Source organism: Natator depressus, chromosome 9 (genome assembly GCF_965152275.1).
Source record: "Natator depressus isolate rNatDep1 chromosome 9, rNatDep2.hap1, whole genome shotgun sequence".
NCBI lineage: Eukaryota > Metazoa > Chordata > Testudines > Cheloniidae > Natator > Natator depressus.
Window position 1 is genome coordinate 5,121,403 of NC_134242.1, and position 141,832 is coordinate 5,263,234.

The following is a 141,832-nucleotide window of genomic DNA, read 5'->3' on the forward strand; positions in this document are numbered from 1 at the left end:
GACTGGAGGAAGCTGCTAAGAATGTTTCCGGGCACAGGCTGAGGAGGGGTGGGGTCAGAGCAGCACGGGAAGGCAGATTAGGAAGATTTCAGAGTAGCAGCCGTGTTAGTCTGTATTCGCAAAAAGAAAGGAGTACTTGTGGCACCGTAGAGACTAACCAATTTATTTGAGCATAAGCTTTTGTGAGCTACAGCTCACTTCATCAGATGCAGGGAAGGGTTATGGTGCATCATCAGAGTTTGCACATGAAGAATTTGAAGCTGGAATGGAGATTCTTAGCCCTTAACCAGGCTGTTTGGGCCATAGATCTCACAGCAGGGTGAGCACTGCTATTTCAAATCGGGGACCAGGAGGCCCAGCGAGACAGGAAAGGTTGCCCGGTGACTGGCAGAGCTGGGAATTTTCCCCCATCCATGTGCCTCATCCCTGTTCTAAAGGGACCAGGCCTATTGATCCAGGCGGTGCAGTCTGTCTATCTAAGGTACATACACAGGCCCCCATGACCTCAGCACCTCACAATCCTTAACGTATTTATCCTCACAACCCCCCGGCAGGCAGGCCAGGGCTCCCATCCCCATGGTACAGCTGGGGCTCAGAAGCACAGAGAGAACTAGGGCCAGATTTTCACCTAAAGGTGCAGACTGGCATTTTGGAAAACCCCTCTAGCTGCCTGGCTCTCGGTGGCTTATCCAGGGTCTCACACAAAATCTGCAGCAGAGCCAGGGGTGACGCCCCAATCTCTCAAGCACTAGGACCCCTGGACCATCCCCCCCGTCAAAGGCTGCCTGGCCAACTGCAACTGTGGCATCTCTGCTGAGAATGCCAATGAGGAGACCAGCGAGTGCTTCACAGAGACAGCAGGAACCTGAGCGAGACACGAACGGCCAGGAACCTCCTGCCTTGGCACCTGATTCCCCAGGGTACGGGGCGACCCACTGTCCTGCAGCTGCTACACAAGCAAAGGCAGTAGACAGGAGTGTCTGAAGAGCTGGAGATGTTTCAGCACCTGTAAATGGAGATAATGAGACTCATGTACTCTGGGGTCCGGGCCAGCCCTCTGATTATATGAGTGGATGGATCTGAACCTCTCCCCTCACTTCAGAGGTGACGGCTGTGTCACATGACAGGGGACACGTGATCTCCCCGGGATTGGCAATATGGTCTCAGATTGGACATGTGACTTCCATGTGCCCTGCTATTAATCATCTTCCAACAGGTAACGAACAAGTCAGGGAGTCAGGATTGTTTTACGGCTTTGCTAGAATTTGGCTTAGTGACTAGGAGGAAATTAGCAGTTAGTTCTTGAGTTGTAATTGACACCCCCTGCCATGCGCTCGTTCCTCCTGGGAAGGGGAAGATGAGTGACAGGCAAAATGGGGGAATAAATACTACTGGCTTCAATCCCTGGCTTCAAAACCCAGGCCATCTCCCAGGCCCGGCCCGCGCTGACTGGCTTTGTGGTCCCCTCTTTGAAAGTTCCATGTCTCTTGAGTTTGTGCTGCCGACGCGAACGCTGGCACATGCAAGGCCGTGAACCTCGTTAAGTCCCGCTGACGGCAGATCCGCTTTGAAAACACATCGGCTTTCGCAAGCCTCTGCTGAGCTTCTGCCCAGGAAGGGAACAGACATGGCAGGAGAGCGTTGGGTGTAGGGTCCTTCCGTCAAAGCCACAGTCGTGTCAACTTGTGTCAATGCCTCTGAGCCCTTCCTCAGCAGGCGCTATCGTGTCTCCTCCGGGCGGCTGGTTTCAGCTCCGAGGGGATGGAAGAACCGGGTTCAATCCCTGCTGATGTCTGCATGAATGCTGCTAAGGGGTGTGTGATCTTATCGCCGCCTTGTGGCTGGCCCCAGTGAGGCTAAGCTCCTGCTACCTGGGCATAGCTAATGGGATTACTCCTGCAGCTCAACTGCCGGGAGCTTGTGGCGAGGAAGGTCCTTGCTGATTACGGGTCTTGGCGGGCAGGGGGTCCTGGTGCATTAGGGAGGAGTAAAGCGCTTACAAGGGACTCAGCCGAATCTCTAGGCTGGAGACGCTTTGGACACATGCCTGAACAGTGAGAACCGAACCCACAGAGGGTCTCCCATCCCTGACTCAGCAGCTCTCCAAATCAGCCAAGCCAGGGCCTCGGCATGCGGCGAAGGAACTGGGCCGTGCTCTCCAAGGGGCAGCCTTTCAGGTGAGACAGGAAGCCACGGTCCTGCCCAGGTGTGGCCATTCCTAACCCCAGGGCACTGGGGTGTACTGGTGCTGGCGGACATCGGGCTCGTGCTAGTGACTTCGCGGAGCTCCATTCTCCCCCTGCAGTTTCAACAGGACACAGTCTTCTTATTAACTTGCTGTCTTACGCTGCCGCGTTGCATTGCACTTCAACAGCATCCCCGTTCCACCCCAGAGGGGGCTGCATTTCAGAAGCGAGCGGGACGTGATTCCTCCGAGTCGGGCTTGTGAAGCACTTCGGAATGGAAGGTCCTGCACATGTGGAGGGCAGGACGGTCGCTGTAGCAGCAGGGCTCTCCTTCCCGGTCTCAGTTAAGAGTAACTTATCCTGCTGACAGTGATGCTCACGTCTCCAGAGGGGGAGTCAAAGGCAGGGCTGATTGAACACTGAACCATTGAGGTGCCGGGAGTTTGCCTCCAAGTTCCATCTCCTGAATCTGAAGCCACGTATCATGGTGACATTTCGGCATGTGCCCGGCCCCCTTTATGTCTCTTTCCATACAGGCCACTTTGCTCAGAGGTGCTTACGCCATTCGGAAATGACACCAGCTGTTTTATACGCTGCCCATCAAAACCACAAGGGCCTGCTCCAGCGCCAGTCCTGTCGGAGCAGGCTTGTGACCAGTTCCCAGGTGCTTGAGGGCTAACAGCAAACGAGCCACTCAGGCCAGTGTGAAAGCCACACAGACCCACCCAGCGTCGCGGGAACCCTGTTGATTTCAATGGGGATCAATGTCTCCCATCGTGCTTCTAAGAGCCAAACATGACAGCTAGATCGTAATCTTTACCTGTGACGTGTTCCCAGCACCTCTCCCCATCTGGAGCCATCAGACAGCTCCCCCAAGCAGCCATGTATCACAGACCCAGAGAGGGATCAAAGGTCGCTTTGCAGCATGCCCCCCACTGCGGTGGTATGGTCCCCAGTCCTGCAGGGTAAAGACCAGCCCAGCCCAACCTCTCCATGTTCCAGGAGGGATTTCTGCCATGTGTTCTCCAGGGCCTCGCCCAGTTACATTTCAAATGTCCCAATGAGTGGGGCTCCCAGCACTTCCCTTGGGGGGTCCAGTCAAGTGTGTAGCAGCTCATGCTGTTAGCAGCCATGCCACTGCACATGGACAAGATGGGAGGGGTCCCTCGTCTGTTCGCTGCCCAGCCTCCGTGACGTCTCTCTAAGCCTCCGCGGCACGACTCACAGTCGGAGAATGGGCGTCTTTGTCCCTCTCTGGTGGCTGCCCTTCGAGGATAAAAGTCTGCTACAGCCACCAGCGACACGAGTTACTCCTTCAAGTCAAGCATCAGCAGAGGCCTGTTCTTTCCGTCCTGAAGGTCGAGGGTTCAGGCCCCAGCGAGGACACAGGTGGCGTTAGTTATGCATACAGGCAGCTTCAGAATGGCAAGCCCTCCTGTGGTGGGAGGCTGAACCAGTCCCCTTGAAGCCCCTGGCTTATCCAAAGGAAAGGCAGGGCAAACAAACTGTTGATCTAAACAGAGAGAGGGGTTTGACTAGCATCAGCATGGTCTGCAGCTGGAAGTCGGTCCCTTGCAAATGCTGCGGCTTTGCTATCATCCCCTGACACCCGAGTAATCGTATCGGTCACGCCATGCTCTTCCACTGCTGCAATTTCACGGCTCCTCAGCTGCGGGAAATCGTTATGATTTGGGCTTGTCTTAAAGTATTAAGGCACTTGGCACTTCCCTTTAAAGGGATGTAGACGTGGGCGGGGATGGGGCTGAGCAGGGAGGGAGGCGTCTCGCTCTGGCCCCCGGCCGAGCCCAGCACTCCACGGTAATACACTTTCAACACAGACAAGGCACCGTTCATCTGAATGCATGGCAGGGAAGAGAAAGGAGCTGGGTGGGAAGCTTTGAGCCTGCCCCATGTGTTGCACTAGAGGAGAGGGAGGGAACTCGTGTGTCACAACCCAGGATTGCCTAGTGGTTACAACACTAGCCTATGACTTAGGTGACCTGGGTTCAATTCCCTGCTCTGCTAAAGACTTCCTGTGTGACCTGGGGCAAATCACATAGCCAGTCTGTGCCTCAGTTTCCCCTCTGTACAATGGGGTTGCTAGTACATTGAAGACTATGAGATACTCTGATGGCATGTACTGTAGAAAGACAGGGGCATTAGCCAGGTGTTTGACCAAACTTAACTAAGAGGTGGCTGCCTCCTTGCTCCCTGGATGCCATCCTCTTGTTCACTTCCTAGCCTAAACTATCATGTGGCATTGCGCTGTTAAGCCGCTATCACCTTCCACCCCAGAATTAGCTCCATTAAGACTCTTCTCAGTAGGTACAAACCATAACAAATCTTTGGCCCCCAGGACCTAGCATTCGGTGTGTCTGCTGCCTCCCACAGCCACAGGGTATTGCACCATGGCAGCGGGAATAATTCAGCTCCCCCTGCTCCAAATCACAGGTTGCTGCCATTTGTGGTGAAGGAGAATCCCTTTCGACTCTTACCAGTGCAGGGCCTATGACACACATAGGTGAGAAAAGCTCCATGCCGAGCCCCCTACCAACACGGTTTTGCTGCAGAGGGTATTTTATCAAAGCACTCATTTAGAAAGAGTTTGGAGGGTTTGAAATTGCCTCTTTCCTTCACTGGGCTTCTCATGTCTGCAAAATCAGAGCCCTGCTAGATGGTGCAGGTATGGCTAAGGAACTCCCTCTGTACTCCTGGCAAGGAAGGGATTGAGAAAGCGCAGATGTACATACAATTTATGTGTCTATTCTTACCCCAGCTGACCTGAGCAGTTTTCCAAACTCCAGGTGTTGCAGGTTGTTCCACCTTGGAGGAGAAATTGACAACGCAATGAGGTATTTTCTTCATTGCTATCTTGTTTATTTACAAAGACCGTATGAAGTTCCATTTCCCTGAACACAGGAGGAACCAAACAACAGGAGACAGTTTCCTTGCTCACAGCACCACCACCAGAATCCCCCTCTCCGGGCTTCTCCCAGGACCACACACCATGCTTGTCCAGGTTGTGTCTGTCCCGTTCTCTGTCTCTCTGTTTGCTAGCTCCTCCTTCTCTTGCAATGTCTTGTCAAAGCCCTCCTCCCACATAATTCAAATTCCTGGACGAATTCCTCCTCCCATATGCCTTTGTTTTAGGGGGTGCCTTGTTTGCTCCAGCTATTTTAAACAGAGGGCGGTGCCCACAACCTCAGCGACGCTTCGCCCAATCTACAGAAATATGGCCAGATCTCCATCCTCTCGAAAAATCCCATGGACGTGAAAGGATTTAAATCTGGACAGGATAAGGCCCGTAGCTGGGGTCTTCTCCGATGGTAAGACCTGCTTGTTATCATCATCCTTCCAGAAGAGGGATAACACCTGGCTTAAATATTGGCACAAAGGAACAGGTCCTTTGTGCTCAGTGGCAGGTATCAGGCTGACGGAATCTCGGGGGTCAGCTGCCAAAGGGAGACATAGTCACGTGTGTGAAGGCGCCACATGTGATCCTCTGCTTTATCAAAACATGACACACCACTTTTCCAAGGCTTCCTTTCAGGCGGCCCCGCCCCATCCCGATCCTCAGCCACTCCACAAGCTCACGCTGATGAACTAGCAGGCATGGCCAGGCCTGTCTCCACAGTGCCGAAGCCAGGTGAACATTTGTGCTGGAAATGGCCCACCTTGATTTTCATACACATTGTAAGGAGAGTGGTCACTTTGGATAAGCTATTACCAGCAGGAGAGTGAGTTTGTGTGTGTGGTTTTTGGAGGGGGGTGGGGAGGTGAGAAAACCTGGATTTGTGCTGGAAATGGCCCACCTTGATTATCATACACATTGTAAAGAGAGTGGTCACTTTGGATGGGCTATTACCAGCAGGAGAGTGAGTTTGTGGGGGGGGGGGGGCGCGGAGGGTGAGAAAACCTGGATTTGTGCTGGAAATGGCCCAACTTGATGATCACTTTAGATAAGCTATTACCAGCAGGAGAGTGGGGTGGGAGGAGGTATTGTTTCATGGTCTCTGTGTGTATATAATGTCTTCTGCAGTTTCCACAGTATGCATCCGATGAAGTGAGCTGTAGCTCACGAAAGCTCATGCTCAAATAAATTGGTTAGTCTCTAAGGTGCCACAAGTCCTCCTTTTCTTTTTGCGAATGCCCGCTGGGTTTTCCGCCTGGCTCACTCCTGACTGCCCTCTGCCAGTTCCAAAGGCAAATGTGTCTGCTGTGATGTCCCTTCTCTGCTGACTGAGAAAGACCAGAGTGGGGCAAAGGAGCTGCGAGGGGGAAAGGAAGGATTGCAGATTTACACCCGTAGCCTGACAGAGCTAATGATCTTTTACGGCCAAACTAAGCCTAGATGTGTTAGGAATAACTCCTGGGGTCTTGTGGACTGTTAGCAAGATATGAAACAGGGGCCGTCTAATCAATGCTGTGTGTTGCCTCAAAGCGTCACTGGTTTAAAGGGCACTGGGTAGCATCTCGTCCTGGGGCTATTTGCATGGGAGGTGCACGGCTGTGTAGTTGTCTCGGTGGGTTGCGAGGTTATGGGAGGGGCGGCATGCATCTCGCAAGTCCCTAGCAATCAGTCCTTCTTTAAAACTCCAGGCTGATGAGTCCCCCTGGCGGAATGACTCATGGGGCCCTTTGCACCAAGCAAAAACCCATCCAGGCGCTACCCACTGCCTTGGCATCTTCATCAGAGAGAGCAGTTCGGCCTCACACCACAGCACTCAGCAATCCGCCCGCGGCTGCCTAACATCCACCATTAGAAAGTGAGAGAGACCAGGTGGGAGAGGAAACAACTTTAGCTGTTCTTCAGGCCGGAAGAGCTCCGTGGAGCTTGCAAGCTTGTCTCTTTCGCCAACAGAAGTCGGTCCAGTAAAAGATGTTTCCTCACCCGCCTTGTCTCTCTCATATCCTGGGACTAACACGGCTACAACAGCACTGCAAACAATATTAGAAAGTGAGACAGTTCACACAGTACCTTTCAATCACATCTGTGACTGAGAAAAGCCTCTGTCATTACATTCACGAGAATAAACGCGACCAGGCAGATCGATCCTCATGCTTCAGGGCATAAGCTGGGGTCAGGAAGAAATTTCACCTCTGCTCCAATATTGCTCAGTTGAGATGTGGGCTTTCCAATGCAACACGGTCAGACGCAGGTTACCAGACTGAGTGGCTCCTTGTGATGTCTCAGTGGGTAATTATACTGATTCTGCAAACGGTTCTCCTTTTAGGGTTCATCATGTTCTCTGCCCAGCTAACAGGGCACAGGGCATGAACCCAGGGGCTGGGCTAGACTCTCCCCAGGCTCAGAAGGCCAAGAGCAGGGCAAAGAGCTGGAGTGGATTTTGATCATTGCTGTGTGAATTAATGCAGAGCTGTGGAGGGATTTCTGCAGCAGCCAGCACTAAGCCCAGGGCAGGCTCAACGCAAGCTTCCCACAGGGGTGCCCTGTTGAATTCTGCCACACAGGATGTTCCAGGCTTTAAAGGTGCAGTAGCGCCCTGCAGTTTTTACCGCGCTGTCTGTCGCCCTTACCTATCTGAATTCCTCCTGCAGGGCGAAGCTGTCACGGCGTGGGGAGCCGTGACACTGAGTTATGCTACTGGGGTCTTCAGGGCAAGGCTCGGTGTGTAATTGCAGCACTTCTATGATGCTGGCCTGGGCATGTTTACATATGTGCTACAGCACCTCCTACTGGCTAGAACAAGTCAAGGGTTACAATTGCCTTCCACCCACTGAGCTATGAGGATTTGCAGTCCCTGAAAAGAGCCCTGTGTTTTCACTGCTAAAGGTTTGTGGTTTTTCACAAAGCTTGAGGTGTTTTGCTCTTGACTTGGTAAAGCCTATCTGAGCTCAAAAGTTCCCCATTGAGCAGGTAACCCCAGGCTCTTATGTCAGCAAGGGTACAATCCAACCCATCCGGATGGTAATGAATGCTACCTTTCACCCCCAAGGATCCCAAACTGCTTTACAAAACACCCATGTAAGAATCATTAGGCCCATCATGGGAATGCAGCCACCTCTGGAGTGGAAAGTGGCAGCTGTGAACAGCTGCCCCGTAATGCTGCGCAACAGTTAAGGACTGGACGTGAAGGGTGCGCATTCCAGCTGAGGCCACAGGGGAACCAAGGGAGACAGAATGTAATGACTCGCATGGAAATGCAGCCCCGCGAACACCCCCACTCTGACCCAACGGCCTCAGGCGCCGTGACCCTCAGATTTACATTGCCCCAGCAAGAGACAAGTCCAGCACCACCACATCCCTAGCCCCATGCCGGCGCATAGTTCACCAGCCCCACAGTCTTCCCTACGGCTCTCCCATCCACGCACCGACCAGCGTCATCTCTGCTCAGCCTGGGAAATCCGACCAGAGCCCAGACCAAGGCGGGGTGACACTGGTGAGGTTTGGCCCTGAGAATGTTTTCACAGTCCGATTAGAAAGCACATGAAATGGGGGCACGCGGAGCAGCCCTGAGCCGGGACGGGTCAGGGTGAGACGCTCACTTTCCTAGTGCGTAGGGAGGTGAGGACACCCTGGCTCTGCTAAAGAGAGATTAAAGTGCCATCTAGTGGGCAAAAGAAGCCCCTGCACCGCCACAAAAAGTTCACTGCTTCATGTCAATCGCGGCCTTGCCGCTGTTCTTGTTCCTGGTATTTTTAAAAGCAGCGAGGGCCTAGCACCCACCACAGTGACAAAGACAAGTTACAAACAGAGAGAAAACAGGTGACGTCCCTAGCCCCTCGTCCGCAGACAGTCAGAAGAGATGGCAGCAAACAGGAGAGCTTGCTTTTCCTACCTGAACAGTCCGGTGAAAGGGGCTGGCTAGACAGCCCTGGGGGCTTGAATCCCAGCGTGATAGGGGCTGTATAAAGAGAGACTCGTGACGAGAAGGTAGTTGGGGTGTCTCTGCCTACCACACTACTCTGGCTCCCTTTCCCAGAGTACCCGAGCACCTCGCAGTCGGCAACGTGTGTAGCCTCACACCCGCCTGCGAGGTCGGGGGCTCTCCCCACGCTACGGCGAGACGCCGGCCTTGTCTGTGCTGCTGGAAAAGGTGCCGTTTTACCCCAGGGCAACGCATGCCTGAGGTAAACACTCACAGGCGGCAGGCCCCTTTCGTTCGGCCGCGAGGTGAACGGGGCGAGGTCCGCGCTATTCTCCCACCAACGCTGCATTTGTCTTCCCCGTGGTTTTGTGCACTCGCGTACGAAAGACGCAGCTGTTAGCCGTGAAGACAAGGCCTTTGTGACCTGCCCCAGCTCACTCGGGAAGCCTCGGACAGAGCAAGGACTTGAACCCAATTCCTACTCTGGCGCTCTAATCACTAGGCCACCCTTCCTCGCTCTCATAATACAAGAAAAGGAGGCTAGAGCTGGAATCCTGCCCCCGTGACACTCACCCAGGCTACTTGTGCTCTCCGGGGTCACAACACGGAGGCTGTGCTGGTCATCCTGACGGAGGGCTGTGGATGGCGGTCGAATGCTCATGCGAGTATTGTTAGATCTGCCGGCCACCTTTGACGCTGTTCGCGACGAGGCCCGTTCGGAATCCTGACCAGGACTTTGGACCCACCAGCGAAGCGACAGCACCCGAGGAGGTTTTGCACGGAGCCCAGGATGTGCCGGGCCAGGGCTTTGGGAGTCTGATCAGTGCCGCGTGCAGTCAGGATCGGTGCTAGGGGGTCCCAGTGCCTCGGGAGTCACATTGGCCGGCTTCGCTCCCTCCTCCAAGGGCTGTGACATGCAGAGGCCCCTCCCGAGCGCCGTCTTGCAGGGAGCTCCGGCCCGCGGCTGGGAGAGATCAAGAGCTCCGCTGGGCAATGCGCCGATGACCCTGCCCTGTGGCTCCGGGAGCACGGGTGGCGCTGTGTCAGTGCCAGGGGAAAGGGGCACCAGGGTGGAAAACATCAAGGTCAGGCTTAGTCCAGGAGGAGAAATGATGATGCCAGCAGGCAGAGGGGAACTCACCCCACGCAGCCCAGGGCAGGCCATGCCCAAGGGTCCCGTTGAACTCTTCACTGCTCATAGACAAGCAGAGGGCATCCCTGGTCAGCAAGGCTTTCCCCCATCTCCAAGGCTGGGCAGCTGCACCCTCCCCTCTCCAATGCCACCTACCCATGGAGATCCACGTGCTGGCCACCACCCGGATGGACAGCTGCAATCTGCTCCGCCTTGGTCTGACCCATGGGCCACCTGCTTGGTGAGAGCACATCACGCTAATATTCTGCACCAGCTGCCAAGCCCAGACAGGGCCAGCCCCTTCCTGGGGCCCTGGGGCATCCTGATTGGACTAGGGGTGCAAAGCAGGATCTCCTGGGTGTGGAGCCAGGCCCCGGAACAGCAGCAGGGCAGAGAGTGGCCCAGCTGGAACCCCCCACCCCCACCCCAGAACTTGGCAGCCCCTTCAGTGATATCAGCCCCCTGGTGACATGAAGCCACGCCCAGATTCGCTGGACGTACAGACGTCGACGAGTCTATTACGGAGCCCGCACCAGCGCAGGGAAATGAGCAGCACTTGGGATTCGTGCGGGGTCTGGATAAGGAAAGTTTCGCACACTTCGGTTCCGTGGCCTCGTTAGCCCACAGCTCTCTACCTGCGCCACCAGGGGCCTCCTTGGCCAGGCCATTTGTTAGGAGAGCATCTGGGGCTGCCTGGCCACACCTTGCCCAGAACTCACCCGAAGTCAGGCTGCACCCTCATGGCATCTGCAGAGGGCCAGCCTCTCGGTTAGGAGCCTCCTCATGACCATAGGTGCTGCGCGAGGAGCAGCTGTGGTTGGTGGGTCAGGACGCAGGGGTGGCTGCAGAAGTCCGGAGGTCACCTTCCATCCTGGAGGGCAGGTGCAGCCGTCGCTGAGCTGCGTCATGTTCAAATAAAAGCATGTCTCTGGTACAATACACGTGCTCTTCTCTTCGTGCCGAGAACAGTGGTGCCTAACATTACCCTCTCCCCACCGGGTCTAAACAATCAGGGCATGTGACTCATTTTTCCCCTCTATACAATCAGAAGAACACTCACACTCTCCTTCCTGCCAGGGTGCAGCAGGGAACAGGCAGAGGGAAAGGGGCAGGGCCACAGCTGGTGTTGTTGAAGTCAGCTGAGGATCTGTCCCAAGGCTCTTCTTATTAGGAGGACCTTGTTCTCCTCTCGCAGCAGGTTTGCCCAGTGCCCACAGTGAGGTTGCGCCTAATTTACACCATTGTCAGGGAGGGAGAAATCAGGCCCCAGAAGTTAAAGAAACGCCTGTGAAGAACAGCTGGATTTACTCAACAGTTTGCACTCGGAGCTGCAAACTGCGGTGCCCTTTTAATGAATCGAGTGCCACAGGCCAGAGTCATGGGGTAATGAGCTTTTAACTACACACAGGAGTGACGCGTCATCGGGGCTTTTCTACAGTGGAACAGCTGAGTCAATTCCAAAGCTTGCATCCAGCTTGGAACTTTTTGCAGGCATGTGAGCTGCCGAAGGAATCTCAAGAGCAGCTCCTGCTCTCAGACATGTTGCTTAAACAGCAATTGGAAAAGGAGACCTGCAAAGGGATGGGGTGGTGGGAATTGGCCCTGTGCATTTTTGTTTTTCTTTACAGTGGGTGATGAAGGCCTGGATGATTTAAAAACTATGTGTGGAGGCATCTACATGGTTCTTTACACGAGAAATGCACCTATCTTGTTTATTCGAGCAGGCCCGAAGGAGGATTGGGAAACTAGTAGGATTATGACTTGCCAGGAGCCAAGGAAGTGAAATAGGGTCTGATTGAGACAGGGAGTGATTTATATTCAGGCTGTTCCAAGTGCTCCTTTTTTATTACTGTCACTTAACTCAAATGTCCAATCAACACTTAGGAAAAAACTCTATTAAAGAGTCATCCAGGCCATTAAGGGCTGAGACAGCTGCTAAAATACATTTGTGTCCTCCAGCAAGACAAGGACAATAAGACTCCATATTTCTGGTATTTCTAAGCTATTTAAGAAAAAATGGCCAAATTAGAAACAAGAATTGTCTGACTGGACCAGACCTGAGGTCCATCTATCTTAATATCCTGTTTCTGACAGTGCCCAGCACCAGATAATTCATAGGAATCGTAGAAATGTAGGACTGGAAGGGGCAGGACTAAGTATTATTTAAACCATCCCTACCAGGCATTTCTCTAACCTGGTCTTAAAAACTTCCATTGACAGAGATTCCACAACCTCCTTAGGTCGTTTGTTCCAGTGCTTAACTATCCTTATAGTTAGGAAGTTTTTCTTAATGTCCAACCTAAATCTCCCTTGCTGCAATTTAAGCCCATTGCTTCTTTTCCTGTCCTCAGTGGCTAAGGAAAACAGTTTATCACCCTGCTCCTTGTAACAACCTTTTACGTACATGAAGACTGTTACCATGTCCCCCCTCGGTCTTGTGTTTGGCAGACTAAAAACAAACCCATTTTTTTCAATCTTTCCTCATAAATCATGTTTTCTAGACCCCGTTAATCTTTTTTTTTTTCTTGCTCTCCTCTGGACTTTCTCCAGTTTCTCCACATCTTTCCCATACTGGTCACAATACTCCAGCTGAGGCCTTATCCGTGCTGAAGGTGCAAGAAAGCTCGCAGTAGGCAGATGTAGGATAATTTGCCCCTGACATTTGGTCTCATCCTAACCCCTAGCAGTTACAGATTGGCTTAAACCCTGAAGCAGGGTTAATATCCCTGCCAAAATTTTTGTTGGGTGCAGTGTTGTTGTAGCCATGTTGATCCCAGGAGATCAGAGACAAGGTGGGTGGAGTGTGGATCACACGCCTGTAAAAATCTTTGTACAAAATATGCCTGGGGAGGTATCATTTGAAAACTACCAACACACTGCTCATAATATTGTCGTGTAATGTATGGTCAAAAGGTGTATTAAGAGTTATGAACATAAGCTGAAATCATGACTGAAGTGTGTTTACCAGACAAGTCTGGGGAAAGAGGTAAACATACTTCTCAAAGACAAAGGACAAGTTGACACCCCTAGCCAGGTGTCATCAAAGTTGATTGGCAATCACCTGTCAATGGCCATTCTTTGGCAAGGAAGGGGGGCAGGAACAGATCGAGTTGTGTTTTAGCAAACAATATGGAACCTCTTTCACTATGAGACTCCGTGTCTCCTTCCTCACAGCTGGAATGAACTTTATTTGAGGGAACCCTCAGGAAAATGCATTTCAAAGGATGACTGGATTATAAAAGTGAGGGGCAAAACACCCCAGTTCATCTCTCTTTCACCTAAGAAGACAAAGGTACTAGCCCTTTGACTTTGGGGGGAGATTCTGGCCTGAGAATGGGGCCAGCCATGTTGCTGGGAACTGGTGATAAGGATTTTACCTTGAACCAAGTATATAGCTTGTTAAGTTTTAGCTACTAAGAAGTGTTTCATCTTGATTTTTCTTGTAACCTTTGCTGACATTATCTTGTACTTGTACTCACTTAAAACCTACCTCTTTGCAGTTCAGTAAACTTGTTTTATTTTTCACCTAAACCAATCCAGTGCTGTGTTTAAGGAGAACTGTTTGGGAACCCCAGTTAGAGTAGCACCCGTTACAGGGGCAGCAGATCATGACTATCTGAATTGTCTAGGAAAGCAAAAACCACATGCTTTGGGGGAAATTCAGGAGTGGGAGTGTGTTGAGGTCACTCTGCAGGCAGTAACCCAGGCTGGTGGAAGGGAGAATGTGGCTGGCATGTTGCTGACAGGCTGCTGGGGTCAGAGTTGCTGGCTCCAGGCTGCAGCTATACACGGATACTCAGGGGGTGACCTGCCTGCTGGCAGGCTGTTGTGAGTGGCCCAGGTGGAAGCTACAGCAGCAAAGCATCATGAGGCACCCCAGGTTGAAGGGCAGGTGGTGACACAACCCCCACACTGGTCTGTATTGCAGCTCATAGTGAGGTCATATCTTTTATTGGACCAGCTTCTGTTGGTGAGAGAGACAAGCTGGCCGGCTTCCACAGAGCTCCTTTTCAGGTCTGGGAAACGTACTCGGGGATAGGTCCACACTGCAGTTAGACACCGCTGACTTGGGCTCACGGGGCTCGGGCTAAGGGGCCCTGGCTCTGGGATCCGGCAAGATGGGAGGGTTTGGGTGGGTTTCTAAGTAAAGACAGAATCCTGGTGCTTGTGTCACGATGACCTGTTAAAACTTCCTAAATAAACTGGTATTAGGAGGTAAATAGCAGTGACAGCTCCTCCCTCAGAGCTCCCAGCCGGGTTTTTGTGGTTTTACAATAACATTTTCCTATTTTAAAAGAAACACACGTTATTTCTTCCCCTGTGGCTGAAGAGGAGTCCCACACAAACAACAGAGGGCAGCAGTGAAACTGACAGCATGCCAACTGCTGACAGGAAACATGGACAAAAGCAGAGCGAAATAGTTTCCTTCTTTCATTTATAATCATCTTGGAGGTCTCAAGGAGTTATAGAAGATGAAGGCCTTTCCGCCAGAAGTACAGGTCTTAAATCAACAGGTCCCCTCTGATTGCAGAGCCCCAGCCCTGCATCAGAGAGTTGGTGAAGTCCTGGAAGGTTTTAGAAACATGCTGTTTAGAATAAGTTGTGCCAACATATCTTCATTTCCCTGCCTGGTTGCTTTCCTTTCCTGGGTGTGTGTTTAACATGCTGCGTATGTACCCAGGCCTGCCTCTGGGTGTCTGCAGGATTTACATTAACCGGATTAAGCAGACATCGGCAAATAGCTATTAAAATTTTACTCTGAAACTCTCAAAGAGCATCTTGTCTGGCAGAGGAGCGGGTGCTCCCTTTGATTCCTGGCTGATGGTCCCCTTGTTTGCACCCCATATAGATTTTGTTCCCGGTATGTGTTACAGGAAAGTCATTCCTTTTGTTCAGAGAAAGGGGGAAATGAATCTATTTAGGGTAGGAAAGCATTCATGGTTTTAGCTGTTCCTTTTAGAGATGTGTCTGAATCAAAGGCCTGCATCCCTGAGCTTTAAAGGGCTCTAAATCCAGAACCAAACCCAGATCTGAATGTTGCTGTTAACCCCAGAATAAGAATCCTGAACCCAACCCCTTCTGAGCTTTGCGGGGGTTGGAAACCTGGATCTGAGCCTAGATCTGACTGTTGTGATTAGAATCTTTCTCTGAAACCAGAGTGGAACCCCAAACTCTGAACTTTGGAGCTGTGGTGGGAAGAGGCTGAAATCTGGTCCCAAAAACCCATATCTGAATTCCAGCGCCTGGGCCCAAGTCTAATTTCAGTTATTTATGTTGGACAATTTTGTGTTTCATACATTCCCAGCTCATCTTGTGCTGGTGTCTCTGCAGCGCGCCCTGTTGAGAAGCAAATTTTAGCCATCTGGCACAGCAGCCTGGAAAAAAAACTTACAACACAAACACACACACACATACCCTTGCAGATTTAGAGACAAAAACCTAGCTGAGCCCTATGGCTTTTGTTGAAGTCCAGGAGACATCCCTGTGGAGTGAGAGGAGGGACTGTGAGAACAGCCTGGCTGAGTGGAGGACAGTTTCAGCACAGTCAGGTTTGTGTGTGTAGAACTGTAGCAGGCAGAGGAAGGCGTGACCTGCATGGAGAATGCCAGACAACTCCAGACACACACACACACACACACACACACGCACACACACACAAATCTGTATTGAACAAAGATAAGGCAGGCAGAGGAGCGTTTGGGACAAGACAGCCTATACCAAAAACACCCTCAGTGCAAGCAGATCAGAAAACACAAACAGCAGCAAAATGAGGTAAGTACCCATCTGGGAAACTGACAAGGGGATTCCCGTGCTATTTGGGCAGGGTTGGGGAGGGGATTTGCCTCTGGAAAATACTTTACTTTGACGATTGCTTTTTTTTTTATTGCTTAGTCTGTGAGGCAAGCAACAAATAAAACATTGCCCGCATCTCGACTCCATGCCAGGGCTGGGATTGCGTGCCAGAGTCCCCAGGAATTCTAGCTTATGACTCGCCATGCAGGCTGGCTTTTTTGGGTTGCAAAGAAATCGCGTGATATCATTGCCGCTGAGTGCTGTATTTACACAGTGTTCGCTGGGATTCTGAAATGTGTGAGTTTCAGCAGAGGTGTTACATACTGTACGTGTTTCTGTTTCTCTGTTCACACCAAAGTCACTTTTCTCCCTTTCCTGAGGATAAGACTTTCCTGGCATGGCAGAGAAGTTTGATCTTATTTTTCCTCCTCTGTTACCGAGCAAGCAAAGCAAAGACATAACAGGCCAAATCTTGAGCTGGTGCAAAGTCGCATAGCTCCATCAAAGTCAAGGAGGCTTATACAGTTTACACCAGCTACAGATCTGCCCCCCCCCCAATGTATTTCAACCAGAAGAGAAACAGATTTTTTCCCTTCGCACATTTTTGTGGTTTCGAAGAAGCCATCAAAAAGTTGTATGCTAAAACTCACTTGCGTTGAGAGAAAAATCGATCCAAATGTCTCAGTTCTCGTTACCTTTCTCTGCTTCTCAGCAAAAGCTGAGGAAAGAGCCTGTGGTACACAAAACCACGGCCCTGCTTTTAAAAGGGCTCCATCAGGTTAAAAAGAATTCGTAGATATCGTTTTAATTTCTTCACTGGCATAGCTAACTCCGACCCTGATCTTGCAAACATTTGTCCAGGCTTTGTGGATAAATAGTTCTGCTGGCTTTAATGGCTTCCGAACATCAAGGCCTGAGTGTCTAGTTTTTAAAACTGAAAAAATATTTTTAATGGATTTGACTTTTGACACGGTCCCTTTATTGTTGCACTTTATCCACTTGGATAATGGAACTAAACTGCTTCGGTTCTGGTCAGCTTCAAGCCGAATGTCTCATGCCAAGCAGACCTCCTGTTTTCACGGGTTTTGTTAAAAAAAAATACTTAATTATATCAGATTTTTGTGCCGGAAAAACGCACAAGACTGGACATCAGGATGGCTGGATTATCAGCATTAATTTCCTGGGACCTGAGACAGGCGTAGAATCCAAACTCTGTTGTGACTTCGGGCAAGTCACCTAGGCCCAGAACCGGACAGAAAGCCTGAGACATGGGTGCTCACTTCCAGTGATTTCAGTAGAAATTAGGAGCCTACCTGCCTTTGAGGATCTGGGCCTTAACCTCTCTGGGCCTCAGTTTCCCCATCTGTAAAATGGGGATAATACCTACTCCCAAGAGAAAGAAAGAAAGAAGACTCACAAACAGAAAAGAGGAAAATAGATAAAAATTTAACTTTAGCCTCTTCCTACATAACATACACAATATGTCTATTGTAGTGCAGTTATGAAGATATATACACTTGGCGAGTCAGCACTGGTCTACACTGGGAACTTACATTGGCCTAGCTACGTCTCTCAAGGGCGTGAGAAATCCACACCTCTGAGCAACGTAGTTATGTTGATCTAACTCCCAGTGTAGACAGCACTAGGTCAATCCAGCATTAGGTCAATCCTTTCATTGACCTAGTTAGTGTCTGCCTTTGGATTACCTACACTGATGAGACAACCCATCCCGGCAGTGTAGGTAGTGTCTACACACCCTCAGTGATCCAAGTTTAGTGAGATGAGGGTAAGTAACAATAATACGGCTTAGCTGTTATACCCCTGATTCTTTCATTAAGCCTATTTTAAAAGCTCCATTATTTTATTAAACTTTCGCATGTTTATTCTTCCATTAAATTAACATTTCCTGAACAACGCAGCATTAGTTAGCAGGATACTTTGCTGCCCCCTGTCTGTTCCTCAGAAAGTGTTAGATACCCTGGGTTTGCGAGGAGGCCGTGTGCAGAGATAGGAAATATTAAGCTGTAGATTGCACCTGTGTGCTATATCGTTCAAAGAGACTTGATTCCCTATTATATCCTTTGAGTCAGCACTGACACCCGCCCCCCAACCTGGGGATAGAGGACACTGTGACGCTTGGGCGCCCATCGGCTGAGTGAGATGAGGTCCCGACCACTTGGGTTCATTAACGATCCTAAACATTTCTCATCAGAGTCAGATTATTTGCCCCAGTATCTCACCAAATTCCCATTTGGAGTCATTACAATCTGCTTAAGGAAATCCCCCCATGGGGGAGCTATTCCTGGTTTCATAGAGTTCAAGGCCAGAAGGTACCATCAGGTCATCTTGTCTCACCTCCTGCCCAGCATAGACTGTTAAATCCCACCCGGCTACCCCGATCTTCAGCTCAAAGGGCGAGTCAACCTTTCCAGTGCCATGGGCTGGATGTTAGCTGAGCAGGGCAGCGTCATGGGCCACATGCAGAAATATGTGCTCTACAAAATGGCGGCCTTCATGAGGCGTGACCTCGCGCATACAGTTCATGGGAGGTCGCGCCGCTCCGGGATGCCATTTTCGTAGAGCAGGTCTGCTGAGGGGGCAGACACGTTCAAGGACTGGATGGAATCATTCCCTGGGCCAGATCTGGCCCACAGGCTGCCAGTGGGACTATCGCAGGAGACTAAACTCCATGCCACCAGGAGGGAACAGGAGAGACCGAGGTGTCATTAAGGCCCCCGCACTGGCAGGGAATTGTTAAGTGAGACATGCCCCGGTGATTTTGGCAAGTGAACCACATCCCATGCTGCAGAGGAAGGTGAAAAGAACCTCCTCACTTCCCATCCTGAAGCCATAGTGTACCGGTCCCAGGCACTTTTCAAAGTAGAACCACCCTGGAACGTGGGACAAACCAAGTAGATTGTGTCCTTGGTGGGTTTCAGCCTGGGGAAACATTAATTTGATCTTCATGTGTGTTTTGCAGGTACCTTTTGGCCTGGTCCCTTTGTGCCTTCCTGTTTGGTAGTGCAGCTGCCATTGAGTTAACAGACATGTTTGGGGAGATCCAGTCCCCTAACTTCCCAGATTCCTACCCCAGTGACTCGGAAGTGACTTGGAATATTTCTGTGCCGGATGGATTTAGAATCAAGCTCTACTTCATGCATTTTGACCTGGAATCGTCCTACCTCTGTGAATATGACTACGTGAAGGTGAGATGCCCAAACTGCTCTGTGCCATTGCTGTAGTGTGTCAACCCAAGAGCCAGGAGGGCATGCAGCTTGGCCGTGTTGGAGAGCTTAGTGTAGCAGCAGTGTGGGCGAGGAGCTTTTTTCATTCACAGGGCACGAGCGTTGCCTTGCCAAGTAGGAAACTAAGGGGAAGCTGAGTTGGCGCTTATCAGCCAATGGCAAAAGGGACAAAGGCAGATCAGGTGATGTTCTTTATTGGATTAACGAATATGTTGTGAAGAAGGACAGGCGGGATGTTCAGATACAGGGCTTAGACCCAGAGTGTGAACCTGAACCCAAATGCCAGCACACCGTGATGCTCACTAAGGAGAACCTGTGGTGGCAAATGTGCCAGGATCACGGCAGGTGGCAAAGATAATAAAGGCATGATGCCAAGGCCAGGAGCATGCATAGAAGATGCCTTTAATTTGGAAAGGCTTTTTCATGTGCTATGCCTCACATCTTGAATGCTAAATGATCCTTGCAGGCTCCACCTTACCCTCTAGTGAAGAAGAGTCCTGTATCCAATTCAAACTGTATCCAGTTCAAGTCACTAGCTATGGGCTTGAGCCACTACATTTGGATCTGGTCCCAGACTCTCCCAAAGGTCATCAGACCTAAAGGTTTGGTCTGGTCCATTACAGGAGCAGGGATTGGCTGTTAAAGTTTGGGTCCAGACTTCCAGGCTGTCTTTTACAGTCATCCACATGGTAGGTAGGACTTTCTGGTTGACATCCCTCTGTGGGAGCTATAACAACCCTGAGCAATCCAAGATTTCGGGCTGACACCTCCTCTGAAAGATAGCATCTCCAGCCACACCGCATTTCCTTACTACCGTCCTGGGGCAAGGAGATCAGTGCTGCCACGGAGCGCCACCTACTGGAGCAGCCAGTACAGACAAGGCAAAACATTGGTAGTTAGCTCCCCCTTTCTGTGCTGACCCTGGCCTATAGGACTGGACATACGTTACCATTACCGAAGGTTGTCAGTAGAGACGAGTCCAAATCCAACCTCCAGTTCCAAACCCTGCCGATCATTGAGATGGGAGGAGCATGGATCTGGAGCTGAATTTCACGCCTTAGCCCCCATCTCTTGTTTCCAGCTCATTTAGATTTCTGCTTTGAGAAAACAAAACAAAAACATTTGTATTTTATTTTTCCTGCTTTAGTTCTTGTTTGAACTGTGCTGGCACCGTTTCCCTTACTAACAGTGCTCGCTGCTATTTGATTAGTCCTTTCTGCTTTTCCTGGCTTTCCTCCAAGAACAAAGGTCACAGACACATACATATATATATAACTTTACAAAAAAGCAATGAGCTTGAAGATAGAATTCATTGGAACCTCCCCAGTTCCAAGCATTACCCTTCACTCCCTCCCCCAACCCTCACGTTCTCATCATAACAATCCCTTTTATTTGCACCTGGTGCCATTTGGCAGCAGAGCTCCTCTTGCTCCTGGGTTTCCATAAGAGGCTGGTATTTTTTACAGGGCTTTAGATCTCAGCTGTATAAATTTGCTCCAGGCTGAAACTTATCCTGCAAAGCCTCAGCCAGGGAATTACTTTCTTGCTGTGAAACGCTCAGAAACATCCATCTGGCTGTTTTGATGGTGACCTGAAAACTATCCGTATGTATTTAGATGAAATAATTACAAAGTTCTGAGCCAAAGTGAGGAGAGTGTCCAAGTGGCTGTGCGAATCTATGGAGATTTCCAGCCTCGGTTCATCTCCCCAGCTTTTGTTAATATCGGGCCCATCGAACTGAGCGGGAGACTCTCCATTGATTTTGATGGATTTTGGACCAGTCAATAAGGCACTCTACAACATCACCACTGCACAAACACCTGGGCTAATCCATTGTGACCATCATTGTAACACGGAAGAAAATCCTGGCTTGGGACAGGAAGAGGAAAGGTCAAGTGGTGCGTCAGCCATGTGCCTCTGTTTCCCAGAGGTCAACACGACCGAGGCCGAGAGTCATATTAGCCGACATGGGTCCTGATTGACAGCTGTTGAATTCAGGGCAAAGGATGAATCACCTCTGAGCCAATCAGAGAACATGTCCAAATCTCGGCTTCCTGACTGGCTTGTCAGAGGTGAATAATAACTTTTCCGGAGCTCTAAATCCATTCCGCATTTAAAACAATAGTTGTAAAAACAATAAAGGAAGAACTTGCTCCCTCACAAGGAATTGGCAAATTAGACTTGGGGACTGTGATGAGTCTAGTCAAGGGCACAAAGAATTCCTCCTACAAAGAGAGATTGAATAGATTGGGCTTGTTCACCTTAGAAAGGAGCCGTATCAGAGGGGCCAGGAGAAAAGTACAAGAAATTACACACACGCACAACAACATGACAGGAATGTTAAGGGAGCAATCTCGAACCCTCAGAAGCTAGGAGATACCAGAATTAAGGTCCCCTGGTCAATCTTCATTCAGCCCCCCCTTGTACATATGCATTATGAAACCATCTTTAATTGTATGAGCACGTACTATTCTTTCCAGAGGATCCCTGCCTTAATCAGTGCCCGGGATGGATGGTGCTCACTCTCTCTTTTCTTTTATCCTCATTGTTCAGTGGGTGGCCCCAGCCCTTATTTACTGCCCCCATCCAACTCTGCTCTGAAGACAGAATAATTCATTTCCTTGTGGGTTTTTCCACGGTGCTTATATCAAAGTGCTTCACAGACATTAATGGGTTTATTCTCCCAGCCTGCCTATGAGATAGGGCAGTGCTATTATCCTCATTTTACAAATGGGGAGCTGTGGTGCACAGGGACATTAAGGTCACAGGTCTTCACTAATTTGGGGTGGCCGATTTGAGCCCCCTAGGACCTGAGTTTTCAGAGTACTTAGCATTATACCACACTTTATATGGTCACAGCATTGACTTCAGTTGTAGCTGTGAGTGCCCAGCGCTTCTATAAATCAGGCCCCAGCCTCTCAAGTCAGGCACCAAGAAAATGAGGAACCCACAGCTATGGCCACCTGTGAAAAGGCTGGTTTAAGTGACTTGCCCAGTATCACACAGGGACTCTATGGCAGAGGCAGGGACAGACTCCAATTCTCCAACATAGCGTTCAGCATGAATCTGTCCCTTCTCTTCCAACCGACCCCAGCCTCGTTCGCTGCACGCCTTCCAGCTTCTGCAACGGCCGACAACAGCCTCTTGCCCTACAAAATCCTGATTCACCCCAGGTCTGTCCTGTCCCAAGCTCTCCCGCCCCAGGTCTGCCTCTTTCCCCCCCTGCATTCGAGTCAGAAAGCTTCCTCCATCACACTGGGACTAATCACAGAGTAAGGCCTAGTTTCAGAGTAGCAGCCGTGTTAGTCTGCATCCACAAAAAGAACAGGAGTACTTTGTGGCACCTTACAGACTAAATCAATTTGTTAGTCTCTAAGGTGCCACAAGTACTCCTGTTCTTTTTTTTAGAGTAAGGCCTAGGTACTGCTTAGTGGGAATGCGGTTATTGGATTGTGGTCCTCCTGGGAAAATCTGGCTCAGTTCCAGGCGAACCGGTGCCGATCAGGGGTGGTTTTGTGCACAGTTCCACCTGAGACTTAGGCCTTGTCTACACTACGGAGGGGGGGGTCCATCTAAGTTACACAACTTCAGCTATGTGAATAATGTAGCTGAAGTCAACATACTTAGATCTACTTACCGCGGGGTCCACACTAGGCGACACTGACGGGAGACGCTCTCCTGTCGACTCCCCTTCCGCCTCTCGTTCAGGTGGAGTAAGTACAGGAGTCGACGGGAGAGTGATCTGCGGTCAATTTAGCGGGTCAAGACCTGCTAAATCGACCTCCGATGCATCAATTGCCGCACATTGATCCCCCAGTAAGTGTAGACAAGCCCTAAGCGAAATGCCTCAACTTCGGTGGAATTTCTCACCTCACTCAGACCCAGAAAATCAAAGTGGAGCTCCCAGTGATGTGACTCCGAAATAACAATAGGTTGGCATGATCTCCTGCGAACCAGACCAAGCAGCTTCACTCAGCTCAGGATAATAGATCTGGAGGCAGGGCAGCTTGAGTTTCACTGGAAGGAGAGTCAATGATATTCATTGTTTATGTCACCTCGAGGGTCTTTAAGGGCAAATTGGGAAGAAACAGCCTCATCCCCAAGGAGCTTATTGTGCTGGGCTGAGGTTTTCAAATCTAACTCGGGGATCTAGACCCACAACTTCCATTCCTTTCGAGGGAGGGATTCTGCCAAAAGCCCCTACCTGGATTTGAAAATTTCAGCCTAAGGCCCCGTGTTCCTGCAGTTTTATGCCCTCAGCAGGGATCTCTGTCATAGGAGTCAGCCCGGCGGATTTAATAGCAGGATCAGGGCTGAGGTTAGATATTCCTGACATTGATTTTAATCTGGTAATTTCTTTATTATAATTAAAAGTCAACCCTTTGAATGAGTCGATTGCATTGCACTCTGCACATCACGAGCCTATGTAACCCACATCCTCCCTTCCCCGGTCTTTGCATCAGCACTGATTCAGGAAATCACTTAAGCTAGGATTTAAGGCCCATTGATATCAGTGAGATTTTAGCATGTGCTTAAATGCTTTCTGGAATTAGGGGCTCAGTTTGCAACCCCCACATGTTGCATCTTGTATAAATGTAGACAGGACAAGGAGAGTCTCGGAGGGCTTGTCTAGCTATTCTGGAATTGCTCCCCATGTGAACACTCTATTCCAGAATAAAAGTCACTCTGGATTGGTGCACTAGAGTGCACTCTAGTGCACTCACCAAATTTATTCTGCGAGAGCTATTCTGATCAATTTCCCCGTGTAGACAAGCCCATACTGTGTGTTCATGCAGCACCCAACACAATGGAGCTCTGAACTTCTGGGTGGTGCTGTCACACTGACCGACAGAGGGGAGGGCGTGACTGTAAGGTAAAGTCAGGAGACTTTTCATTGTTGAGATCAGCCATGTCTTGAGTGGCTGCAGATTTTGCATTCACAACTAGTTGCAGAGGCAGGAGAGGCTGATTAGCCAGGAAAGGCCAAGCCAAAGAAGGGAGCTTTTAGGAGCAGCTGGAGGAGAAAACAGAGGTGGTTAGTCACATTGGATCAGGGAAGCTGTTCAATAGGGGGCATCGTGAAAGAAGCCCGTATTTACATATATCCCAGGAGGGAAAATCATTGTGTTGTGATACTGACGTGATCCCCCGGAGGACTGCAGCTGCATTCAGGGCGTGGGCTGCAAAGGGTCAGCCTGTTTGAGGCCCTGCACTACAAACTCTGGGTTTGCCATCCCTAGCCCATAAGAAGAGGAAGGAACTGGTGGAGACCCTGCTCTTGAGAGATGTCTGCAGTGAAGTATATTGCAAGACCACAGGCCAGGCTGGACTGTGGAAAGGCCAAATGGTTTTAGAAATGTGTATAACACTGCGGAGTGGATACATCTTGTGCTACGCTCAAGCCACACGATGCCCTCTTGAGAGCATCAGTGAGTGCCCCTGTCCTGTGCACATTTTCCACATTTCCATGGGACTGCAACTTGCTGCCATAAAAGGGTCCCTGCAGATTTGTCTTTATCAGTGGTTGTTTCCCCGGCCCTGCGCTGTGCATAGCGTTTGGAGAGTCCCATGTACGGATTCCTTCGCTCAGCGCTTGGACCACTGCAAAGGAACGTCTGGATATACTGGATGATGTAATCGACAACATCCCTAGAGAAGCTTTACCGCAATGTGTGGTCAGATTCATGACATTCAAAAAGGCCGTATTCCTGGCCAATCCAGATAGTGGAAATTCCCACAGCCTGGGAATATCCTCCAGTGACATACAGTCACTGTCCTGTGTCACTCACCCCTACTCACGTAGGTCACCAGCTTAAGTGTACAGTCAGGAGGATGGCCAGGACACCACTGCATCGGATTAATCCCTCCCTGGCAGAGTGACCCCTTGAGACCCTTAGCAGCCAAGGTAAGACAGAGTTGTTCTGTCTTTATTACTGGCTCCAGGTTTGGAAATCTTTGCCCTCATCCCATTCTCCATTCCTGCCAGCCTGGGCTTGCAACGAGCGCAGATCAGCCAGGCCAGAGAACCTGGGTCTGTATATAGAGGGAGACCCAGAGTACTTTTTAACATTTCCTAAACTGGGCTAAATGAACTGCTGGTGACATGGAATTGTGTCCTTCCACATTAATGGTGGATTTGTCCCTAACTGCCTAATTTGTATGTGCACATTTGCAAGCTAAAGTGCCTATAAGTACCGGCTTTGCACGATCACACGCATATTTTCAAGGACAATTTAGAAAACGTGGCCCATAAGATGTACATGCACCTAGAATCTTCATTCAGCCCACCTGCTGGGCTAGGGGAACAGCTGTGATCCCTGGCCAGCTCACCAGGAAACTCCAGATTTAACAGCATGAGTGTCAAGAAAGAGACCTTGGAGTCGTCAGGGAGAGTTCTCTGAAAGCCTCTGCTCAATGTGCAGTGGCCGGTAAAAAAGCAAACAGAATGTTTTAGGAACCAACAGGAAAGGGACAGATAATAAGACAGAAAATATCATAATGCCTCTGTATAAATCCATGGTACGCCCACACCTTGAATACTGCGTGCAGTTCTGGTCGCCCCCTCTCAGAAAAGATATATTAGAATTGCAAAACATACAGAGAAGGGCAACAACGTTTGGGGGCGTGGAACAGCTTCCATATGAGAGAGATTAATAAGACTGGGACTGTTCAGCTTGGAAAAGAGACGACTAAGGAGGCATATGACAGAGGTCTATAAAATAATGACTGGTGTGGAGAAAAGTGAACAGGGAAGTGTTATTTACCCCTTCACATAACACAGGAACTCAGGGTCACCCAATGAAATTAACAGGCAGCAGATTTAAAATAAACATAAGGAAGTATTTCTTCACACAACCCACAGTTAATCTGTGGAACTCATTGCCAGGGGATGCTGTGAAGACCAAAAGCATAAGTGGGTTCAAAAAAGAATAGATGAGTTCATGGAAGATAGGTCCATCAATGGCCCTTAGCCAAGATGGCCAGGCACACAGCCCCATGCTCTGGGTGTCCCTAAACCTCCAACTGCCAGAGGCTGGGAGTGGACGACAGGGGATGGATCACTTGATAGTTGCCCTGTTCTGTTCATTCCCTCTGAAACACCTGGCACCAGCCACTGTCAGAAGACAGGATACTGGGCTAGATGGACTATTGGTCTGATCCAATATGGCCGTTCTTATGTCAGTGACTGGGATGTGGGTGATCATGCCCAGTGGCTAGAGCAGGAGTCAGAAGTCAGAGCCCAGGCTCAGAGCTGGAGTGAGAGGCCAGATGCGAGAGCCCAGGGTCAGCGCCAAAGTCAGAAGCCAGGAATTGGAACCGAGGGTCAGCATGGAGTCAGGCAAAGCAGGAGCAGGAGATATCACAACTGTGAGCAAGTGCATTAAGCAGCAGCTAAACACTTCCTAACTCTTAGGGTAGGTAAGTCCTGGAACAGGTGACCCAGGAAGGCTGTAGAATCCCCATCATTGGAGGTTTTCAGGAACGGGCCGGACAAACACCTGTTAGGGATGGTCTAGGTATGCTTGGTCCTGCCTCAGTGCCCAGGACCGAACCAGATGACCTCTCGAGCTCCCTTCCAGCCCGACATTTCTAGGTTTCTATGGACAGAGACACAAACATCGAGCCAGAATCTGGAACCCTTCCGGGCGATGGCATTTTCCCACAGGACGAGTCCCACCTACTCAACGTGAGTAAGAGCTGCAGAGCCGGGCTCGCAGGAAAGACCAGCGTCCTCGCTGAAGGTATCTGCGACGCTTTATCTGCGATGGACTCCATCCCCTCCAGCACATGGCGCGGTGACAGGCCTCTGGCAGTAAAATAAACAGAAAGGTCACCCTCCCTGGCTCATATTTGCTGCTGCTGCTGAGGACTGTATACTTTTTCATAGATCATTTACATCCAGAGAGCTGGCTGGTAATTAAATCTCGGCTGTTTGTTTGGAGTCTCCCTGTCCGGGGTCATTATGTCAACATTTTCACTAGAGAAGATATGTCCCTTCGGGAAACATCAATTGCAGTGGAGAAATTCACTGCAAGAATACGCTGAACTTAATCCTGGTTTAAAAAACAGCAACCTTCTCTCTATTGCATGTTAAATCCTCTTAAAAGTTGGGCAACAAATGCCATTGGCCTTTACTATCTTTTCCAATTCAATCAACCTCGCGTCCTTAGTTCAAAGCCATTTGCACCCAGATCAATCAGGAGGGTAATGATTTATGAGTCTACTCTGGCCTTTCTTCTTGGACAATTGCTGCGGGGTCCAAAAGAAATGAGGTCTCCCTGGGCACACACTGAATCAGGAGATGCAGCCCCTGCTCCCTCAGATTTCATATTCAAGGCCAGATCCTCAGCTGGTTTCAATCACCGTAGCTCCTTTGACTTAGCCAGAGCTACAACGGTTTTGTTGAGCACAGAGCCTGCCCTTCGTACGGCACCAGCGGAAGGATAACCAGGGCAATGACACCTTGCAGATCTGTTTTGAAATCCCCAAGTTAATGGAATTTTGTAAGCGCCAAATGGAATTTGGTCTTTCCGCTCAGCACTGGAAATATCTGCAGCAGGAAAACAGCACAAAGCAGGCAGTCAAGAAATGCAGCCATCACCGCTTCCTTTGCCCTCCCAGGAATGCACTAATTGGACAGAGGAGAGCAAAACATGCCACTTGTAATGTATCTAAACAGCTCATTAGGCAGAGCAATCCTAGGGCAGGGCTGAAGGCCCTCTGGGAACATGACAGCAGGAGGGGAGATCCCGACAGATTGGAAAGGGACACTCAGTAGTGTCTGCAGAGCTTCTCTGCTTTTACCGTGTACAGCCTTCTGGAATGAAATAAGCCACACGTTCCGTGGGGTCCTCACAACATTACCAAAGATGATTCTTGTTATTAGAGATGAGGCCAAGTGGGGACATGAGACCCAAGCCCCCTCGGTCTCAGCAGAAAGTCAGACCTGAAGGATGTAGGACAGGTTCTCCTCTGCATCAGGACCAGAACAGTGGATCTACACCTCTCAAAGCTTTGAGGAAAGTTGGGGCTCAGAACCAATGGTGGAGACCTACCTTCAGTCACAGTTTAAATCTGGCGGTTGGGAGGGGAGGCTTTGAGTTGACATTTCAGCTGGTGTTCTCATCTCCTTGTGGGAGAGAGTTCCCCAGTCTACGTCCAACTCCTGGGAAGGTTCCTGTCTCCGACGCTTGTGACCCTCCCACTGCTGGTGGGCAGATTCGGTGTTCCAGTCCAATGGAGCTGTGGTGGGAGATCACAGTTGCAGAGGGCGTGGTGTCTCTCAGGTAGCTACGGTCAATCCCACAGAGGGCTCTGAGTACTGGGGCAGAGGCCTGGTGAGGCAGAGCAGAGAGCAATGTGCCCAGCTGATGCCTTCACAGTGACTTGTGTCCACAAGCAGATGGGCTGCTGCGTTTTGTACCAGCCGGAGCTTTTTCCGGGAGCTTTCATTCTCCATATGCTGCCTCTGCCTTGTAGGCACCATACAGGGAGCATACAGATGGCTTTCTGCTTTGTGCGGCCGGCCCTGTCTACAGCTGGCGTTTGCACTGGATCCGTCGGACACCGACGCCAGCGGAGAACTGCTCACCGTAATGTGATACGATATGTGCCCTGGTGCTGTGAGCGGGGGGTCTGTGCCTGGAGTCTGGGTTAAATCGAGCCAGGGTTGTAGATCGGCTCCACCTTTACATATTTGTCCTTCATTTAATCCAAATTCTAAAACTGTTGTGGTCCAAATGCTGCCCCCTTTCTCTGGGGGCTCTGGCCCAACTGAACCGGTGCCACTGCATGGCAGAAAGGGTGGGCTGTATGTGGGGGCCTATGTCCCCAGTGAGCCAAGAGACAGGCTGCCACAGGGGCTCCCTGCACCCCAGGATTTGGAGGGGAGGAGCTAGACATGGGCTCCAAGAAGTGAGGCTGGGGCCCAGGGAGCACCACAGTGAAATCCTCCAGCCCAGGAAGGGGGATCGCATGAGTCCCCAGGGCTGCTGCTGCCTTGAGGCAACAGAAATGGCCAGGCAGAGCTGTCAGGGGAACGGATGCCAGGCCAAGCTCGCCACCCAGCCGCCACTGTGAGCCTGGCACCTCCCCCAGGCGCTGGGTTGCAGGCCTGGCACTAGGTGAGGAGGAAAGATTTTGCAGCTCTGCATGCTAGCGAGAGCGTTAGGAACACCTTGAAAGCTCCTGCCTGTCATGCTCACAGTTTCCACACGCACCCTCCTCACTCGTACAAACACAGCCCTGTCCAACTCACAACCCCCCACGTGCCCATTCCCCTGACGTCTGCAAACACACACACACACAATTGCCGCACACACTCATTCCCCTCCCTCGCACACACACACTCCTCACACACTCACTCGCCTCTCTCTCAGACCTGTCACACTCCCAGACCCCTTCATTTTGTTGGTGCAGGCCCCTGTGTCACACCCACCCCTGTCCGTATCCCAACAGAAACAGGAGCTCAGTCACTTGGCCGCCCATCCTCACATTCCCAGGACAGTTCAGATCGTCCAAACCCACCAGCATGCAGAGCCCTCTCCTCTGTGGGGCATGGGGAGCCAGCCGTTCCAAACTCCAAGGCCAGAGAACCCTCCAGAGGGAGGGAGATGGGAAGATCAGGGCAACCACAGTGCTGATCCATCCTCTGGCAATGGGGGACGGCTTCTTTAGTCCTCCCCTTAATAGAATTCACTTGGCATGAAAAGGAGCAGGGCTGGCACAAGCTGGGAAAGCAACATTCCTCCACCACCCCCTCCCCCAATGGGGGAAAGCAGGGGGGCTCTTCCTATTCAAATCTCCTCACAGGAACGCAGGCAGGGTGCTGCGAACAGCAGCTGGAGGAGGTTACAATGCCCAGGCCAGCATGGAGCTAGGAGCCAGGGGAGGGGACAAGCTGACAACACAACACCACAGCACCGGGCCAAGATGGGCTGACCGCAGCGGCGTTTATCTGGGGTCTCTCTCTGCTCTGTACAGCAGGCAATCTGCACCCACGCTGGTTTTCACTGAGGGTTTGGCAGCGTCATTCCCAGCATGGGTACGCGTACTTCCACCAGCCTGATGGAGCTAGCATGCTAAAAATAGCAGTGTCACTCTGATCTGCACGGGCAGCCACCCCAGCCAAGATCCCAGGGACGTACTCCGGGTGGCTAGCCCCTTCCCGCAGAGCTCACACACGGATGTCTGCCCAAGATGGAAATTGTACTTCCAGCGCCAGTGAACTCCAGCAAAGGCGTATGAGACCTTATTCAGACGCGGATCCCCGGGGTATTAAACAATACCAGCCTACTGACATCCTGAACTGACAATCATTTAAAATGATTCATTTGTCCCCCTTCCATGGAGAGATCACAAAGGGGAAGATTTTCAAAAGCATCCAAAGTTCCATTTTCAAAAGTCACCTGCAGGACTTTCAGTGGGACTTGGGCATCTAAGCCTTTTGAAATTGGGAACCCAGGCTGCGAAGTCATTTCAGGTGCGTTAGAAAACTTGACCCCAGTGCCTTTAGCAAACATAAATGAATTTAGCCTCCCTGTCCCACTGGGAGTCAGGAATTAGCTCCATTTTATAGAGCGGGATGAAGAGGCACAGAGCGATTTACCCGAGACCAGAGGCAGAGCTAGAGCAGAACACAAGAGTCATCTCTCCTTTGCCACGACACCGACAACAAACCTCTCGGCGGTTAGGCAGCTGGTGGACTGAGATCACTCCCTCTGACATTGACCAGTATTGTTGTACTGTGGCCTTGGTCACCTCTCTCTGCCTGTATCCATCAGTATACTTAGGCTGTCAGCTCTGCGAGGCAGGGCGGGTCATTTCTGTTCTGTGTTTGTACCGCACCTTGCACAGTGGGGTCCTGGTCAAGGACCGGGGTGCCTATGTGCTCCACACTATGAATAAATAATAACAGTAATAATCACTTATATATGAAATAGAGCTGGCTGAACATATTCAGCTAAATGAAATTTCACTGAAATAGGCTGTTTCATCAAAGCTGAAATGTTTTGGAGAGACATATGGATTCCAATGATGTTTTCATTAGAATGGTTTTGAGGTCCAATGCTCTCGGTTTATTTCTGAGCAGAGAGAGAGGGGGCAAGTGCCATTCTGACCCAATTCCATTTCGCGAAAAATGTTCAAAGGATTTTGGTTTTGTTCTGATGCATAATGAAAACAAATTTCAAAACCCAGGAGTCGTTGTGAAATGGCATTGTCCTATTGCTGACAGTTCTAATCATCTCTGTGCATACCACATAGGTCCCGGGAGTTTAGCATTCAGGAACACAGGCATGCTAATTCAGAGGGGAAAGACTGGAGACTGGGCTGGGGTGTTGGGGGGGTACTTGGTCCCATCTGATTATTTAAAAAATCTCCCTGCCCCTGTTCCTAATCTCTCTTTCGGATGTTCAAAGTCAATGCAATTCCACAGGCTCCTGATGCAGTTCAGTTACTTATTACTTATCACACTTTGCTCAGCTGAGACATAAAACTAGGCAGGTCAGTTTCACTTCAGTTCCTAGTCAGTTTCACTTTCTGGATCTCCTTCATAGGACAAAACCGGCTGTGTTTGGGTCTCCAGCACTGCCGGGGAACGGACATCCCAACAATGCCCCAAACGCTTCTCAATTCCATTTTTAAAAATAAGCCTGTAGAAATGTTTGGGGTGGTTTGTCTTTTTTAACACAATCTAAATGCTGGGCCTCCCTCTCCTTGGTGGCCTCCTCGAATTTGCTGATTGGAGTTCCCTTGTCGCCCTGTTACTCTGCCCGTTTACACAGTCACTGGCGATCTCCTGGGGTTCTGAAGAGGCTCCCAGAACTAAGTGCAGAGAAAGGTGAGGCTGGGGCTGTGGAGCTGGTCAGCATGGAGGCAGGAGATGGGCGGGGGGAACCTTCCAGAGGCAAACAGCTGTCAATAGAAATTGCACACCTGGGCTCTAAGTTAACCTTCACATTCTCTCCTCCACAGTCTGTCCTGATTCCCCCCTCTCCCAAAGCAGACTCACCTCCCCTTTTCTCTGTTATGTGTAGCTGATATTACCAGGTCTTTTGGATGTTTCCTTCTGCCTGACCAGCTGGGTGAGGTAATATCTTTAGCTGGCCAACTGCTGTGGGTGAGAGAGACAAGCTTTCGCTCGGAAGACACGGAAATAACCCCCTGATTTCTGTCCCGGAACAGAACACACAGCGGTGTCCCTGACCCTGCATGTGTACGTCAAGCTGATGTCGCGTTATGTCGCTTCGATGTTGCATCTTAGGGACAGAGGAATTACCACATTGCATCAGATCAATGGCCCAGCTAATGCTGTCCGTGAGAGTGGCCAGTACCAGCTGCGGTTTCAAACATCCATAAGGGACACTTATAGAACAATCTCGCATAGAGGAATCTTCTTCTTAACCCCAGGCAGCTGGCTTTTGCTGCAACGATAGATATCATGAAAGCTGCATGGCCATGATCTCTATGGGTGGGACATCGAATGGGGGAAGTCTGCAGCATTCTTGCCAGCACAGGGCCTGGTAGGTGGTTAAGCAGAAGACTTCAGTCTTCAGGGATGTAAATCTGGCACCTTTCAATCTGGTGGCTCTTTGGCAGCCATCGAGAAAGGAGTGTTGGTTTTTCTGTCTGCTTCTAAGTGAGTAGGTGCCTCCAGCATAAATGTGTAAGTGGCATCCGGTTGTCAGGCTCAGCAGAGAGGTTAGAATCAAATGGATCGTGGGGAGTGGGCTCTCTCTCCGTTCTCTGGTACACTAGCAGGGTTGGGGGTGAATGGAAGTTCATCCAAACGCTGTGCAGATAAAGAGGAAGCTTCAGTCTCCAGCAGTGTCGATCTGACATTTCTCGCTAGCTCTTTATCAGCTAAAATACAGATATATCTTTTTAAATAAAAATCATAACCCTCTGGAAACTATTTTTTTCATACCTCATGAGAGAGTCATTCCTCAGCTGTTCCTAAGCACTGGTAATTAAGACAACCTGCTGAACCATTTCAAGTGGTCACATGATAGATGGCACTTGACTCGCAGCCTAAGCTGCAGCAAACAGAATGTAAGTTAAATAGGAAGGGCGACTTTATGTAGCTGCAAGATGGGCCTGGGCAGTGGGGCAAGCTACCAAGAGCTGTTGCAAAGATGCCAGCATTGGAGTGCTTCCAAGCTCATCTGGTCTTCATCACTTGGAGATGCCTTACTCAATGTTCAACTGCACGTTACTGGGTTCAGCGGTGTTTACTTACCCAGCCGGGGAGAAAAATTGTCTTCACTACAGAAATTACTGGGCGAAGTCCTGTGGCTTGTGCTGTGTAGGGGGCGTCTCACTGGCTGATCATGGTGGGACCTTTGGGTCTTAGTGTCTATTAAATGGGTGGTTTAGGAAGAAATCTAACTTGCCATGATACAGGATTGACTAGAGACCTCACTGGAAGCTCTTCCAAACCAAGTCAGTCTCCTCGTTGATGGCTTTGGTGCCCTAAGCCCTTTCCTATGAGTAGAGTGTCAATTGTGAATACCGTGCACCATGCTGGCTGAGCAGCTGAGCAGACTGGTGCGTCTCCAGCCATGCCTTGTGTTAACGGAGTCTTTCTTTGGCTTTTAATAGGTTGAGGCTGAAGACCAAGTCTTGGCAACTTTCTGTGGCAGGGAGACGACAGACACAGAGCAGGCCCCCGGGCAGCAGGTGGTCTTGTCTCCAAGTTCTTACATGGGCCTCACGTTCAGATCCGACTTCTCCAATGAGGAGCGCTTCACTGGCTTTGACGCCCATTACACAGCAGTGGGTAAGTAGCTCCTTTGCAGTGAAGTAGCAGAGACAGGTACACTATGATACCGCTACAAACCTATAGCCCCTTAGGACTCCAAGGCTCTGAGGATGATGCAGAACTTCATGGCTCGAGAGGGGTAGAGTTCAGATCCTTCCGCTCCAAACGCACAGGCCCCTGCTTCTTGAACAAAGAGAATTTCCATCAGCTGTTAGCAGTGCAGAGCCTATGGTCACCATGGAAAGTGCGGAGTATTAGCAGAGCCAGGGGTGACTTCCACTGAAGCTCAAGCAATCCCAAAGGAGTGCTTGGCAAATTGACACATTTTCAGGGGGGCGCAGAAGGATGTGTGATGCCCACTGCCATGACATGTTGGCACAGAGCAGAGGCTGCCCAAACTGCAGTCTGCAGGGCACTTGCTGGTGGCATGTTGAGAGTTGGCTGGGCACATGGTGCTGGTTTCTCCTCCCTGTTCCCAGCCACTGAATTGCATCAAAGACCGTTAAAGACACTCACATTTTTTCCTAGTGTTGCTTTCAATGAGAACACTTTCTGCAGAGATGTTACGGCATTGTGAACGGCAGGTGAGGTGGTCTGGGAGTTTGCCAATGAGAGGAGAGGTGTTCAGGAGACAATCTCTGTATTAAGATGTGGTGTGCACTATGATCAAGCTTGAGATCCCCTGCTGGACAGCATGCCAGTCCTCTCTCCTCCCACCCTGGCTCTCCATCATTCTCTTTTATTTATCCTCTTCTGATTTAGTCTTGACCCCTACAGTGGCAAAGTCTGTTGCATGCACCATGGGCTGGGTAATAACATGAGAGGACTTCATGTTTCTAAACCTAAACTGGCTCTTTATTAGGAGAACTATTCACAGAGATGCTCCAACTGCAGCTAGCATTCCAGCCATGTGCACACAGACTGACTTGCTGGTGTCTCTTTCTAACTCTTCCCCCGCTGCAACCTCTACTCCTCCCTCCAAGTTCCAGGCAGGTTGCTACAGACTAACTGCAGATTGTCAGGTCGGTGTCTGTCACTCCCCAAAGTGCCCCCAGATTCTGGGAATCGGGGCTTCAGGCTGATATACCAGCCCAGCTCCTACACTCCAAGACTGGCCCAGCATCACCTTTCCCTCTCATACTTAAAGGAATCCCCAGTGAGATTATCCTGCCCTCAGCCCTCAATTTTGGGGACCAGGCTTCAGACCCCTTAATCCACCCTTGCATCTCAGTTGCCATTTTGGTGAGGTGGAGAGGACTTTTAAGGGAAACCGTTCCATCTACCATTTATTGCTGCTTTGAGGGATTCTTACACCAGGGTGACATCATGCAGTTACTCCAGAATGATGCCAGTGTAGCTGAGAGCAGAATCTGGCCCTAAGTGTTTAGAAGGCAACACAAAGTGATCTGAGCACTGGGAGACGGAGGGAACAGACTAAGCATGACCTTTGTAATGCACATGAAAACACAGCCCTAGGGCCCCGGTCCCAGCAGGCGAATTGCTGCCCTGCGGGGGCACTCCATTGATAAACAGTGAGTTGCTGTTGCAAACAAAACACTCGCTTGCTGCTGGATGGTTGGGTGTGTCAGGCTGTAGGATCATAACTCTATGCCCCCCACCCCCTACGCGGTGGGGCAGGTGTACCGATTGCCATGGCAGGCCAGCTCCTCCTTTTCTCACACCAGTCAGCCCCGTGTTAACCCATCATGGGATGGTCAGATGTGGGCTTTTGCTTCAGCCCATCATGGATGAGCCATGAAATATGGACCGAAACTTCGTCGCCATTTGGTCCGAGTGCATCCTAGCTCCTCCTTGTTGCCTGTGTCTAAACGACCCCTCGGGAGCAGTGCCGGGAGGAGTGGGGGGTGCTCCTGTCTTGGTGCCTGTCTTTCTAAGGCTCTGCTCAACTCTTGCTCGCCTGCAGATGTGGACGAGTGCCTGGAAAAGAGCGATGAGGAGCTGGCCTGCGACCACAACTGCCACAATTACATTGGGGGGTTCTACTGCTCCTGCCGATTTGGCTACATCCTGCACTCTGACAACAGGACCTGCAAAGGTACGGCCCAGCTCTGGGCTCTGCCGGAGACATCAGGCAGCTGGGACAGATCATGCCGCGCTCTCTGCCACACTTGGATCTTTAGCCCTTAGGGCAAATCTGCCCTCTCTGGCCTGTGTCTGCTTTCCCTGCCCACCCCCCAGCTGGGACTTGGGGAGCACGCTGGCCATGCACTCTCTGCTCAGAGTGTCCGAGTGGGTGTGGTCGGCCAGTGTGGCAGTGTGGCCCGTTCACCTCTGCTCTTGGCTTGTGCGACACCAAAATAAAGACTGACCTTGGCCCAAAGAATGCATTAGGACTGGCCGGTGCAGATTCCTGCACAGGAAGGTCTCAGCATGCTTGTTCTGAGCGCATCTGTAAGGGGGCTCCCTGCACCCGAGCAGCCTGCGGGGGGCTATGGCAGGGAAGGGCCAGTGGATCCACAATGACACAGATCCACCAGTCAATCCCCCCGGGCATGGGTGAGGGTCGGAGCAGCGATGGGGGCTGTAACAGCAGAGCAGCCTGGGGGTGGAGATGTCCTTCCCCGGATCCCAGTGGATCTCCCCTGCGGCCAGCACTTGTCCTCTCAGCAGCGTTGGGCCCGATTGCCCTCTGGTTCACACCAGCATAACTCCACTGGCATCGGTGGCCCCACTCCTGGTGGGTGCGGGTGTGCATGAGATCAGGATCCGGTCCAGAGGTTCCCTGTCAGCTAGGTCAGGTGGAGGTGTTCTGAGGGGAGATTGCCCAGGGCTAGGAATAGGAGACAACGCTGGGGCAGCAGGCCAGATTTTAACCCTGGGCTCCCTCCGGGACCCAGGGTCTAGCCCGGAGAGGCCGGTTGCTCAGGGTTCCCGTGTGCCTTTCAGTGGAGTGCAGCAGCAACCTCTTCACCCAGAGAAGTGGGGTGATCACCAGCGCCGACTTCCCCAGCCCCTATCCCAAGAGCTCCGACTGCCTGTACCGCATCGAGCTGGAGGAAGGCTTCCTCATCAGCCTGCAGTTCGAAGACAGCTTCGACATTGAGGACCACCCGGAGGTGTCCTGCCCCTACGATTACATCAAGGTGAGCTGGCTGGGCTGGCCCCAGCTCTGGGAGATCTCTGGGCATGACTCCCCCCACGTTACCTCAACTCCTAGCTCAAGGGACCACCCGCGACCCAGGCCCAAGTGAGTACAGCCCGTGGGAGCAGAGCCTGCTTACAGCAGGGCTGAATATTTACCGCAGCTCCGCTCCGGACAGCTCCAGCTGAATTTAAGCCCTGCCTGCAAAACTAAAAGCCCACCACTGAAGATTTGCTCAGGTTTTACTCAGGCAAACTTCCTCAAGCCATTCCCTGAGTACGAACAGAGCCCCAGCTCACCCCCTATTTGCAGCACCCCCTGCTAGTCCAGCACTGGTGCCCTCCTCGCACCCCCAGCTTTGCCAGTACACCCCATTTCTGAGCTGTCACGTAGCACCACGGCTGGGTCAGTCCTGAGCATCTCATGGCGATCCCAGCCTGTGTGTGACCTTGCGAAGCCTTTGAGATTTGGGCAAACATTCATTGGAGACCAGTGAGAGGTGCCCCTCCTTGTCCCCCTCCCCCAAAGCATTTCACAGAGGGTCTAAGACATATTTATATTCGCATAGAGAGACCCACACGCCAGCCCCTGGGCGTAGAGAGACCCACGTGCCAGCCTCAGGGTGTAGTGAGACTCACGCGCCAGCCTCAGGGTGTAGTGAGCCCCCAGTGGATCCTAACTCTCTGCACCATCTCCTCTTGTTGCTCTGGCAGATTAAAGCCGGTCGGAAGGAGTTTGGCCCTTTCTGTGGGGAAAAATCCCCAGGACGTCTTGAAACCCAAAGCAATAGCGTTCAGATCCTGTTCCACAGCGACAGCTCAGGAGAGAACCAAGGGTGGAAGTTATCCTACACAGCAATCGGTAACTGCTCTGGCTTCTTCCCTTCACCATGCACAGGGGGCTGGACCCTGCACATAGAGACCAAGGCTCCACCTGGTCTAGAATCCTGTCTCTGACGATGGCCAAGGCCAGAGACTTCAGGCAAGAGATGGGATAGATCTTGCATAATTAATTTAACTGAGCAATCCTGTTCTTTGGACGGGGACTTCTCCCTGAGAGTGGCTGTGCCCTCAAACATGGGGACAGGGATCTCCCATGATCCTCACTAGCCAATGTCACTGCACATGCTACTGCTATTCAGACAAGCATCACCCCCTCTTTTTTGGACCTTACCAAGCTCTTTATTTACCTCACTAGCATCCTGCAGCAGCGAGTTCCACAGGTTAACTCTGCAGGCTAAATGGGCTGCCTTTTTAATTTCACAGCGTTCCCTCCCTTAATAATGCTGCTCTGTGCCATTGCCACGGCGGTCTCGAGCCAGGGCTGGGTAACAGTTTGAAGTCTGTGTGCAGCCTGCCCGGCAGCGCAGCCCGGACTGGCACGCAGAAGCCTGCTGGCCTGTAGGTGTAACCCGTCCACATTCCGCGCAGCACTCTGTCCCCCTCTAGTAGTGGCAGGCCTGCAGAAACAGAAATACAGCTAGGTAGCGGTCTGAGCTTAGGAGAGGCTTATGCTTTTGGATCCAGAGGTTCCCAGGGTCAGTTTCTGCTACTGGCACCCCACCCAGGGGCGCAGCCTTGCACGGGGTGGCCCACTGGGGGACCTGACCTTGGGTGTGTCTCTGTGGGGTTGTAAAGGCAGCAGCTCTGCTAGGCTAGTGGCGGGGAAGTGTTTGCTGGGCCGCGCCAAAGCCTGTCTCGCTGCACAGCTCCCGCTGGGGAATTCCCTGCTCCCTCCACTCCGGGACTCAGGCTTTGGCAATGAGGAAGGTTTCTCCAACACCAGCTCTTCCCCAGCCTTCACCCCCCGCCCTAACCCTCCTCCTCTGCACAGTGCTGCCCAGGAGAGGTCACTGAGCCCGTCCTAATCAGTGCTTGTGTCACGCCACCCCACAGCTGGGTTCCTTGCTTCCCCCATTGGCTTGCCCTGACCTCCCAGCTGGATGGATCAGTCACAGCCAGGTACACGGTGTGCCAGTCACATTGCCGGCACAGCACAGCATGCCAGCTCACCCCGAGTATCAGCTTAGCTACAGGGGCGACCTCCCTGACCGACCGACCTCGCTATCAAATATTTTTGCCACTTGGAAACCACCTTGATGTACCTGCCACTCACAGCAGCAGTGCCAGGCATTGGGCCACTGGGAAGAACAGGATGTCTATGCTAAGTGTGCAGTCATCAGTCCTCGTTTCGTCCAAAATACACAGCTATGTTCGAAAATAGCCAAGCCAGTGAGCGGGCAAGACACCTGGGGGGGGATTCCAAAGGCAACCGCATAGGAAGCAACAGTCTCTGTGCCCCCCGTGACATGCCCGTCTGCCTGCAGGTCTGGCCCAGTGAGAATTGGTGGGAACTATTACCCTAATAAACAGCTGTGGGCCCTGGAATTCAGAGCAGCCTCCATTGGTTGGGGCGCCACCCTCACACACCCTCGCCAGTCGGTCAGCATGGTCTTTCTTTGTTCCCCTCTCCCCCCTCAAAGGGAACCCGTGCCCACTGGTGCAGCCGCCAATCAACGGGAAAATCGAGCCCTCGCAGGCCAAGTACACTTTTAAGGACCAGGTGGTCATCAGCTGCAACACCGGCTACAACGTGCTAAAGGTACCAGAGCCACTGGCTTTGATGGGAACGTTCGGGGCGCTGGGCCAGATTCTCTCCTCTCCTCCACCAGAGGAAACCTGGGGCCACTGGGGGGCGCTCCACGTGTCTGGCATTCGAGCCAGAGGCATGTCCGTATTTAAGGACGCCTACAATGTTCTATGGTAATGAGCCAAAGCACAGGAGGTCAGGCTAGATGATCGGATGGTCCCTTCAGCCCTAAACGCTCTGAAACTATCCCGGGATGGGCGTCACTGCCACAGGAGGCTGCAGCCGTGCTCTGGAGAAATTAATCAAAGACAAGCCCATCCAACTCTCCCGGAGCAAGAACTATCCACAACGGCCCGATACGCTTACAGCCACAAACTAGCCACTAAAGAAGTGGGAGGAGAGAGAATACAGCACGTCCCCCAACCACCAGCTAAACCTCTCGCCCACGCCAGCAAACTAACTACTGGCAAACAAGCCAGACGCGAGGCTTGGCGTCTCCCCAAGAGACGGAGGCACCTGGGGTGCTGCTCTGTCTGTGATTTCCTGCTACGCTCTCCCAAGCCAAGCAGGGCTGGTCCTTTGGTAGGTGACCTTCACGGAGTAGCTGGTAACTGAAGAAAATGCTGATGAATCAGTAGGTGGAACTCTTACCTCTGAATCAGTACTGAGCCATCCTCGGCTCTACCTACCCCATCCCTGGGGCTTTATAAAATGACCTCTCTCTTTATATAATCCATCTCTAGCATCACTCCTATGTCCCAGTACACTAATACCCTATGATAGGCTGCTCCATCCTCCTGGCTAGGTTCTAATACTGTGCCCACTGCCGTCATATTTGGAAAAAAAACACATTTGTTTTCTAATTTTCTTTCAAACTCAGTAAACAGAGGGGTTCTTAATGAAGAGGAAACTCTATTTGTTACTGGCTTGCCCAGTGAGCAACGTCTCTACGGTGGATAGCTGGCCCAGTCAGGCCATTGGGAAGATGAGTCTTTGCAGTGGGAGGGGGAGGTCCTTTGGCTGCATGGATAATGGTTTTCGCTTGTCCCTTCTGCCCAGGATAACGTGGAGAGCGACTCCTTCCAGATCGAGTGTCTGAAGGATGGAACATGGAGCAACAAGATCCCCATCTGCAAAAGTAAGAAACCCTCCCCCTGACCACTGAACGCTATAGGGAACTACTATGCCAGGCTCACAGAGTGCAATCCACTGCTCAGAGGCACCTCACCAGCCAGGGTGGCGATTAATTATACTTCTGCAAAACCAGGTTGGCTCTTTCTCCTAAACGGAACAGGGTTTGTGCCCAATGCCACAGGTTGGCTGTTTATTTTTTTCCTTGAGTGACTTACTAATTTAATTGAATTTCCAAGCTGTTTGACCTTCTCACGTCTCAGACGGCCAAGCAAGTCCTAGCCTGGCTCATCTGAGAAAATCTTCAGCCAGTCATTAAGGGCCTGATCCAATGCCCGTTGACATCTGTGGGAAGGCTCCAGTTAACTTTGCTGGGAGCTGGATCAAGCCCAAAAGCTACTAGCAATGGGTGGGGGGATATGGAACGGTTCAGGTACCGATTAAGACCTTCTCAGAACTTCTTTCATCCACAAAATCTGGGTCGAGCTCTCACCAGACGGTCTTTGTTGTGATCATTCCGCTCCTTCACTTCTACTCATGGCTGCGGGGCGCCAGCTGCTGAGTTCTGGTGTGAATCTGGACTTGTCCAAGTCTGGGGGATGTCTGGAGCTGGGCGGATGGATGTGGTTACTCTACCCATTATAGACATAAGGACCGTTTGTAAAATCTGAATACAGATCTGAATTTCTTGCCAGTTTTGGGGGTATCCAAAACCAGGGCTTTGGTGTGGTCCTGTCTCTACCCAGAACGAGGCAATGCAGAGACAAATCAAATTAGAAAAGTTGGCCAAATATTTTTTGCAAACCTCAAAAAAAAAAGTTCCCTTTGAAAGAATGCGTGAAGACTCAGACCAGGTCTACGCTACAGACTTTGGTCGACACAAGTTGCGTCGGTGTACAGTGCCGAAGTTAGTACATCACCTGTGCACATGCATCCTGGCTGCTTGCACACAAGGGAGAGCTGGTAAGGTGCTCACCAAGCTGGGGTCAGCGCCGTTAAGGGAAGTAGTTTTACTTCATCACCATCGTGGGGCGCTTATGTCAGCCAGAGACAAATTTGAGTGGAGACACTTGCACAAATAGGTCCGCGCAAGGCGACTTATATCAACCTAACTTTGCAGTGTAGACCAGGCCTCAGATCACTTCTACGTCTTCTGACCCAGTTCCCCTGTCTCTGAAATCAAGCTAATGAAATGCACTATTTACACCTTCGTCACAATCAATTTTTTCCTGCAAACCACTGACTTCTTTTCTCCAGCATGCACAGCTATGGCTCTCATCACTAATGTCTGCCTTTTGAATTAGCTTCCTGATGTCCATGTCAGGAATGTATAGATTGCTTAAACCGAAATGTCCCTGCTCTCATGTCATCCACAGTTGGATCTTACAGAACAGGAATAGCTGCATCCCAGGGTTTGAGAACGCTGGGTGGTGCCAGGCTGGCAGTCCAGGCTCACACTTGTGCTGCAGTTGAAGCTAGAAAGGAACGGTAACGTTCCTCCGAATGATCAGCTGTGTGAAATGTTCAAGATTAAAAAATTAGTGCCAGGGTAAGGAGCCTTTGACCTCAAGGTCATCGGTTCTGATCCAGCCCAGGTCAGAAGTAACCGAAAGGCATTATCATCTGACAGTGGCCAGTGTTAAATGAACTGGCAGAGTCCACCCCAGTGGCATGCAGTGACACATTTAGGCAGGCGCGCAGTTCTACACTTGTATGCAAAATGGTGTCCTCCGTGCAGCACGACCTTGCACCTACGGCGCATGCGAGGTTATGCTGTGCGGAGAACGCCATTTTCTTCTAGCATCCTCTGTGCACACTTGGGGAGCAGACAGAAGTGCACAGCCAGTCCTGGGGCATGCGTTGCACATGCAGAGGGCACACCACTGGTCCACCCAGTTCCTAGCAGAGAAGTGTGTGCATTAAGAAAAACACCGCCCCAATTGGCAGTAGCTAGCACCCTAATGTTGGCAGTGTCAGCGTGGAGAGTGAACTCCCCTCTGTCCCCTCTAGGTGGTCTGTCAGGGGCCTGGTCCCCCTGCAGCTCCCCTTTGGGGTGCACCAGGGTAACGTCCTCTCTTGGGCTCTCATCGTCCAGGTCGTGGATGTTAACATCACCGGCCCAAAGACAGAAACCCAGCCCTCCGGCTGAGCTCCTCTGGAGTTCACCCCCACCGAGGTTACAGGCAGAGAGAAAAAATGAAACAAACAAGTCCCAGACGAGCCCCCAGCCTCTCTTCCTTCAGGCAGCCTTGGGCTAGCCACAGTCCATCTCAATGTCCTCTGCTCAGCCACCAGAAAGTGTCTTGAGGTGATTGTTTATAGCCTGGCTCTCCTCTCATGAGGCCTGGACAGTCTGTGGTCATGGGAGCAGCCCCTGCCTTCCATCAGGCCTCTCCTTGGGAGCTGGAGACTTGAGGTCTGTCCTCGCCCCAGAGTAGCCTCCTGCTGAGCTCTCACACCGCTCCTGACAGGCCATGCAGGTATGGCCGGGCAGGGCGGGGTGAGCCCATAACCACTCCACCATCCCTTCCGGTCTGGTGCAGGGTTTGCACACCCCATCACACCGGCCCGGTCAGCGTGGAGGCACATGGGGCAGCGTGGGGGAAGCACGCACCAAGCTGGAGTTGATCTGTGACAAAGGGAGGACTTCAGCCTCCAGGGCAGTACATTCAGAACCGTCCAGTTTAACACCTCTACGAAAACGAAGTACCGGTCCTCAAACACTGACAGTTTCCTGTACGCTCCGATGCATTGAACTTGCTGCCACCTATCCCAGAGCAGAGCAGAGCAGAGGGAAGTTAGTGGGGGAAGTCAGCCGCTCACTTGGCAATGACCACCCAGGACGTCTCGAAGAGTTCTGTAAAAGGAGACAAGGGGTTACCTTTCCTGCCATTGCACAATGTTCTACTCACACTGAGAGCAACGGCAGCCTGGCCTGAAAACCTTGTGGGACTCTTTGAACCTTGACCCTTAGCCCCTATCACCATCTATCGACCAAGCACACACTTGAGGAGAGAACATAAGAATGGCCACACTGGGTCAGACCAAAGGTCCATCTAGCCCAGTATCCTGTCTTCCCACAGTGGCCAATGCCAGGTGCCCCAGAGGCAATGAACAGAACAGGGAATCATCAAGTGATCCATCCCCTGTCATCCATTCCCAGCTTCTGGCAAACAGAGGCTAGGGACACCATCCCTGCCCATCCTGGCTAATAGCCATAGATGGACCTATCCTCCATGAATTTATCTAGTTCTTTTTGAACCCTGTTATAGTCTTGGCCTTCACAACATCCTCTGGCAAAGAGTTCCACAGGTTGACTGTGCACTGTGTGAAGAAACGCTCTGGTGGCTGACCAGAGGACCGAGGTAGGTTTTGTTGGTTATGGATGGAGGAGCTTTAGAAGGCTCTGGGAAGTAGTGCAGCTCAAAGAAGGCCCCTGCATTTTGAAGGTTGACCTGAGCTTTTTTGCTTCAAAATCACAGTTGCAATCTTGTGGGTGTGGACTCTGTCCTAAGCTTTCCAGTACATCCAGCCTGTGGCTAGGCTGGGATGATTTAGTTGGGGATTGGTCCTGCTTTGAGCAGGGGGTTGGACTAGATGACCTCCTGAGGTCCCTTCCAACCCTGATATTCTATGATTCTATGATTTCCACTTCTGATCCCATACAAGCCCAGGAAGCTCACTCCCAGCCTTTGAACTTTGGTGGACCTCGGACCTGGATCCCGATTCAATCTTTGGAGTCTTGGGACCCATTCAGCTGATAAATCCAAACACCCATGTGGAATAATGGATCCAAATCCTGTGTCTTGGACCCTTCTGTAGCCGTGAGGAAACATTGCCTGTCCCCCATCTACTCTCTCTCCACACACCCATGTATATCCAGGATAGGCTCCTATGATTCCACTCTCTTGCTAATCCATGCAGTTGCTCTGAGCTACAGATGCACATTTTGGATCTCATTCCTCTCTTGTGTTGGTGACGCCTGGGACCGGGGGACAGCGGTGAGGACCCAGAAGTGCTGCTGGCTGGAGTTTTCCTGATCCACAACCTCCCCTTGCAAATATCATTGCAGGCGGGATCTTTATTTGAAAATAGAATCATAGACTATCAGGGCTGGAAGGGACCTCAGGAGGTCATCGAGTCCAACCCCCTGCTCAAAGCAGGACCAATCCCCAATTTTTGCCCCAGATCCCTAAATGGCCCCCTCAAGGATTGAACTCACAACCCTGGGTTTAGCAGGCCAATGCTCAAACCACTGAGCTACCCCTCCCCCTAATACTACAGACACCTACAGAAGCCGCTGCACAGTGGTGTTTGTAAGGGTACATTTGGTTTGCAAATCTCGCCGAGGATGGAAAGCGTGGCGCTGCTACAATTGCTAAACATTATCATATCTTACTACATTGCCTTTGAAGCATGTGGCACAATTATTACAATTATTACTGGAAAATACAGAGGAATCCTCCTAATTCGATCAAACCTTGAGGTTCCAATTCCCCTATTACTATACCAGTCTCCCACAGATTTCACTGGAGTTCTGCTTGCACGGAGACTGAATAAAAACTAGAACTGGTTGGGGGGGTTTTTCCTCACAGACTGTTCTCCCCACCAGCTTTTGGACCAAAGAGAAATTGTCATCCAAATCTTGTTGAGGTTTCATTGAAAAATTGAACCCCCCCCCACAAACTGACAGTTTTGGCTGTCAAAAAATGGGGGGGAGGGGCTGTTGTCAATTAAAATCCCTCCAAAGAAATAATCGATGAAAAAGTTGCACAAAAATGAAACTTTTCCCCCCCAGAACATTTGGCGGTAAATACATATATTTTGGAACGAGCGCTAATAAACACTGATGGGGGAGCTGACTTGGGCCCGGTGAGGCAAGTTTCACTGGACCAGGAGCCAGCCACGCTGGCGCGGGCTGCGTCCCACTGGGGAATTGAGCACAGTGAGGCCAAGGAGGACGCGTGAAATGAGAAAGCCCAGTGAAGCAACAGAGGACAGTGACTCCGCTAAGGCAGATTTCCCTTTAAGCGGGTTCCATTGCACTGCAGTGCCTATCGACCTTTAATAGAGATGGATCCCTGTGCACCGCCCAGTCAGTGTGTATAACCCAAGCTGCCTTTCACGCTTGCTGAATTGCTACCGTGTAGCATTAACTATTTCTGGTGTTATTGGGCTGTGTTTCCTGCATGAACTTTCTCTGCTCGGCCACTGATTCTGCTTTCTCTCTCTCTGCTTTCCTCTTCCCCCTTTTCTCCTCTGCTTTCGGTGCAGCTGCAGAAACAACCGACCCCAGGCCAGAGAGAGGAGCTGAGCTGGACCAAGCGACAGCATGAGCCTGGGTGCCATCAAGCCGCACCCCTTAGAGTGGCCAGTGTCTCTGAGACGTGTCAGGGAGTCATTAGGGCTCCAGCGGGGCATCCCCACCCCCGTCACCCTTCCTGATCTGTATGGGACACAATGGAATCCATCGCCGCTGTAGGTATGGTGCCGTGCTCTGTTAACCCCTTCCTGCCCGGCACACGCTTAAAGCCCACTGGGTCTCCGGACAGGGAAAGAAAAACAAAACTGAAACGAATTCAAACGCTCAGGCCCCCGCCGGAAAAACAAATAACCCTCTAGGCTGCTGAGAGACATAACACAGGCCAGGGAGCTCGTATCCTGGCGGTCTTCATGGACAGGGCCTCTCCTCCCTCTCCATCCCAGCCCTGCGCCCCACCACAATGAAAGTCATTCTGCACAGGTTGGCAGCCTCGTCTGTGCTTGTTTTGTTCGGTTGGTTTAATTTAACTCTTTGCTCCCTGGTCTCTCGGGGTAAATCTGGGGATCTGTTCCAGTGTAATGAATAAGAAACGTTCCTCCCGCTAGCTAAATAGCATGGGGCAAAAAAAGCCAGGCTAGGCCAACATATTCCAGTGCACTTCAACCCCCCACCCCCAGCTCTTTGGGACTAAAAGGTGCTTTCAAGATAAACCCACAAGGAAGAAATCTGTGATCACAAGTCTCTTTAAGCTGCTTTTGCCTGGCCAAAGCCCTGACACGACTGGATGCCTCATGGCTCCATGTTGAGGGCTCCATCTCCTTGCCACCCATCCCAGATCTAGCAGAGACCTCCAGGGCCAGAGAGCACCGGCTGGAAGGAATTGTGGCAAGGGCTGCTATCATGCTCTTGGGGACAGAAAGGGGAAAGAAAACAGAGCAAGCCAGGGAAAGGAGCAGAGAAGTGGGGGAAGGGCTAGGTGGTTGTGACAGTGCATGGGCAGGGGAAATGATGGGCCGCGGTGGGAGTGAGTGGGGAGAGTGGATGAAGATGGGCTCTTGAGAGCTATGGGACCACATACACAGAGCCAGCCAAAGTCCATTGAAGTTGCTGGAAATCTTGGCTCAGGCCCATAGAGAGCAGGGCTTGGGGAGGACGAACGCCGGGCTCGGGCAGGAACCAGACCTTGCAGAAGGAGAGAGATCAGAGTGGGGGCTCCCAGGACTGGACGCCGAAAGAGTCAGAGTCAGCAGCACCCAAAAAGCAGCAGAGGGGAGGAGCTCGCAGCTGACGCAGAGAGGGGGAAAGAAAGAGAGGGGCCGGCAAGGAGAAGGCCAGGCCTGGCAGGGGGTGGGCAGCTGCAAATGGGGACTGGAGGCGTCGAGCACAGTGCAGCAGGGCCCTGAAATAAAATGTGGGCGAAGAGAAGGGCCAGCCCGAGGCAGAGAGGGGCCGGGCGGTGGAGAGAGGAGTGGGGCTAGCAGCCGCGAGGGAGATACTGAGCGTGAGGCTGTGGGGACAGAGAGGGAGGAGCTGACCCAGAAGAACAGGAAGAGAGGATCTAGCAGCGTGGAGATGCTGGTACCCAGGACGAGCGAACGCTGGGGACCCAAGAGCAGGGAGTGGCTGCAGCACCAGGCCCAGCTGAGAGCAGGGGCCAGGGGCCAGTGTCAGAAAATGGGGCCTGAGGAGGGACCTCCGTCACCAGGGGACACAGTCCTGTGTCCCATCCAGACCCAGGCAAGGCACCGGAGAGTGGGCTCCTCCCTCCAGTCCCAGCAGGGTGAATCTCTTGGTAGCTTAAATGCAAATGGACACGGGTTTGTGGTTCATTCTCTGAGCAGCTTGGACTGAATCCGTTCACAAAGCCCTGGAGGGCAGGGGACACATGCCGGACGGCCTTGAGGTCTCCCAGAGCATGACATCATCTGCTCCTCAGCGTAGGTCTGCACTGCAGCTGGGAGGGTGCTCCCCAGCGCACGGAGATGGGCCACGCTAGCTCTGCTCCAGCTTGTGCGCTTAAAAAGAGCTGTGTAGCCGGGGGTAGCACTGGCCATGCCTACGACTAGCTGCCTCAGTACAAACCCACCCAGTGCACGAGCTCCAGCAGCCGGTGGTGCAGCCTGGTCTGGATGGAAGGAATTACCGGCAGAGATCAGCTACAGGTGGGCTGTTTGCAGTCAGTGGCTAACCCACATCCCCAAGCACTGTGTGTCTTCTCCCCAGGTCGGAGCATTGCCGGGAGAAAACAAGGATCTGGAGTGGGGGCGGGAGAGGTGAAAGGAGGGCAAGTGGGCGGAAGGACTCGCAGTCCAGGTCTGAGTGGGACAAGGTACCCACACAATGCAGAGTCACTGTGGCTGGCACTGACTTTCAAGTTGCAATGGGGGAGGTTTAGATTGGATATTAGGAAAAACTTTTTCACTAAGAGGGTGGTGAAACACTGGAATGCGTTACCTAGGGAGGTGGTAGAATCTCCTTCCTTAGAGGTTTTTAAGGTCAGGCTTGACAAAGCCCTGGCTGGGATGATTTAACTGGGAATTGGTCCTGCTTCAAGCAGGGGGTTGGACTAGATGACCTTCTGGGGTCCCTTCCAACCCTGATATTCTATGATTCTATGACTGGCCCCCGTGCCCCCAGTCTCAGCAAAGAGGCCAAAGTTTGGATGGGCCGTGGGAGTATAAACTTAAGGTGGTCCCTTCGAGGCAGGGTCCAAGGACACTGGTGGGGTAACAGGGGGAAGCCAGCCCTCTCATTGTCCATGCTGGACCTGTCCAGTCGCCAGGGCTGTCTCTCTGGTGCCTGCCAGTACTAGACTTGATTTTTTCATCACCAACACCAGCTGCTGCTGTAAAGACTGTGTCCCACCCCACCTCAAAAGCACGGAGCAGGGGAAGGTATTGCTAGAACTATTTCTACATTCCCTGGAAGTAGCTGGGTGACCATTAGAAAGATGCTGTTTGGCAGGATAAAGCATAACATTTTAACAGTGAGAGTAACTAACCCCTGGAACCATTTGCCAACAGTCGTGGGGGATTCTCCATCACTGGCCATTTTTAAATCACGTCTGGGTGTTTTTTCTAAAAGCTCTGCTCTAGGAATTACGCTGGGGCAGTTCTCTGGCCTGTGTCAGACAGGAGGTTGGACTAGATGGAAGATCACAACTGTCCCTTCTGCTTTGGAATCTGCGAATCGATGACAGGACAAGCGTCTGGTGCATCAGTGATGCTGGCGTGAGCGCAGGCCCTGGGAAGCAGTAGGAGCATGTTCACCCCAGTCTTCCCAGTGCACACTTTTCCTGATGGCACATCAATCCTTGCTGGTCCTCCTGTCCTCTCAAGAACACGCAGCTGGCGGAAGACACTCAAACACAAATCAGCACCGATGAACCCTGGCAAATTTTGGCTTGATCAGCAATTTTATCAGGCGACTCCTCCTGAAGTTTTGCAAATGTTTCCATCTTTCTGGTGTCGTGGGCCATGCCATGGCCTCCCTTCCCTCTACGGTAGCTTCCCTTCATCTGCCCCACATGGGAGGACCAGCGGATCCATCTTCTCTTCCCTGCTGTGGGGACCAGCAGCAGTAGACCCCCATGGAAAGAAAGCTACAGAATTCATAACTACCTTTGCCCCAGGCCACATTCACTGTCCTGGTCAAATCTATCTGTGAGAGCCCCACATACCTGGACATACCTGCTGTGGCCCCATCCCCTTTGCTCTGTTCCCAGGACTCTTCATCTGCTAGGTTGCTGAAAGAATGTTAGGAACCATTAGGAAAGAGATCAATAATAGGACAGAAAATATCATAATGCTACTGTATAAATCCATGGAACGTCCACACCTTAAATACTGCGTGCAGTTCCGGTCAACCCACTCTCAAAAGAGATACAGTAGAATTAGAAAAAGTACAGTGAAGGGAAACACAAATGATTAAGGGTATGGAACAGCTTCCATATGAGGAGAGATTAAAGAGACTGGGACTCTTTAGCTAAGAAAAGAGACGACTAAGGGGATATGATAGAGGTCTATAAAAGCATGACTGGTATGGAGAAAGTAAGTGTTACTTACCCCTTCACATAACATAAGAACCAAGGGTCACCCAATGAAATTAACAAGCAGCAGGTTTAAAACAAGCATCCTTCACATAATGTCCAGTCAGCCTGTGGAACTCATTGCCAGGGGATGTTGTGGCCAAAACTATTAGTGGGTTCAAAAAAGAATTGATAAGCTCAAGGAGAATAGGTCCATTAATGGCTATTAGTCAAGACAGTCAGGGATGGAACCTTATGCTCCGAGTGTCCCTAAACCTCTGACTGCCAGAAGGTGGGATTGGACGGCCGGGGATGGCTCACTCAATAAATTGTTCTGTTCTGCTCATTTCCTCTGAAGCACCTGGCACTGGACACTGTCGGAAGACAGGATACTGGGCTAGATGGACCTTTGGTCTGACAAGCATGGTTGTTCTTAGGTTCCTGGGGGCTACACTGTGACACAAACCTCAGTAATATTTAAGGCCTGGAATCAGCATTATTGTGAAGCCTCAGAGAGCTCCCCAAAGGGGTAGTGCCAGGCCAGTGAAAAGGGGTCTTTGCATGACTGAGAATCAGGACCCTGGAGTTTAACTTCACTCCATACCGCCCCAACACCACCTCCCTGCAAAGACAGGCCTGAGGCAAACCCTCTCTGTACAAGTCACAAGGCACGACATTTTCCCTCCATAATCCAGTGCAAATTCTCTTCATAACACAGGCACCCTGGAAGGTCAGGTCAGGTCATTCTTATGAAGAGTAGAAACGGCCCCTGGGTCACAGGCTGTACCGACGCTCTCATCCAGTGGCAGCAGGGGGTGGGAGCGGGCATTGTGAGGGGTGAGCAGAGGAGAAGTAGATCCTGCCTGTAGAGTCTGCAGGTTCCAACGCCCTGAGAAGGCCACATCCTCAGCCCATTGCTGCCAGCACCACTGCGCGCCACCCATCATTCACGAGGAAGGCCTGTGACCCGGCACATCTCTGGCAGCTTAAAGACCTTGCTAACTGGAGGCCTTTTCCCCACAGCGGGCAGCATGAGACTGAAAGGAGGAGGAAGATCATGATGAGGGAGCAGAAGAAGCTGCCGCCACCTCTGGATGACCATTGTCTCTCCCTTCCTGACCCTCCCCTTTTGCTGTCCATCTCAAGAGACCACAGTCTCTCTCCTACTGCAAACCCACCCTCAACGATTCATAACCAAGTCTGCTTGGTGCCACTCAACTCTTGTGCAGTGTTTTGAAGCAGAGGCTCAGAGATTCGTGCATCTGAGTGTGCACAGGCCTGGAAGTACCGGCAGTCGAAGGCAGAGGCCCTGGGCATGGCATGACAGCATTACCATCATGCCCAGTGCTAATAACTTGTGGAGGGCATTGATTGATACACGCTGGTAACTCCATAATGTTGCTGCATACAGACACCTGAATGGCCAGGGCTGTCTGGGTTAGGGCTTTAGGGCTTTCCAGTCACAAAGAGCATAATCTGTAGTCTCAGCCCAGATGGCTTTGACATCCAGCAGTGCCACAAGCAAAGGCAGAGTGGAGAAAGAAGGCAGAGTATGTCTGGCTGGAGAGGGATGTTCGGACAATACCACCCTACCCCTCTTTGTCTGGTAATTCTTTTCCAATAGGCTCATTGCTCACCTGTAACTCAGAGCCTCTACCGAAAATCAATCGTGTGGAAGACTGAGCCAGTGCTCATTTCTGCCTGGGCCCTCAGCTCCCCCAGGCAGGTACCCGAGGCTTACCAGATAAAAGAGAGCTGATCTTAGTGACCTCATCACGGTTCTCGTAGCCAGTTTGGCAGTAGCCTGTGAAAGTTCTGTTCTGTGCAGCTTAGTAACTACAGGCTGTTCTCTGTGTGTACAGGGCCTAGTGCAATAAGAACATAAGAACGGCCAGACTGGGTCAGACCAAAGGTCCACCCAGCCCAGTATCCTGTCTACCGACAGTGGCCAATGCCAGGTGCCCGAGAGGGAGTGAACCTAACAGGTAATGATCAAGTGATCTCTCTCCTGCCATCCATCTCCACCCTCTGACAAACAGAGGCTAGGGACACCATTCCTTACCCATCCTGGCTAATAGCCATTAATGGACTTAACCTCCATGAATTTATCCAGTTCTCTTTTAAACCCTGTTATAGTCCTAGCCTTCCTAACCTCCTCAGGCAAGGAGTTCCACAGGTTGACTGTGCGCTGAGTGAAAAAGAACTTCCTTTTATTTGTTTTAAACCTGCTGCCCATTAATTTCATTTGGTGGCCCCTAGTTCTTATATTATGGGAACAAGTAAATAACTTTTCCTTATTCACTTTCTCCACAGCACTCATGATTTTATAGACCTCTATCATACCCCCCCTTAGTTTCCTCTTTTCCAAGCTGAAAAGTCCTAGCCTCTTTAATCTCTCCTCATATGGGACCCGTTCCAAACCCCTAATCATTTTAGTTGCCCTTTTCTGAACCTTTTCTAATGCCAGTATATCTTTTTTGAGATGATGCGGCCCTGGTTCGTGACTAGGGTTCCCAGGTGATACCATAATACACATAATAATAATTAATTAACAACAACAGCATACGTTTCCCATGGGCTTTCTTATAACACCCCGGAGTTACTGCTTCTGGTCAGCAGGTCACCACAGACGTAGATTAGCCCCAGAGTCATGACAGCAGCCTCCGTTTCCAATCCAAATGTGTTGCCACTTTAAAACATGACAAAGCCCCAGCCAGGAAGCTGCAAGAAAATAAAATAGCAGGGGAGGAAGTTTTGAAGTGATGCAGGGTTTGTCTGGTTTTACCATGAAGATCCATTTTTCCCCTATGACGTCAGTTGCGTGACTCAGCACTCCCGACATCAAAAATGTAGCCCGTCGGCTGATTATTATTTATACAGTGCCAACAATGCGCTTTGCAGCTCAGAGACAAATATGACGTCCTAGTCCGGAAGAATGGGCAGTCTTCTCAATTTGTAGAAGAATTTGCAGGGCTTGTCTTAACCCGCGTGTTAGCTCACGGTATAACTTGAGTGTTGCCGCTACCCTGACTCCATCCACACACACAAATCTCTAGCTTAAGTTAAGTGGGGCTTTAAACCAGAGCTAGCTGACACATTTCAGGGGTGGTGGGAGCTCAAATCTTACTGCTGCCCCATCTAATAAAGGCATGGGACTACAGCCGGTGTTAACAACTCCTCAGCGGCTGACCGAATAGCGCTGTGTCGCTCCAGTGTTATTTTGCAGCGTGGCCGCTCTCACTCACCCTAAGCTAGCTCATAACTTCAGTGTGGTAACCGGCGCTAACGGCTGCAGCGGAGACAAAACCTAAGTCTCTGATCCTTCAAACACTTCCTAGCTGGTGTGGTGCTTGCTAGGGGAGTAGTTCTGTTGGTTTCCGGTAGCGTTTGCAGGGCTGAGCTCTAGACAAAGTGAGGGATGGGGAACAACAAAAGCCCACGTTTAAGCAAAAGCATCAATCCAAGCAGCCATGTGAGTCAATGGACAGAGCACTGGGCTGGGACCCAGGACACTGGATCTTCCTGTCTCTGACCCGACTTACTGAATGACTTTGTACCAGGTGTTTCCTGCCTCTCTTCACCTCCCCCCGAGTCTGTCCGTCTTCTATTCAGAGTGTAAGCTCATCGGGGCAGGCAGCGTCTCTCACCCTGTGCTTGTACAGTGCCAAGCACAGTGCAGGCTAAGGTGGCAGTCGGTGCTGCTGAAATAATAAATAACCCATTGAGAGGATCTGAATTCACAGCACACCCTGCTTACTGCACCAAGTTGCCATAGGATCTTTAAAGATCAAGTGGCCTTTTTCCACAGGCTGTCTGTCCTATGAAAAAGGCAGTTGTAGGGGTTAGTGTGAGCAGGGCCTGCCCTTTGAACGCCTCGCCCTTGTGTTTATATCATTAGTTTGCTCTTGTGCTGGCTGTTACGTTCCTGGGGCTGCATTGCGCCTTCTAGCGATTAATTTGCTGCCTGACAATTCTAGGTATTTGTCTACCAGCAACTGTGTAGCCAGATAAAGCTACTGACGTGTTTATCGTGGGATCCCCCCTTGTCTGGGCCCGGCTGGTCATGATTACACCAATGCCTGCCTTTCCCAGGCTCTGATGGGAATGAACTCTCACCAGGAAGCAAGGCAAAGTGTAATAACTGAGTGTCTAAAAGCTGGTCAAATCTTTTGAGAACCCAACCCCAGCCCAGGTTCCAGGTTCCCCATGCAGTACTCAGTCCAGCAACGGCCTGAACCCTTCGCACTCCATTCCCAGAGTTCCCGTGAAGCCATCAGAACCGCTTTGACGCGCGTATCTGACCGGATAGCTCCTACTCACCTGTGCAGTATTCATTCCCTAACCACAAATCCATAGCTGCCTAGTGATCTTGGTTACAATGCACACCACAATGGCTCAGACTTTCACAGCAATAGCAGGGCTAGAACTCGCATTCTCCTCATCCCAAAGGCCAGGCCCTACCACTGGAGCCAAAAGAGAATCTCCCTTAGCTATTAGCAGTATAATGCCTATGACACACAGCTGAGCAATCCTGGTTCCATTCAGTGCAACACAAGGGTGAACATACACACTGGCTGGTTCATTGCATCAGTGACCTAGACTGGATTTGGTAAGACAGAGTCATCTCTGCTCACAGACTGACTGGAGTTACGGTTTATCACAGGAAACCATTGTCCTGCACAGGGATGGAGTAGGCAGACTCACGAAGGGAAGGGTTGGTTTGGGGCATAGTGCAAGGCATCGCGCAGTGAGGCTAAAGCGTGAAATCACGGCCTGTTGAAATCAATGCCAAAACTCCCATTGACTTCGACAGGGCCAGGACTTCAATGGGGAAGGAAGGAGCGAGTCCAATGGGAAAGGGCCGAGAGGGCCTGCTGGAAGGAAAGGGAAAGACGAGGAACTAAAGACAGATATACTTCTCCTCAGTGCCTGAAGGTTAAAACCATCTCACGCGCACACATCCCCACCTGCTGCCGACCTAGCTCTGGGGGAGCTGGCAGGCCAGCTGATACACAAACCCCTTTCAAACTCCCCCAGCCCTAGAGCAATACCCGACAGAGGCAGCGGACAGAGCCTGCTAAGGCGGGATATGTACATATGCTACTAAAATCTCCTTTCCTCGTGGACTTTTAGTTGCTGACTGCAAAGCGCCGGTGGAGCTGGAATACGGGTCCGTCACCTTCGCCACAAGGAACAATCTCACCACGTACCGGTCAGGGGTCCGGTACTCCTGCCAGCGACCCTACTATCAGATGGCCCCAAATATCACCGGTGAGGCCATCCGCCGCTGGGGAAGGGGCTGTGGCCACGCAAGTGGGGGTGGGGCTGGGGCTCTGAACAGGGAGTGCGTGCGGCATGCTCATTGCTGGGCTAGTCGATGTGCAGTAGGCTATTGTTAATAATAAGCATGTATCTGCAGAGATTGTGCAAATAATAATCTAGTGGGTATCTAAGTATCTATTACATATATTGGGCATAAGCTTTCGTGAGTAAAACACCCCACTTCGTCAGATGCATGGAGTGAAAATTACAGATACAGGCATAAATATACTGACACATGGAGAAGGGAGTCACCTCACAAGTGGAGAACCAGTGCTGACCAGGCCAATTCAGTCAGGGTGGATGTGGTCCCCTCCCAATAATTGATGAGGCGGTGTCAAGACCAAGAGAGGGAAAATTGCAGGGAAAACCTCCCTGGACATTCAACAACAGATTTAAAAGTAGCCATCCTCAACAAAAAAAACCTTCCAAAACAGACTTCAAAGAGAAACTGCAGAGCTACAATTCATTTGCAAACTTGACACCATTAATCTGGGCTTGAATAGGGACTGGGAGAGGCTGGCTCACTACAGAAGCAATTTTCCCTCTTTTGGTCTTGACACCTCCTCATGAATTATTGGGAGGGGACCACATCCACCCTGACGGAATTGGCCTTGTCAGCACTGGTTCTCCACTTGTGAGGCGACTCCCCTCTCTTCATGTGCCAGTATATAGTTATGTCTGTATCTGTAATGCTCATTCCATGCATCTGAAGAAGTGGATTTTTTTTACCCACAAAAGCTTATGCCCAAATAAATCTATTAGTCTTTAAGGTGCCACCGGACTCCTCGTTGTTTTTGTGGATACAGACTAACACGGCTGCCCCTCTGATATATTACACAGATTGACTCTCTGCCATGGCAGGGTCGAACTGGCCATGGCATGCTGCGGCATCAGGGGAAGAAAGAGCAATTGAGATTTGATCTTGTTGCTAAAGGCAGAACAGGCCGTTAAAGTGCAGTTGTTCTCTGCAAAGTGCCCCCTTGTTACTCGGCAGCCCTGTCCTCTGGGTGTGGCTCAGTCAGAAATACAGCTTTATGCCTGTTCACTCTTGTTAGCCCTGCAGGGCCAGTGCAGTTCCAGGAGCTGGATTTTACGCGACACAAGTGTTCACTAAATTGCGATTGCACAGCCCAGTGGTGCCCTCAGTGGAAAATGGAGTCACACATCTGTATCCCAGAGCGGAGCGAGAAGGCAGCAGGGCTGCCAGGGTGTAGCGGAGGGAAACATGAGGCTTGTCTGTGTGCAAAAGTTGCCCCAATTTCACTAAACCGGTGCAGAACCCTGGTGTATTTCAAATGCAGAGAGACTCCTACTGGTTTAACGTCCGTCCATTGAGGCCAATCAGTATAAAGCACTGCGCTGCCAAACCCAGAGTGTGCATGTGAGAGGATCGCACCGATTGAACTAAACGGATTTCCAAACTGACTCAGTTAAATCAGGGCTGAGGCAGTGTGTGAACCAGCCCTCACTGGTGACTCAGGCCAGGCTGACCCCAGCCTGGCGCACGCATCTGCGGGGATGCTTGCCGGGGTAGCAGTTTGAAGAACTATGCTTTTCCTCACAACAGTGGATTGAAATGCTTTAGCCTAACTAAAGTTAATGGGCTCAGTGTCAGGAGATCTGGAGGGAATGTAACGGCCTGTGATATGCAGGAGGGCAAGACTAGCTGCTCTCCTGGTCCTACGGATTTGATACAGGGCCTGATCTACAGAAGATCTGAGCAGCCAGGGCTCCAGATGAAGTCAATGGGAGCTGGGGGAGCCTAGCACCCCTCCAGGTCAGGCCCCTGGAATCACCTAGAGACAATAAAATTGTCACAGGGTTGGCTGCTTCCTGAGCTCCCCCTCATGGTCAGAGGTGGACCTGCGGCGTTCTGCCTCTGTTTCCCTTCTTCAGGGCCCTTTAAGAACTCCGCACACAAACGCATCTCTAGCTCAGCCAAACCCCTCCTTGAGCCTGGATTTCTTACACTAACAAAATAATTCCCCAAACAGAGTTCTCAAATCCCTGTGAAGGCTGTGCTCCCAGTCGTCCCACTGGGAAGTCCCAGGCCTTCCCTGCCTGGAGTCTGCTCACTCCCAGCAGCCACTCCCTGCCCTGGCAGGCCCCGGTCTCCCTCCAGCTTCACTCTGGCACCTCTTCCTACACAGCCCCACTCCTCAGCAGTTTCCTTAGAAAGGAACCCATGGATCCCTGCTTACATGTGCCTCCTGGGCTCTGAGGTCCCACAAGGGAGGGATGCAGAGCCCGGCCCAGCCGGAGCCTGAACCTCTACACTGCAATCTGATAGCCCCACCGCCCCAGCCGGAGTCAGCTGCCCCGGGCTGGCCGCAGCTTCAGCCTTGGGTCTTCGATTGCAGTGTAGAAATAGCCTTACCGTACAGCGGACAGAGCTCTGCTTCCATCGATAGCCAGGTACCATCTCGGCTACTCTCCCCTCTTACGGGGAGCAGTCTGCAGCGACAACAGGTCTGTAGCAGATCGAGCACTCCACGCCACGGCACCTCCTGCCGGTTGTCCGGGAATTAGCTCAATTCCAGCACTCAGAGCGCCTCCTGCTGGCTGGTGTCTCTCCTGCCTCAGACACCCCCTCCATGTCCCTCCCAGACCCCGGTGCCCCTTACCATGGGGTTCTGCCCACAGCAGCTGGGTCTCCCCTCCCAAGGGAACCCCCTTCCCCTAGGCCCTCCTTGCCTGAGTGGCTACTGCCAGTCATCATCTAGCCCCCTTTCTCTGGGACAGACTGCAGTCTGTACTGGCCACTCATCATTGGTGAGGGGGTTGGACCAGCCGCCTCTGCCTCTCCCCAGGCTGCACCTCTGCAGCCCCAGTACCTCCTGAGGCCTTGAACAAGGCCTCAGCCTGGGGAGTTGCCAGGCTGGAGCTCCCCAGCTCCTCTTGCCCTTCCCTAGCTCTGCTCTGATACAGGTACCCTGCACCAAGGCAGCCAAATTCCACCTTCAGGGCACCTCCGCAAGCCCAGCATAGACTATGGCCCCGAGAATATATTTATGGCAACACCCCATCGGCTGTATGTCAAGATGCGTGGCTAACCCACAGCCAACGGTACCTGCACCGGCTGCATGTGCAAACCCTGCATTCGGATAAGCAACAGGCAGCTGGTCATGCAGGCGCTAACGTCTTGCTCTCTTCCAGGCACGTACATCTGTGATGCTAAGGGGGTGTGGAAGAGCGAGGAGCTGGGGACCAAGCTGCCGTCTTGTCGACCAGGTACCTAGAGAGCTCTGGCATGATGCACCACCAAACGAGCTGCCGTCTCGTAGCAGGGTTGCTTATGCCACGAGTCAGCCAATCCAGCATTCACTCTCCAAGGGGTAACAGAGCACGATGCGATGGGTACAGGTTGGGGAAGGTGGGGGTCCTTCAGCACAGATCTGCTGACTTCACTCCATGGCTGGGGCAGCCCAATGCCTTCACTATGCAGCGGTGCCCCAGGCTGTGATCCACAGGTACGTCACCTTAGGAACACCTCAGCAGCAGGCAGGGACAGGGAGTATCCGCAGCGCTGTACACAGGGGATGAGGGGTCTTGTGGCTATAAAGGGCAGAGCAATGAGCAATAGCCGTGTGTCACCGAGATGGGGCTGGATTCTGAACACTCCAAAGTCCACAGGAGTTGAGCTCCAGCGGGCTGGTTCAGGGCCACCTCTAATGCCAGGTGGCCAAATCCTGCCCTGGAGGCCACCAGAGGTGTCAGCGCAATTGCACTGGTGGAATTTGGCCCAGGATGTGCGGCACCTTAGAACCTGCCTCAAGCAGCCACCCAAGAGCCCAGCAAAAATCAGAAACCCAGCAGGGGCGGATCTTTAAATAACGGCCCAACAGCGTCCCCTCTGGGGGGTGCTATACTGTGCCCACTGAGATCTACTCCGACAGCACACAGTGCTCCACAGACATTTACTGATTGGTCCCCACTAGGCCCCTGGGTGAGAACTAGCCCCACTTTACAGCTGGAGACACTGAGGCTGAGCGGGTAAGGGACCAGCCCCAGGGGGCAGGGAGAGGCATTGTCAGAGGAGGGAATTAGGCTCAGCGGCTCCTAGGTACCGTGCCTGTAGTCAGACCGCCTCAGACAGTGGCTTAGGTGGCCGATTGCCTAGCGCCAGCGGCTGTTAATGCAGGTTCTCTCTGTGTGTGCTCATCCAGGCTGCAGTATTTTAGGAACAATTAGAGCCTAGAGTCTGAGCCAGAGAGAGAGGAAGCAAAACCTCAGCTGGCTCATGGGTGAGGAAAGGCCTGTATCTGTTCCTCTCCCACCTTCACTCCTTCTCCAGCTCACTGGCCGGCTTTGTCTTCGAAAAAGAGAGAACCCCGACTCCTGCCCTCCCTCTGATCTGCACACACTGCTCACTCGTCTCTGGCAAGCATACCGCTTGCTGCAGTTACACTCCAGCCAAACGTGCCCTGCCTTACCTGCCCCCCTATGGTGCGTGCTGCTATCTCCTGGGACCCCGCAGGCCAGCAATGATACCTCTCAGTGGACATGAAAAAGGGAAACGTTCCCCTCTGCTCACAGCAGAAGCAGCACTGGGCAGAGCGGTCTGCCCTTTAGAAACACACTCCCCGCCTTTCCCTCTCCTCACAATGCACCTAGATCTGACCTGGAGCTGGGCAAATCCCAGCACATGGTTTCTGGGAATATTTGCTGGGACTCGTTCAGGAATCCCACACTCCTTCAGCAGTCTTACCCCAAGAGCCTTTGTGGGGTCGGGATGCGCTGGCAGGAGTGTTTGTGGACAGCGAATTTCAAGGCCAAGTTATTCACAGTTATTCACTGAAACTGACCACTGCAGCCACACACCCCTGTTCGAAGTGTTTGCAACCTCCCCTCGTCAGGGAGGGCTCGACACAATACCATGGGACTTTGCTGGCCAACCACACCTAACCAAGAGAGTCCAGGTGTAGTACGTTTCAACGACACGCCATACCCGCTCAATCCAGAGACAGCCCAAGCTGCAAAGCAAGGTTCGGCATCTGGATTTGGAACCCACCATTGCCTGGGACGTTTGGATCCCTCAAATCCTGGAACGCTGCCAGATGGTGGTGACTTCACTTTGCCCACCACCAGCTGAGCTAGGTAGCCGTGAGCGCGGGCGTGTACTTGGCGCAGTTCACCCCAATCCCGGACACCTGCCCCTTTTGCGGCGTGAGGGAAACCCTGGCGCACGTCTACCTGGAGTGGGCCAGGCTGCAGCCCCTATTCCGGCTCCTCACGAATATTTTGTTAAGGTTTTGGTTGCACTTTTCCCCTCACCTCCTTATCTACGCAATCCCTGTCCGTGGCCCCACTAAGTCGCGGGACCTCCTAGTCAACCTCCTCCTGGCCCTGGCTAAAGTGGCCATCTATAAAACCAGGCTGAGGAGGTTGGCCGATGGAATCTCCTGTGACTGTGGGGCCTATTTCCGATCCTCTGTCCGTTCACGTCTCCGGGCAGAGTTCCTCTGGGCGGCATCCACTGACTCTCTTGACGCCTTTGAGGAGCAGTGGGCACTGTCCGGAGTCCTCTGCTCGGTGTCCCCGTCCGGTTCCCTTCGTTTGACCCTTTGACCGCACTCCCGTCCCTGTTGTTCATTAGTTATCCCCCGTAATTACTTGGTTTTCCAGGTCCTGTGGACCCCCCCCTTAGGCTGGGGGGGGAATCCTTTAGCAGTGGGCGGGCTTTGCCCGCCCACTTCCTGGATCCCAATAAGACCAGCTGAGCTAGGGTCCGACCTGTGACCTAGAGGTGAAAATGGAGCCTCGTGTCCTATTGCCATTCCTCTCCCTGAGCTACGCTCCACAGTCTCGTGGCGAAACAAACACAACCATGTTAATTTCAGCCCCATTCATAAAACTTATTTTCTTTTTACATTGTTAAATGGAAAAGGATAAAATTAGCCAGAACATGTGCCCCCTCCCCCCCCCCCCCCAAGGTTCAAGGGTTTCAGGGCCAATGGAGAGTGAAGAGGATTGATTACTCTGTGTGTGTGTGTGTGTGTGTGTGTTTTAAGTACAATTATGGACCCCAATCCTGCACTTGGATCTGCATGGACAGATCTCTGGAGGGGTGCATGGATTTGATTGCAGGGTTGGGGCCAAAGCCAGAGAATAAATGATATTGTGGCTCCATATTTACTCTCTCTCTTAACCACGCCCGAGGACACGGGAATTGCCAGCCCTGTGGCCCATCTAGTCCAGTAAACTGTTTCTACCAGTGGCCGTACCGGATGCTCCAAAGGATGGTGTGAGAACCCCCTAAGCTGTGACTATGGCAACCTCCTCTTTTCTGGCTCCTCCTTGCCCCCCTCCATTGTGCTCCGGCTCCAGATAACACGAGTGGGAGCCTAGGGTAACAAACATTTGGACTTGAGTCCTTGGTGCTTCTGTTGGGCTAGGGAATCAATACAGGCAGCCTTTGTGCGCCACTTCCAGTGTTCCAGCTTCTGATCCCCGAGGGCAGCCAGGAGCGCACAGAGACTCGGGGGTAATGAAGCGTGACAGCGGGGAGAAAGCTGTCCAAATATCTGCGTCCGTTCAGCTGTGGTTAGATTCCTCTCCCCCTTTGGCTCAAGCCAGTTGCCCACCACAACTCAACCCCATTCTCAGCCCCTGCTCTGCACCCCCTATCTGCCATTAGCAAGAGCACGTCCAGGGCTTTCCGTGTGTCTTATGTATTTTTATTAGAATCAATATTTGGCTAAAAGAGCTTCCTCTAAACGCATCCCATCGCCTTAGGAGGAAAGGCAGCTTCCCGGCAGCCTGAAAGCTGGGATACAGGAAATGTTTGGCTAGGTGCATTTTATATTCCTGACAGTATTTGACATGGCAGGGAACCTAAACACACACAAGTAAATGTACACGTACACACACACATGCACGTACCACACGTACACACGCAAACACATGCATGCACACTTATACACGCATACATGTACACACATGCCTCTACATGTACTTACACCTATGTGCACACATGCCTATGTACACACACACGCCTATGTACACACCTCCACATACACACACACACGTACACATTTCCAGGAGGTTTCATCTTTTCAAGTCAAGCTTTCCCCCGTGCTAGATTTCAGACACAACAGTGTCACGCTGGTGTAACAAAATCGGCAGCACAGAGGAATGAAGCTGTTCCCGTCCCTGCTCTGTATTATGGAGCTCAGCATTACTGTGCTTCCTTAATCGCTGGGGCCCTCTCCCAAAGAGGCAGAGCAGTCTACTGGATTGAGCATGTGGCTGTGAGCCGTGAATCAACCTAATCATCTACTTATGTGGCCCCCCCTCACTGAAGTCTGAGAGTGTCTGAATCGGTCACTGGCTTGCTCTGTGACCCACTTTCCCAGGCACCAGACAGAACCGCAGCGATCTGTCCTGTTGCTTTCCTTTATCTTCTCCACTCTGCCCCACTCCACGCCAGCCTCCCTCGGAATGCCTGGCTAGAAATCGGAATTGCCAACTGTCTTCCTCTAGCGGGCATCTTTCCTTCCCAAACAGCGTGAAATGAACTGGATAAACAGTTCAGGGGATAATTCACAGGCCTGTGAGTAGCATATTAGGGCTCTTGGCAGACTGATTTGGGGCCTATTGACTACAGTGGGCTATGGATCAAGCTCTTAAAGCCAAGGCTGTGCCGCTTGGCAGCCAAACTGATTTGCTTGCATGAGCCTGGCAAAGGGGAAGGTTGTTTGGTAGCCAGAAAAGTGGTGGGGAGCTGGAGAGGAATAACTGCCAGAGGAGTCATTAAGGGAAGACAGCTGTGCTAGATGAACCAGAATGCTGCGTACCTTCCCGACACCATGCTCCGGAGAGAGCCGACCTAGCAGCAGGGTTTTCTTAAAGGACCCTTGTATCGAACAGACCGCAGGACAAGGAGCTGAGCCAGCGGTGAGAACATTTCCACCCGAAGTGGGTGCACTGAGAGCGAGCTGGAGTTCAGCTACGCTCCTGCAAGTCTGCGGCTCCACCGGCTTCCCAGAGAGCAGGAAGTGGCTGGACGGGGTGTCACATGAGTAAGGACGGAGTCGAAATTGCACAAGAACGTCAGGCTTCCGCGGAATCAGACGTGTGAAGCTGGAAGGGACCTCGAGAGGTCGGCTAGTCCAGAGACAGGACCGTGTAAACCTTCACCAACCCCAGCAGGTGTTTGTCCCACCTGTCCTTAAAATCCTCCGCTGACGGGGATTCCACAACCTCCCTTGGAAGCCTGTTCCAGAGCTTCGCTGCCCTGAGGGTTAGAAAGCTTTTCCTAATATCTCACCTACATCTCCCTTGCTGCAGATTAAGCCCAGTACTTCTTGTCTTGCCTTCAGTGGCCAGGGAGAACCATTGATCCCCGTCCTCTTTAGACCAGCCCTCCGCTTATTTGGAGACTGTGATCAGGTCCCGCCTCAGTCTTTTCTCAACACTAAACATGCCCCGTTTTTTTAACCTTCCCTCACAGGTCAGGGTTTCTAAACCCTTTCTCATATTTGTTGCTCTCCTCTGGACTCTCTCCAATTTGTCCACATCTTTTCTACAGGGTGGCGCCCAGAACTGGACGCAGTACTGCAATGGAGGCCTCACCAGTGCTGCATAGAGCAGGACAACTACCTCCCGTATTTACAAATTACACTCCTGTTAATACCCCCCAGAATGACATTAGCCTTTTTCGCGATTGCATCCCATTGTAGACTCAGTCCATGTGTGATCCACTATAGCCCCCAGATCCTTTTCCGTAGTGCTACCACCTAGCCAGTTATTCCCTGTTTTGTAGTTGCGCCTTTGAGTTTTCCTTTCTAAAGTAGCACTCTGCTTTACTGGATTTCATTTGGCTGGTTTCGGACCAATTCTCCAATTTGTCAAGGTCATTTTAAAGTCCAATCCTGGCCTCCAAAGTGCTTGCAACCCCTCCCAAGCTTGGTGTCATCTGCAGATTTTAAAAAGTCACACTCTCCATTCCACTATCCAAGTCACTAATGACAATATTGACCAATGCCAATTGACCAGATTCAGGACTGACCCCTGCAGGACTCCACTAGGTATGTCCTCCCAGTCTGAGGGTGAACCATTGGACATGGTCTTTCAGCCACTTGGACATCCATCTAGACCACATCTCCCTAGTTTGCTTATGAGAATGTCATATGGGACTGTGTCAAAAGCCTTACTATAGTTTCACTTAAGTCAAGTGATATCATATCTATTATTTCCCCCCTACCCATCCACTAGATCAGCAAACCTTGGGCCTCTTGTTAATATTTATTTGTCTCTTTTATTTCGGTGGATCAGGTCTTTATTTAGCATCAGTTTGCACCTGTTTTGTTAATAGCATCGATTAAAGCATTGGTTTTGAATGGCCATTTAAATTGCGACCCAGTTTGTTACTGAAACAAGGGTCGGCCCTGCAGATGTAGAACATGTAAGACATGTAACCCGGGCCTGGTATTTTGGGGCCTTAGCGTAAGTGGGATGACACCCACCTACATGGACCACTGATAAAGACTCGAGGCCTGATGCTGTTCTCAGTGACACAGGAGCAAGGCCTGATTCAAGTCAGACTCCTTGCACACTTAAGGTTACACACAGGCTTAGCTGCTTTGCTGGATCAGAGCCTAACTCCTTTGAAATCAGCTGAGTTACATCAGTGCAGAACTGGTGCCAGTGAGATAGGGTTCAGCTCCCAGTTTCTGAGGTGCTTCCAGCATCAGCCCAGTAATATACAAAATGCATTAGGAAACCGAATGCTTTTCCTTTGAGAGCTGCAAGAAAAGCAGTGATGTCTCTTGTGGGGAGAGAAGATGGCCACAAGGTCTATGATGGGGGCAGAAGAAAGGATACTGGGTATAAGGGAGTCCATCCCATTAACCGAACCACGGTCTTGGGATCAATTCAACTTCATCTACACAGACATTGAATTCCAGCTTGACTTGCACAGCACGTTGATGGAAAATCAGGGGTGGGGTCAAGTTCCATGGATCCCTCCATCCCAGCTCCTGGGTGGGGTGGGGATGGTGCAACTTGTTTTTGTTCTGTTTCGTTGCCAGCCTAGGCTAGAACCGAAGATCTTCCAATTCTGGGCGAGCTGCACTGGCGGTGGGACCCTTGCAGCCTTGTTTCAGTGTGTGTGTTGGGGGTGGGGACGGAGAGAGTTCAGACTCTTCCCCCCCTTCCCCTTCCCCATGAAGGTATTCTGGGCTTCAAAGGTGCAATGATGGATGGTGCTAGGCAGCATGCATGCATCATTGCTGGTAGATTATGCCATGAGCCTATCTTTTCTGCCTAAGTGATGCTGATAATATGGCACATTGCCTTCCTACAGCACGTCCTTCCTACAATGTGTGATCAGAAATCACAGAGGAAACACATGCATTGGTAATTCATTTAATTAAATACATCAATGACACAGGACCAAGGTCACCAAGGGAAAGCAGGATGACCTAGAGGAAGGACATAGGCAGAAGACCTGGTTCTAATTCTGGCTCTGCCACCAATTCACTGTCTAAATAGTGAAGACAGAAAAATAGGGGGAGGTGAAACTGAGGCACAAAGCGACTTGCCCAGGGTCACCCAGGAGATCAATGGTAGAGGCAGGACTAGAACCCAGGTCTCCCGAGGCACATTCCAGTGCTCTGTCTACTGGTCTGCTCAGACCTAGTGATGGAAGTAATCTGGCCCTAACTCCAAAGCCCATTGAAATCAATGGGCAGACCCAGAGGCTTCAGCAGACTCTGGGGCAGCGCATATAGGCCCTGACTGACATTAACAGGAGCAAAATAAGGCTAAGCAATTATGGTTATCATCACCACCACCCTTGCCACAACACTAGAGTAATGGACCATGGTACTCCACTAGGGGGTCCCTCCCAGCCCAAGCAATTCCACCAAGCTACGGAGCGAGTGACTATCTTTAGGGACTCAAACAAGGTAGAAAAATGTATGTACCCATTTTCCAGACATAACAGAGAGAGGGCCCATTCAGGACATGGAATTGGGGTGCCCATGTCATTTAAAAATCAGCCTGCTCCATGCCCTGGTGTATATATTGTAGGAACCAAACCTGCAGAGGCAGATGGGGTTGGGTCTTTTCCAGCACAGATGTCCACGAGAACAAGGATTGGCCCCTGGGGACAGAAATAGGAGTATTTGGTTCTTAAGAGACCAATCCAAACTGGCATAATCTACTGGAGAATCGCCTTTCTGCTGTTTCCTGTGGAAGTGCTCGCCCCGTTAGATTAACTGTCCTGTCCTTTCTCTCACTAGTGTGTGGCCAGCCAGTTCGCCCTCTCCCCGGGATAATCAAGCGCATCATTGGAGGGCGGAACGCGGAGCCCGGCTTCTTCCCTTGGCAGGCCCTGATCGTAGTGGAGGACACGTCCAGGATCCCCAACGACAAGTGGTTCGGCAGCGGGGCCCTCCTCTCTGACTCCTGGGTGCTGACGGCGGCTCACGTCCTCCGCTCCCAGCGCCGGGACAACACCGTCATCCCAGTGTCCAAGGAACACGTCACCGTCTACCTGGGCCTACATGACGTGAGGAACAAGAAGGATGCCATCAACCGGACGGTGGAGGAGATCATCCTGCACGGGGGATTCGACATCCAGAACTACAACCATGACATCGCCCTGGTCAAGCTGAAGGAGAAGGTGACCATGGATGCCTACGTAATGCCAGTCTGCCTGCCCCAGTTTGAGCACGAGCTGGAAGGGCCTCACCCCAACACCTTGGGCCTGGTGGCTGGCTGGGGCATCTCCAACCCCAACATCACCGTGGACGAGATCATCAGCTCGGGGATGAGGACGCTGTCCGACATCCTGCAGTACGTCAAGCTGCCGGTGGTACTGCATGCCGAGTGCAAGACCAGCTACGAGTCCCGCTCGGGCAACTACAGCGTGACCGAGAATATGTTCTGTGCTGGCTATTACGAAGGGGGGAAGGACACCTGCCTGGGAGACAGCGGAGGAGCCTTCATCATTCAGGACCCCGGGACCCAGAGGTGGGTGGCCCAAGGCCTGGTCTCGTGGGGTGGGCCAGAAGAGTGCGGAAGCAAGCAAGTGTACGGGGTGTACACCAAAGTGTCTAACTACGTGGACTGGGTGGGGGAGAAGATGGGATCCTCACACAGGTGGACATTCCTGGATCCTGAGCTGAAGAGATGAGCTCGCCCCAGCCAGCAGGCACGACTCTGGTCTTCTGCAACACTCAGTCCCCTACAACCTTATTTCACGAGGTTTGCTTGGCATCACGTTCCTTCATGTGCGGTCGTAGGAAACGTCCGCTCAGCAGCTCATGGGATGTGAGCTGGTGGACCTCAGCCAGGTTCCTTAGCGGGACAGGCATCCACGTCACCCAGAAGATACCACCGCAGCTACCTGGCCCCTGTGCCGGCATCTGCGCAGAGGGGCCAAGGACTGGGTGGGGCTGTGGAGACTGACCTGCACCCTCACGCTTGCCGGGGGATGGTTCCTTCAGGTCAGGGTTGATGTACCCTCACGGGGGAAGCTGTGCCCTGCCGCTGCCTGACCCGCACCCCGCGCTGTGCAGAGAGGCCATCAGCACCCAGAGCTGTCAAGCCAGCACATTCCACCAGCATTACACCCACTTCTGAAGTTCCCCCGGGGGGGGGAGAGGCAGGAAAACCCAGCTGAAGTGACACAGGGCCCACAAAGACCCTCACCCTGACTCCAGACAAAGAGTTCACCTCCTTGATAGCGATAACAGGGGAGGGGAGGGGGTTCTTGCTGATCTCTTTATCCTGCTTTATCTTCAAACCAAGCTCCCTTCAGCACCAGGCAGTCAGTGGTGTCCTAACATCAGCCCAGAATAAAGGCCATGGTTCCACCAGGGCTTCTGTTTAGGTCAAGGCACCAGAATCTGCCCTTAACTGACATGCATTTGGGGGTGGGGGTCACTGACCAGAATTCAGAGTGAAGCAAGATATCCCAGCTCTGTCCTCTGAGGCCAGAGCCTGATATCGTTTACACTGGTGTAGATCCAGAGTCACTCCACTGACTTCAGCAACCCCTGGATTGATGTTCACCATCATCTCCAAATCGAGCCCACCCGGTGCATGCTTTCCCTGCTGTTCCCGCCTCCATCTTCTCTGCGCGGAGACTCCACAGCTGCTAAACTCGGAGCTGGCTTTTCAGTGTGGACGCACAGGAGCAAAGGGTGTGAAATCCATCCTGCTCCCTTCCATTGGTGCCCTAGGCTGGGGTCTGGGCGGAGGTTTCCTTGCTCCCTTTCCTAGGATAGCATCAGTTCTTTAGCGATGATGAGGCTATGCCCACTACACCTGTGGCATGAGAAGCCTATAAGCACAGCACACGGAGGTTCAGTGATTGAGAGACCTCTGCACTGCACTGCACTACACCCAGGCTTTTCCGTCTTCCCCCTACAAAGCGCAGACTGCCAAGCAATGGCCTGAGCTTCATCCCAGATGGGGAGAGTCCGGGTGCATTTCATGGCACTTACTACGCATGACCCTTTCCCTGCTCTAGAGTCCAATGGGCCCCATTGTCCGTGCTGAGCATGTGATGCTGTGACTTGCAGCGTGTGCGTTGCAGCTTAACACCATCAATGCCTGGTGAGAGGACAAATCCCTCTTGCTAGCAAACCCAGCTTGTTCTGAGAGCGAGACGGGCAGAGGATAAAGCAGAATAAAGCCAGGCAAAGGAGTTTCCACGCTACACGCACACACACGCACTGCAGTATAGTCTTCCCTCTCTTCCAGGGCTGTGTGGCTTGGCAGGCATTTGCAATCCTTTCCTTGCACTTCATTTCCAGTGGGGTATGCCCCATGTGAGTTCTGCTTTGAGTTGGAGGGTTCCCAAAGCCAAATTGAGTCAAACCTCCCATGTTTCCCTTGGTTGCACATTGAAGCCACATAAAACTCCTGAGTTTGGATACCTTCAGCATGACTCCAAAAACTGACCCAGATTTGGGCAGAAGTCAACCCCAGGCTCACTGGAGACTTGTTTCTGGGTGTGGTGCATGTCACAGCTACTGGGCAAACAGCACTGCTGACCCCTCCTGGTCTCTGAGTGTCTCCCCCATCCTGAACCTCAAGCCTCGAGTCGTCAGCTGGCATAGGGTGGAATCACGCGATTCTCCCTCTCTCAGACTGGGTCTGGACTACAGTCCCATTACGTTCAGCTCCTGCAATGGAGCATGACGGTGGTACCCAGTGACCAGATGCCTCCTTAAAGCAAAGTGTTTATTTACAGCAGAAGCATTTCAGCGAAAGCGGCTCTTACAAACCAAAAAAGCCACACTCTGTGCATGTCTAGCTCGCCAGGTGTTTAAACTCTCTCCTCTGTGTACTTGTGAGCCCCCACATACACTCACATAGCGATGCCGGTTAGTAAAACACGGAAGGATAGCTGCTCTCTGATGGATACCTGCATGTAGCTTCTGTTGGGCCGAACCTTACTATTCTGGCTTGTTTTTACTCAGACCTGGGGAGTTTTACCTGGGTATGGGGTGAGCAAACACTGAACTAGACCCTCAGGCTTTGACCCACAATCATTTAAGCAATGCAGATAGCAGCAAGAGGAGCGAGATCCTCCAGAGACCAAAGGAACATGTCTATGGTACACACATGCTACGGCCTGTAATCCTGACTACGCCACGGAGCTAGAAGATATTATATTTTTTGTACTCTATTCTGTCAGCTGTCGAACGCTGTGTATGGACTGTCTGTATCATTCTTACCAGGAAGGAAATAAAGCCCTGGTATGAACAAAGCATGTGTCCTTTGTTCTAAGCAGGAGACTGCAGCCTGAGTGAAGTTCATGGGCCTGCACCCTGCATTCACCCTGCTGTGTTGTGCTCCTCCCACTTTCACAACCTCGGGGCTTCTTCTTGATGTGCATCCCCTCCCAATGCACTTGCCCCACGAGCTTTTTCCTCTTCGTAATCCAATCACAAAAATAACGCACCAAAGCACGGGGAATAATGGGAAGGGTAAGGCTCACCAACGTCCAACCCCTGGGGCCACGGGCAACTAGCCATATGTGGATACACCTATTTGATCCCAGCAGACAATCCCTGCTCCCAAAGAGAAGTGAAACATCATTCCTGGATCCTGCCAGCGTGCCCCTGGGTGGGGAATTCCTTCCTGGCCCATGATCAGTTTAGCCCTGTGTGCATCAGTGGGATTCAACCTACCTATGACCAAGTGTCCTCTCCTTGCTGAGGACTGCAAAACGGGGAATGCGCTCCTCTGCATCGAGACCATCTTTGAGGTGTCTTCGGGCAGAGAGGAAGGAGCAGAGGAATGCATATGAAACAAGCAAATACCTCCAGCAAACATCCTTCTAATAAAGGAGAGAGAGGGACTATAGAGTATCAAACCTGGGGCTAACTAGAAGGCTGCTTTCAAAGTTTCTAAGTGGTTTGACAGCTTTTCATGCCATGCCGACCCATCCCCAGCTGCTGGCATGCACCGTGCCAATCCACCACCCCAATCCTAGCTCTTTGAGTGCTGGTCCATCTTCCAGCATGGCTAATTCCTTGAGTGCAGTTCACCCCTCCTGCCCCCCCCAGTGCCAGGCTGTAGCAGATCGAGCACTCACCGCTGCGGCGCCTCCTGCTGGTCAGTCCAGGAATTAGCTCTTTCCAGTCTCGGAGCGCCTCCTGCTGGCCAGTGTCTTGCCTGCCACTGGCTCCCCGTGTCCCTCCCAGACCCTGGTGCCCATTACTTCACAGTGCTGCCCCACAGCAGCACCCCCACACTCTGGGTCTCCCCTCCCAGGGGAACCCCCTCCCCCTAGGCCCACCTTACCTCAGTGGCTACTGCCAGTCATCATCTAGCCCCCTTTCCCTGGGGCAGACTGCAGTCTGTAATGGTCACTCATCATTGGCAAGGGGGTTGGACCAGCTGCCTCTGCCTATCCCCAGGCTGTATCTCTGCAAGGTTTAACAAGGCCTCAGCCTGGGGAGTTGCCAGGCTGGAGCTCCCCAGCGCCTCTTGCCCTTCCCTAGCACTGCTGTGCTTCAGGTCCTTCTCACTCCAAAACTAGAGAGAGACTGAGTGCCTTCTGGCCCTGCAGCTCTTTTATAGGGCCCGGCCTGGCCCTGATTGACCGCCTCTCAGCCTTTCCTTTTTGGCTTTCAGTCCCAGCCTGCTCCAAGGGCTGGCTTTTAACCCTTTCAGGGGCGGAGCGGGGTGACTGCCCACTACACAGGCCTTTGAGTCCCATCCCATCATTGCCAGTGAACAGTGCCTTCCTTTAGAAAGACTAACCTACATGATTCAGAGTCATACCATGGGAGACCATGGACCATGCACATACGGGATTTATGATCAGTGCGACACTGCATGGGCTAGGCTATAAGAACATAAGAATGGCCACACTGGGTCAGACAAAAGTCCATCCAACCCAGTGTCCTGTCTTCCAACAGTGGCCAGGGCCAGGTGCCACAGAGGGAATGAACAGAACAGATAATCATCAAGTGATCCATCCCCTGTCACCCATTCCCAGCCTCTGGCAAACAGAGGCTAGGGACACCATCCCTGCCCATCCTGGCTAATAGCCATTGATGGACCTATCCTCCATAAATTTATCTAATTATTTTTTGAACCCTGTTATGGTCTTGGCCTTCACAACATCTTCTGGCAAAGAGCTCCAAACGTTGACTGGGCGTTGTGTGAAGAAATACTTCCTTTTGCTTGTTTTAAACCTGCTGCCTGTTAATTTCATTGGGTGACCCCTAGTTCTTGTGTTATGAGGAGTAAACAACACTTCCTTATTTACTTTCTCCACATCAGTCATGATTTTATAGACCTCTACCATATCCCCCCCTTATCATCTCTTTTCCAAGCTAAAAAGTCGCAGTCTTATTAATCTCACCTCATACAGAAGCTTTTCCATACTCCTAATCATTGTTGTTGCCCTTTTCTGACCCTTTTCCAATTCCAATATACCTTTTTTGAGATGGGGCGGCCACATCTGCACTCAATATTCAAGGTGTGGGCGTGCCATGGATTTATCTAGAGGCAACATGATATTTTCTGTCTTATCACCTATCCCTTATAATGATTCCCAGCATTCTGTTTGCTTTTTTGACTGCCGCTGCACACGGAGTGGATGTTTTCAGAGAACTCTCCACAGTGACTCCAAGATCTCTTTCAAGAGCTACTCAAGAGCTTTTTTAAGAGGGCCAGATCCTAAAGTCCTGTCTCAGTTTTGCTCATTCGAGGGGGGATTTTCCAGAGTATCTAAACTGCGCACTAAGTTCTGCCTGGCCTCTGGTTTGAGCCCAAGCCGCTCCTCTGTCCACACTCAAATCAGCCTGATTCAGGTCAACGAGCACACAGGAGCGAGGCCCTAGATCCAGCTGCGGGGTGGGTCAGAACCCAAGTCATGCCGTGACTCTGGTCCTCGGCTGGTCATGCTGCAGGGCAGACGCAGGCCGAGCTGCAGGCCTGAGGCAGAAGATCTGCACGGTGCAATAGAGACACGTTAGCACGGCTGTGAGACCCAGGTCCAGCCATTGTAAACCCAGGTCTCCAGTGCAGTGTGGACGCTCCAGCACAGTCTTGGAAACACCGAGTCCACAAGCCCGGGTCCCACAGACCCTGGTGTACAACGCCATGTAAGACAAACTTTGAATGATTTACGAGTGTAAGTCCCCTTGACTTTCAGTGTTATTTGTGCTTCTAAGTCACTTGGTCACCTCTGGAACTCTCACCGCCTACTGCCATTGGCTTCCTTGGCGACGTGCCTGCATCAGAACCGAGCCAAGGGACTCAGGACTTGTCCCAAAGTGCAGCTACATTTAAAAAAAAAACCCAAATCTATGGAATACGGGCTGCAAAGTGAGTTGCTCCATGAGCCTTTTCTCTCTGGAGGCCTGGGGTCCCCATTGGTTGGGTCTCAGGGATGCCAAGGGGCCATATTTTGCTCCGTGATAGTCCAGTAACTCCCAGGTAACTCCATCACACTTACGCTGGATATATTTAGAGAAATGACATCAGACGCGGGGGAGGTGAACTGAGGGGGAAGGGGTCTTGGGAACTGTTTAGAATTCAACAGGAGATGATTTCTTGTTGATGTCTTGTAGTAACATCTGACTAAGCCGAATCCTGGGGTCCTGATGCAATCTTTACTCCAGTTTTACTCAAATTCCCAAAAAAACCAGTGTAAACAACTGATCTGGGGATTTGCCTCCATCTATGCTAGAAAACTCGGTGTCTCAGGTGGGGTTTCGCATATGTCTCTCTTGCGTCTGACCTTACTCCTTGCGGTTTCAGTGTGTGGGAAGCCAAAGTTTTCCAGGAGTTTGCTGGCCCGGATTTCCAACGGACGCTATGCCCAGCGAGGAGTATCTCCGTGGATCGCCATGCTGTATAGGGGATCGCAGCCCTTCTGCGGAGGCTCTCTGTTAGGTAAGAATCTCTTTGGTACTCGGCGTCATCTGGGCTGATGACTGGAGCGATAACGCTCTGATTCAACAGCTCGAAGAATTCGGAGGAAAATGAGCAAGCCCGGGTTGACTGGCAATTCGTATGGCGCAGCGTAGAATCATGTCTGGTTTGACACAGTGCTACGCAGAGACCCTGGAGTGCATTGCGTGAGTTAGACACTGACTGCTCAGTGTCCGTGGAGGGCTGTGAAGCCGTCACTAAGTGCAATAGACTCCATGCAGCCTTGAAGAGCGGAGTTTGTTTTACCAGGAGAAGAAAATTCAGCTCAGACACCAGGGCTCTCCCCTGATCTCTTCAAACACGGCATAGACGCCAGCTTCCTCCAGGCCCGGGGGGGTGCTCAATCCCCCACTCCACCCCAGGCCCTGCCCCCACCCGACCCCTTCCCCCAAGCCCCCACCCCCCTCCCACCTCTTCCCTCCCCCGCTCCGCCCCAGGCCCCCAGCCCCACCCCATCCCTTCCCCCAGCCCCCATCCCTCCCCATCTCTTCCTGCCCTGCCCTGCCCCTGCCCCGCCTCTTTCCCACCCAGTTCCGCCCCCTCCCCCCGGGGTGCCCCATCCCCACTCCTCCCCCTCCCTCCCAGAGCCTCCAGCACGCCAGGAAACAGCTGATCACGCCGGGCGATAGGTGCTGGGAGGCGGGGAGGCGCGGGGAGGTTCTGAGCCGTGTGGCAGCAAGTGGGCGGGAGGCGCTGGGGGGGCAGAAGGGGGAGCTGGCTGCCAGTGGGTGCTAAGCACCCACAAATTTTTTCCCGTGGGTGAAACACGACTTTAACTTCCAACCAGGCAGCCAGCAGAGGGGACAATTTAATACCTTATTCCAAAAAGGCATCTCTGGGACCCCCTCGTGCTGCCCTGGATCAGAAACGGGGGTGGTTTGGAGTCCACACATAAGACATGAACCCACCAGTGACTGGCCCACTAGGCAAGAGTACTGTTAAGTGAGCCATGCCCCTGGTATCTGATCACACACACTGCTGGGGGAATTGGCTATAAAGGAGATATAAGAACATAAGAACGGCCATACTGGGTCAGACCAAAGGTCCATCTAGCCCAGTATCCTGTCCTCCGACAGTGGCCAATGCCAGGTGCCCAAGCGGGACTGAACAGAACAGGGAATCATCAAGTGATCCATCCCCTGTCACCCATTCCCAGCCTCTGGCAAACAGAGGCTAGTGACACCATCCCTGCCCATCCTGGCCAATAGCCATTGATGGACCTGTCCTCTATGAACTTACCAAGTTCTTTTTTGAACCCTGTTATAGTCTTGGCCTTCACAACATCCTCTGGCAAGGAGTTCCACAGGTTGACTGTGCGCTGTGTAAAAAAAATGCTACTTTTTAAGTAAAGATATGCTCTGCTTTAAACCTATGCTGCAGAGCCCAATCCTGCATAGCACAGTCACTCCTACCACCTGAAAGTAGGGAGGCCTAGGAGGGGAATGAGCACCTCCGAGCCGCATTAGCATGCGGAGGCCCAAGTGTCGGACCATGTCCGCTATGTCTAGTCCCGGTGCAGACCTTGCGCTCTTGCATGCCAAGGCCTGCGCATGGAGGGGGACTGAGCCCCTCTGTGCAGAAATCTCGGCCTACTGCTTACCCTGCCTGGAGCTCACGCGTGGGCTCTGTCCCCAGTGGCGGGGGAGCACAATGACATTGTGCTGCCAGCTGGTTTCCTTGCAAAGACTCATGGAACTCACCATCCCCCTACGAAATACCGACAGGAACGGGGTGGCTGGGTTCGGTGGGTACCGCGGCGGGGCACAGGAGAGAGCCTCCCGCTGGGCAACGATGATCCTGGGTTGTATTGATGGATCAGTGGCTCTTTGGCCACCTTCTTGCCATCGGTTTCTTTTGACCAGCCAGTAGTGGGTCTCAGGGCTCCCCTCCTGAAAGGCCCTGAGAGCTGGGACTCCCCTTAGGGTCAGTGGGCTTTGGCGGCCTCTCTCTTGTGCTCAGCCCCGGGCCCCAGCACTGTGGAGCAGCCCCTCTGGACATGGGGTGAAATTCAGCACAAAGTCTACCTCCCACATGAGCCCCAGTTCATCCAAGAGTCCAGCACATGGTTTCTTGGTCCCATTTGGACGTAAGCGGTGCCTGGCCCTAGTGCAGACCCCACGTACAGGTGCGAATGACCCCCCTAGCCCCGCCCCAGGGGAAGGAGTTCAGATGCCACAACCGCCCAGCCCTGGGGACCAAGAAACCTTTTGAAAGCAGCCGATGGCCTGGAGGACATCCAGTGTTTTCTCAGCATGGTGCACCCCAGGGAGCAGAGGTGTTGAGAGATGTAACTGATCTGCGTAAAGGGCCTGCAGATCCTTAGATAAAAGGTGCCGTGTACATTATAAGCAGGGTTATTGTTAGAGAGGAGGTTGGGTGTTGTGAACTATCCCATGCATGGGAACTGGGCTGGACGGGTGTTGTGAGCTATCCCATGGGTGGGAACTGGGCTGGACGGGTGTTGTGAGCTATCCCGTGGGTGGGAACCACTGTTCCCTCTAAGCTGTGCGTGTGTGGGCGCACACACAGATCCTAAATCCTGCGCGCACGGCAAAACACCGCATGCACAAAAATTTGCACAGAAGAAATTTTTTGCGCAGACGGCATGCCAAAAATTAGAGGGAACACTGGTGGGAACTGGGTTGGGTGGGTGTTGTGAGCTATCCCATGCGTGGGGACTGGGCTGGGTGGGTATTGTGAGCTATCCCGTGTGTGGGGACTGGGCTGGGTGGGTGTTGTGAGCTATTCCGTGCATGGGAACTGGGCTGGGTGGGTATTGTGAGCTATCCCGTGTGTGGGGACTGGGCTGGGTGGGTGTTGTGAGCTATCCCATGCATGGGGACTGGGCTGGACTGGACAGATGTTCTGCTCTTTTATGTTCTAGGAACCAAATGGATTGTCACTGCTGCTCACTGCCTCCACCAGGAACTGGAACTGGAGAACCCAGTTTTCCGCAGCTCGGATGCTGTCAGCCCTTCATCATTCAGCATAATCCTGGGTGAGTGACCAGCAATCAGCACTGCACACTGGCTCAAGGGGTGGCGATGGGGCAGAGACAGATCACTGACTACAGTGGGCAGAGGTATGGTGCTCTCCCGAGATCCCATGGCCTGGGTAATTAAAGGCAAAGTGGACTCAGGCCAGCACCCTTTATGCCATTCCCCTGTGAAATTGCTGTGTGTGTCCTTGGTTCACACACTGGCTCACCACTTCCTCCAGGAACCCTTCAATATACAGTCTCTGATGTTCTCTGTGGCTCCTCTCTGCCCCTGCCTGCTAAACTGGGTTCTCTGCCATGGGAGCCCCACAAGCTAGCTGAGTCATGATGATACATTACGTCTGCCAGGCACAAATTTGCTAGGATGTGTCCTGCTCTGAGCTATTTGCTTCTCCAAGCCCCCAAATGACTTTAATGGGAATTCACGCCCCTTTGGGAAGGCAGGGTGATGGCCTCCCATAACTGCCCATAGCCACCTCTCCCTGGCCCTCCTTCCTTCACAGGGAAACACCGGACTCTAAAGAAAGACGACACCGAGCAGCAGCTGCAGCCGAAGAACATCATCATCCACCCCTCCTACAGGGCGGCCACCTTTGAGTACGACATAGGCCTGGTGGAGCTGTCTGAGCAGGCGGTGCTGAACGACTACGTGATGCCGATTTGCTTTCCTGATGGTTCACACCACCAAGGCAAGAGCTGGCTCTTTCTCCTTGCCCACCCAGGGACGGTGCTGGGCCAGCTCCAAAACAGACAACAAAACTTGCTATGGCTCTTGAGATTCAGGGCCTGATCTTGCAGAGGTGTCAATCAGCTGGCAGCTCCCACTGTGAGCAGGCCATAAAGCCCAACTGCCGGGCTAAACACAGACCAAGGTGGATACGGTAACCAAAAGATATGTGCAAGACAGAGACCCCAAGGAGGGTGGAGAGGAAGTGCTTATGATGCCTCAAGGGGCTATTAGTGAGAGGCCACTGGGCAAAACTGATCCAAAGGCTAGAAAGATTTTCACGACAGCCAGCCTAGCTGTGAGGAGTTTGTTATGGGATGATGGCATTATCTCCCCAAGGGAGGTTTGGATGGTCCTTCATGTCAGTCACTGGACAAAGTGCTAGCAAATATGCGATAGGGACAATCTTGACTTGGGATCAGAACGGACTAAATGACCTAGAGGTGCCCAGCTCTGACCCATGTGATTCTTTGATCCAACCCCCAGAGTTTTTTCTCTCTCTCTGGTTCTCCTGGCTGCTGTGTTCTTTATCCCGTTGCCCCTAGGCAAAGGGGACAGAGGACTGGTCCAGCAGGCATCTCCTCTGCCTGAGACAGTCAGACACAGACTCTCTCAAGAACCGCTCGCCGTGTGTGTGAGCCTCACATCTCCCCAGGCAGCCGTCCCTCCCAAGACCTGCTTTGCTTGTGATCCTCACAGCACCTAGTTTCAGAAGAGGGGACTTACAAGCTAGAATCAGTGCCTCAGGCCAATATCAGAGCAGCTAAGTGGAAGGGCAATTACGGATGCAGCTGGCTGCATGAAAGGAATCTATACGCCTGCCCTGGACTCCTCTTGTACAACAAACCAGGCATGTTGGGTACAAAATCTGCTTCAAGGGAGATAACAGTTGCCTGGAGACAGGCCACTTCTGGGGTAGTGAAAGAATGGCTTAGAAAGATGCTAACACATAGACCGGTTTCAGAGTAGCAGCCGTGTTAGTCTGTATCCGCAAAAAGAACAGGAGGACTTAATTTGTTAGTCTCTAAGGTGCCACAAGTCCTCCTTTTCTTTTAACACGTAGACTGATTCACTGCCATGTTCAGCAGGGTCCAGTTAATAGCAGAATCCTCTTCCCACACCCGAGTATCTCTTCGCTAGCAAACTCTTCTTGATTTTGCTTTCAGATGCCATGGTCATTGTCAGCGGATGGGGGAAGCAATTCTTGCAAAAACGCCCTGAAGCCTTGATGGAGGTGAGAATTATTAACCTGAGAATAGCAGGATCTAGGGGCCTGAGCACAGGGGTGGGGTCCAGCGTCCTGCCTCTGACACAGGCCTCCTCTGTGACCTTGGGCATGTCACTTCCCCTCTTTGTGCCTCAGCTACCGCAGCTGTAAAATGAGGATGCTGGCGCTGGCCTCCTTCTCGGTAGCCAAGTGAGAGTTCAGGTTTGCCCAGTGCTGGGAGCTGAGCAGCACCACAGACACAGCAGGAAAGCCAGCAAGGGCTGCTGGAATCCTGGTAGTGCCTTGCCTGGAAAACTCGCAGAAAAATGCACCTGTCTAAAGCCAGAGTGGGTCCAAACTCCATGCCTGTTGTGTACATTGCTGCCATCAAACAGCCACCAGGGCCTTGAACGTGAGTAAACACACCGCTCGGGCCTAGCATCATTTCTCCAAAATCGCTGCATGCAGCCAGTGACCTGGGAGAAACCAACAGACACGTATGCAACCATCGAGCAATGAGCAAATAGGAGCGCTTTGCTCAACCACTTCACTCGGCTACAAGGCATCGAGGGCTTTGAAATATATCGATTGCAGACGAGGCTGCCAGCAGCAGAGTCCAAAGGAGAAGCAGGTCAAACCTTCAACATCAACTGGAGACATGTAATATCAGCTGTGCTAATGGAATCCAAATGGCTTGGCTTTCTCTACCTTTACAACAGGCTGTCCATGAACGCTGCATCCAATGGGAACATGGTATATTCTGCTAACCCTAGCCCCACCAGACCTCACCAAGGTTTCACCTCTTGCTTCAGTGTGATGTTAGTTTGCGGGTCAGCCCAGATGGCTCGTCCTTTTCCCAGTTATCCTTTTCCCAGACAAACCCCAACAGGAGGTGCTAGGGGACCTACAGGCAGATCTCATGGTGCCAGTTTAGCCCCGGAGCATAATTATTATTTGTCTGGATGATGATAGTGCCCACAATGTGGTCAGGGGCTCACCACACACACAGGAACATGTGGTCCTTGCCTTGAAGATCTTAAAATTTACCGGCACGTCTCCACTGCAATCGGAGGTCTGAGTGCAGTCATTGATTCGATTTCAAGGCCTGAAGGAACCCCTGTCATCACTTAGTCAGACCTCCTGTGTAACACGGGCCCTTGGACGTCCCACAGATAACTCCAGTTTGAATTCAGCAATGTGAGCCTGTCCCCAGGGTTTCTGGCATGCTCACACAGCCCACACTGTAGCCTACACCGCTGCAGCTACACTGATATTCTTCACCAGGCTAGCAAGGGTAAAGCTAGCACGGGTCCGTCGACCTGATCTGGAGTCACACCTGGGATCGCAGTGTAGACATAACCTACAAAGTCAAGAAGAGCACTGGAGACAATCAAGAATAGGTAGATTACACCTTTTGGCAAATACAGGGAGAGCCCATAATCATCCCCCCTGGCAAGAAGGAGCCCCATGTCCACCTCTTCATCCCACCACCTCTGCTTAGCGAGAGCAGCTGTGTCCTCGTGTCCCTTCCTGGTCCTAAGCTGTGTTTGTCTCTTCTGTCGCTGGATTTACTCACGCCGGCGGCTTTTCCAGCTGGCTCCCTGTTCCATCGTGCTTTGGGCCAGACTCTGTCGTCAAACACACGGGTGTGAACGGGAACTGCAGACACGTGTCTGAGGGCAGGATTAGACTCTTTGCATGAAGGCATTCGGTGTGAACGCCCACTCCTGCCCTCTTCAAGTAGGACACGATAAGGAAGCTTTCAGTATACACAAGGAGCTGGGTCTTCTCCATCTCCGATTTCTATAGGTTAACTGATACAGTTACAGGTGTATGCCCCATGCCGGCGTGTCATGGTGGTCTGTCCCCCTCTGACAGTGGCTCAGCCACATAGCAATTAAGAAACCTGCTGCAGTGTTGAGTACGGGGGGAAGGCTCCTTTGGCTCAAGCAGCAGGCACTTTCGCTTGGGGGTCCAGATGTTCCAGGTTCAATCCCTGTTTCCAACCCCCAGCCAAGGGTGTGTATAACATAAAGCAATAGGATACTGCTAGACTAAAGGATGTTTGGGCTTATGTAATTGTAGCTGTGTCAGTCCCAGCATATTAGAAAGAGAAGGTGGGCGAGGTGTTTGCAGAACTCAATTTTAATTTTTTTTATCATTTCAGTGGATAACATCGGTGTTTATTTATCCACTTTTTTTTTTCAATTTTTATCCATTTAAATGTTCACGGGTGTGAGAAATCATGGGGGCTTCAGGCAAAGGTGGAGATTAGACGATTATTTCACACCAGCTGAGGCTGAGATTCAAAAAGTTAAAGCTTTATAAACCATTACGATGCAAACTGTGACCATCAGGTGTCAACATTTTAGCCTCGACTCAAACGCTCACAGGTTCTCAAGCAGCATTCTTCTGACTTGGGCAATGTGTGAATTTCAGTTGCTCTCGACGGAAATATTTTTCCGTTGGTTTGTGTGTGTGCGGTTTGTGTGCCTACAGGGTGCGGTGTATGACATTTAGTGACATTTACCACTATAAATCGGATCCTTCCAAGCCTGCGTAGATACAGCAGGGGCCCCCGCGAGCCAATGGGCACCTGGTAACGAAGTGTTTTTCCTGTCTTGCAGATTGAGATCCCGCTCACTGACCATGCTTTGTGCCAGGAAGCCTATGCGAGGCTGCAGAAAAAGGTGACGGATGATATGATCTGCGCTGGAGAGAAAGAAGGTGCAGCTCCCTTCTATCCACACCAGCTTTGGTGCAAGTGTGTCCTTCCATCCGCCCCAGCGGGCAGGTCTCACCCTCATGCTGTTAGACACCTGGCTAGGGGGTGAACTCTAAGGGGGTCACAGGTCTTTACCAACTCCTCGTCCGAAGAGGGGGCAAGGGGCACGTCACCCTGTGCAGAGGCCAGCACGAGGCTTACGCGCCGCCCAGCAGAGCTTACGGTGGATTGAAGAGATGCACAGCCCTTGTGCTGACCCGCCGCAGGGTGTGACCCTTCAGCATGGCCCTGTCTGCTTCCCCCGAACAGGCTCTATCCATTAGGGGACGTGGATGGGGCTCTGTGCCCTGAGGCTGTGTTGAAGGGCTGGGGCCAGTAGGGGTCTCTGTCTGTCAGAGAAAGGGCCGTATTCCCAGGGTGCAGCCTGCAGCCCCCCACTCAGAGTCCGTGTCTGCCTCCCCAGAAGAGGAGGGAGACTGCAGCAGTGGGGGGAGGGAGCCTGATCCTGGCAGCCGAGACTGCCTCCACAGAGCCCCTCCTGCTTCCCATCCGGACAGATCCCGCTGCTGACTCTGGCCCTTCAGCTCAGCCGTGTCCAGTCCTTACACCCGCCACAGGGTCATGCCCCACGCTTTGAAAATCTCTGATCTAATGCAACCAAAAGTTATTGGGCTGTTGTCAGGAATCCCTGGGTGAGCTTCTCTGGCCTGCGTTGGATGAGACATCAGAACGGATGCTCACTGTCTGGCCTTACAGCCATGAACTCTGGGAAATTCCGCAGTGGGGATGGGCTTATGGACAGAGGTTCATGCCGTGCAACTACTGCAGGGGATTCAAAGGGGACGCAGCTTCCGGTTTGGTTCCAGACAGATAGATTCGCCCATACCATGCCAGGCCCGGTTTCCTGATAAGATGTGGTCACATCTTAACATCTGGTTTTCACATCTCCTTGAAACCAGTTTGAGAAGTTAACCCATCTTTTCTCCTGTGCTGGATGTCTTTGGATTGGGGTGACCAGATACCAAGTGTAAAAAATCGGGACGGTGGTGGGAAGTAATAAGTGTCTATATAAGACAAAGCCTGTCCCTATAGATTCGGGACATCTGGTCACCCTGCTTTGCAGGAAACATCAAACCGAGGTCCTGGCCACATGTGGTCACTAAAGGATCTACACTGGGGGGAGGGATAGCTCAGTGGTTTGAGCATTGGCTTGCTAAACCCAGGGTTGTGAGCTCAATCCTTGAGGGGGCTGTTTAGCGATCTGGGGCAAAAATTGGGGATTGGTCCTGCTTTGAGCAGGGGGTTGGACTAGATGACCTCCTGAGGTCCCTTCCAACCCTGATATTCTATGATCACTTTCCAGGGTGTTAACTCTGGTGTCCGGGCCAAATTTTAGGTTGGGTCATTCTGCCTCCCTCTAGTTCTCCTTTAGTTTCAACTAGGTCCAGAATTCTTCCTCCCTTCCCATCTTAAATCGCTTCTCAGCCTTGCTGTGCACTGGTAAAGAGTTGCCACATTCTCCACTCAGAGGTGGCTACATTTTAGTGGGGGCACGTGGCTAACCCTGTCCGTAAAGTTGGAGTAGCAATTTGCAAAGTCTGCGGCGCGTTTGGGTCCCTTGGGCGCCACGGAAATGACCACCCTTCTCTTCTACCCGCAGGAGGAAAAGATGCTTGTAGCGGAGATTCAGGGGGGCCCATGGTCACCTTAAGCAACCAGAATAACAACTGGCAGCTGATTGGCACAGTGTCCTGGGGAGATGGATGCGGGCAGAATGATCGGTATGGAGTGTATTCCAGTGTGTCCAAGAGCTTGGCCTGGATTAAGCAGGTCACTGGGGTGGAATATTGAATTCTCTGGCCTGCTCACAACCCTGGCTAGGTGAGAACAGCTGGGAGGAGTACCAAGTTTGCCAGTTCTGCAGCAGACAATTAAGTTGATGACACATCAATGGGTCGTTCCAATTTCTGCCAAAAAAGCCACCTCAGGGAGATGCCTTGCCTGCCTCAGAGTGTAAATTCCCTCAGGATATAGTGGTAGGAAAGGCTTAGACTGGATTCCTGCCCCCACCTGAACTGACCTGTGACCTGAGCCCATCTCTGCAGCCAATCCTGCGGGGATAAGCCAATTTCCCCTTGGTTTCCAGGCACCAAGAGCCACGGACAGACCACTCTGCAATTCCATTGTAACTTCATTGACCAGGAAAGCACAGGATAAACCTGATGCCATAATCAATACTGCTGATTTAGACTGGGAGGGACCCCGCCAGAGTTTGGGGTTTTACAAAACCCATGAGACTTTAAAAAAAAAATGGGGTTTCACAAACCGTCTGTTATGAAACACGGCAAAGGAAAGTTTGCTCCTTAAACCAAATCATTATTTTAAGACCATTGAATGTTTGTAAAAGTGCTTCGAATTAATTGTAGCCTACGCTATGCAAACAAAGGGCCCAATGCTGCAAATACTTAAGTATTCTCGACTGTGATGTTAATGGGAGCATTCAAAGTACGACGCCCGGTAATATTTCCAGGATCAACTCTGAGAAAGATGTATCAGAGGGGCAGCCGTGTTAGTCTGTATCCACAAAAACAACGAGGAGTCTGGTGGCACCTTAAAGACTAACAGATTTATTTGGGCATAAGCTTTCGTGGGTAAAAAAAAACACTTCTTCAGATGCATGGAGTGAAAATTACAGATACAAGCCTGAGAAAGATACTCCTTCTCTGCCTCTGGGAATAGAGTGGTTGAAATTCACCCCTCTGTGTAAAGCCAGCACAAGATCTATGTCACATTTAAGTCATAAGTGGGACTTAGGTGGCATGTCCGGCTCTGCCCAGGGGTGAATTTCACCTAGGCAGAAGAATGTCTTTCAAAACATGCAGCCGCTCCGAATTCAGGATCTGCCAGACCAAAGGGTCCTGGACCCTTGGATGTTTCAAGTTCTTCCCTCAGCGTACAACCAATGATCGCCGTGTGACTTCTCCATTCCCTCTCCCAGTGCCTCTGTTGTCTCTAGTAGGCAGCTGTGTCTTAGTAACCCACAGGTTAAACAATGTTATTCTTTCAACACCCAGTATTCATACCAAAGGAAAGGTGAGGAGGGCTTTCCAGCAAGCGGAACTTGGTCCAAATCTATGCCCTGATTCTGCCCCCCCCCGAAATCAGGAACAAAACTCCCCCTGAGCAGAGCAGCAGCCAGGTCAGACCCAGGCCTGCTGGAACACATAGGCTTGCTGGTGGCACTTAGCATTTGCACTTGAGGCGTTCCATGTCTGATACTCTAATTAAAGCCTCTTAAAATAAGGTGAGGCTGAGACAACCGGTGCCCACAGGACTGATCCAAAGCCCACTGAACTCAATAGACAGACGCCCATTTCCGTGGGCTCTGAACAGGCCCTAGGTCACCATTGCTCCTGCTGGGTGATGCTCACCAGTCAGGTACCAAAAGGCTGCAATGGTGACGATGTGCATAATAAAGCTCGCCACTCTCTCAGCTCTGCCAGCTTCCACATCTGCTTTTCCTGGCTTCATTTGCGCGGTCTGAAAGGTCCACCAGACCCAGTCGACTCAGTCCGCAGCATGCAACCCAAACACACAGTGCTCCTTGCAAGATGCAACATGGAACGTGCAAAAAACACATCATGCACACAGAAGATGTATGCAACATATAGGAAACACAGTGCCTTGTGCAGCACTCCCACACAACCTGTGTAATACTTGGGCTCGTATTCTCTCTTGCCTTTGAGCTACCGTAAGGGCGGCCGTTTAGCTATTGCTCTTCTAGCTTCGCTCAGGAAGGAAGATCGGAAGCAGGTCTCTACAATTGCACGCGAATAGGGTTTGTTAAAAATGACTCTGGCTTAGGCCTTGCAGGTCGATTATTTAGAACCTTGAAACAGCCTTAAAGAAGCACTCGGCAGCCAGCCGGGAGGTAGCTGCACGTAGGCTGCAAACAGAGAGAATAACAGAAATTAACAATGTGGCTGGGCAAGTAGCAAGCAGCTACCATCCCAGAAAAGTACATTTCACATCAAACTAGCTGAAAACCAGTCAGTCCCTCTACTTTCCTGCTAAGTCTTGAGTTGAGGGGTCAGCTCTCTGCCATAGAATGGGGAGTGGGCTGGACATTGACCTCTGGGAGACCCTGGTGATACAACCTTACTGGCTGTCTTTCTCCCCTGAAGAAGGCAGGATGGGGGAGATATCGGGGGGGGGGGAGGGGAATTGCAGGTAGAAGGTCATTGGGTCACTTCCCAGAAAAGACAGTGGAAGGGAAGAATGGGGTGACCTGTTGTGGGGTGAGAGATCCCAGCTCAGCCAGGCAAAACCCCAAGCCAGGTGAGACTCACCCCCCACCCGCCCCTTTTCAACAGTCAACTCGGGTCTGTGATGCAGGGAGAGATTCATCTGAGTCTGAGCTCTGAGTCGGGCACCACATGTCCCGGCCCTGACCCTGATCTCACTGGCACTGGCTTTCCCCTGGGGTGACCAAGAGCAGAATCAGGCCCCATATCTCCCCAAATCCCTGCAGCAAAGGCTCCTGAGGACCCTGAGGCGTGCTCAAAATCCAGATCTGCACCCAAACCTTGCCATATTTCAGGCTGGGTGGATTCGGCCTGCTGAGAGAGGTTTGAGCTGCAAAAACGGGATCCAAACACAGGCCTGGATCCAGGGGGCCAGACCTGGGGTGTTGATCCAGATTCATCTCTAGCAAGAGGAGCCCAGATTTTACTCAGAGGTACACACTGGTCCAGATCTGAAATAAACGCACTGATTTCAGTGGAGTCACTTCAGATTCACACCAGGGCAGAGGAGAGCCAGTGGCCTATAGCCCCATAGAGTGTATTTCACAGGCCTGAAAATCCAGGTTTGGAGGCCACAGGAAATGGAACACTTTTTTTCTTAGGAAAGGGCAAAATGAAAGTCTGGCTCCTGTAGCATCAACCACTGGGCTCTAGGATCTGCACTTCGACAGCTCCAGGGTAGCTCTCACCCAGCCAGAGCTGATGAATTGCTGCTACAAGAAACGTTTCTTCCTCCCTCCTTTGATAGCTCTGCAGTTAATCACTGATGCTCGACACGGAGCCCATCTGGCCCACTTCCCTTTGTTCATTAAATGCACGGAGGTGCTGTCCTGGGCTTTGGTCCCTCTGTGCTCACCCAGCAGCTGATCATTGCAGGGCTAGAAAACAGGGCACAGAAGAGAAAAGGAAAAGCAGTGACAGACGCCACCTTTGCTGGCACCGCTTGACCTGTCGGCGGCACAAGCCCTGTTCTGCAGCCAGAGGCCAGCTGATTCTGCAGAGAGCACTAGGCAGGCAGAGTCCGGCTGCTCCGTCCAGGGACGAGGACAAGGTCACTGGGATGGAGCATGTCCACTCGCTGACCCTGTGACCAACAAGGGTCAGGCACCCGCAGCTGTATGCTCCTTACGCACGGTGCGAACCACGGGCAGGCCCCTCTGTTCTGCCCACTGGACTCACTCAGTGACAGCCTCCAGACCTGCTACAACACGGACAAGGAAGGGAGAATGGGTCAGCTGTGCGTACCACGCAGAAACTGCCGGGGGGCACCCCTGCTTGCTAGAGAGATATTGGCCCAGAGAAGCTGAGATACAGGGCACTACGCTGGGCTACTCCAGACCTAGCCTCAGGAGGAGAACCCGAGTGTGCGCTTGCTATCCCACCCTGCCATGCTGCTGGCCTAGGGGGAATAGCCAGCTGATCCCCAGGGGCAATAACTGACCCTTGCGCGCGTGCGCACACACATACGCACACACACACAAGCTGTAACTGTGTTCCTCGGCCATAGCCGAGGAGCTGGGTAACAGCATGGCTCTGCTGCAAAATTCAGCTCTGGATCTCCACCTCCGCAAAGAACTGAGACTGAATCCCAGCCTGGCTGTGCTACATCACATCACCGCCGTGGGCCTCAGTTTCTCCATCTGCAAAATGGAGGTAACAATGGTCCAGGAATGCTTGCCCTGTGCTCCAAAAATATCAAGCCCTGTAGCACTGCTCAATAGTATTGTTTTTTAAACTCGGATCTATTTCTCGTACTGACTGGTGGTCGGGGAGCCAGCCGTTATCCAGCGGCAGTAACAGAGACTGCAATGAATCCCTGCAGTTTTCCTTTCACTAATCTATTATTGTGTAAACTCAGTAAAGGAGGAAGAAAGGGAATGACTATGGGAGATTCTTGAGCAGGAGGGGATGAAAGCTTTACTTCAAAAGAAACCAAATTCCTTTACTGGGACATTTGCCAAAGGGAGTTGAATCTTAAAAGGGGGAGTTGGAAGGACTTAGAGCCAGATTCTGATCTCATGGACACCAGGGTAAAACCAGAGTTACTCAGATGAAGTCAATGGCACAAAGATACTGCCCTAAAAATGCCTACAGACAGACCGATTAAATTAGACAGAAAACCACTGCGAGGGTTGATCAGGTTTCCGCTGTTGCCGCTGAGTTCAGAATTGAATCATCTGTATTCCAGTTTGTGCTGGGAACTGTCCAAACACGTAGCAAGAGCCAGGCCCTGTGCTGAAGAGCTTGCAGTCTAGACAAAGAGTGGGACAAAGCAATGATCTTCATCCTTTCCCCAGAGAGAGTAAGTGACATGCCAAGGTCACACCAGGAGTCTGTGGCAGAGAACCTACAACAACAGGAGGTTTTTTAAAATCTCCTTTTTATCTGAAGAAACATTTTTTTAGCAAAGAAAATGAGGGTCGGTACGTTTCGATAGCACCCATCCCAGGAATGCCACTGGGCACGGTGTGATTAGACTCGGGGCTGGTGCACACTGGAAGCCCACAGTCGGGGTGTTTCTTTGGAACAGACAGGGCGTTCCAAGCGGAGACAAGGGGCATCACAACTAGCGCTGAGCAATGCTGTCATTACCAAACTCCCCCCGCCCGCCCCCTCGGAAGGTGGGGATGGGATGCAGCACAAACCCCACGACATCGGAGCTGGAGCAAAACCCTGGGCGGTCTGCTTTGCCTGGGGACTGTGGACGTCCCTCTCCTATTGACTGGAATGGAGAATCTGAGGCACAGCATCCGGTATTGTTCTGGGCGAGGGGGCTGGCCGGGCCTAGCCCCCCGAGCCGTTTAGTCCCAGACATTGTTCCAGCAGCCAAACCTCTGGACTGGGGAGTGGGGCTTTCCTGGCCTTTCCCCGCCAGTGGAAATGAACACTGGAGCACAAGTGGTGGGGCGTTTGGTCACCCTCTGTGCCTGGTGCAGCAAAGGAGGGGATGGAAGGTGAGCGTGGCTGAAATCAGCATCCGCTCCAAGCCCCTTCTTCCACTGAGGAACCCCGGGGAGTCTCCTAAAGCCAGAGGGGCCTCAGGTGCCAGGGGCCTACGTCAGAGCTCTTAGTGTGTCATTTCATTTCTGTCTCATCTGCACGTACATGAACAATCGGCCCATGTGCGAGAGAGAGGGTAGTGTCGGTGTGAGTGTGCATGTGTACCGGGACGGGCTCAGGAGACATCAATTCACACCCGCAAATGCAACGGGAAACACGTTATTCATGGAAACAAGGAACACAGCTGCTCCTCCCCAACAAAAAACCTCAGAAAAGTCCCCACGGCCAACATGGAGCTGGCTTGTGCTCTTGGTCGCAGTGGAATAGCTGAAATCATTGGCGCCAGTGGCCTTTCATCAGGGGTTACTTTGGCCCGTTATGTTTCACTGGATGTGTATTTTTGAAGCTCGATAGCTAAGAAACAGCGTCAACAAACACAAGCATCGTGGGAAGTCCCTGGCCACTTTTTAGCAGCCAAAAGGCCACTTTGGCTTGAAAGACAGAGTCACAGAAGAATTCAGCTTAGTTTGAATGCCCAACGGTGTGCACTGGGTTTAGTATAAAGCTAGCAGGATAATTAACTCTCAGTCACAGTAACTTTCTCACAGCTGAAAGAGTCCAGCAGAAATTTTCAAATACCTTGGCTGGCTAGTAGGTAAAATACAGAGGAGCACGGAGCTCGGGACTCTACCCTGGTTGCCCCGATGAGATTTCAGTAGCCTTTAAATTAGGCCAGCCATATGTTTGACTAACTGCAGAGGTTGCTTCAGGCTGGATGCTGTGCAAAGCCCGAGGAATATTTCTGAGGATCTAGCTATCTAATAGAGTTTTGTACTACTGCCCACCATCGCAGCATGCGATCACTTTCCAAGTACCATCAATAGCAATAGCAAAGTCCAAAGTGGATTTTATGGCACTTCTCCCTTTTCAGGGCAAAAACTCAGGGATAGGGTTAACATTTGTTTCGATTTTACTAATTTCTCTTTGGCTTTGGTTGGTAGCGGTCAGTTAGGCAGAAGGGGCAAAACTGAGATGAGACAAGGAACATTCATTGCCTTGCACTTCAACAGCACAGACCCTGGATGGAGATTTAACTGAACCAGGCTTCTCTAGGTTAAGTCTCAGAGTAGCAGCCATGTTAGTCTGTATCCGCAAAAAGAAAAGGAGGGCTTGTGGCACCTTAGAGACTAACCCATTTATTTGAGCATAAGTGAATGCATCCGATGAAGTGAGCTGTAGCGCACAAAAGCTTATGCTCAAATCCATTTGTTAGTCTCTAAGGTGCCACAAGTCCTCCTGTTTTTAGGTTAAGTCTGTCCCTGAGTCAATCGTAACCCAAAGGCAATGGGTGGTTTAAAGTGTTGTCTGGGAGGAATAAAATCTCAGGCTAAGGGTGCTGGGCGCCATCTGCAGGCACAGGCTCAGGGCAACACTTTGGTTGATAGGTTTCAGAGTGACAGCCGTGTTAGTCTGTATAAGCAAAAAAAACCAAGGAGTCCTTGTGGCACCTTAGAGACTAAGGCACAAGCTTTAGTTTTAAGTTTTAGCCCACGAAAGCTTATGCCCAAATAAATGTGTTCGTCTCTAAGGTGCCACAAGGACTCCTCGTTTTTTTTACTTTGCTTGATGCCCCTCTCCTCTGGGTTCAGGACAGAGATTACCTTTCAGACCCAGGCTAGCAGGGGGGTGGGAGGGTGGGAATGGGGGCCTGCCAGGGGGAGGGCAGGAAACTCACCAGAAGAGCACGTTGTGGGAGCGCCGCACAGTTGCACTAAGCAAGGCCATGCAGCAGCATCTCTGATTGCCTGTCGCAGGGGAGGATTATCTATGCCCACCTCCTTGAGCCGAGTCAGCACTGCACTTGGGATACAAGAGAGGTGGCCAGAGCGGGAGCTTCGAAACATTGATTGCAACATCCTGAACTCCGGAAATGCCAGCGCTAAGGTCGCCCATGCAGCTTTAATTCAGCTCCTTTGTGCCTATGAATTATGATAATGTAATTCACATGATTGGGCACTATATTTTCCCCAGGACCTCTGCTTCTTTCAGTGCACAAGACAGGTGGTTCTCGGAGAACGAAGTAGACCTGAGAAGCGAATGAGGCTAGATAGCCCCTGCCTCATTTGGTAAAGAAGTTGGTGATGGGTACGCCGATGCCCGCCCCCTCAGCCCAGGGAGAGGAACCACTGAACCCAGGCCACAAAAGAAGCCTTAGAACTGTGGGTAAATTGTCTAGTCAGTCGCTTCACCACCCTTTGTTTCATTATGAAATCTACTCAAGAGACTAAACCATCAATGTCACTCAGGTTTATTAAGATGGTCTAGAGAAAGGTTCTATATGATACCAGTCTCCGCAGAGCAGCCCCGTGCCATGTGTGCGCCCCAAAGTGACATCCCTAAAGCCATCGTTTTATACCCTACTTATTTACCAGTGAAAGCTAGTATGTACATCACCAGAAACTGGATATCATTAATCAGCTTTTCACCTTGTTTGTTCCTGGTACCATAGTGTATCTTTTGTTCTTCTGACCACATGCATTCCAGGTATTAAGGGGCATGAGGACACCCTTTAGGCCTGTACCAGGATAAACAGGCTTGTCAGGGTAACTCCCTCTCGTTAGCTATGAGGCAATGCTCACATGTCCTGATCCCGATAGTTTGCGCATCTACTTAAGCCAGGGTTAATTTCAGCTAATGAGAGGTGTTATGGGCCACTTAGCATAAGTGAACAGAATCATAATAAAGTTACAGGCCAATCTGGGCTATATAACTGCTGTATTAATGCTTAATAATATATATAAGCTTAGAGGCTTGGAACATGTATTGCGGGTGGTATTACCAGCATCTAATGTAAGTATGCTAGTCAGCGTATATTAGTCAACAGGAACAACCTGTCTCAAGGGCAAACCGAAGAGTTGCTTCACTGTTAACCACAACATTACACATGTGGCTTTGTGACTACCCAACCTGCATTATGGCGTTTAAAGAGACAGCAACGGAGCTTCCCATCACCTTGGCTTTTTCAGTTACTCACTTTTTTTGAAAGAGACACAAAATTATTGACGGAACAATTCATTTCCTGCACAAGAGGAAAGAAGGGTGAGCAACACAGAAGGTAATTGACTGCATCGCAGCGAAGCCGTCGGTGTTATGAGTTGCACTGGGGGTCCGTATCATCTTTGTAAAAGTTGCATCCACAATTTTGGGCATGTTTAGTCTAGAGAAGAGGAGGCTGAGGGCGGATGTGATAACTCTCTTTAACTATGTCAAAGGCAAGAGGACGGTGATCAGTTGTTCTCCATGTTCACTGAGGGTAGGACAACAAGTAATGGGTTTTGTTGGCAGCAATGGCGATTTAGGTTGGATATCAGGAAAAACTTTAGGGACAGCTAGGCACTGGAACAGGTTACCAAGTGAGGCTGTGGAATCTCCATCACTGAAGGGTTTTAAAAGTAGGGTAGACAAACATCTAACCGAGATGGTCTAGGTTTACTTTATCCTGCCTTAGCATGGAGGGGGTGGGGGTGGACTAGATGACCTCTTGACTTCCCCTCCAGCATGACATTGCTATGATTCTCTTTTGAATTATCTCATCTCCTTTGGCCCATCTTTCCTCAAATAGTTCAGTTGCTAAATCCAGTCTCTCTCCTGTTGTTCAGTTTTCAATGTCAAATGCCTTAAAAAGCGGGAAGGTAACAGATAGAGCCAGCTGAACCAGTCGTCAAAAATCATGTTCATTATTAACGTTGCTCCTTTCTGGGTTCATGGATCCAACGTGTTGGTTATTTGGATTTACCAAAGAGTCCAGACAAATAATTTCAGTCTCTGGGGCTGTTCACAAACTTCATTTTAGCCATTTGTTACTCCTGGTGTGTGGTTGGTCACCTAAGTCACGTGGTAGTGTTTCTGCTCCTTGATTAGCCAACTGGAAGTTTTCAAACCGGAGAACAATAACGAGAGAAAAGAGAGGGATGAATGATGTAGTTCTGGTTGGAATTTTCAGACGCAGAATCACTCCCACCAGAATTCATGAAGTTTTTGGGGACTTTCAAAAATGTTCTTGAATACCCAGCAATTATCTACACACTCAGGTAAAATAAGTAATACAAATGCACCAATCAGAGCAAACCAAACTAGCTGACTATATCTGCAATTATTCATGAATCGGGGGGGGGGTTACCCCCACTATTTGACTAGCTTTGGTATCCAACTGCTCATATAAATAAAAATCAAAATGCAAATAGTACAGAAAACGCAGCAAAATTTGAAACCACAGCAAATCGTGTCTTGGGGTAAATTGTGTGATGGTAGCTGAACTGGTGGCATTGTGTCTTTGGATGTCCCATGGTACACTGTGTCTTTGGGTCTTCCATAATACATTGAGCATTTGGGCCTCTGATGTATTCCCAGCTGACAAGCCTCACAATGGTCACTCTGATGTGGTCCATAGTGCTGTCCTATCCCTGTAACCTCAGATAACTGGGTGTGGTCCACGTACTCTCCATAGCATTTCTCCCTAATGCTGATGACCAAGTTCTCCAAGACCCTCTGGACGCTTTCCTCCTTGAAATCTGGCTCTTCTAACTTACCCTTGGAGCACTCATAACATTCTTGTCTAAAGACTCTCATCTTCACACAACCTTTTCTCCTGTGCAGGTCCAGGTACATGTGGAACAGAAGAACCACTTGAACTGATGACCAGAAATGCTGGCACCGTGAGCACTGGAAGCTAAAAAGAGGAAAGAGATATAGCATGCATAGTGTGACCAGATGTCCCACTATTATCGGGACCATCCTGATATTAGAGGCTTTGTCTTATATAGGCAACTATTACCTCCCCCACCCCCCAAAAAAGTGTCTCCATGATTGGCAGCTCCAGCAGCTGCCTATAGGTGTGGTCGAGCTGCTTGCCTGCAGACAGGAGAGGGTCCACTCCCCACCCTGCCAAAGCTCAGTATGGGGTTTGTAGATCCCATTACAGCAACCAACCAGCAGCGCCTGCTGCCAAACTCAAGGCTAATCAAAGCCATGGGGGCCAACCTCGGATCTGGTGTAAGCAGGTGTAATGCTCACCGGGCTGTGTTCGCCACTGCTTTGCCTTATTTTTAACGCATTTCAGTGTAATTACAGATTCATAGATTCTCAGGCCAAAAGGGACCATTGTGATCATCTCGTCTGGCCTCCTGGGTAACTCAGGCCAGAGAACTGCCCTAAAATAATTCCTAGAGCTTTTAGAAAAACATCCTGTCTTGATTTTAAAATGGCCGCCGAGGAAGAATCCACCACGACCCTTGGTAAATTGTTCCAATGGTTAATTACTCCCAGTGTTAAAATTTTACGTCTTATTTCTAGTCTGAATTTCTCTAGCTTCAACTTCTAGCCATTGAGTCCTCTTAGCCCTTTCTCTTCTAGATTGAAAGCCCATTATTAAATATTTGTTCCCCATGTAGATAGTTATAGACTGTAATCAAGTCACCTCTTAGCCTTCTCTCTGTTAAGCTAAATAGATTCATAGATACTAAGGTCAGAAGGGACCATTATGATCATCTAGTCTGACCTCCTGCACAACGCAGGCCACAGAATTTCACCCACCCACTCTTGCGAAAAACCTCTCACCTATGTCTGAGCTATTGAAGTCCTCAAATCATGGTTTAAAGACTTCAATGAGCAGAGAATCCTCCAGCAAGTGACCCGTGCCCCATGCTACAAAGGAAGGCGAAAAACCTCCAGGGCCTCTTCCAATCTGCCCTGGAGGAAAATTCCTTCCCGACCCCAAATATGGCGATCAGCTAAACCCTGAGCATATGGGCAAGATTCACTAGCCAGATACTACAGAAAATTCTTTCCTGGGTAACTCAGATCCCACCCCATCTAACATCACATCCCAGGCCATTAGGCCTATTTTCCATGAATATTTAATTACCAAAACCATGTTATCCCATCATACCATCTCCTCCATAAACTTATCGAGTTTAATCTTAAAGCCAGATAGATCTTTTGCCCCCACTGCTTCCCTTGGAAGGCTATTCCAAAACTTCACTCCTCTGATGGTTAGAAACCTTCGTCTAATTTCAAGTCTAAACTTCCTGGTGGCCAGTTTATATCCATTTGTTCTTGTGTCCACATTGGTACTGAGCTTAAATAATTCCTCTCCCTCTCTGGTATTTATCCCTCTGATATATTTATAGAGAGCAATCATATCTCCCCTCAACCTTCTTTTAGTTAGGCTAAACAAGCCAAGCTCCTTGAGTCTCCTTTCATAAGACCGGTTTTCCATTCCTCGGCTCATCCTAGTAGCCCTTCTCTGTACCTGTTCCAGTTTGAATTCATCCTTCTTAAACATGGGAGACCAGAACTGCGCACAGTATTCCAGGTGAGGTCTCACCAGTGCCTTGTGTAACGGTACTAAAACCTCCTTATCCCTACTGGAAATACCTCTCCTGATGCATCCCAAGACCGCATTGCTCCCAAATCTTTTTACAATGAGGTAAAACCGAAGAAGCGCCTTGTATCAGGCACCATCGATGTCAGTCCAGCACCTTCCACCAGCACTAAACGTACCAGAGGCTTTCACAACAACACATACCCTTGGGGCGGTACTGGCCTGACTGCCAGCCAACTGGATATATAGCTATCCATATTCATACCATATCTACTTGATGAGCGAATCCTCAGCTGGTGTAAGTTGACATAGCTCCAGGACACCCAAGGGAACTACTCTGATTTACAACAGCCGAGGATCTGGTGGTCTTTGTTTCGCTATATACGACGAGAGAATTGCCCCCGGGTTCTATGAAACGTATTTGTCTTGGAGGCGTTTAAGCCATAACGTCAACATTGCACCAAGGGTTTGACAGTCAGTCAGTGCTGCACATGGTGCCTAGCAGCGCTAAATGCTGCATAGACAGGAATCAGACCTGACTGCGTTTGCAATTATTGATTTCTGTCTAAGGCAGTGGTTTTCAAACCGCGGTGCCAGGCCACTGCGCTGCTGACCAGGAGCCGCCCGAGGTAAGTCCGTGCCCCAACCTGTGCCCCAATCCCCTGCCCTGGCCCTGAGCCCCCCCCCAACCCCGAACCTGGAGCCCCTTCCTGCACTCCAAACCCCTCATCCCCGGCCCCAGCCTGAAGCCTGCACCCCCAGCCCAGAGCCCTGACCCCCTCCCACACCCCAACCCTCTGCCCCAGCCCTGAGCCCCCCCCAAACCCAGAGCCCCCTCCTGCACCCCAAACCCCTCATCCCCGGCCCCAGCCTGAAGCCTGCACCCCCAGCCCAGAGCCCTGACCCCCTCCCACACCCTAACCCTCTGCCCCAGCCCTGAGCCCCCCCCCAAACCCAGAGCCCCCTCCTGCACCCCAAACCCCTCATCCCCGGCCCCAGCCTGAAGCCTGCACCCCCAGCCCAGAGCCCTGACCCCCTCCCGCTGCCCTGCCCCAGCCCTGAGCCCTCCCCAAACCCAGAGCCCCCTCCTGCACCCCAAACCCCTCATCCCCAGCCCCATCCCGCAGCCCTCACCGCTGCATTCCAACCCTTTGCCCCAGCCCTGAGCCCTTCCACACCCCAAACCCCTCATCCCCATCTCCGCTGGGTCACAGGCATCAGCAATTTTCTTCAACTGGGTCGCCAGAAAAAAAGTTTGAAAACCACTGGCCTAAGGTACTTATCTGGCTCTCGTCACCATAGTAACTGGGCACCTCACAAGCTTTAAAGCATTTACACTCACAAGACCCCTGTGAGGCAGGGCAATGCTCTCACCCCCATTTTACAGATGGGAAACTGAGGCACAGAGTGACTAAGGCCCAGATCCTCAGACCTATTTAGCCAGGCAGGGGCTTGAACCCGGGTCCCCCAAACCTTTTGATAGTGCCATAACTACTGGAGCATTAGAAGGAGCGCCTCATCACTAGGCCCTGGGGATAGTCCTTAATTTGTGCCGGGCCTTGCTGCGGTTGAGCCCCAGCGCTTCTAGGCTCGGCAATTCGTAGCCACTGCGCCGCTGGGCTCCCGGCCACACGCTCCAGCCACCCAGCTCCGAAGGCAGCCCCGTCGCCCGCAGCAGCCCAGACGTCTGGGTGGCAACACACCGTGCCAGGCCATCCTTGTTCTGCGCTGCCTTCAGAGCTGGGGGCCTGGCCGGCAGCCACCGCCCTCCAACCGCCCAGCCAGTGCTTAACTTGCGCTGGGGCTTGCCGAGGCGGGGCCCCAGCGCCTCTTTCATTGCAAATTAAGCCCTGCTGTGGGTTGCTGTCCTGGTGCTCTCTCTGTGTCCAGCAACTTTCAAATAGCGTAAGAGAGAGAGACTGTAAAACCCAAACGAAAAACTACACTTCTAAAACAAGAGGAGTAGCAGCTTTTGCAGAAACCGGGGGCGGGGGGAGGCAGGGGCGTGTGGTGGCTGAAACGGCAAACGCCTCTAAAAAAGGGAAACATTTTTGAAAGCGGGGGATGCATTTAAAGGCATAGTTCATTCCAAGGCATAATTAAAGCCATTGCACGAATGCTACTACGCCCCCACACACACACTGCATCCCTCACAAAAAATACATCATTTGTCAAGGACTAAGGAGGCGGTTGTATCAGCTGCTGTATCGGCCCCTATCAGCTGCTGCTCCTCACCTGGCAAATGCATGCTGTTGCAGTGATTGTTTCCAGCCAGGTCCCAAGTCATTGTAATCCAGGTTCTGTTGCATCTTTAGGTCCCAGTTGTCTTGTGGCTTCACCTCCTCTATCTTCTCATAAAACATTTCTCTCCAGGAATCCATGTTCAGCTTCTTCATCTCTCCTGATGTTCGTGTGGGGACACTCTAACGTGTGTTACAAATGGAGTTGCAATTGTTTACTTCCCACTTCTATCTCATCACCTGCTGAGCGGCAGGGTGGGGATATGAGTTCCTTCCCTGCTAGAGATACCAGATAGCTTCTGTATGTGTGAGAAATGAAACTGAAAGGAGTTTTGTTTCCAAAGCCAATCTGGTTCTCCAGTTTCCGCCTGGGGTATATGATAAGGACTGTATTTCCGAGATGGGTGAATGCCTCCAAATGATGTGTGTGAATAGTCACTCAACAATGCATCCGATGAAGTGAGCTCTAGCTCACGAAAGCTTATGCTCAAATAAATTGGTTAGTCTCTAAGGTGCCACAAGTCCTCCTGTTCTTTTTGCGAATACAGACGAACACGGCTGCTACTCTGAAACCTGTCAAATAAAAAGCTGGACTGGCTTTGTTTTCCACATTGGCATTCAGATTCAGCGGAGCTGCGGCCATGTGAATACTGAGACAGACAGAGATGAAAACGGGACACAAACGTCAACCCAGGGCCTAGGTTTTTCCCATGTCATTGTGTCAGCATGCAAATGTCATGACATCTGGAGAAAAGGTGGGCTCCTTCACTGCCCATGGCTGCTATACTAGCGTGACGAGGGACAGACCCATGGAAGCAGGACCAGTCAGCCAGTCCCTGGTCAAGAACTCCTCCCAGGAAGTCTTTCTCCAGCACTCAGCCCTGCAGGACTGGGCCATTCTGTCACTTAGTCCTCCGGTTCTGAGCTGCTGCTACTAACTTTGTTCTGTGGTTTTCCTCAGCATCTCCTCTGGCGGTTCCTCCTCCCTCAACTCAGTAAGTTGCCTCCACTTACATCAGCTCTGCATCTGAACGCCCACGTGTTGTATCGAGCCCAGAGCACTATCTGGGCTGATATCTCTGACTCCATCAAACCAAGACACTCCTAGCTAACCTTGGAAGGCATCATGATCCCACCAACAGCCATCGTGGTCGCTCTGTCAAGAACTTACGCCTGGTCAAATGTAATCAGGCGGTTAACGCATTGAGAATACAGCCCTATGGGCAGATACTGGGAATGACGGTTCCCTGTGTTGGTGGAGCGTGATGGGGCAGACAGTGGGGAGCCTTCACTTGTTCTCCAGTAGCTGAGAGGTTAATAGACCTTAGCGTGCTGTTAAGCGAATAGCTTTAGTTCCAGACTTTAGCCACTACGGTGTAGATGTGCCACGGATCTGTGGAGTCCCCACACCCCAGGTCAGCAGCAGTGCTGTGAAGGCCAATCCTGCCACCGGAGCCGTGACTGGCTAAAGGACGGGCAAGCAGGAGAAGCATCTCCTGACACCCCCAGCCTTGGCTGGCTAGAGAGCTGCCAGGACATCCTTCCCCTACATCCCACTACCAGCTCTCCTCTGATTGGAGGGTGGGTGTGACAGTCGTCTGTCGCAGTGGGTCTGCCATTGCAGGCTGCAGGAGAGGGCGCGTGCTGGCTGGACAAACCCAGCCCAACCAGAGATGGGAGGGATGGCGGGGCAAGCCCAGGGCGTGTGGCCCCGTCAGCCTGCACTGCACCTCAGAATGTGCCCGAACCCGGGACTGAGGCGCTGAGGCTGGAGGGATTGTGGAGGCTTTGAGTGTTGGATGGACATAGAGCTTCCTCTCAGGCATCTGGGATTTCTGTTACACTCCCACTGAATGGCTACGGTTTGCAATGACCCTGGGGTGCTGCCCCTGCTAATGAAGGTACTAGGATAGATCTGTGCACCAGGGCAATTGCCGGGTGAACGCCTGCCTCCCCAAAGGGTGTAGGGGTCACTCCACACTTCAGCAGAGAGGGAAGCTCCCCTGCTTCCACTGATATTTCCATTTAAATGTGATGCTTTATTGAACTGTGTGGCGGTTCAATGATGAGACAGAACACAGCTTTTAGCAAGCAAGCAGGCTGGTCTCTGCTAACGGGCTTCTGCCTGTCAGCTTTCCACCTTCCCCTTTATTCTCTCTCTCTCCCCCCGCGCATTACATTCTCCAACAGATAAAAGGAATACACTGGCTTTGTTTAACATTCTTATTTACCAATTTCTATCTACCGCATTCCTTGCTCTCGGGCCTTGAGCCCAGTCCTGGGAGGCTTCCCATGGTTCATATCATCTTGGCGAGATTCCAAGGTTGATGCCCTTGAAAGAAGCTGTGTGTGCACTACTCCTACACAACACTCCGGGTGTGCCCTGAATGTTGCCAAGCGCATAAACCTTTATGAATCCTACATCCCCTCCTTTTTTGTTTATTTGTGCTCGGCCATCTCATGGTAGCCATCAATTTGCATTTGCAAGCCAATTAACTCCCAGACAGACAAGGTCATAACTCGTGGAGCCTGCCAGGGCGGGTCTCGACAAAGCCTTAACAAAAAGGAATACATTGTACACAGCAGCAACAAAAAATAAGCTTAAGAAGGTAAAGTGTGATTGGCCTGGCCCCGATTAGCCATGCTAGAGTACTGGGAAGAGAGGTTCGAGTAAGCAGCGAGCATCATCTCATTCCCAGTTTCCTCAGGGTGATGACATACTGAAATAAGGCACGTACCTAACAATTCTTCAGCTGCTACAAAATCAAATAAACAAAAGTGGGTAACATTTGCTATTGAAGCCAATCTTTCCCATAGGTTATATGTCATTCGGGCCTGTAACGGAGAAAGCGCTCCCGAATCAACCCCTCCAGGAAATAGCAGGTACAAAAGGCATACAATCAGTACAGAATTAGCAGTAATTTGGGCGAGAATCGCCACAAACAAAGTCTCAGGAGTCTCTGGCTGTTGGTTTGCTGCCAGTCTTCGTTGAGCTGCGGCGACCAATGCTTTTACTGCTCCCCATGTCACGGGCTGGCTTGTCACGGCCTAGCTTGGGATGCTACGTCTCCTCCGTCTCCGTCTTGCCGTTGTCGACCCGGGAGGCACCGCGTTCTCCTCCAAGGTCAGCTGAAACTCCGGTATGGGGTTCGACAGCCCCTGGTGCCACGCCATGCTGTTTCAGTGCCGGTCGCACACACCGGGCTGGAACCCACAACGGTCCTGCAGGAAGAAACACAGCAGCATATCCCCGACCCCAAGTGATTAAAGGCACTGGGCCCAACCATTGCGGATCGGGCAGCTGATGGTAATAGACACGCGGTCTTTCCATTTGTGAAAATGCCGATCCGCGGGGGTCTGCTGATCTGCGTTCAGCGTTAAATTATTTAAAGTAAACAAAAGGATATGCAATTGTTGCTGAATGTCTCCTAAGATTCGGAGACGCAGCTCCCCTTGTTTTAATTATTTGTCGAGCAAGATTTTTAGCATGCGATTTGCACGTTCAACAATAGCTTGGCCTGTGGAATTATAAGGGATCCCGTGTTTGAGACGGATGTCCCATTGGGCACAAAAGATGAAAAGTGCTGTGGAGCAATAGGCTGGGGCATTATCCATTTTTATCTGGCTCGGGTGACCCATAACAGCAAAACAGGCTAGCAAATGGTGAATAACTTTGGGAGTGGCTTCCCCACGCTCTGGGGTCGCCCAAAGGAATCCCAAATAGGTATCAATGAAAACATGTAAAAACGAATAGGGGTGGAATTGTGGCACGTGAGTGACGTCCATTTGCCACAGCTGATTCGCTGCGGTACCTCTAGGGTTAACGGCATAAAAAAAGGTAGGGGCAGCAGCGGCACAGTGGGGGCAGGAATGAACAATAGAACGTGCATGATCAGCAGGAATATGAAACTGTCGGGCCAAAACAGAGGCAGACTGATGAAAAAAGGAATGGCTTTCAGTGGGGTCAGAAAAAAGGGAATTTACCTGACCACGTAACGCGCGATCGGCGCGCGCATTGCCTTCAATGAGTAGCCCAAGCAAAGGGGTATGACTGCGAATATGAGCAACAAAATAAGGGAAATTACGAGTGGTGAGGAGATACTGTAAAGACAAAAACAGGCGAAGGAGGTCCGCATCGACCTGAGGGGTAATGAGGGCAAGGGGTAAATGATCAATTACCTGATAAACATAATGCGTGTCCATGATCAAATTAAAGGGACAATCAGCAAAAAATTGAAAGGCCAAAATAACAGCAGCTAATTCCAAGGACTAGTAAAGCTCTCCAAGCGCTGTGCATGCAAATATTGTTGTACAAGTGAATGAAGCGCTTTCAGCTTTTCTAGAGGGAGGGGCCACTGGTCAATCCATATGGGCTCTAAGGATTGCCATACCAATGGTAATGCGGAATGCAAGGTGGGTGAGGGAGGATTTTGGGCCATTATATATTAATATCGAGGGTGGTGTCCAGCTTTGTAAGTAAATCACGGCCCCAAATATTGAGGTGGACAGGGAGTACAAAAGGGCGGATTGTAGCAAGGGCACAGCCTCCTGGTTTAGAGACCGTGACCCAAGACAAACTTTGGCGCCCAGGTTTGCTACCCCCGATCCCCCACAACTCTTTAGAAGGAACTGTTGGCCAACCGACTGGCCACTCCGGATCACGAATCACCGTAACGTCAGCTCCAGTGTCCACCAACCCTGTAAAAGGAACATTATTTAAGAGAAGTGTTAACTGAGGTTTTGAGGGGCGGACTGACATTGTCAGAGCAACAAGTGGAGAGGACGTATTGTGAGACGGTGACTGAGACAGCGTCGATCCAAAGCCGTTCCCGCCCCGGGTTCGATCCTCTGCGGCTGGCACCTGATAGGGGACTAAAATCAATTGTGCAATTGACCGTCCACGCGGGAGCGATTGCGGAAGATGGGTCCACACCTGAACCTTAATAACACCAGTGTAATCAGCATCGATGACTCCTGGGATGACAAAAAAACCCTGTTTCCCAGCGTGTGAGCGAGGGAGAACCAGACCCACAAATCCGGCAGGGAGAGGTCCCGTCACCTGTGTAGGTATGGCGCAAACCTCCCCTGGCAACTGAAAATCAGCGTCCTCCTGCATAATCAAATCAAGCCCTGTACTTCCGGCAGTCGCCGCCCTCATGGAATCTATGGATTGTAAGGCAGAGGAACAGTTGTCTGAGTGGGAAACACCCCCGTTTGGCCCTGGGTTCGGGGGGGACCCGTTGTGCGGTTTCCCGACCCGCTACGACACTGATTAGCCCAGTGATAGCCCTTCCGACACTTGGGGCACTTCTTTGAGGGGCGGGCGGGCGCCGTCGATGAGCGGCACTCCCACTGAAAGTGACCCTCCTTACCACAGCGGTAACAACGCTTCCCCTCCTTCCCAGTTTTTCGCAGGGCGGCAGCCAGAACTCCAGCCTTATGTGCTTGGGTTCCGATGTTTTGGCACGCCCGCAGCATGTCCGACAGCTCTAGAATTCCAGAGGCTTGTGCAGCCTGGAGAGCACGGCGGCAATCCTCGTTCGCATTTTCAACCGCCATTTTTAACAGGATCTCCTGAGCTGCCACAGGGTTATCCACCTGTCGGAGGATAGCCTCCTGCAATCTGTTGGTAAAATCCATAAAGGACTCTGATGCACCCTGACGGATACTGGCAAAGCTTTTAGTAGGCCTGCCCGAATCCGGGACCTTCCGGAAAGCATGCTGGGCGCAGGTGGAAATAATGGGGAAGACGGCCTGAGGGAGTTGAGACTGCAGCTGAACAGTAGCAAACTGGCCCTCCCCTGCCAAGTGCTCATAAATGATACCTTGCTCTCTATATACCTGGGCTTGGCGTTCCGCCATCTGCCGATACTCACTAAGCCAAATAACATACTGACTAGGTGTCAGCATCATGCGCAACAGCGCCTTCCAATCTTCAGGGATCAGGGTGTACCCAGTACCTATCCCTTCAATGAGACCACGCACATACGTGCTAGTCAGGCCGAACTCGCGAATTGCTTTCTTTACCTCTCTGATCACCGAGTAAGGCAAACTGACCCAGTCTGCAACCTGGTTGCCCTGGCCATCATCCTGCCAGGTCACAGGACAAACTGAGACCAGATCAGCCAGCTCCTCTGCTGTAATATCTGAGCGAGTCTTCGCTGCGTGAACCATTTGTTGCACCAGCGAAAGCCTCTGAGTAGACGCAGACGACCCCCCGGGGGGCCCCGGAGCATGGGGCCCCACGGGCGGAGGGCGATCACACACCGGCTCCGGTGGGGAAGGCCAGGGAGGCGGTGGTAATAGAGGCACTGGGGGCGAAGCAGGGGGAGGGATGGTTGCAGGAGCGGACAGGGGTGGCGGGATCGGCAGCCCCTCTGTTGGCGCGGGAGAGGGTCTTTCTGAGGTGACACACCGTGTTGCATCGGTAGGAGGGGGGGTGGCTGCAGGAGCGGACGGGCGTGGCGAGATCACCAGCCTCGCGAGGGAGGGCCTGTCCGGGGCGACACGCTGTATCGCGTCGCGGCAGAGGTGCCAGGCATGTAAAGCCTGCACAGACGCCCGAGGCTCTTTGTGCAATGTCTGGCCCAACCGCTCCCAGTCCGCTAGCTTAAGGGTTCCGGCTTCAGGGTACCACGGGCATTGGGCACTCACCTCCTGTAGCAGGAGAGTGAGTTCTCGAGTGGGGCAGTCTTGCTGAGCCTTACGCAGCAAATACTGTAGCTCATTGCGGTGTTGCACTTGCAAAGCAGAGAGGGAGCTTCCCATACTTACCACAATGAAAAATACTCACCGGGATCCACGAAGTGGATGAGTGACGCGTCTGAAACCCTTGCCGGGCGAGGTGAGTGCTGAGGGCCCCACGTTTGGGCGCCAGTTGTGGCGGTTCAATGATGAGACAGAACACAGCTTTTAGCAAGCAAGCAGGCTGGTCTCTGCTAACGGGCTTCTGCCTGTCAGCTTTCCACCTTCCCCTTTATTCTCTCTCTCTCCCCCCGCGCATTACATTCTCCAACAGATAAAAGGAATACACTGGCTTTGTTTAACATTCTTATTTACCAATTTCTATCTACCGCATTCCTTGCTCTCGGGCCTTGAGCCCAGTCCTGGGAGGCTTCCCATGGTTCATATCATCTTGGCGAGATTCCAAGGTTGATGCCCTTGAAAGAAGCTGTGTGTGCACTACTCCTACACAACACTCCGGGTGTGCCCTGAATGTTGCCAAGCGCATAAACCTTTATGAATCCTACAGAACTGATACAATCAGGACAAAATACCAAAGCTAAGTATTGGTCTATTAACATGGAAAATACAGGAAGCAGGAGGAGGAACTGCTCTATCGAGAACAGGTCCTTCTATTGCAGACGCACTAAAATTCAGCGGGGGCCGTATTTCAACAGCGACACAGACAGAGTTGCCTTTTCCGTGTTACGTATAAACCAAGCCAAGAAACTCCTTCATCTTCAGGCCACGGCTCTGCCCAGGATTCTGTTCGAGAGACAGAAAAGCACGCTGCAAAGCAGGATAGGACCAATGATTGATAAGCAACCCCTCGTTTCCTGCCATGCAAACACCCAGGTATGTAATGCCCAAGAGGGCTGTAATTAAGGATCTGAACTCGCTGTCCTGTGAACATAGTCCATGCTTCTGGCCTGCTTTAGTGCCAAGCTCCTCCACTGGGGACTCTACTCAAATCTAGGCCTACATCAGCCCCACTCCCATGGAAGGGGACAAGTTATCAGGGGACAGATTAACTCCTCGGGCCAGATGCTCAGCTGGTGAAATCAGCATAGCTTCACTGCAGCCAATGGAGCTACATGGCTCCTCTGGCTCCTGGCGTTTACCCCTCCCGCCACCCCAGAAGGGATCGGGGAGTGGCCCTCCAGTTCTGCAGATGATCCAGGATGCATCTTGCACACAAGAGCAGCTACTCTCAAGTCCAGCCTCCCCTGGGGCAGCAAAGCCCCCTCTGGGGTCCTACCCTTCCCCTCTCAGGGGGGTACAAGGCATAGAGAGGATCTGACAGGGGCAGAGGGCCCGATCTAATGCCCACTGGAGTCAGTGGGAGTCTTTCCATTCATTCCACTGGATCAGACCCACAGAGGGGGGCACAGGTGTCAACAAGAGGGGGCATAATGTGCCCTCCTGCTTTTGAGGAGGCCTGTTTTTTTACAGTCCCTGTTTATTACCCTGGTGCATTACAAATGGACATTATCAGTCTCTCTAGAGCATTTCATGGTCACATTAAGCATATGGTGATTTCCCAGGCAAACGGCTTGGGCCAGATTTTTTTTTCTCCGTGAAAAAGGGAAGGTGCATTAGCAACCCGTGTGAATAATATTAGGGAACCATTCTGAGCACTGAATTTCCTACTTCCCACCAAAAAGCACAGCAAGGATGAGCAAAGCAACCAGAACAGGTAACATATAACACAAGAGCTTCCAGTCGCTCTCTGTGTCTGTTCCCCGCCAAGCCAGCTGGCCAGGCTGAGAAGTTGCAGGCAGAGAAGCAGGGATAACGAATCTGTAGGTAAACAGATAACAGATCCCCAGAGCACATGCCTCACAATGGGTCGTGTCATGTGGCCCTTCCACATCTTCTTCGACTATGGGGCCAGCTACATCACGGTTTTTGATGAACCCCTGGGAGCATTTCTCACGGATCTTCAGCACCAAGTTGTCCAGGATCCTCTCAATATTCTCCTGGCTGAACGTGGGTGTCTCAAACTTCGTTCCATGGCACTTCTTAACTTCTGCCCACAGACCCTCATCTTTACCTGGCCCTGGCCCTGGCACCAGTCCAGGTGCATGTGGAAGAGAATGAGCACTTGAGCCGATGGCCAGTGACGGGCACAGCTTGAGCACTGAAACCTACAGGGGGAAAGGAAAGGACATTTAACCCGCCGCCCACGCCAGCCCCCAAACTTAATGCTGAGAAAGACTCATCCACTGACATTGGGCTTGATCCTGCAAGGTGCTGAGCACCCCCAAACCCTGTTGCTGTCCATGCAAGCACCTCCCAGCAGCGCTCAGCACTCTGCAGGATCAAGTCCCTGTATGGCATAGTCGTAACAGCATTCACTCACATACACCTGCCCCCCTGAAGGATCACGCAGCAAAGTGTTGGACAAATTCATAGGGTTGCCAGCTTGGTAATAGTTAATAACTGAACACTCCAGCAGACGTGCCAGAACCTCCCCTGCCCCGCCTCTTCCCCCTGAGGCCCCACCCCTGCCCCACCTATACCCCCCCAAAGCCCTGCCCCCATCCACTCCTCTTCCCCCCCTCCCCCGCCTCCCAGATCAGGAGGGACTCGCTTGTGGAGCCGGGGCTGGGAGCTGCAGCTGCCCGATGAAGGGAGGAGGTGGCACCAGCTGAGCAGGGGCTGGAGGGGGTGATGACCCAGTGCCTCCCCGCCTCCCCTGCTCGCAGCAACGGGATTTGGGGTGTCTGGTCAGTAGATCTGACCAGATACTGTCAGGTCCCCTTTTTGACCAGACTGTCCGGTCGAAAACCCTACAAATTCATCATATTGGGTTTCAAAGCCGGCTCCGGTTGGACTCAATGGGAGTTTTGCCCATAATATCCAGACCTTTCTACAAACATTGCCAACTCAAAGAACTTCCCCAGAGGAAAGCTCCGATGCAATTAAGTTTCCACCCCTAGTTCTAGATGGGCAAAGACTCCACTTACTAATCAATCAGAGTAAAACCCAGCCCCCGTTCCGCCTCGGGTTTCGCTGGGGAGAACAGTCCCTTCCTCCACATGGGCTCAGCATGCCCGGGGGTCACATTTCATGCAGCACACCCCCTGCAGCTTTGCAACTGGTTTCTAACGAACCCTTCCGAGCAGGACTGAGCCTAGAACTGAGGCACCTTCCAATTTACAGCTGAAGTCTAGGCTCATTAAGGAGCAGCCTCCAATTAGAATTTGTTTGCATCTGTGGATCAGTCTCTCGCCCATAACGAGAGATGAGCAAAAAATTCATTTGGAATCATTTATTCCACAGTTTTCCTCTCTCCTTCTCTTCACAGCCAGCAAGCAGAGCACAGTTGTCTTGACCGCTGCCTACCACACTGACCAATACTGGCTAAATTTTTCCTGATGCTGTCTGTATCCATCTGTTGTCTCTTGTCTTAGACTGTAAACTCTTTGGGGCAAGGACTGTCTTTGTTCTGTGTTTGTACAGCACCTACCACAGTGAGGTCCCGACTGGGTCTCCTAGGTGCTCTGGTAATACAAATACGTAATGATAATAATACATTATTAGAGGGATAATCTCTGTGAATAATTCTTGGCCTACTGTCCCTTAGTGAGTATTTGACATTCGAAATGTGATCAGTGTTGACTGGCCGCGTATATCACATGATCCGTCTCTGTTCCCAGATTGGATGAGCATAGCTCTTAGCTGAAGGTGTCTGGAGTGAAGACGTGTGGTCAGTTATGAAATTGAAAGCTGCATATATCCTGCAATAGTAAATTCACTGCTTCCGCCAGCTTTCTGCTTGTTTGCTAAACTATGGATGGAAATAGAAGGGAATTTGTTTAAATACGCCGTCTTGCTCTAACCACGACATCATTTCCACTCCTGAGAGGGGAGAGTCACAATTTCCTGCTCTGCAGACTTTGACAGTGGTGGAAAATGCTAATTAACAGGAGGCAAATATTTAGTGCCCTCACGGTGACTCATCAACACTAATGGCTAGGTGCCGTACAGCTAAATCCCTTTTACACGTGTGTGCAGCGAACACAAGGACTAGCCCAATCGATCGTTCAATCGCAGCTAGCCCCAAATCTCTCACCTGCCCTCCCTGCTTCTCTCCCCACTAAAACTAATGCTGGGAGAAATTCACCTTAGAGCATGGGCGGCTGGTATGATAGGCCGGGGGAGGCGACCCTAACCCAGGCTGTGGCGTCACCCACGCTCCACCCTAAGGCCCCGTCCTCACTCCCCATCTGCCCCAAAGCCGGCGGGGGCTCAGCTCGGGCCGGCGGCCAGGGCTCAGGATGGTTTGGCCGGGGCTCCTCCTGCCACAGTGGGCGGGGAGGGGGCTCAGGGCTCTGGCAGGCAAGGGAGGTGAAAGGGACAGGAACGGGGGGCTAGCCTCCCCAAAGGCGGGGTTCACGCGTCACCCATGCCTTTGCGCCTCATTCACGGCCCAGTTTGTCTGCTCCCCCTCACCTGGCAAATGCTTTTCTCTGCTGGTATAGGCGCCATCCGCGTTCTGGGTTTCGAGGACGGAGGTTATCCTCCACGGTGAGAGACCAGGTGTCGTCTGGCTTCTCCCATGCCATCTTCTGATCAAACATCTGCTGCCAGGCCTTCATCTTCTCACCTTCCCCTTTACAGCCTCTCTTGAGCAGCAGCATTTACTGTCTGAACCAGGAATGTGACTTATTTAAGGGCGGATGGGGGGGCTCCCGGGTCTGCAACCTTCCCCTCCTGCTCTGAGGAACAGCCTCGCACAGGCGGGCTCCTTTGCCTCCTTGCTACAGACTCAGGACCCTGGGTGTGGAACCAAGCTCAGGGCTTGTGAGAAACGAAACTGAAAGGGGAGCTGACGTGCTGCCGGTCTGCAGGACTGCCCTGCCCACAGGGATCAACTCCAGATTCAGCCAGGGGACCACACATCCCTGCTGGAAGTCCGCAGCTTTCTCGCCCCCTCGTGCACACACAGCCACCCCACGTGGACAGGGCTCCACAGATTGGGACAGGGCTCCCCATGTGGACAGGGCTCTGCATCCCGCTGTATCCCAGCTGACTTTGCCGCACTGACTCCCTCCGGCAGGCATCTACCTCCCTTTCCATAGGGTGGTGCTGCCACTTTGCTGCCACCAGGGGGTGCTGCTTCAGGGAGAAAGGGGAGGGACTTGCAGCCAGGGCAGATGGTCTCTGGATCAACGTTTGGTGGAGTGTGATGGGACAGACACATGCTATGCATGTGGGGTCTTGGGGCGCAGTGCAAGAGGAGCAGGCCGGGGCCCCTTCTGAGCATGGGCCCGGCTCCATGGAGCCACTGCAGCCATTGTAAACCCGGCACTGAGCGAAACTCTACAAACTGGGAGTCATCAGTGGAGAGGGAAAAGCCCAGCGGAGGGATCTGCTGTCAGGTCCCTAGAGGCCAGTTCTCAGGGGGAACCCTGCATGCAGGCCTGGGACTCACCAGCTCCCCACACAGCCAGTCCTGCCCTTGCCCTGGCTGGCTCCAGACTGCCTCAAAAATGGCTTCTCCCCTTTCCTGAGCTCCCTGGGAAGGGCTTCTCACTCCCTATTGGTGCCAGGCAGACTCTGAGTCTGCCTTGGCTCCCCCTCCCTACCAGGGACAGTGCGCCTCCCCGTGAGCTGCCAGCAGGCCGAGCCCCAGGAATCTAGGTCATCTCCTTGGGGGTTACACTTGTAACACCGCCCTTTAAAGAAAAGGGTGCGGAGGAGAACTTGCCAGGGGGTTGCAGCAGACTTTCCAGCTGGCCTGTGGGACGGGGAGGTTTCCAGGACGTTTCATGGGAACGCATCAAACCCTCGTTGAATTGAAAGGGCTCAAGGCCAGGCCAAGCAGCCTGACAGACAAAAGGCCTGAAGTTGTGAAACAGCTCCCAAGTGCGGGTGGGAAACGTTGTGTCGACAGTCACTGAAGTTACAGGCACCACGGAGGGTACCTAGACTCCTCGCGACTCGATTGCAGCCACATAGATATTTAACCTCAGGCAGCTTAGAAAATCATGCCCAAGATCCTATCTAGGGGCAGGGGTTCCGCCAGCTCAAGAATCAATGAAGCCCTAAACGCTCCTTTGAACTCCTGAGGATCAGGTGAGCTAATTCAAAGGTCTTTTGCCTGACGTACCTCTTTCTGTTCTATTGCTCGGCTTCTCCAGGGCTGGATCCTGGGAAAGATTACATATGCGACAATTAAAGGGCAGTTCTACTCTGAAAAATGACCACGTAAAAAGGCCACTTAGGGGTCCTTAGCTACCATCCCTCAATGGCTCCTAGAGGAAATCTGCTCAGCTGGCCAATAAAAATATTTTTTCTAGCTCTCAGCCCAGTGCACGCATTCCGCCCTACATAGACAGGTACATTATCTATTATTACTAGGCTTGGCAGAATTTGATTATTTATATAATTTTGGCAGGAAATAGCCACGGTTATTTTTAAGCATTTTTTTTTATTTTATTTTTATCTCTGTAAATTTTCACAGCTGCAAAACATAATGGCTTAGGCATTTTCCCCCCCCAAACGTTTATTGATTTAAATTTTCATAGTTGTGGGAAATTATGAGGCAGTCGGGGGGGGGGGTCAGACAATAATTACTTCATTATAGACAATGCTGCAATTCAAAAAATTAATGCTTTTTAACCGTTAAAGCACAAACTGTCAACATCGCCTGTCAAAATATACCAAGTAAATATCCTGAAATCAAATGCTAACAAGGCCCCAAGCAACATTTGTCTTACTTTGCCGATCGGTAAATTTCGATTACTGATGGAAATATTTTTGTATTGGTTTATGTGTGTGTGGTGGAAATTGACATTCACTGACATTTACAGAAAAAAATGTAATCTTTCCAAGCCCAATTATTACTCAGGTTATTACAGTTCAGTTATATTAGGGACAAGTATGAGTGTCGAATTTCCACTACTTGGTTTTGAGATAAAGCAGAACAAAAATGAGCACAGCCAAAAAAATGACCAAACAACAAATGTAGCAACAGCAGCGCCGCCAGTCACAGCTGCTCCCCACGTTGCGGCTGCTCCCCATCTCTGCTTCGCTCCATTCCTCATGGGCAGGAAAGCTGCGTGGAAAAAGAGAAACAGCCCTAAAGAAGGTGTTGGCTGGTGCTTGGGCTTCATATTTCACGTAACAGATGCCCAGCTGGCAGGCTTCACAGTGGGAGCTGTCATGTGGCCCCATTATCTGAGCTTCCACGATGTTCTTGGACAGGTTGTTGGGACTGATGGCCTCTCTGTAGCATTTCCCGCAAATCTTCAGCATCAAGTTCTCCAGGACTCTCTTGATGTTCTCCTGGCTGAATTCAGGCAGTTCCAGTTTCGGCACGAGACACTTCTTGCACTCCTGTCTGAAGATTTTCATCTTCACCTGGCCCCGTCTCTGCTTCCGGTCCAGGTGCATGTGGAAGAGAATGTTCACCTGAGCTGAGTGCCACATGTGCCAGCACTGTGAGCACTGAAACCTAACAGGAGAAAGCAGGAGACAAAACTTAACCCAGATTCAAAGCCCTGAACTGGCTGCAGCTGCTAATCTGAGAACTCAGCCTCTGTCCCGCAGGATGGATTCTGGAGCACTGTACACAGGAGGGGTCGATCGAGCGGTGTAGGAGCGCTATCTACTAGCACTGAGGATTGTATAGCACTGTTTATTAGTTAGTAGGTTCAATACAGCTGTCGTCGTTATGCCTTGCAAATGGTTTCCAGCATGAGTCCACTCTAAACAGGATGCTTCTGCTCCTCTGTATGATGGATATTGAGACCTGGTTTTGGCTACAGATGTTTGACATTCAAATAGCTATGGGCTCTGGTGGCCTCCGGGCCATCTCTCACGCTTCCCCGATGCCTAGAATTCCTTCCTGATCTGGAGCAGCAGCTATCGGATACTGATGCAACACACAGCTTTTTGTAACAGTGACCCATGTGTGGTGACTAGGGCCAGGAAATAAAGAGCAGTCCGTTACCAGCCCCCCTGCATGTCATGCCCTCACTGCGTCTTAGACCACAGCTCCCCTTGGCCACCTTCACACCCCTCCTCCAAACCTACTGCTTCAAGAAGGCTTCGGAGCTGTAGCCCCTCAGAGGTTTAAAAATAATAATGGTCGTGGTCATAAAAATCCCCTTTAACCCCGTCTATTGAGAGTTTAAGCATTCTAGGGCAGAGATTCGTTGCTATATGGCTGAGAGTGCCTAGCCCAAGGGAGTGCAAGCTGACAGAGGCCTTTGGGTCCTATCACCATACAAATAACTATACATCGCATGCGTTAGCGTCCCAAGTGACCACACGCTCATACTGTCCTCTCCCTCCTCTCTCCCTTTCCCGGCTCCTCCTTCTCCTCCTTAATTGAGATTGTAAGCTCTTTGGGGCAGGAATCTCACTTTCGTTGTATTGTACAGCCCCATAGTGCTACATAAGTAACATATAACTATCATCCAAGTGTTCAGTAGAACGAGGTATAGATTTAGCTGCTCCTGCATGCATATTTGCTCCCAGAATCCCTTCTGCAAGCCACTCCTTGGCGGCTGCCTGCCCACAGCAACCAGCCCCTGGCTCCAGCTGATCTTTCCATTGTTATATGGATCCAGGCTGACCCTTAGAATCTTCCTCTCCTTCTCAAGCCAGGATGGGCCCCGCTGCCTGGAAATGCAGGCAAGGAACAAAGAGGTGACCCCAGAGAAGTAAAGCGCCAGCAGCAAAGCCGACCCAGGCTGGGCTTGGTGGCTCCATAGGCACCTACGAGGAGAGCAAGCTCAGCATAATTCAGCAGCAATAAAGCTTCAGGCCTGAAGCCCTGGGGGTGGGGAAATAAACACAGGGGATGAAAATCAGCAGAATGAGTGGGCGGCGGCACTGGGTCAGATTTTGAGATGACACTGATAATGTCTAGAAGAGTCGAGGTGGGTGTAATTCACTGCTTCCTCCAGCCCCGTCCATGTGCATGACCCAGCCCTCTGCTGCCACCCCTGCATTGCCTGGCCTCACTCACCCACCCCCATTCTACCCCTTGGCCTTCTCATCTCCCTCCTTCCAGGCCAACCTCTTGGTCTCTCCCCACCCCCTCTTCCTCTGCCCCTTCTTAGCCCTCCCCTCTGTCACCTTCTCCCTCCCTGCTGGTACTTTCCAGCCGCTTCTCCCTCCCCGCCCATGGCTTTCTGTGGTCTGTGACGGGTCTAGCATGCTCCAGAGCACTAGATTATTATGATAAAAATCCAGCACCCAGATACTGCAATGATGGGCACACTGCAAATATTCAGGTAACTAGACATTGTTAGAACTGGTCAAATTATTCCTTAAGATTATTTGCAATGATTGACCCCTATTTTCTGGTTAGTGAATCATTCATAAACTGATCCTGCATTTGTTCATGGGCTTGCTATTTGTAAGGATTCACCAAATGCTTTGGGCTAATAGCCTTCACCTTCTTCCGTTGTTGCCAAGCTGGCTCTTTAACTGGTCACCTGAGCCACATGGTATTGCTTCTCCTCCCTGATTGGATGACGAGCTTTCTAAAGCAGAAGATAACAAACGATGGAGTTCAGGTGTGAATTTTCAGGCAATGAATCAATTCGCTGCTGCTACATTTCGTGCAACTCCTGGGTTTCGCAAACATTTTGACAAATGCCCACTAGTTGTGCAGACATGGACAAATATAGAATAATATGATCTCATTTATCACAGGAAACGGAACTTGGAGCCTGTATTCACAAGAATATCAGCGAATAGAGCTTGCCGGAAAGTTCAAAAATGTCACCAAAAATAGTGCAAAAAATCCACAAAATTTGTCAGTAAACATCTCTTTGTTAGAGCTGATAAGTGATTCCTCCTGTACTCCCTCCCCATGAAAAGTTTTGAGGGAATGTCGAAAAACCAAAACTTTTTCCGTTTGGGGCTTTGGGGGAAAACCCCCAAAGTTTTTTGAAAAACCAGCTGTTTTTCATTAAAATTTCCATTTGGTCCAAAAAGCCGTTTCCCTTTGAATAATCATTTAGGGGGAAGATTTGCCACCAGCCCAAGTCTTTGTGAATTAATTCTTCCTTTACTATTCAACCAGCTCTTAACAGCCTATGGTAGTGCTATAGATGGAAGATGCAGCTGCTCACAAAGCCCTTTGCTAACCGTGTTCTCCTGCTACCTACCCCTCACCTGGCAAACGCATGTTGTTGCAGGAATTGCTTCCATCCAGGATCCAGGTTGTTGGACTGAAGGTTATAATCCGCCTTCAGAGTCCATGTGTCTCCTGGTTTCATCTGCCCAATCTTCTGAGAAAATATTTGCTGCCATATCTCCATGATCCCAACTCATCTGCCTTTGGAGCTGGTTTTGTTTCTGGACTGTAACCGTGATCTGCTGAAGGGATCCGGACTGAAATTTGAGTCTCCTGGCTTGTGACTTCCACGGCTGTGGTGGGGGAAGAGACCTTTGTGGGTTGTTTCTCCTTTCCCCATGGCACAGAACCAAGTTGTGTGTTTGCAGAGGTGGACCTTTGCTTCCAGACAAAGTCCCTGTGCTGAGTCACACCCAGAATGACTTTGCTCACACTGCTGGCGCTCCGTGCGGTGCCAGCCAGGGCAGAATTTGGCCACAACACAATACAGAGCAGCTCTCCCAAAGGAGCCTGCTGTTTTTGCACCTGTAGGGGGGTGAATTAGTGGCGGTGCACGCTGGTGGCTCTGTCTGTCAGTGTCTCTGTGCATCTCCCATGCCAACCCAGCACTCCGGCCAGTCTGGGTGTGCTTAGGAAGTGTCCTAGGGAGTGTTGTCATTTGGGGAGTTCAAATGATAATGATTAAACTAGTATCAGGATGTTTCTAGCCCCCCCCCCCCCACACATACACAGAAAGGAGCTGGCTGCCTCCCAAATATACAGCAAGGACAGTTCTCTGCTCCAAAGCGTTTGCAGGCTAAATAGACAACACACAGGGGAGGATTCAGGAAACGCAATTCACCGCATTCCTTGATATTTTCATTTTGCTTTAACTCAGTTCCTATGTATTTGTTCACCCCAAGCTAGGGTTTATAGTGTGTGTCCATAGGCAAATACTAGCCATTTGGGTCCATCTCTCACCACTTCCCCCTATGACCTCCGCTCCCTATATCCACAGTCTTCCTCCCACAGCTTCTTAGGATCTTGTCCCATGCCCGCCAAAAATGCATTGCAAAGTTTCTTATAAGAATGTTGTTTGCATCTCGTGTTATTTCCCCAGCCCCTCTCCTCCCCATGCCACAGTTTTGATCTTGCCCATCTCCTAGCCAGCCAAGGCAGCTTAAAGCAAGGCAGTAAACAAAGCAATGCCTCCTTTAGTTATAGAGGAGAGAATTCCCTTACCCCTGCTCAGTTATGGCCATCTTGAGCCAGATTGTTTCTTAGGTTGTAAACTCTTCAAAGAATCCTAGAATATCAGGGTTGGAAGGGACCTCAGGAGATCATCTAGTCCCACCCCCTGCTCAAAGCAGGACCAATCCCCAACTAAATCATCCCAGCCAGGGCTTTGTCAAGCCTGACCTTAAAAACCTCGAAGGAAGGAGATTCCACCACCTCCCTAGGTAACCCATTCCAGTGTTTCACCACCCTCCTAGTGAAAAAGTTTTTCCTAATATCCAACCTAAACCTCCCCCACTGCAACTTGTGACCAGCGGCGGATTTACCATGTAACAAACCGTGCAGTGGCATGGGTCCCCGAATGACAGGGGGGCCCCCAAAATGCAGGACAAATCTCATCTGACAACCTGCCCCTGAGTCCTGGCTGGCGGTGCAGCAGGGCTCCCAGGCTGGTGGCCCCACGCCGCTCCCAGAAGCGGCCGGCTGCTGGAATGTCTCTGCTTACCCCTAGTGGCGGGGGAGGCAGCTCCATGTGCTGTCCCTGCCTCAGACAGCTTACGGAGACCCACTGTCCCCCTCCCCACAAGGGGCGCGCAGAGATGGGCCAGCAGCAGGACTAAGGCAGCTCCCTGCCCACGTTGCCTCCCTCCCTCCACACCGCTCCCGGAAGCGGCTGGCATGTCCCTGCGGCCTCAGGGGTGTGTGTGTGTGTGTGTGTGTGTGTCTCCGTGTGTTGCCCTCGCCACGACTCCGCAGCTCCCATTGGCCAGGAACTCCGCAACTCCCATTGGCCGGGAACTCCCTCCCCATGAAAAATTTTGAGGGAATGTCGAAAAACCAAAACATTTTCCGTTTGGGGCTTTGGGGGAAAATCCCAAAGTTTTTTTAAAAAACAGCTGTTTTTCATGAAAATTTCCATATTCCCTTCGAATAATCATTTGGGGGGAAGATTTGCCACCAGCCCGAGTCTTTGTGAATTAATTCTTCCTTTATTATTCAACCAGCTCTTAACAGTCTATGGTAGTGCTATGGAAGGAAGATGCAGCTGCTCACAAAGCCCTTTGCTAACCCTGTTCTGGGAACTGGCTGGGAACTGCGGCCAATGGGAGCTGCGGGGGTGATGCCTGTGGGCAGCAGCATGCAGAGACCCGTGTGTCCCCCCCACCCCATCTAGGAGCCACTGCCAGAGGGGAGGGAGCAACTCCTGCACCCCAACCCCCTGCCCCAATCAAGGTACCTCACTTTATTGTCATTTACTTCCTATTACTTATAATATAGGAGGAGGATGAAGAAAAAAAGAATGAAAAATGGGTGGGGAGGGGAGATAAGAGAGAATGTTCTTTTTCTTGGCTGGGTCCTGGGGTGTGGGGGGCAAAAATGAAGCTGCGCACAGGGTCCCGCTAACTCTACATCTGCCACTGCTTGTGACTTCACATCTCAGCAGTGTTTTCCCCAGGAATTGAAATTAGTGGGGGTGTTCGAATTTACAGGGGGGGAGGTCAGGGCCAATGAGGGGTGAGACCGTGAGGGTGAAGGGGGGCTGTATGGCACCATAGTAAAACTGAAAAATGTTTCATGACTATTTTATTAGATTTAACTCATGTTTTAAAATCATCACACAAATTAAAGTTGGCGACTCAAGACTTCTATGAAGCACGAAGTCTACATCCTTCTTGGTTTCTTGTTATAATTTTGCACACCTCTGTTAATGAACTTCTTGACTGCAATGTGTTCATCTTTGGTGGCTTCTCATGTGTCCGGTACTTCCATTCCTTCCATTGTGTTAAGGAAAAGTTAGCACATGTGACTCCATTTTGGTTTGGGGCCCACCATTGTTTAAATGCCAGCACATCATACACCAGGAGGAGTGATCCTTAGATACTGAATCCCTGTGAAAATCCTCCTCCTTGTCTCCAGCCTGCCTTGACTCCCAGTATCTGGTTTTTGTCAGTCTCTAACTCCCTGTCTCTTGGCCTTGATGTGAGGCCTCCCATCCTGATAATAAAGGTTACTGATGCATGGCTTTAGGACCATGCTGTGTAATTAACATACTGGTATAGCACGAGGAATGCACCAAGCAGGGATAGGTGGTAGATAAGACAAGGGTTTGTTTATTGGCTAAGGTTTCCGATGCACGAGGGCAACATGCTTTGCTAAAAAGTATATAACCTTTGTATAATCTGTATTCAGGGTCCCCTCCTGGCTAGCAGGGGGACACCACGCTCGAGCGTAATAAACTTAGTGTCTTTTGGGAACTCTGCAGTTGTGGACTTTGTTTATGTGCCTCAGCCTAGATTTGAACTGTGCGTGTCCTATCAGGTATAATTCGCAGCATTGGTGTGCGTGTCCTACCAGGTATAATTCGCAGCAGTTGTGTGCGTGTCCTCTCAGGTGTAATTCGTAACAATTGATATGCTCATTAGTTCATTCACATGATCAGGCAGAAGGTGACTTCTTTCAGGACACAAAATTCTATTCACACAGTGACAATACTTGATGCCCATTTGCATCGGTGCGTTCATCAGCCATGTATACACATTTTTTGAATGTGGTGAGAGAGTTCTTCACTTTTTCAACTGTTGAGTCTTTCACTGTTGCACCACATGCTTCTAGCCAGTCAGTTGAGTTTCTTGCAGAAAGATAGCGAGCATTTGTTGGTCTTGTTCGGAACCAGTGTTCAACTTCAGGATGAACAAGTGACAATGCACTTAACATTGGCCTCCAGTTTGTAGTGTGCGGTATCTCTTGCTTAAATAGAAAGTAGGATGCCGCAGCCATGTTTGTGCTCATGAACTGTGTTGTGTCTCCAGCATTCTTAACAGCCTCATTAACACTCACCGGTGTTGTCCTTGGTCAGTGGAGACTCAGAGTTCAGAGGTGCTTTCACATGAGTTCATCTCCCAGGTGGGGGGCAAGAAGGCACCTTGCTCATTCCTCCAGCTGATCACTGTTCGCCCTGGCCACTGTTGTTCGTTGTGCCACCATTCACTCCATCGCTCTGTTGCCAATGGCCCTGCACCATCACCTTCTGCTGCCACCTGCCACTTTGACCTCTGTGAGTTGGTCTCTTGAGGTTCCACCCAGCTCTCCATGATTTCAGCGGAGCTCTCAGCGGGGGAACCTCGCTGCTAGTGCAGACTGGGCCATCTCTTCCACAGAAACACTGTCCCACAGCAGGTCTAAGCACTTAGTCCTGATTATCAGTGATTTCAGCTGTAGTAAGAAAAGGAGGACTTGTAGCACCTTAGAGACGAACAAATTTATTTAAGCATAAGCTTTCGTGAGCTACAGCTCACTTCATCGGATGCATTCAGTGGAAAATACAGGGGGGAGATTTTATATACACAGAAAACATGAAACAATGGGTATTACCATACACACTTTAAGGAGAGTGATCAGGTAAGGTGAGCTATTACCAGCAGGAGAGAAAAAAAAACCTTTTGTAGTGATAATCAAGGGGGGGCATTTCCAGCAGTTGACAAGAATGTGTGAGGAACAGTGTGGGGGGGGAATAAACATGGGGAAATAGTTTTACTTTGTGTAATGACACGTCCACTCCCAGTCTTTATTCAAGCCTAAGTTAATGGTGTCCAGTTTGCAAATTAATTCCAATTCAGCAGTCTCTCATTGGAGTCTGTTTTTGAAGTTTTTTGTTGAAGAATTGCTACTTTTAGGTCTGTAATCGAATGACCAGAGTGATTGACATGTTCTCCTACTGGTTTTTGAATGTTATAATTCTTGACATCTGATTTGTGTCCATTTATTCTTTTACGTAGAGACTGTCTGGTTTGGCCAATGTACATGGCAGAGGGGCATTGCTGGCACATGATGGCATCTATCACATTGGTAGATGTGCAGGTGAACGAGCCTCTGATAGTGTGGCTGATGTGATTAGGCCCGAGGATGGTGTCCCCTGAATAGATATGTGGACACAGTTGGCAACGGGCTTTGTTGCAAGGATAGGTTCCTGGGTTAGTGGTTCTGTTGTGTGGTGTGTGGTTGCTGGTGAGTATTTGCTTCAGGTTGGGGGGCTGTCTGTAGGCAAGGACTGGCCTGTCTCCCAAGATCTGTGAGAGTGATGGGTCGTCCTTCAGGATAGGTTGTAGATCCTTGATAATGCGTTGGAGAGGTTTTAGTTGGGGGCTGAAGGTGACGGCTAGTGGCGTTCTGTTATTTTCTTTGTTGGGCCTGTCCTGTAGTAGGTGACTTCTGGGTACTCTTCTGGCTCTGTCAATCTGTTTTTTCACTTCAGCAGGTGGGTATTATAGTTGTAAGAACGCTTGATAGAGATCTTGTAGGTGTTTGTCTCTGTCTGAGGGGTTGGAGCAAATGCAGTTGTATCGTAGAGCTTGGCTGTAGACAATGGATCGTGTGGTGTGGTCTGGATGAAAGCTGGAGGCATGTAGGTAGGAATAGCGGTCAGTAGGTTTCCGATATAGGGTGGTGTTTATGTGACCATCACTTATTAGCACTGTAGTGTCCAGGAAGTGGATCTCTTGTGTGGACTGGTCCAGGCTGAGGTTGATGGTGGGATGGAAATTGTTGAAATCATGGTGGAATTCCTCAAGGGCTTCTTTTCCATGCGTCCAGATGATGAAGATGTCATCAATGTAGTGCAAGCAGAGTAGGGGCATTAGGGGACAAGAGCTAAGGAAGCGTTGTTCTAAGTCAGCCATAAAAATGTTGGCATACTGTGGGGCCATGCGGGTACCCATAGCAGTGCCGCTGATTTGAAGGTATACATTGTCCCCAAATGTGAAATAGTTATGGGTGAGGACAAAGTCAGAAAGTTCAGCCACCAGGTTAGCCGTGACATTATCGGGGATACTGTTCCTGATGGCTTGTAGTCCATCTTTTGTGTGGAATGTTGGTGTAGAGGGCTTCTACATCCATAGTGGCCAGGATGGTGTTTTCAGGAAGATCACCGATGGATTGTAGTTTCCTCAGGAAGTCAGTGGTGTCTCGAAGATGGCTGGGAGTGCTGGTAGCGTAGGGCCTGAGGAGGGAGTCTACATAGCCAGACAATCCTGCTGTCAGGATGCCAATGCCTGAGATGATGGGGCGTCCAGGATTTCCAGGTTTATGGATCTTGGGTAGCAGATAGAATACCCCAGGTCGGGGTACCAGAGGTGTGTCTGTGCAGATTTGTTCTTGTGCTTTTTCAGGGAGTTTCTTGAGCAGATGGTGTAGTTTCTTTTGGTAACTCTCAGTGGGATCAGAGGGTAATGGCTCGTAGAAAGTGGTGTTGGAGAGCTGCCGAGCAGCCTCTTGTTCACATTCCGACCTATTCATGATGACGACAGCACCTCCTTTGTCAGCCTTTTTGATTATGATGTTGGAGTTGTTTCTGAGGCTGTGGATGGCGTTGTGTTCTGCACGGCTGAGGTTATGGGGCAAGTGATGCTGCTTTTCCACAATTTCAGCCCATGCACGTCGGCGGAAGCACTCTATGTAGAAGTCCAGTCTGCTGTCTCGACCTTCAGGAGGAGTCCACCCAGAATCCTTCTTTTTGTAGTGTTGGTAGGAAGGTCTCTGTGGGTTAGTGTGCTGTTCAGAGGTGTGTTGGAAATATTCCTTGAGTTGGACATGTCGAAAATAGGATTCTAGGTCACCACAGAACTGTATCATGTTCAGCTGTAGTGGTCACTGAACAGAACAAAAGGCTCTTTATGGAGACTAATCAGCTCTGTCTTTAAACAGTGGAGAGGAGCAGGTCAAATGGTACTTGTGACTCAGGCCAACCATCAAGCAAAACACCTGTCCCCACCCTCTCTCTTGATACCCTCAGTCAGCACAGGCCGAGTACAGTTCTGCTGCCTTTACTCAGACAATAAGAACAATAACATTTCATTCCCCCGCCCCCCCGTATTCAGGTAATTTGTAACCCAACCCCAGCCAAAATCTATCACTTGGGCAAGGCAGCTCTGTTTGCTGGATACCTAGGTAGATTAGGTGTGAATGTAAATACAGTCTGGTCGTGAAGCCTTTCCCCCCAGCCCCCAGCTCATCACAAGCTGTCAGGGAGAGCTCATTTAGATTTTGCTTACACATCATCATTTGAAATTATTAGGTTGGCCAACATCACCTAAATGAATGCACTGACATTGTCATAAAAAACAACAGCTGTATAAGGAAGCTAGGCTATGTTCATACTTTTCAAATCTATTATACTTTTTCAGATACACGTATTTTTTTCATACACTTTATATGCTTTTAAAGTGTGTTTATGTTTCAATTTCAATTCAAATTTCCAAACAATCACTAAATTGGCAACACTGCATGTAACTAGTTCACAAAACTGGGGAGGGTTGGGGAAATTCAGGGGGGTGCAGGGAAATCCCTGCATCTCAGTCAGACTCAGAACCACAGAGATCTAGGGACACAGGACTGGAAGAGACCCTCCTGTGTCATCGAGTCCAGCACCCGGCTACCACAGGCAGCCCTGTTATATAATCCCATTCATAAATGTACCAAGCTCCATCTTCAAACTAGCCCGGTGGTCCCCACCCCGCACTGGGAGCTGGTCCCAATCCTCACTCTTCAGCTGGTTAGAAACCTTGTTCTCATTTCCAGTCTAAATTTACTCAGAGCTGGGAAGGGGGACGTGGGGCAAATGCTCCGCGGCATCGGAGCTGGGAAGGGAACACTGGGGAACAGACTCTATTGGCGTATAGAGATAAGCCCGACTGGTGTGAAGGGCTTCGAAATATGCTTGCTTGGAAACTAACCCAAATAAACATTGCATTGTCTCCGCTTCAGACTTCTGGTCTTTTGCTGCTTGCTGTCTGTGTGACAAGAACCAGGGAAGCGGGAGGGTTGAGGAAAGCCCTCTAACACACAGGCCTTCTCTTTCAGCAGCTTCTCCTTCCATATCAGCTATTTTTTGCTTTTGTTCAAGTTCTAGCTGCTGGTTTCCCACAATCCCACTGCAGGCATTTTCCTTAGGCCTGCTTCCTTATCACCGGCAATTAACAGATTTTTCAGTTCCTGCTCTGCAGTCTTTTGCTTAAAATACAACCCTCTCTGTAAGCACAATTCTTCCAGGCTTTTTCTGTCATGGGCCACTCACTGTAACTGATTTTTAACCGTTAAACTCTCCAATATCAAAATTAAATTTTGACAAGTGTGTGGTTCTGATCCAAAAACCCAATTAACCTGGGATAATGTGTATCCAAACACAACAACGCCACTGTGACCGGGGTCCTAGTGGGGGCCAGCTGTGGTCACTCAATTAGGGTGAACTGCAAAGAATGGGGCAGCCAAACCCCCAAAAGCTGGTGGATATTCCAATACTTAGATTCACCAAGCCAGCATAAAACAGCTTCTTTATTACCTTACTGGTTATTCAGACGTCCAAATAACACAGTTCCCTTAAAGTGATCCAGCCTCAGGCCTCCATCAGGGTACCCACGTCAAATATGATGAACATTTTTGTAAATCTTATTTCATCATATAAAAGAAAAGGTTCTCCCAATCCCACAGGATTGGACACGTTACCTCCCAGGTGAACAAATGTTTCAGATCTTACCCAAATACACGCTACAGCCAATTCTTATTAACTAAACTAAAATTTATTAAAAAAACAAAAGAGAGTACGGTTAAAAGATCAATGTACATACAGACATGAGTTCAATTCTGATTCACAGCAGAGATGGTGAGCTTTGTAGTTGCAAAGAGTTCCTTTAGAATTCAGTTCACAGGTTATAGTCCAATGTCCAAATCTCATATTCAGGGCCTACCAGCATAACTGGGACCTCAGTCTTGCGACTCAAACTTCCCCTGAGGAAGTCTAACCAGATCTGAGATGACAGAATCATTACCCAAGGATCTTTTATACAATTTCATGTCCTATTTGACAAGTTGGGATTTGCTCAGGGAACAAAAGGTAATTAGGATGACTTTGAAGGAGGTCCATCGCCAGGGTACTTAGCTATACGAATTAACATAAGGCCATTTGCTTTTTCCTCCGCCATTCACAGTACATTTCAAAGAGAGATGATGCTTTTTCCTCCAGCATTCCCAATACAGGTTTCAGAGTAGCAGCCGTGTTAGTCTGTATTCACAAAAAGAAAAGGAGTACTTGTGGCACCCTAGAGACTAACAAATTTATTTGAGCATAAGCTTTCGTGAGCTACAGCTCACTTCATCAGATGCATTCAGTGGAAAATACAATGGGGAGATTTATATACATAGAGAAACCTTTTGTAGTGATAATCAAGGTGGGCCATTTCCCAGTACATTTCAAAGAGAGATGAATACCGAGATATCCCACGTTTACATTTCATTTAAATGCTAGGATCTTCTTTTGACCTCTGAATTATCAGAATTGTCGACCCTACTCATACATATGTAAATACACAAAAACACAAACATTATCTGCCCATGTGTCTTTTAAGTGTTATTTATTCTGCAGGATGTGTAACCCTTTCTAGCCATGCATCACAACAACAAATAATATTTAACAATCCACAGTGAAAAAACTGTAACCAGTAATTATTGACTCAAACTGGTGGAAGGAATTTGTCCAGTAAACTATCTGACCAATCCTGCCTAATGCTCAGCTTTGGGATAGCTATAGCCACCTCCAATGAATGATACAGGAGCACCTACATCCCCTCCCCTCTCTGACTCTCTCTTGAGAGCTCCATATCGGGAAATGCCCTGTTCTTGGGGGGAAAGAAAAGGAGGTTGGAGATTTTGTTTTGAGGGTTGGAGGCCTGGGAGAAGACTAAATTGCTGCGTCTGGCAGCGTGGGAGCTGTTGTGGGACATAGAAGTAGGGCTTCTTTGGAGGATCTCCCAGGTGAAGGTGAGGGAAGCGGTACAAGACTGCTTCCTTCAGGGCATTTCCCAACTGCTATGGGGCAAAAGCTAACCACAGTAGGGATCAGTAACCAGCTCCACCTGTGCCTACCCCAGTCTCCCTGGCCGAGCGATCAGCCTAGCAATCTCCATAGCAGGGGCAGGGAGCTGCAGTGTTTTCTCTGCTCAGGGAGAGGCTGTTAACCCCTCGTGTGTCAATTACCTGCTGTTGCCAGCTCTCCATGCTCTGACTCATTTGCTACCAGACCCTTTTCATGTGGTTACATCTAGTTCCTGAGCTGTTTTTGGAGGGAACTGCACTGAAACAGACTTTCCATGTTTATAGCAGGGGCAGAGCCGTTTGTGGGCTGCTTTCTTTCTCCCTTGGTTTCCACTAAAGGCCAGACAAAACACACACACACCTCCCACCCCACCCCCGCTGCTCAGCCTGTTCCTTGAATTCACAATGACATAGGGTGACATTCCCATCTTCCACTCCACCCCGAGGCCCCCGCTGCAGTCTGGGGAGATTCCATGGATCACTCTGGAGTTACCGGGACATCCGTGTCACTGAGATGAGAACTTGGCCCAGACAGCGGAGTGTAAAATACCAGATGGGCCGGTGACAGGTCATTTTCACGAGCCCCCAGAGGACTCTTCCATTGGAGCTCAGACCCCACTACCAAATGGTGAACAGGGTGCAAAGATGGGCTGTGTCTTCCTTAGTGAGCGCTTACCCACTGGATCCACGGCTGATAAGCAAAGCACCGTGACCTTTGCAGCCGGGCTGTGAGCCCTAGACAGACGCTTCTTCCTCCTACAGTGGAAACTGATGTTCTCTTGAAGTTAAAACTCCTTGTGTCTGGGTGAGAACTTTAGTCACCTCTCACTCTCAAGCTGCCTGAGCTTAGCCAGGCAATACCCAGGCCATAGTTTTAATGCTGAGAACATGCCAGGGAAGCAGATACTGAATGGGCTTGCCTGTGCAGGTGGATGGGTTTATCTAGCTCAAAGGCATTTGGATGTGGGGTCTGGGGGTCCCAGGGTACAATAATAAGAATATTAATAGTAAATTGCATGAGGAGAAGGGAGAGCGCTGGCCGTTTATCAATGGTCTATGTGGAAGCCCCACACAGAGCCCCTCTCCTAGGGAACAGAGCCTGCCTTCAGCTGTGCCCAGAGCAGAACCCACAACTCAGCAAGGGTCAAGCCCGGGACATGAATTTCCACCCCCGATCCCAGCGGCAGAATCATGGGCCAATGGTCTCCTAGTGAACCATGAAGCGATCCCATCATGAGGAATGAAAGCCCCGGCCCCATAAGGATGAGAAGAGAAAACTGGCGACATTAAAGCACCAGTCACCTGTTCTTTGAATTTCTCTCACTGATCAGTCACATACAGGATTTTAGACTGCCACAGATTAGCATTAGTATTTATTTATATAACGTGTATATGGTGCTGTATAGTGTGCTGGACACTGCTGAACAAAGACATAGTCCCTGCCCCAGAGTGCTTGCAGGCTAACTTTATACACGACATTATTTATTAATTATTATCCATTATTAATTATTATTATTATTGTTGTTAATTAATATTATTATTATTGTTGTTATTATTATGTTAGCAGTGCACCTGGGAACCCCGATTATGGCTCGGGGCCCCATTGTGTCGGATGCAGATGTGAGTTGGTGTCATTAACGGGAGGAGAGGATGGATAAGGACATGGGGTCCAGCACTCAGAGCATGTGGTCACTTGGTTATGGTACCTGCCCATCTTCCTTCAGCGTTACCGGTTGAGATTTTCAGAGAAGGCTAGGGGATTTAGACACATACCTTCCATTTATTTTAATGGCAGATGTGCCCAAATCCTCTAGGATGGACTAAAAATCTCAGTCCAGTTTGAATGGTAGTAAAACATCTGTGAAGTTAGCCTGTCATGAGTGCATTGTAACTTTTCTTCCTTGTGCCCATACAAACCAGCCCCTTCAGCAGGAGCAATTGTGGTACAAGCAAAATAGCTTTTCCTCCTACCATCTGCTACAGCCATGGAGGAAGGAGCCCTGGTAATCAAGTCTATTATTTTCCCCCTCGGGTAGCTAGCTGGTCCCGAATGCCCTCTCATCTCCAAACCGATTATGAGAAATGTGCCTGTAGCAGATGTAAAGTAAACCAGCATCTCTTTCTAGCCCCTGCATGTGAAATGCGCCCCGCCTTAGAAAAACTGGTGTCATGGAAATTAGCCCTCACTATATCACGGTAACAATACTCAGATCACAACTCCTCAAGTTCTGAGACTCCGGAGTCATCGCTGGGCTCTGCTCCCTTTATTAAAGTCTCTGATTTGCTATTACTAAAGGGGACTTTCCCATTACCGCCCCTGAGGCCGAAAGTGTGCTGACGTTCTAGTCCAATGCATACACACACCTACCAGCCCTGCCTGGGCACCCTGCCTCTTCCCGGCAGTCACTGAGGAAACAAAAGCCTGCCCTGCAGTACCAGCGCCTTGGTTGGTAGGACACCACGCCAACATCTCCGTGATGGCTGCTCATCAGAATAAAGAGAGATTTTTAAGGCGGCAAACACCAGGCACAGCCCAGTGTGTAGCTCCCCTGCCTCATTCACACCCCCTGGAGCTGTTTGTGCTTAAACCAAGCGTCCACGTTAATCTAACCTCAGCTCTATTAATGAGGCAGGCTTCCTAGCTGACTGGGTGGGGCTGGGCCTCTCTTCTTCAGCTCACCCCACCATTTCTTCCTTCTCTCTTATCTGTCCTCCCCTTGGCTGCGGGGTAGAGCAGCCCACGGCATCCAACAATCTTCCCCTCTCCGGGTCACCTCCGGCTCCCTCTCTCTCTCAGTGACCCGCCTCCTGCCCTGCAGCACCCAGTCATTCTCTGTTCCCTGCCCCAGACACACAGATCACACCACCCACCCTCTCGGGGGCTGTGGTATGAACTGCAGGCTCCCTGCATACACCCTCTGCCCCTGGCTACCCCTCACATCCAGTTTTCAAGGATCCCCCCTCTATGTCTCCATCTGAAGCGATGTCTACACTTATGGTGGGGATGTAGAGAGCAGGCCGTATTCGTGTAGCTACATGCCACAGTGAAAGGCTCCGGTAGCGGGGAAAGGCTCCGGCAGAGGGGAGGCAACCACCGGACAATACGCTGCTAAAAATAGCAGCGTAGACATGGGAAGCATGGCTTGGGCATGTAGAGAGCTGGGTAGGGTACATACCCTGGCGTTCAGGCAGGTAGGGCACTCTATCCACTTATGCAGTGCCTCCCCGTCTACACTGCTGTTTCCACCCACGCTGGCTGGGTGGGCAGTGTCTGTACTCGGCATGCTGCCCGAATCGTAGCTGTACTTGAGAGGAAGGCTGGTCGAGTGGTGATGGCACTGGGCTGGGGTGCAGGAGGCCTGGGCTCAATTCCCTGCTCTGCCACTGATGCCTGTGTGACCTTGGGCAAGTCCCTTAGTCTCTCTGTGCCTTGGTTCCTGCCCCCTGCCTCCCAGGGGCATCGGGAGGATGAGTATGTTAGTGACTGTGAAGAGCCCAGAGGGGGCCCATTAAGTAGCTAGATCTGCATGGTCCTTCCGTCCTCCTGCGTAAGGTACTGGGATGTAGACGCCAGAACAGGAACGCCGGCCTCATGTAACATAGGGCAGTGAACAGCTCCCAGCTCACCCCCGAGCTAGGCTAAAGTCATATTTGTGACCATGGAGGAAGGTTCTGCCAACCCTGTAAGCCATCCACTTCCCCCAAACTGTGTGGGATTTGAACTCTAAATGAGGCAGGGGATGGGAATTAGGCCCAGACACTCACTGAACTGCAGAGATGAAATGTCAGCCCAGAGATCCTTGAGGTTCTAGAAGGGAAACAGAAGTGGGGGGAAGGGGGGAACGGATGTAAAGGGGGGACAGAAAGCTGTGCATTGCTGGTATGGAAACCCTAAAAGCGATACCCACAAAGACAAAAATCGGCGCCTCCTCTAGGAAAGTAGGGATCTGGCTGTTCCCTCAACGGCAGCACCCCAATGAGATGCTCCCTCCCTGGGGGACACCCCACTGAGACGTGCTTCCTTTCCAACCCCTGGAAGCTGGTGTATTTCCAGGACAGGATACTGCTGAGCCAGTTCAATCCAGCCACGTGCAGGGCTGATTCCTCAGTACTTAGGAAGGAAGGAAGGAAGGAAGGAAGCCACAGAACAACGAGATGCCAGAGCAAACTCAAAGCAAAACTAGAGAAAGCAAAACTAGTCAACAGGGAGGAAATGCAGACTGAATATAGCCCTGAAGCTTGCTCAGTGAAAGGCAGCCAAAGATCTCAAGTGGGGGAAAGATGGAGAAGACTTTCTGACAGAGGGAAATTTGAGAGAGAGAAACTGGTTAGGACAGGGGTCGGCAACCTTTCAGAAGTGGTGTGCCGAGTCTTCATTTATTCACTTTAATTTAAGGTTTCGCGTGCCAGTAATACATTTTAACATTTTTTAGAAGGTCTCTCTGTATAAGTCTATATATTATATAACTAAACTATTGTCGTATGTAAAGTAAACAAGGTTTTCAAAATGTTTGAGAAGCTTCATTTAAAATTAAATTAAAATGCTGATCTTACGCCGCCGGCCCACTCAGCCCGCTGCCAGCCCGGGGTTCCGTTCACCTAGGCTGGCAGCAGGCTGAGTGGGGCCTGCGGCCAAGACCCGGGCTGGCAAGGGGCCGGCAGCCAGAACCCCAGACCGGCAGTGGGCTGAGCGGGGCCGGCGGCTGGGACCGCAGACCGGCAGTGGGCTGAGCGGAGCTGGTGGCTGGGACCCCAGACCGGCAGTGGGCTGAGCAGCTCTGGGGTTCCATCCGCTGGCTCCTGCCAGCCAGGGTCCCAGCTGCCGGCCCCGCTCAGCCCGCGGCCGGTCTGGGATCCCGGCCCTGCCCACATAGAGTGGGTACCTACCTTCTCCCTGGTTCTAGCCCATTCTCTTCCTCTCTCTGCACTGAGCTGAGGGTGGGAGAGCACTGAGCACAGGGCTGGGGGTGAAGAAGCAGGCTGGGGGTTGGGGTGTAGGGTCTGGCCAGGAGCTAGAATGAGGGAGGGGGCTCAGGGTTGGGGGTTGGGTGTGGAGTGCTTACCTGGACAGCTCCCATTTGGTGCGAGGGGTGCAGGCAGGAATGGGGGGGGTGCAGAAGCTCCCGTTTGGTGCTCAGGGTGGGGGTGAGAATGTGGGGGGTGCAAGAGTCAGGGCAAGGGGTGTGGGGGGTGCTGGAGTCAAGGCTGGGGTTGTGGGGGAGTGCAGGGGTCAGAGCAGAGGGTTGGGGGTGTATGAGGAGGGTGCAGGAGTCAGGGCAGAGGGCTGGGGTGTGTGGGGGGTGCAGAAGTCAGGGCATGGGGGCTGGGGGTGTGTGGGGGGGTCAGGGCAGAGGGCTGGGGATGTGGGTGTGGGCTAGGGTCGTGGCAGTGCTCCCAGCCCCCTGCCCAGAGTGGCTCACGGCAGGGGGCTGGAGGGGATATGCCCTGATTCCCCCCTCCCCCCTTCCCCACGGCCCCATTCCCACCTCTTCTCTGCCTCCTCCCCAGAGCAGCGAGCGTGCTGCGTCTCCGCTTCTCCCCCTCCCTCGCCAGGGCCGTAGGCTGATGGGCGGCAGGGAGGGAGAGGAGGAGGGGCAGGAACAGTATGGGGAGGAGGGGGGAACCTTGCCTGCCCTGCAGCAGCAGCCGGCAGGACCAAGTTTCTTCACCCTGCCCCCGCGGGGGGGGCGGGGGGGGGGAAGAGGCGGAGAAGAGCGGACCAGGGCGGGCAGGATTTTTAATGGCTCGCTGCTGCCTGCCGGGGTCCCGGCCTGGGTTCAGCAGCGGGCTGAGCGGGGCCGGCAGCTGGGAGCCGGCAGGCAGAAGCGTGCCATTAAAAATCGGCTCGTGTGCCGTCTTTGGCACGTGTGCCATAGGTTGCCGACCCCTGGGTTAGGAGGTGCCAGCTGACAGCATGCAGGTGAACATATCCATAGATCCACTGATTATTACTGCATAGGACCTTCCAGTTTACTGCTTGTCCGGATGCAGAGTTGGAAGCCTTATTTCTTTACTCTAGGTCATCATCATAAGCCCCAGAGTGGCCAGCAGCCATTATCCCAGTGAGAGCCTCCAGTCCATGGCTCATGCTTAGCCACCTAGGGACAGGCCCAGCTCCGGATCCCAATGGTCCCAGGATGCCTGCTTTGTCCTTCCGTAACAGCACCTTCCATCCACGGATCTCAAAGCCCTTTAGAAACATTAATGAAGGCTCACAGTACCCACTTGAGCAGGGACGTCTGTTCACCAGCACACGGCAGCATATTCCCAATCGGGATGAAAGCAAATTTGGAAAACACGGAAACTTCTAAACGAACCGAAATCCCCTGGTGTCGGACACCTCTAATCAGGAGTAACTCCACTGAAGTCAGAGACGGGTCACCCATCCAAACAAGAGCCGGAGGAGGGGAGCAGGCAATTTGGTCACCCCTGGAGGAGACCCCCTATGCTGGAGATGGGTGTGATGGCTCCTCCTGAGACCTACCAATGTAGGTAAAACTGAAGGTGGGGGAAATGGAGGGAGGAGTCTGGGGTCATATTGAGAAGGTTGGCGGGGAGGGGCGGAAGTCTCTTAACAAAGTCTCAGCTCATGTTTGGCCAAGGAGTAGAGGGAGGTTCAAGGCAGGACTTTGGAGCTGTGCTCCGGCTCCGCTCCAGCTCCAGGCAAAAACCTGCCGCTCCACTGCTCCAGAGCTGCTCCATGCTTCAGCTCCGGGCTCTGCTCCAAAGCCCTGGTTCAAGGGGACTTCATTGCAGTGAACCAGTGAGCTCAGCCCTAGCTGGGGGAAAGTGTTTATCCCAGCTGGTGGGAGAATGACGCAGCAAGACTGAGTGTGCCTGGACCTGGCCCAGTTGTCAGAGCGGCGCCAGGTATTGGTGGTCGGAAGTGGTTGCTCTAACTGACAGCCCAAAGTACACAGGAAAAGGAGAGCTGCTCTGGAGACCACACTTACCACACTGATGCAAACCATTCACTTGTAGCAGGTCTGTGTGGCAATCAGCGAGAGGAAGACCCAAGCCTGTCATGGCCATATGTGGAGTACTGGGAGTAGCCACGGATAGCTCCAGTGGCCCGCTGTCCAGCACAGGGACACCAGCAGCTTTCTCTCCACTCAGTTTGGCTGTGAGAGTTTCAGAGAATAGTGTGTGTGTGTGTCTGCACGTCCAAGTGTGGGAATATCAGAAAACATTTCCCAGCAGTGAGATCTACTGTGTTATTAGACTGTGCCATGGTCTCTCTTGGGAAGTGGTGGAATCCCATCTGCTCCTCTGCCAAGCACTGGAGAACATACGGTCAGGAGCAGCGCTTAATTTGTAATGAAAGAGGTGCCGGGGCTCAAGCAATTGTTTTACTTTCATAACTGACACAGCGAGCCCAGAGGTGCCGGGGCTATGAACTGCCAGGCCCAGAGGTGCCGGGGCTCTGAACTGCCAGGCCCAGAGGTGCTGGGGCTCAGCTCTGGCATGCCCTGGCACAAATTAAGCACTGGTCAGGCGCAATTTTACTTTAGCTACTGGCATAGGCTGGAGCGAATTCAATGGGCCTGATTCCCCACTGATGTACCCAGTGCTTAATTTGTGCCAGGGCATGCCAGAGCTGAGCCCCAGCACTTCTGGGCCTGGCAGCTCATAGCCCCGGCACGTCTGGGCTTGGCAGTTCAAAGCCTCAGGCCCTCTGGGCTTGGCAGTTCAAAGCCTCAGGCCCTCTGGGCCTGGCAGTTCAGAGCCCCGGCACCTCTGGGCCCAGCAGTTCAGAGCCCCAGCACCTCTGGGCCCAGCAGTTCATAGCCCCGGCACCTCTGGGCCCGGCAGTTCAGAGCCCCGGCACCTCTGGGCCCAGCAGTTCATAGCCCCGGCACCTCTGGTCCCGGCAGTTCATAGCCCCGGCACCTCTGGTCCTGGCAGTTCATAGCCCCGGCACCTCTGGGCCTGGCAGTTCAGAGCCCCGGCACCTCTGGGCCTGGCAGTTCATAGCCCCAGCACCTCTGGGCCTGGCAGTTCAAAGCCTCAGGCCCTCTGGACCTGGCAGTTCAGAGCCCCGGCACCTCTGGGCCTGGCAGTTCATAGCCCCGGCACCTCTGGGCTCGTCATGTCAGTTATGCAAGTAAAAAAATTGCTTGAGCCCTGGCACCTCTTTCATTACAAATTAAGCGCTGGATGTCCCCTGTCTGTAGACACTAGACTGTGCCAGGTATAAATGTTGACCTAAGGCACCAGTGGCAGCGGTTCTCAAACTGTGGGTCAGGACCTCAAAGTGGGTCACAACCCCATTTTAATGGGGTTGCCAGGGCTGCTATTAGACTTGCTGGGGCCTGGCGCTGAAGCCCAACCCCCACCACCCACGGCCAAAGCTGAATCCTAGAATACCAGGGTTGGAAGGGACCTCAGGAGGTCATCTAGTCCAACCCCCTGCTCAAAGCAGGACCAATCCCCAATTTTTGCCCCAGATCCCTAAATGGCTCCCTCAAGGATTGAACTCACAACTCTGGGTTTAGCAGGCCAATGCTCAAACCACCGAGCTATCCCTCCCCACCAAGAGCCCAGGAGCGTCAACTCTGGGTGGCGGGCTCAGGTTACAGGCCCCTTGCCTGGGGCCAAAGCCCTTAGGCTTCAGCTTTGGGCCCCCCTACCCGGGGCGGCAGGGCTTGGGTTGCCTCAGGCGCGCCGTGATTTTTGTTATCAGAAGCGGGTTGCGTAGCAATGAACTTTGAGAACTCTTACGCTAGCACAACGGACAGTCAAATCCACTGCGTTATCGCTCCCTGTCATTTAATGTTGGTGGGCCCGAGTCTCCTCTCACTGACAGCAGCGTGAACCGGGCGTAACTCCTCCGGAGGCAGTGCAGCGACACTGCTGTGAAGCCGTAGTGAGGCCAGCCTCAGGCCCGGCTCTAACGCCGCTGCAATCCACACGGTGACACCTCACAGAGCTGGAGGTCGGTGCAGTGGTGACTCAGGTTAGTCATTCTAGATGCAAAACTCTTTCTCCACAGCCGAAACCTAATCCCACCAAAACCACAGAGCCCACCCTGTCTTATCTCTGTTCCTAGAAAGACCAACCAGCCAGTTTAGCAAAGTGAACGTTCCTCAAAGGGCAGAGGTCTCCCTGCTACCAAACTGCAGCCTGCTGGCATCTTCGACCTTTGCATGGCCTGCAGGCAACTTCTGTCCGCTGGGAAAGCCAAGCTGATAAACGGGGGTGGGGAGGTGGCCTTGCAGCATTAGCTTTTCCCCTCTGGAGGATCCACGACCAAGCTTGCCTTAGGATCATAAGTGAAAATGAGTTTGCTGGGGCTCAGCTTAGTGCAGGGTGGACACTGCAACTCTTACCCGGCCATTCAATACCGTTGCCAGCCTGTCCTCTAAAGACCTGCAGAACTGGAGCAGCAGGGGGCGCTGCAGGTCAGGAGTGAGGGCGTCAGCAGAGCTGTGTGCAGGGGACCACAGGACTGCGATAGCACTGGGGGCTGCCCGCCCATCGTGCCAGGGCAGAGCTGGAGAGGGCCAGGATTGGACCAGCAGAGGGTGCTGAGGAGCATCAGCAGAGTTCTGTGTGAGGGAGGCCGAGCTTCTTGTCTTTCGGGTGCCCCACCTGTGCAGCAGTTGCAGGCTCTCCAAAGAGATGTTTGGTGTGGAACCTCCTGAGGCAAACGGCCCCTGGCCCTGGGGAGCCCGCGTGGAAAATGACAATGTGCCTGAACCTCCCTCACTGATTTTCTCGGTTTCGTGTGAAGTGGAACTGGAGCTGCCTGCACGAACATCCTCTCCATGATCTCCTGCTGGAGGGTGAGCCAACGAGGGGGCCTGCTCCTGTTCTGAGAATGAGCAAAACCCCATCCCCACAACCGCCTTCCACCGCCTCGGCCCTTCCTTCCCTTCCTCTTTCTCTTGTTTCCTTCACAGCCTCAACGCCCAACGGCAGTCGCAGCCCATGGCCTGGGAAGGAAGATTATGCGCTCGACGCACGCCCGCGCTCAGCCTGAGCGGAGAGCAAGACTGAGTGAAAGAAGAGGGTCAGACTGTGGCCTGTGTCGGGCGCAGAGCCGCACCGGCCCAGGGGAGCTCTAGGAGAGATTACCCCGCTGGTGTCCCTCCTGACACGCCATGAGCTCGCCCACCGATGCGCCTTGAGGAGGACCCCACCTGTCTCCATGGCACATCCTGTAGGCTCTGCTGGCTGGTGTGAATGGGAATGGCCCATGGTCTTGCCTCTTCCCTGCCCTTTCCTTAACGTTTTCCTATTTCTATGACTGTGGGTGCCAGTTGGGATGGGAGGCCATGTTATGCCGGGTGCTGGACAGACCTGGCTCCTTCCCCCACTAAGAAGGACCATTCCCTGAGCTCAGGGCTGCAATTGTGCCTGGCTCTGGTATTGGGGGCACAAGAGGGGAAGGTTCTTTGTGCCCTCCCCACGCATGGTCTGTCCCCTCCTCTCTGCTTCCCCTCTCTGTTCATTGCTTTGCAGCCTCACGGGGGGCTCCCTCCTCTCCACACCACACCCCGCTGGGCCCGGCACGCTGGGAACTGTCTCAGAGGCCCTGCTGGGACGTGCATCGTTTGCTGACACCTGGCTCCCAATGCCGCTGCCTGCCATGCCCCCACCCCAGCTGCATCCGCCCTTCCTCAGCAAGAAGGTGGTGCCCAGCTGATGGGCAAAATCCTGGCCAGCCTCCTACAGGTGTGATGGGGCAGAAATGGGGGGAAAGACCCTTCCCCACCCCTACCCAGTGCAACGGCACAGGAGCAGGGACAACGAAGGACCCACGGGTTTAACCCCCATGCTCCCTGTGACGTCACTGGGAGTTATACCGTTGGCTTTGGGGGAGCAGAATCATGGGGTGGGGTGGGGTGGGGTGGGGTATCCGGCTAAGCACCTCCCAATGCTCCATTTATCCATAGCCAGAAGGTGGGAGGCCATAGCCAGACCTCCAGCAAAGATGCTGTTACCGGCAGCAGGTTCCGGAAAGGAGCGAACGCTGCTCTGAACGACAGCAAGGAGCAGTGCAGGACTTTACCTCCCTGGCTGTCCTATGCCGTCCTGCCCTGTGCAAGCAGGTTGGCTGAGGAATCCTCTGTTCAGCCACTGCTGAAAGCCACACTAGCCCAGTGTCTGTGTCCTGTCCCACGCTAGTGGCTTGTCTGTAAAGAGGATAAGAGCCTACTACTGCTATTACTAATGGAGTTTCTCCTTTAGCTGAAGTGGTTGAGACTTGTGCTTTTAGTGCCAGGGGAGCCATGATACTAGCACTTCATTCCGTGTGCCCAGAATATGTCTCAAACTTCCTTAAACTACCCTTGCCAAACACCCTTGTTTTCCAGGAGGCCATTTATTCCTGGCCCCTGCCCCCCCACACTACAGCCCCAAACTGTGTTTCCTTGCAGGTGGAAAGCGCAGGGAGAAGTAAACCAGCACCTGGCAGGGTCCAGCCACAAACACGCGTGTGTGCTCAGCAGACCTCAGCACACGACCTGCAACCGCGCGGCCAGCAACGCCCTGAAGTTCCGATTCCTCTCTCTGCTCTGGAGGCAGAGTGGAAAAAGTGAACCGGTCCCGGGGCTGCATCTAGAAAGTGTCAGGTCTTACGGGAAAGCGAAAAACAAAACTGCTGACTGAGTTAGCACTCCACCCCCGCGGCCTCCACGTCTTCTGTGCTTTCTGATGCACTCAGCAAATATCGCCTGGGCTCGCTATTAAAAGCAAATGGCTGATGCTTATCAGAACTCTTTCAGTTTGGTGACTTGTCCCCAGCCCACTTGCTGTACAGTCTTCGGGTCTGAGGCAACAGAGCTTAGCTCATGCAAGAAGCCCTTCACGACTTGGCTCCAGGGAGGTTGTTCACACACACGCAGGCGTCCTCAGTCCGGTTTGAGACCAGACCGCACAATGTTGCAAGCACTTTGGAGGACAGGCTTAGGAGTCAAAATGATCTTGACAAATTAGAGAATTGGTCTGAATTCAACTAGATGGAATTCAGTGGAGACAAGTGCAAAGGACTGCTCTTAGGAAGAAAAAGCAAATGCGCAGCTAAAAATGGGGAATAACTGGCTAGGTGATAGCGCTGCAGAAGAGGATCTGGGGTTCTAGTGGATCACAGATTGGATATGAGTCAACAGTGTGATGCATTAATGAAAAAGGCTAATGTCATTCTGAGGTGTATTAACAGGAGTGTTGTATTTAAGACACAGGAGGTAATTGTCCTGCTCTATTCAGCACTGGGGAGGTCCCAGCTGGGGTACTGTTTCCATTTCTGGGTGCCCCACTTTCAGAAAGATGTGGATAAATTGGAGAGTCCAGAGAAGACCAACAAAAACTATAAAAGATTTAGAAAAGCTGACCTATGAGGAAAGGTTAAGAAAACAGGGCATGTTTAGTCTTGAGAAAAGAAGACTCATGGGGGACCTGATAACAGTCTTCAAATATACAAAGGGCTGTTTTAAAGAGGACTGTGATCAATGGTTCTCCATGTCCACTGAAGGTCGGATAAGACATAATGGGCTTAATCTACAGCAAGAGAGATGTAGGTTAGATATTAGGAAAAGCTTTCTAACCCTCAGGGTAGTTAAGCTCCGGAACAAGCTTCCAAGGGAGGTTGTGGAATCCCCATCATTGGAGGTGTTTATGAACAGGTCGGACAACTGTCAGGGACGGTCTAGGGTTACTTGGTCCTGCCTTGGCACAGGGAGCTGGATTTGATGACTTCTCGAGAGCCCTTCCAGCCGACATTTCTATGATTCGATGAATGTCCAAGTGGGCTCTGTGGCCCTAATCCTACCAGCTGACCAGTTCTGATAGACCTCACATCCACAGACACCCCGCACTGGGTGGATCCCAAAACCTGCCCTCCAGGGCCACTCGTGTGAGCGAAGGATTTGTAGGATGTAACCCTCTCTGGGAATTTGAGATTTCATGAGGTAACTCAGTCAGTGGTAAGAAAAAGAAACCAATGGGCAGCACTCAATATGCATGAGAGATTGGTTATTACTGATCCTTTCCTAGGCAGGGGCGGCAAGTTATATGGGCCCATGGTGCCTGGGCTCCAGCAAATTCAGGGCCCAGGGGGCCCAGCTCCACCAGTGTTCAGGATCTGGTCTCTCCCCCGGCCCCGCCTGCCACCCCCGTGTGCCTCTCGCGAGTGTCCCTGCCTGCCCTGGGCAGCGGGTAGCTGCCCCCTGCAGCTCTGCACTGCGCTCCCTCGCTGGCCGCTACAAGGGAATGGCGCCGGGGGCAGGCTGAGGTGGCTGCTGTGCCTGCAGAGGGAGGAGGGGAGCAGGTGCATGGCAGCCCCCCCTCCCCCGCCCCCCGCAGCAAGCGACTCCGAGTTGACTCCGAGGAGGTGGGGGCTTAGCCTGACTGGACCTCATGAGCAGCAGCTTAGGGGGGCTTGGGTGAGTGTCGTGCTGGGGAGGGGGCCCCCCGTCCCCCTCTCCTCCAGAGCTTGCTGCTGCTGGCAGGGAGAGGACTGGGGGGAGTCCTCCTCTCTGGCCCCCTGCCCCAGCCCCAGGGCAGCCTTCCTGCTGCACTCCAAACTCCTCATCCCTGCCCCAGCCCAGAGCCTGCACCCCAGCACCCAAACTCCATCCCAGAGCCCGAACCCCTCCCACACCCACACTTCCTCCCAGAGCCTGCACCCCAAACCCCCTTTCACATCCAAACTCCCTCCCAGAGCCTTGAGCAGCTGTGGAGGGAGGGGGGCGGGACTTGGACCATTCTGGGCATCACCAAAAATTATACAAACCTGCCGCCCCTGTTCCTAGCGATGTGTAGTCAGTTTAGATCACAGGCATGTCCGTTCCCTGGAATGTCTTTTGTCTTCTAGTGTTGGTTTCTGTGCCCTTTTTGCGGACTCCCTTGCCCTAAGTGCTATACAGACACAGGACAAAAAGACAGCCCCAGCCCCAGCCCAATCTCCAGCCTTTTCCTCACCACATATTAGTCCAGAAGCAAGGAACAAAACTGAAGGTAAAGTTAAAGCTTCTTTTTATTCACAAAGACCTTCAACCACTTCAGCGTAAATTCCTGGGGCCTGATCTCCCTGTAGCCGAAGCTAAGGGCAAAGCACCCACTCAACAGGATCAAGCCCCCAGGTTGACTGTGAACCCCAGGAGTGACACCTTACTGTTCTAACAGCCCCATTGAGTCCGGCAGGGCTGGTCAAGAAGTAAGGCGCTCCTAAGAGCTTCACAGTCTCTGTGCCTCACTAGAATCGCTCGGCGTTCTTGCCATCTCCTCTGCCCGTGCACTGGTCAGATTTCTACCTGATTTGGTGCCAATCCAGCTCCATCCAGCCGGAGCTCTTAAATTTCAAGTGCAAATATGTGACAAAAACTACAGAAAAGAAAAAACACATTACAGTACATTTCCCACAAGTCTTTTTAAATAAACAGTTACATGCAACGCAGCTTCTCACACAAAGCTAGGAGAAGCCCCTAGCTCGGTACAATACAGAAGGAGCAACCTGCTCCAGTCCGCTGCACCCAAGAAGACCCACTGACTTTCAGCTGGGTGCTGCAGCTCCTGTGGCGATTAGAACCCATCAGAGCTGCAATCTGTTTCATAGTATCCTTTTACACTGCAGCCGGTGGCATGCGTTCACGAATTTCTCCCAATGTTAAGATTTCTTAGTCGGGTCAAACCCAGCAGGAAGTCAAAAGAGGCAGGTTTGCGCTCCGTTTGGCATGACTGGGGAGCCCAAGGACTGAAATATCAGAGCTGCAGGTCAGCGTTAGTTTATCTGTGAGGTGGCAGCTTGTATCCCTAGACCGTAAGCAAGGCAGAATTGGGCTCTAACGGTCTATGGTAGCATCTTCCAGCAGGTGCCCCTGCATCCACCTTCCAGCCCTAAAGATCCCATGCTTTTCCACCGTTTTACCCTCTCCCATCCTTTAGACCCAGCTTTGCCATCACCATCCTAATGAACGAGGAGGACTGGCAAGGCTTCTCTTTGGAGCCCAGCATCACTGACCAATAGGGTAACTGCTGAGTGACACATGACTCTACCTCTTTCTCCCCCACCCCCAGGGCTGGATCATGCCGCCTCCACAATACACCCCTGCAGCGCAAGAAACCATTGATTGAACATGGCTCTCCGCCACGGCAGCACAGGGCTCGAACCACACGTCCATTAGTCCAGACCCTGAAGCGTGTTCTGACCGCACGTCTTCCTTAGCAGCAAACAATTGCTTGCGGCCTGCTGGAGGAGGGAAAGATCCCGATGACGGCTGCCGTAAAATGTCAGTCATTCGAGCGGCTGTCCAAATCGGGGAAGAAGGAGAGTCAGGGGCTGACGTACAACCGGGCGCAGCGTGTACAAATAGTGCAGATGCTGGCGCCAGGCCTTCCTGTCCGAAAGCCTCCGAGAAAGCTGTAAAGAGAGGACAAAGGACAAGGAGAAGCACGGTCGGGCTCCTGACCCATCAGCAGGGCTGGGCTCAGATTTGACAGGTCCTCTGGTGTTTCGTTTTCTTCCCCCTTTCCGGGGTGACAGGCTTCTCTTCAGGGAACACGATGACGGCATATTCTGTGTTGTCGGGTGGGTAACTCTCCACCGGAGCCTCTGTGTGCTCCTCCTGCTGGAATTCCAACACGCCATAATCCACTGTGTAGGTCGTCACCTGTTCTTTCTTCTGCACAACAACAAGAGGGGGCATGCTTACGAAGAGTCACATCCACACACGCCTGGCTTCTCTATGTACCCCACACACAGGCACATGCAGGCGCGCTCCCACAGATTCAGACCTTTTAGGGCCAGAACAGACGACAGTGACCGGCCATTCTGACCTCCCATATAGCACAAGCCAGAGGACCTCAGCCAATAATTCCTGCCTCAAGCCCAGAACTTCTCTTTGAGCAGGAGGGTACCTTTTTAAAAGCCTCGATGTATAGACTCTACAAGATGCAGAATCCACCACCTCCCCAGGTAGGTGGCTCCAGTGGTTAATGACCCTGAATTAAAAACATGCACCAGGCTTCTAGTCTGAATTGGTCTAGCTTCAGCTTCCAGTCATGCCTTTTTCTGCCAGATTCAATCTCTTCCCTGGGTAGGTACTTACAGACTGTGATCAAGTTACCTCTTAACCTCCTCTTGGATAAACTAAATAGATTGAGCTTCTTTAGTCTCTCACTGTAAGGCATTATTAGAGAGCAACCAACTCTATGAACTCAGCAAGGCTGCAGTCAAAGCACCTTGCACTGTAATCCCATCAGCTCTCACAAACTCAGAGGACTGGACTTGGCTAGTAACTGGACAGGACGTCTGCAAGGGACAGGAGGTGCTAGTGATTTCGCAGGGAGCACTCCTCTCTGCATCAAGGCTGGCCCAGGTGTCCCAGCATGGCAGTCGGACACACCGTGAGCTGCGGGTGCCACCTTTGGGGGCTGACATACAATCAAGGTCCACACACCCATGGCCCTTTTATCAAGAGGAGGGACGTTAATCCAATTGTCCCAGTCCAACTGCAGCTCAGAGAATTGCATTCTCCCCCTGACTATTTCCAATGCAATATTCTTCGCTGTGCCATGGGGCTGCTGAACACCGACACACACCACATTAGCAATCCTTATCAGAAGTGTTTGTGTCGCTGCTCAGAACGCTGGGGGCTATTTGGAGATAAAAGGGGCCATGTAAATAGACAGTCAATCCATTATGATTATTGATAATAATGATACATTGGCTGCAAACCAAAGTACTTTGGCTGCATCTAAGAGTCTTCCATTCTGTTTCTTTTCTCTCTCTCGTTTCTCCTCATTTGCTGGAAGGTGCCTGGTTGCACTGGCCCTTGAAGGACTCGGACTGGGCTGTGGGGACGGGTGAGAAGCTATGGCATTGTGCAGTTCTGCCTGTGGCCCTGGTGTAAATCTGGGCACTTGCTACTAAAGACCTGGCAAGTCCAGGTTCCTTCCCGCCTGGCGACACTCCACAGCAGTGCAGCCGCACGTGAGTGACAGGGAACTTACCAAGAGTGCGTTTTCACGATGTGGTTTCTGCTGCCCTGCAAAGTAACACATTTGGTTAGACCATGCACAGGAGCTGGGCTGCAGCGAACATCACAGGGGGGAGTGGGCGTCAGACTTAGCTCCGCTTCCCGCAGCATTACAGCTCCCTGCAAACGACTCTGGGGCTGCACAGACTCCCCCCCACACCAGCCCCTTCCCTGAGCAAGATCCCACTGGAGGGTGTGCCGGCATCCACCAATCCAGACATACGTCCCCCAGGCTCCCCTGAAAGCCAGCAGGAGAGTCACCAGTGCACGGACTGCAGGGCTGGGCCCAGCGTTCTGGAGCAGAGACCCATTGTGCGGAGAATCGTGCCCTGTTTGTCTACTCTAACGCCCTGATCATGAGCAATTGATCACTAGGGCCAGACCCTATTCTGCTCTGTTCAGGTTCTTATGCCATGAGCATGTGTGAGGAGCTGAGCTCCTGGATCCAAGCCACCAGCCCAGGTATCGAGGCTGAAGAGCCCTGCTGGGACTGGTGGGCTGGAATCTCCTCACAGGTCTCTGGGCAGCTGCCGGGCAGCTCCCTGGCCATGCTGCGCCCTCAGTTTCTG

The 141,832-nt window shown here is 51.6% G+C and overlaps 4 protein-coding genes and 1 pseudogene across 6 annotated transcripts in view; 1 reads left to right on the plus strand and 4 right to left on the minus strand.

The window, feature by feature from the left end:
* Positions 1-15,783: 15,783 nt before the first annotated feature.
* MASP1 (MBL associated serine protease 1) lies at positions 15,784-83,713 on the plus strand. 3 transcript variants are annotated; one of them, XM_074963370.1, is made up of 16 exons: positions 15,784-15,920; positions 18,922-19,147; positions 33,788-33,965; positions 35,872-36,003; positions 36,855-37,051; positions 37,764-37,911; positions 39,533-39,651; positions 40,699-40,777; positions 55,194-55,331; positions 58,539-58,613; positions 73,623-73,757; positions 76,681-76,794; positions 77,298-77,483; positions 78,688-78,755; positions 81,356-81,455; positions 83,114-83,713. In XM_074963370.1, exons 1-16 carry the CDS (start codon positions 15,916-15,918, stop codon positions 83,302-83,304), a joined length of 2,091 nt encoding a protein of 696 aa, XP_074819471.1. In that variant the 5' UTR covers positions 15,784-15,915; the 3' UTR covers positions 83,305-83,713. The 3 variants fall into 3 exon arrangements, with proteins under 3 accessions (XP_074819471.1, XP_074819469.1, XP_074819470.1); XM_074963368.1 differs by lacking the exons at positions 73,623-73,757; positions 76,681-76,794; positions 77,298-77,483; ... (1 more) ...; positions 81,356-81,455; positions 83,114-83,713 and adding an exon at positions 66,629-70,078; XM_074963369.1 differs by lacking the exons at positions 55,194-55,331; positions 58,539-58,613; positions 73,623-73,757; ... (3 more) ...; positions 81,356-81,455; positions 83,114-83,713 and adding an exon at positions 46,045-46,764.
* A 9,229-nt stretch (positions 83,714-92,942) lies between these two features.
* Positions 92,943-97,535, minus strand: RTP2 (receptor transporter protein 2). The gene is made up of 2 exons (XM_074963210.1): positions 97,375-97,535; positions 92,943-93,486 (listed from the first exon to the last, which is right to left on the minus strand). Exons 1-2 carry the CDS (start codon positions 97,533-97,535, stop codon positions 92,943-92,945), a joined length of 705 nt encoding a protein of 234 aa, XP_074819311.1.
* An 8,213-nt stretch (positions 97,536-105,748) lies between these two features.
* LOC141993330 (receptor-transporting protein 3-like) lies at positions 105,749-108,748 on the minus strand (annotated as a pseudogene).
* A 2,089-nt stretch (positions 108,749-110,837) lies between these two features.
* Positions 110,838-114,501, minus strand: LOC141993331 (receptor-transporting protein 3-like). The gene is made up of 2 exons (XM_074962868.1): positions 114,246-114,501; positions 110,838-111,567 (listed from the first exon to the last, which is right to left on the minus strand). The coding sequence occupies exons 1-2, from the start codon at positions 114,389-114,391 to the stop codon at positions 111,012-111,014; spliced, it is 702 nt and encodes a 233-aa protein (XP_074818969.1). The 5' UTR covers positions 114,392-114,501; the 3' UTR covers positions 110,838-111,011.
* Positions 114,502-139,697: 25,196 nt separating this feature from the next.
* Positions 139,698-141,832, minus strand: part of LOC141993332 (programmed cell death protein 1-like) — a 14,249-nt gene continuing 12,114 nt past the window's right edge. Inside the window, 2 exon segments of the mRNA XM_074962869.1 lie at positions 139,698-139,907; positions 141,238-141,272. Of these exon segments, the coding sequence (XP_074818970.1) occupies positions 139,698-139,907; positions 141,238-141,272 (245 nt within the window).

Coding starts and splice junctions, on each gene's coding strand:
- MASP1 (XM_074963368.1), top strand. Junction 36,004..36,854: donor TGACAACAGGACCTGCAAAG/GTACGGCCCAGC, acceptor TGTGCCTTTCAG/TGGAGTGCAGCAGCAACCTC. Junction 37,052..37,763: donor GCCCCTACGATTACATCAAG/GTGAGCTGGCTG, acceptor TTGCTCTGGCAG/ATTAAAGCCGGTCGGAAGGA.
- RTP2 (XM_074963210.1), bottom strand. CDS start 97,535: ATGAAGAAGCTGAACATGGATTCCTGGAGAGAAATGTTTTATGAGAAG. Junction 93,487..97,374: donor CAACAGCATGCATTTGCCAG/GTGAGGAGCAGC, acceptor TCCTCTTTTTAG/CTTCCAGTGCTCACGGTGCC.
- LOC141993331 (XM_074962868.1), bottom strand. CDS start 114,391: ATGGAGATATGGCAGCAAATATTTTCTCAGAAGATTGGGCAGATGAAA. Junction 111,568..114,245: donor CAACAACATGCGTTTGCCAG/GTGAGGGGTAGG, acceptor TTCTCCTGTTAG/GTTTCAGTGCTCACAGTGCT.